Consider the following 121,131-nt stretch of genomic DNA (forward strand, 5'->3'; position numbering starts at 1 on the left):
CTGGAAGCCATGCTGAGGCACAGGGAAAACGAGGAGGTGACTTACAGCTAACGTGGCTTCACTGAGGGCAGATTGTGTCTGACAAACTTGGTGGTCTTCTACGATGGGATTGCAACGCTGGTGAATAAGGGAAGAGAGACTGACAACATCTACCCTGACTTGTGCAAAGCATTTGACACTGTCCCCCGTGGTATGCTTGTCTCTAAAATGGAGACACATCGATCTGATGGTTGGACCACCTGGTGGATAAGGAGTTGGCTGGATGGTCACGTTCAGAGTTGCGGTCAACAGCTCGATGTCCAGGTGGAGGTCAATAACAAGTGATGTCCCCCAGTGTCTGTACTGGGAGTAGCACTATTTGACTTCTTTCTTGGTGTTTTTGGACAGTAGCATCAAGTGCACCCTCAGCAAGTTTGCGGATGACACAAAGCCATGTGGTGTGGTCAACGTGCTAGAGAGAAGGAATGCCATCCAGAGGGGCCTTGACAGGCTTGAGAGGTGAGCACGCATGAAATTCTTGAATTTCAGTAAAACCAAGTGCAAGATCGTGCACCTGGGTTGGGGCAATCTCAAACATGGATAATTAAGCAATTAAAAAAAATTAAATTAAAAAAAAGATTAAGCAATGAGTGGATAGAGAGCAGCCCTGTGGAGAAGGACTCGAAGGTATTGGTAGACAAAATATCAAAGATGAGCTAGCAATGTGCACTTGCAGCCCAGAAAACCAACCTAAAGGCTGCATCAAAAGAAGTATGACCAGAAGTATGACGTAGTTCAAGGGAGGCAATTCTCCCCCTCTGCTCTGCTCTCATGAGACCCCAATTGGAGTCCTGCATTCAGCTCTGGGATCCCCAGCACAAGCAAACAGAAGTATTAGAACAAGTCCAGAGGAGGGCCACAAAGATGATTAAGGGCACCAATCCTAACACCTCTCATATGAAGACAGGCTGAGAGAGTTGGGGTTCAGCTGGGAGAAGATAAGGCTGCAGAGAGACCTGACAGTGGCCTTCCAGTACCTAAAGGGGGCCTACACAAAAGCTGGAGACAGGCTCTTTATCAGGGAGTGTAGTGACAGGAAAAGGGACGATGGTTTTAAACTAAAAGAGTGTAGATTTAGATTAGAATAAATTGCATAATAAATTCTTTATTCTGAGGGTGTCAAGATATTTAAGCAGGTTGCACAGGGACGTTGTGGATGCCTCCTTCCTAGAAGCATTCAAGGCCAAGTTGAATGGGGCTTTGGGTAACCTGGTCTAGTGGAACGTGCCCCTGCCCACGGGAGAGGGGTTAGAACTAGATGGTCTTTAAGGTCTCTTCCAACTTGAACCATTTTATGATTCTACTGTTTTAGACAAAAGGGCCCATCTTATCCAAGGCAGTGAATGACATGCAGGTTTCTAGGCAAAAGTGTAGAGAGGGGCAAGCATGGAATGAATATGGTTCAGAGGCCAACAACTGATAGGTAAGGGTTACAATAACAAACAAAAGAATGATCAGCTTAATTTTTTGGTGTTCTTATCCTAGTCTGCACTCTGTAGTGTTCTGCAGTCAGTGTCTGCTCTGCAGCAGCCAAGCATTCAAGTGTAATGATGTCTGTTCAGAGAAACCTGGTCATCTCAGAAACAGCCCTGCAGATTATGACAGCACCAAATACAGATGGGAACAAGGCTGTGATGGTATTTTTCAAGTAGTCCATCATAAACTTTACCTTCAGTTTGTCTTGCAAGTCTTGCATGTTAGCCCTGATTCAGCATCGGGTCCTTCCTGTGGTGGATTGATAAAACCTTAACAGCAGTTCAGCGCATGGAGGAACTGCAGCACAGGCAGAGCTGGCTTAGTCCTATGCGTCTAACACCTGGATAGAGCAAGAAAAGCTTAAAACAGAAAACGTAGTTTCATTGTTTACTAATTAGGGAAGATAGGTTTCCAGAGAAAAGCATGTCAAATCCTCAGATTTGTCAGCTATGTTCAGCTTCCTTTCCATCTCTCGATGGTTTGAGATGAGCAATGCTACGTGCCTTTGGAACTTCTGTAGCTATGGGCTGACAAGCACTATGCCCTTATGGGAGCTGCTGTTAAATGGCTTCTGTTGCTCAAAGCCCTTGCAGTGTTTTTGTTGTGCCTTGATGTTATGACCCCTTAAAACAGGGTCCTTGAGAGTAGTATCAAAATGAAGTTAGCGTAGGGAAGATGTACAAAACTTTTGAACTTGTCAAAGTTGGAAACATAGCATTAAGAATTAGTTTCATGCCTGCTGTTGTATTAACATTTTCATTAAGCTTAAATATTTTTTTTTTTGTTTTGTTTTTCCCCTCCTTAGGGAGAGGATAAATCATATGATGTATTGCTATTTATTAGCGTTTCAGTAGGGTAGATAAATATAATCCCTTTCTTTAAAAAAAATCATTTATTCTGATGGGTTTAGTCTGAATAGAGACACAACGTCAAGCTTTTTTTCCTCGAGCTGTAAGTGACCAGAACCTATGCATTTCAGGTGTCTGCAAGTACCTACTTGGCTGATTATGCTTCTTTCTGGGGATGGGAGGAGGTGATCGTTGCTGTTGTTTCTTTCGGAGTACTTGGGCTTTACAGACTTCTGTTGTGCTCCCTTGCCTCACGTATTTCTATGTGGAGGCATTGTTTGAGCTCTCTTCATAAAAAACAAAAATCGTATTTCTGATTGCTGTTGTATGTAACTGTAACTTGTCAAGGGCAAGGAGCATCAGACGTTGGTGCACCGTACTGCTTTATGTAAGGGCATAAGCCGTGTTTTTTTTCTTCTTCTTCTTCACCATGCTTTCCAAATCATTTCACACGTTATGAACTCGATGCCCAGGAGCAGCCCAGAAGTGCACCCAGTTCTAGCGAGTGGTCCCGGCTACCCCGGAGCCCCCCTGTGTAACGCGGGTTGTTTCCCTTCGGCTCCCGGGGTGAGCCTACGGAGCAGCCCAGGCCGGAGGCTGACCGCCAGGAGTCCCGGTCCCCTTCTGCTCTCAGGGGCGAGGTGCGGCACCACGGGCTGCGGATCGCCGTTAGCCTCAACGCCGCTGCGGCTGCTTTCGGAGCCGGCTCCTGCGACCGCCCGGCGCCCACCTCCCCCGGGCCCCGCTCGGTACCGGCCCCGCGGAGCCGCCGCTCCCCGCCCCGGCCCCTCCTGCGCTGGGCGGCCCGGCCCGGGGGCGGCGCAGGGGCGGGCGGGGCCGGGGCCGGGCCGGGGCGGGCGGCGCGGGGCAGGGCGGGAGCGGCGGCGGCGGCCGCGGACTCGGTTTCCCAGGGCCGCTCGCGGGGGGCGGCGCGGCCCCGGGCTTGGAGCGGGCCCGGGCGGGAGCGGCGGGGCCCGAGCGCGGCGGCCAGGCCCGAGCCGGGGGGCGGCGCGGAGGCGGAGGCGGCACCGGGGGGGTTCCGGGGCCTGCGGCCCGGCCCTAGCGCGGCGCCCGCCCCGCCGCACATCCGGGCCCTCCCTCGGGCGGCCCCCTCCCGGCGCGGCCGCTCCCGGCCGGGCCCGCCCCTGACGCGCCGAAGCCGATCGCGGCCGAGCCCCGGCGCGGCCCGGCGCGATGCTGCGCTGCATGCCGCCGCTCTGGCGCTGCAACCGGCACGTGGAGGCGCTGGACCGGCGGCACTGCTCGCTGCAGGCCGTGCCCGAGGAGATCTACCGCTACAGCCGCTCGCTGGAGGAGCTGCTGCTGGACGCCAACCAGCTCCGCGAGCTGCCCAAGGTGAGGCCGCGGCCCGGCCGAGCGCGCAGCCGCGGGCCCCGGCCCCGGCCCCCCGAGCTCCGGGCGCTGCCCCCGGCCCGGCCCGGCCCGCGCGTCGCCCCCTGCCTCCCCGCCGGTTGCCGGGCGGAGCCTGGTGGCGGCTCGGCCGCTCCCGTCCCGCCGCGCTGCCGGGGGGGGGTCCGGGGGCTTCTCCCCTGGGCCGGCCCCGGCCCTACGGGCGGGCGGGCGCTGCCCCGGCCCGGCGAGGGGACCCCGCGGCCTGCCCGGCCCGGCCCGGCCCGGCCCTGCCCTGCTCCGTTCCCGGGAGCGGCCTCCTCAGGGGCCGCGCCGCGTCCCGCGCCCCGCTCGCCCCGCAGGCACCGCGGCCTCCCCCCCCCTCCCGGCCCCTCCGCTGTGCTCCCGGGGGAAGGTGGGCGCAGCGCCGCCGCTCGCAGCGGGAGCCCCGCGGGGAAGGGAGCGAGGCTGCCCTGCGGAGGGGCGGCCCGCCGGGGGTCCCGTGAGCCGTGCTGGCTGCTAGGAGAGGCACGGTGTGAATGTAAAAGCTCAGTTTTAGCCTGTAAGCCGGAACGGGTATCGGAGAAGCATTTTATTCTTATTGTCCGGGACTTAAGCCTGCGCTTGTACCTTCTTTTGCTGTTCTGTTTAGCCTCAGTGCACTCTGTGCAGATAATGCTGCTGATAAATGCTTTGTACACGCACCATGCCAGTGTGATTCTTCTGTAGTAGAGGGTGGGAGATCTGCTCTGCAGACAGCTGCAGGCTTGACCCAGACACCTCTGACTCCTAAAGGGTTTGCTTTCACAAGACAGAGCCTTTATTTTTTCCTTACAGTACCATTCAACCAAAGCAGAAACGATGGTGTTCCTGTTCTGCTGGTTACTCTGAAGCATAGAATACTGCAAACAAGAACTGGAATTTGAACCTGTGCGTGTGCTTGCCTCTCAGGAAGGAGAGCACCTTTAAACATTACTGAGCTATAGGGTGTTATAGAGGAAGTTTTTCCATGTATTCCCTGTCAAAATTGTACAAAAACTGTAAAAATTATGGAGTATCCTAAGTTGGAAGGGACCCACAAGGATCATTGAGTCCAATTCCTGGCTTCATACAGGAGCACCCATAAATCAAACCATGTCTGAAGTGTTGTTCAAATGCTTCTGGAACTCCAGCAGGCTTGCTGCTGTGACTGCTTCCCACCGTTAGTTAGTGATACTTAACGAACTTTTCAGTTAAAAAAAGTTTTGTGCTGGAAAAAGTATTTCACTGTAGCATGTTTGGATAAGTGCTCATCGGAGCAAATGTGGTCTAAGTTACCTTTTTATTAAAAATATTAAGAAAAAAGGTAATTATTCTTTGTTTTAAAGTTTCTTGTTAAACTACTCATGCTTTTCTTATTGACGTAAATTTTAGGAAAAAAAGAATCTGGAAAAAAAAAACAACCCCTGCTTTTCAGTTATAGTGATGCTAGTATGATCCTTCTGTCAGCTTTCTTCCATCATGTGTCTGGGGATCATTGTACAATTTAGGTGGGGACCTTTCTCAAACTACTGGAAAATTTGTGTTACAGGCAGGTTAGGACTTATGAATGAGTATCAGTCTCTTTTGCAGAGGAGGCTAATTGCATCACATCGGCAATGAACTTGCCGATCCTCGCACTGCGCAACTCCTCCTTATCCCTCTGAATACTCAGAGTCTTACTTTGTGTTTATGTAGAAACTGGTTAGACTTCTACATAAGCTGAAGATACTGTGTTTTCTTTTATGTTAGCTTTTGAAAAGCGTCTTTTGGACAACAAATGCAAATTTTATACTGCTACTTTATTTGGTCAGTGATCAGATAGGTATAATGCTGTCTGTGGAAGCAGGTACTGTGTGTCTGTCCTAACCACCATCTCCTTCCTGCTGTCACTCCAACTACTTGTACTGTTCTGCTTTGGACCATCAGAGTCCTTGTTGTGATCATGGGTTCCCTTTCTGGTGATGGAGTTGTCCCCAGTTTCTAGAGTTTTCTGGTGAGGGATTATTAGAAAAAGCAATAGGGAAGAGAAAAATAATCTTATATCATCATGAATGGTGCTTCTGGTCCTCCAATCTCAAAAGAGGTGTGGTAAAGTCAGAAGGGATACAGAGAATGGGGAACAGAAGGCTTGATAGGGGGTATGCAACAGCTTTCACACAAGGCAAAGAAAAGTTTGCGAGGTCTCCTCAGTCTGAAAAAGATAGTGCCACTCCTCCGTCAGATGGTAGATGTCTGGAGTACCACAAATGGCCTGCAGGGATTGAACAGGGAGCAACTGACCACTGGTTCTTGCAGCCCAAGGACCGAGGGCATTAACTGAAACCAAAAAGGGCTCAGAAACAATTTTTCATGCACGCTGTAGTTAACCTGAAGTGTGGAATTACTTGTCAGATGACATAACAGATGCTCAAAGTTTACATGGGCTCCTGAAAGAGAAGACAACCAAAAATGAATAAATACAAAGCCCTCATGTTTGACTGAGAAGTGGCTTATGCTGCATATCCTGGGAGAGACCTAGAAGTACTGTTTTGGACTTCATGTAGTCACGCTCTTCTGTATCGAATACTGTCTGCAGCAGCTATGGGCTTTCTCCAGTAGTGAGAGCCACCAGCCATCTCTAGCAAAATCTAAATGCCCTCTCCCTCACAAGCAGGGTGAGGGTCAAATACACACAGCTGGGGCAATGAGCATAGTACCTCTAAGTGCTGGCCACTCTTGAATAAAGCAAAGGAGCTGGTGGATGCTGCCGAGATATGCTGTGTCCTGGAGACATGTCAGGAAGAGCGAGCAGAAATAGGTCCTAAAGTTTTTCCCTTTGCAGCCACCCCTACCACATTTCCTCCAGCTGGTGACGCGGATGGTCGGGTAGTCCAGACGAAGTTGATGGTCTTTGGTAGAACAAGGCTGCAAGGTCAGACCCGCCTGAGGCATGACCCAGTATGTCTGCGTGTTTTCTGCAGTTCAGAGCTGCGCTTTTTAGTTCCAGGTGTCGTTCCCTACACACAAATCACATGCAGGAAGGGTGTTATTAAGGGGTATTACTGCTGCGGACTGTGTGGTCATGGACATGGATCTAATAGAGGGGTGAGAATCTGCGTGTTAGGTGAGGTGGATGAAAATTGAAAGTAAATTGCCCTTTCACCAGGGGAAGAGAGGACAGCAGTGCATGCTCTGGGCACACGTTTCCCTCAGGGACAGCAATCAGAGGGGTCTTTGGTTGGGGTGGGGAGCGTCCCTTCCAGGTGAGACACTTCACGGAAAGATGTGCCTTTTGTGTGAGAGAGATGCGGGGAGGAGGATTTGTGTGTACCATGGAGGAAGATACAGGGAAAGGAAAACGTGCTGGTTTCACAGAGTAGAGCTGCACGTGTCTGTTCCTTGGGGGAACGGTTTTAGAGGAATACTGAGGTGTGTGTACGGGAGGGAGAGGAGAGCAGCAGATGGAGATGAGTTGGAAGAATGTGAATGAGAGAGAGCACACGGGCTCTAAAGCAAGCTTGACCAGAACAAGCTTGTTTTTAAGGGCTCAGGAAGGATTTTGGGGGAAGGCATCTGTGTGGAGGTGGTCTAAGCAAAAGAATGGAGGGGAGGCTGACTTTTGAAAAGGTCCTTCTGTTTTACAGTTAACAAATAACTTCCTTTTAAAATGTTTGAATTTATCTGACCCCTCCTCTGTGGGTTTTCTTACTTACCTTATCCCCTTACCAGGCCGTCTCTGTCTGACATACTCTTATTTATTCCATTTAATCTGGAGTCCAGAAACACTGGCAATGTCTTGTTCATTCTGTGGCATCATTTTCGTGTGTTCCAGAACTTCCCAGGTCCCTTTCCTGCTACTGTTTCGCTTTTGATCTGATTAGATGATCTGTCTGCCTCCTGGCATTTCTTAATGACACCACACTTTCCTGAACTCTTTCTTCCAAGTTGTAGAAGTGACTGCTTGTTTCTCTCCTTTCTGCAGTGCTGAATAGTCATCTGTCTGCTCTTGCTCCTTTTTCATTTGTCCCATGTGGAATCTTTCTTGTTTTGAGTACGGATTTTTCATTATGGTGACTGAACTCTGGTTATTTGAAGTGATAGATTAAATCCATGTTGGGAACATCTGCTGCCTTGTTGCAGGGATTTGCTGCCAGGGTGATACAGCATGGTTTAATGGAAAGTGGTGAATTTTATTTGATAAGTTCTCTGCGCTCTTCACTGGGGTGCCTGAATTCTAGAGGACAACGTGCCTTGCGCTGTGCTGACCTGTTCCCTGCCTCGCTTGTATAAAGTGATTCCTGCAGGACCGTGTGTAGCACCTCACAGCAGCAGGATGAAGTCCTTCAGCTAGGGACGTGGTTTTCAAGAGTGCAGCTTGCTAGATCGCTAGATTAGAGCTACAAGAGGCACCTGACTCGCACAGCCCACTGTTTGTGAGAGCAGCTCAGAGGTGCAGGTCTCACCAGAAAGGAATGAAGGTAGTCTGGCGTTCAGCGGAGGAACGTGGAGGCGGTGGATGGAGCAGATCATAGTCGGGAGGCGTCCAGACTCTTGCTGTGTTTTCTGAGGAGTGCTCGGGTTGGAGTACGGGAAGGCAAAAGGGAGATGTCGGAAGAAACCTGGGTGGAGCAGAGATTGTAGGACCTGGAGTGTGTGGGAGGAGGAGGAGGTGGAGCTGAGTAGGAACTGAAAATAGTGAGCAAGTTGATGTGGGGCAGGGAGGAGACATCCAGGCAGTGTCGGCCGCAGGGCGCTGCAGACCTTTTGCTGGAAGGATACCTGGCAGGGAGCGAAGTGAGTTCGGGTGGGGCAGGCAAGGCTCATCCGAAGAGTGGGGGAAAAAGGAGGAAATAATAGAGCTAGATTTGATACCAAGTTTTTAGTGATGGTGCTGAAGAGGCAAGCCCTTAGGAATGTATAGCTGAGGGGGTGCAGTTCTGTTCCTTTGCTTTTTCTTTACCCAAACTCCCGTGATAAAGTGGGTCCAGTGCAGAAGACTTCCCCCCAGCTGTCCAGCGAGGTGTTTTCATCTTGCACAGAAAAACAGAGGAGAGGGATGCCTGGCTAGAACTCCAAGGAGAGAAGGGAGGCCTTGTAGGTCTGCTGCAGATTCCTTCCTGTTCTGGCTTGTTGCTATTTGCATCATGGCAGGGCAACTTCCAAGCTGGTAGAAGCACTCCGGGTTTCAGCGGTTCCTCCTGTTTGGCTGCAGTTAGCCCGGGGCAGCAGCATCGGTGTCCTTTGTCCCAGGCCTGGGATCCTGCTGCTCTGAGCAGGGTGAAACCCGAGAGTGGTATTTGTCACTTTCCCAAGACAAGGTGGGGCGTTGCAAGCCTAATTAAGAGCAGCTTTTAATTTCCTGGCATCTGGGGCTTGCGAGGAGGATCTCGGCTTTTATTTACTTCCACGGAGGAGTGAAGCTGTTCCTTTTAATCTCTGCATGCTAATAGCCCTTCCCTGAGAAAGTCGGGGAGCCATGAATCACCAGTGACTGGCCTCCTCAGTGTTTCACCCTGCCATAACGAGACTCAGCATGCTTGGGTGCCCAGCGAGGGCTGAATGCGCGCCGGGCACCTTCTCTTTTCCTGCATGTGAATGCTCTGCATCACAGGCTTTGTCAAAACGGCAAGCTGCATTTGCTTAACAAAACTAGCCAAGAAACTGGTTTCACTTGATTGTTATGAGACCTGTGCACAGAGTTGGCATGCTTCTCAATGCCTTTCAGGAGCCATATGAGTTAATGTGTACAAATGGATGTGGTTTTATTTTCCAAAAGCCAGATATTCTGGATGTGCTGCTGCCCAGAAGTTGAAATACTGCAGGCCTTTTCACCCTTATCCTTCCCCCTCTGTACAGTAACCTTCTGTCTTGCAAATCCTGGATGGTGACTAGTCGCCAGGTAAGGTTCTAGGGTAAGGACTTGTGCTGGAGCATTAATAGCTGAGAACAAGCTCAGTTATGGAAAAAAGAGCCAATACAACTCTTGGAGATGCAAACAAGAGAACAGGAAAGAGGAAGAAGGAAGTAATTCTGTGTTCTATGGCCTACAAATAAGAATTGACCATTGTCATTTCTCAGTGAGCTGCAAGGTGTGTGGTCAGCTTTCTTTTTGCACAGTGTATAGGTGTGTTGCCCTGTGTGGATCTCCAAAGGAGCTCAGTTCAAAGGAGTGTAACAGCGAGGTAAAAAGGCGTACTGGGAGGTGAGGTTCAGTGAAGCAAAGGGTTCATGAAGATTTTGGTGCTGTGGCCTAAACAGGGCTTCTTCTTACCAAATCTTCCCTTTCATCGGCTTTATACAATGAAGTGAGGTCATCAATGGAAATACCTACTCAGGCTCTCCTTTGGGTTCAGCTCATCTTGGTATTGTGTAGACTTCTAGATATGTCTCTGTATAATGTCAGTAATGTTTTCCATACCTTTGGGTACATCGGCTGCATTTGCACCTTTGAGATTTTTCTTATTCCTCAGTGACAACTCCTAGCATAGGTTCACCTTCCCTTGCTCCTGTTCCAGGCCTCTAAAGAATAAATTCAGCATCAAAGTGGCCCTGCAGATCATTTGATCGTTACCTGATCTGCTTGCGTGTAAGATCTCTGTTTATTCCCTTTGACTATTTTCTGAGCATCTGCCAGGAATAATTTGGGGGGTGTCTCACTGATGTTTAGGGCTAAAGGCAGGACTAGGTGAATCTCTTTAGGTCCATGAAATTCCTGAGTTTCATGGAATCACAGAATGGGTGAGGTTGGAAGGGACCTCTGGAGGTCATCTGGTCCATTCCCCAATTAATCAGGGCCACCTAGAGCAGGTTGCCCAGGACCATGTCCGGGTGGGTTTTGAAGATCTCCACGGGGTGAGCCTGTCCAGGCAGCCTGTGCCAGTGCTCTGTGACCCGCACAACAAGATGTTTCTTGACAATCAGGGGGAATCTCTTGTGGTCCAGTTTGTGCCCATTGTCTCTTGTGCAGGCCACCAGGCACAGCTGACGAGGGCATGGCTCCATCTTCTTTGCACCGTCCCTTCAGGTGTTTCTAGACATTGGTAAGATTCCTCTGAGCCTCCTCTTCTCCAGGCTCACAGTCTCAGCTCTCTCAGGCTCTCCTCACAGGAGCCTGTGAATGTTTTCCTCACATTTGTAGGCCTTTGCTGGACTCTGTCCGGTATGCCCATTTCTCTCTTGTACTGGGAAGCCGCGAACTGGAGCCAGCCCTCCAGATGTGGCCTCAGCAGTGCTGTGCAGAGGGGCAGGATCACCTTCCTTGACCTGCTGGCAATGCTTTGTGCAATGCAGGCAAGGATACCCTTAGTCTCTTAGTGACAAGGGCACACTGCTGGCTCCAGGGTCTTTTCTGCCAAGCTGCTTTCCAGGCTGGTGGCCCCCAACATGCCCTGTGCCCGGAGCTCTTCCTCCCCAGGCACAGGACCTTTTGAGACTCTTGTCAGTCCACCTCTCCAGCCTGTCAGGGTCCTTCTGGGTGGCTGCACAGTCCTGTGGTGTGTCCACCACTGCCCCCAGTTTCATGCCAGCTTACTGAGGGTGCACTCTGTCCCATTGTCCAGATCATTAATGAAGATGTTAAATAGGACTGGACTCAGTATTAACCCTTGGGGCACTGCCATGCCTTACAGGCCTCCAACTAGACTTTGCACCACTGACCACCTTCTGAGCCTGGCTGCTCAGTTCAACCAGTTTTCTACCCACCTTGCTGTCTGCTCATCCAGCCCGTACATCAGCAGCATCTCCATGAGGGAGTTTTGGGCACGATGCTCTCCCTGCCATCCGTCCGGCTGGTTGTTTCACTGTAGAAGCTTATCTGTTTGGTCAGGTGTGACTTCCCCTTGGTGAGTCCGTGCTGACTGCTCCTGTTGATTTTCTTCTCCCTCATGTGCATAGAAATAGTTTCCTCTGAACTGCTCCATCGCCTTCCCAGGGATCGAGGTGAGGCTGACCAGCCTGTAGTTCTTTACGTTGTCCTCCTTGTCCTTCTAGAAGATAGGAGTGGCATTTGCTTTTCTCCAGTCTTTGGGCACTTGATTTCATAACATTGCTTCACTGTCTGCCTGACAGCAACTTGAATGAGGCAGGGCACAGTGATGAAAGATTGTGGTGGATCGTGAGACGTGGTGTGTGCTGTGGCAGAGGGATGTGGTGGCCTGCAGAGCTCTTGCATTGCAAGGTCCGTTGTGGCTTCGGGCTCCGCCTTCGTCCATTCCTAGCTCGAGGTATTTAATGCGGTGTGTCTGAGCTGATCCCCAGAGAGCTACCTTGGCACCTTCCTATTTGTGCGCTTCCTGTTCAGAGGAATTGTTTTTGTCTTCTGTATCTGAGAATCTCCTGCTGTCTCCTTCCACACAGGGGCATTTAACTCTTCTTAAAAACATTTTCAGTCCACCAAATGCACTTCATGAACACCAAGGTTAGAATTTGCTATACTCTGAATACCCTGCTCTGTACCAATTCATAAACTTGATGTTGTCTGCCTTGTCTCAGTTTCTCGGTTTCAGTATTAGAGTTAGTATTCCATTATAAATTAGTATTATTTGTGGTTTTGTTTGTTTGTTCTGGCTTTTTTTTTTTTGGAGTGTCGTTGTTTATCGTGCATCTCAAAGTCACTACCAGTGCTGGAGATGTCTGTTGTGTCAATGTACAGGGTGATATGATTTCTGCCTCAAGAAAATACATTCCCACTTGAAATAATCGGAACAGGTAATTGTCCAACTCTTGACATTGTTCTCCTTTGCTAACATTCGTGGCATTACGGATAAGTATTTTTTTTCTTTTTTTGTTATAATTGCTACCTGACCTTTCTTTGGTCAGAAGATGGTTTAGAAGAGAACTAGGTGGGTACGTTGGGTCCCTTTGTAAGCCTGGAGTGATGGAGACTGAAAAAGGCCACTCCTGGGAGGCTGGCATTCTGGGAAAGGAGTGGGTGGGAACAGATAAAAGGTAGAATTGATAAGGGACAGGTCTTTGGATAGTACTTGGGGCGTGTTATGTTTTGCTGCTTCATTTGTCGCCAGAGTCCTGTCCCACGAAGTGATCTCATTAGATCTTTCCAGATGAATGTTTCTGCAGGATTTCGGTGGGAGATGTCGCTGGGGAACCAGGGTGTGTTGGTGGCACTCTTCCAGGCCTCCTGTACAGGACTCAGGGTAGAGGCTGCTTGTGCTCTGGTTTCAGCAGGGCCCCTCTGCTTATGGGTTTGTATGGTGTTGCTTCTTCCTTTGAGATGCACTCTAAGACCATGAATTGCTGCAGCCAGTGAAAACCCCCACAGCTCTGCGAGAGCAAAGTGTTAATTGTGGTGATCTAATTCTGGCTTGGGGATTTCCTTTCTGCAGCCCTGAATTAGTTTGTCATTTCGTTTGGACCAGAGATTTCACTTTGCTTCTGCATTAAATGCTTGGGCATTCTCGGTGTTTGCAGTCGAACAGTTGCTGCATTCTACCCCTGAGGGGGCTGCATTCCTCAGTCCCCGATTAAATGCCTGGGATGAAGCAGCTGGTGCGCCTTTGGCTCAGAGACAGCTTGCTTTGTCTTAGCTGGAATGTGTCCCCGATGCTTAAGTACTTTTATATATTTGAAATGCATTCCTCAGGGCCTGATACGCGGGGTTAAATAGTCGGAAATCCGGCCGGTCTGCATTACGGAGGGCTGCGTGGCTGCAGCCGGGGAGCAGCCTGCCTGTGCGTAGGTCTCTCCAGCTCTGGTATGTGCGGGGGCACAAGGAGCCGCTGCCTGCTGTCCTGCCCTGTGAGCCAGGAGGAGCCAGGGCCCTGTGCATGGCTCTCCCGTGCTGCACACCAGTGTCTCCGTGTTGTGTTCTGCCTGGGGTGGGAGGGTGGGGAACGGCCCCATCTCGTGTATGGGGGCTGGTGGGGAGGACAGCCCGTTGCTGCCCTTGCTGAAGCCCTAGGGAACGGTGACCTCTCCGCGGGGGGCTGGCTGCAAATGTGAGCCTGGCCGAAGGCTCGTGTGGCTGGTGTTTGGCTGTTGCACAGGATCGGCTGCTTCTCCTTGGGACTCTGCTGAGTTGCTGCCTTTTGGGTGTTGGTGATTATCTGCTTGTGGTCAGAAGAGGCTAAAGCTAGTTTAGCGAAAGTGGAGAATGGAACAGCCCTATAATTGGAGCTGGCTATTGGGGAGGATCCCTTGTTTGGGATGGCAGATGGATGCGTATCCACTGCCTGTAGTCTTGCTCGCTCAGGTGGGTCCGACAGAGTAACCTGCCAATGCCAGAGGGATCTCTGAGGAATGTCCTGGTGTCAGGGTATACCTGAGTGGTGGCACTGATGCCTTCCCCTTGGCATCTGGGCTTCCCTGTAAGGGTGGGGTGCGGCCTCGCCACTGAAGCTCCAAGCTGCAGGTGTTTGGATCTCTCAGTGGTGATGATCATGTTTTTGACCTCTGCTCTGTTAAGTCCATAAACCTCACTACGTTTCAGATGGGAATGATTCTTTTCCTTGTTTCAAGCTGTTCTGGCAATATATATTGCTTGGATCGTTTCTCTCAGGGTAGGGAAAGGTCTCTCTGAAATGTGCTGCTCTGGTGGTGAAACTTAGTGCTGCCTGGGGGTGCTTGGGTCTTCCAAGTGGGCTGACTCCTGCTCTGCTGGGAGAGCTGCACAGTCCTGGGACTGACGTCCTGCCAGCATTGGTCAGCTATGGGATAGAAATCTTTCTGGTTCTTTGGCCTCACCTGTCAGGAGTTAGCTTTGAGCACAGTGATTTTGAAGGACTGAGTTCAACCTTAAAGCCGAGCAATTCTGAAGTGCTTTGCTTTGTGTTCTTTTTGCTCCCAGTTCTCCATGAATCTCTCCTATACAGCGGGCTTCCCAAAGGCAATCCCACTGGTATGGTCATCAAAGACCATTTCTCTTTTATCACAGACGTAAGAGGAGGAACCCCAATTCTGTTAAGACTTCTAGTGCTAGATCTGACACGTGCTCCAGCGTGCTGCCACCTTGGCCATGGAGCGCCCAACAGTCTCTTGCTGCCTCCACAGGTAATGCTTTAGATGTAAAGCCCATGTTAAGCAGGACAATGTGAATGAAGCATAAGGCTCAAATATGTGGCCTGGTTTTGCTGCAAAAATTTTGAGGAGCTGCTCAAGCTGCTGTATTTCACTGATGACACCTCCTGCCTGCAGTGGCTGAGTCCTCTGTGTTCTGGTGGTGTTCCTGTGACCCCAGCCCGTGATAGCATTGAAAGCATGGGAAACCAGGCCCTGGTCTTGCTCATGAATCACCAGGAACATAGCAATTATTTTCCTGCTACACAGTCGATCCTGCCTTTAATTAGACATGTGCTGTCCTGCTGAAGGCAGTGGGACTGTACCAGCAGGGTTTGACAGCTGGACTTGAAATTCTCCTAAGAGTAAGCAGATCATAGAATCATGGAATGGTTTTGGTTGGAAGAGACCTTAAAGATCATCTAATTCTAACCCCCCCCTGTCATGGGCAGTGACACTTCCCACTAGACCAGGTTGCCCCATCCGACGTGGCCTTGAGCACTTACAGGGATGGGGCATCCATCCACAACTTCCCTAGGCAACCTGTTCCACTGCCTCAACAGCCTCTGAGTAAAGACTTTCTTCCTTATATCTAATCTAAACCTACCCTCTTCTAGTTTAAAGCCATTATTCCTTGTCCTGCCGCTCCACTCCAACAGAGTCCCTCTCCAGCTTTCCTGTAGCCCCCTTTAGGTATTAGAAGGTTGTTATAAGGTCTTCTCCAGGCTGAACAACCCCAACGCCCTCAGCCTGTCTTTGTAGGAGAGGTGTTCCAGCCCTTTGATCATCTTTGTGGCCCTCCTCTGGACTCATTCTAATACTTCCGTGTCCTTCTTATGCTGGGGGTCCCAGCGCTGAACACAGTACTCTAGGCGAGGTCTCATGAGAGCAGAGTAGCAGGGAGTATCACTTCCCTAGACCTGCATTTGATGTAGCCTAGGATATGCTTGGTTTTCTGGGCTGTGAGTGTACATTGCTGGCTCATGTTGAGCTTCTCATCCACCAGCACCTCCAGGTCCTTCTCCTCAGGGCTGCTCTCAATCCATTCTTCACCCAGCCTGTATTTGTGCTTGGGATTGCCCTGGCCCAGATGCAGGACCTTGTGCTTGGCCTTGTTGAACCTCATGAGCTTTGCAGAGGTCCACCTCTTGAGCCTGTCAAGGTTCCTCTGGATGGCGTTCCTTCCCTCCAGCAGGGAAACCCCACAGCTCAGCAGTTACCCAGGTACTGTTGGCTTGCTCACTCCTTGCAGCAAAATCACCCAACCCAAACAGCTCTGTGGCTCTGGGCCTTTGCGTCTGAGGCAGCCTGTGGGTCACAGGTTGTTTCTGAGGAAATGGGGAGATGTCTGAGTCCTGCTGTTTGGGCACCTGAACCTAGGAACACCCTAATAGTTTTAACTGCAGAAGCAAGAAGGTTTTGGGCAATTCTGGTGTGAACGGCATGTTTACAGTGCGGACCCAGTTCCTCTAGATATGTAAGTCTCTGGATATAGAAGTTGTCACTGCCTTATTTCAAAAACATTGGCCTGTTTGTCAGATCATTGTGGCTCCATGGTCATATGAGCTGGGTGTCTGACTCCTCTTCCTCTGGCATGCACCTGGCTCCCCCTAAGTGCTGCTGAGCTTGAGAAACACCACGTCTTTCTTTTGTTGAAGTCTGCTTAAAGCATGCTTGGCTGAGGAGACAAATGTCCCTGCAGCCTCTTGTCTGCTGTGTGCAGGAGGCGTCCTGGCACTGAGGCAGCCCCCACGAGCAGCCTGCTACTTCTTGTGAGAAAATGGGAGAGGAGCCGGGACATGCAGCCATGGGGATGGCTCTCCTGCAGGCACAGGCAGGAGCGTGAGGCTGGCCATCAGAGGAGAGCAGCAAGGTGACACCGGGAACAAAGGCGCCTGTGTCCTGGTCCCCGTCCCCAGGCAGGCACAGTGCCCTTGGCAGGACTGGTGTTTGGGTTGTGACACGGAAACATGACTGTGCAGACGTGGACAGCTTCATGCCTGTCTCTGTGTTAGCGTCAGTGTGGGGAACACAAAGGGGTCTCCTTGCATTAGCAGCATTTGAGTGGAGAGCTGGGGCTCTGCCGCAGACAGGCCGGAAGCTCTTTATTCTGTACCCTCAAGAAAACAAAGGTTCAGAAAAGAGTTCAGAAACCAATCCAGGCCTCAGGCAGACCTGGAAGGGGGGAGCAGACTGCATCTGAAGTACTGGGTATTTTCATCATCCCTTGGGTGCTTCAGCACCAAAGAGGTTTTCTCTGCTTGCTTGGCTGTGAAAACGTACCTTTCTGCATGTGGGGTGGGAGGTGTGGGGCGTATGGGCTCATTTTTCTATCGTACGAGTTGTGGGTAGGTACAGGGCGCTGGCCTTGGCTGCAGTAACTCTGGGCTTGCAGGCTGGATCACAGAATCATAGAATCATTAAGGTTGGAAAAGACCTCCAAGAAAATCTAGTGCCACTGTCCCACTACCACCAATGTCACACGCTAGACCATGTCCCCAAGCACCACGTCCAACCTTTCCCTAAACACCCCCAGCGACGGTGACCCCACCACCTCCCTGGGCAACCCGTCCCAATACCTGACTGCTCTTTCTGAGAAGAAATTTCTCCTAATTTCCAACCTAAACCTCCCCTGGCACAATTTGAGGCCATTCCCTCTAGGCCTATCGCTGGTTATCTGCAAGAAGAGGCCGACCCCCAGCTCCCCACACCTTCCTTTCAGGCAGTTGTAGAGAGCAATAAGGTCTCCCCTGAGCCTCCTCTTCTCCAGACCAAACACTCCCAGTTCCCTCAGCTGCTCCTCACAGGACGTGTGCTCCAGGCCCTTCACCAGCTTCATAGCCCTTCTCTGGACACGTTCCAGGGCCTCGATGTCCTTCTGGTACTGAGGGGCCCAAAGCTGAACGCAGCACTCGAGGTGCGGCCTCACCAGAGCAGAGCGCAGGGGACCGATCACCTCCCTGGTCCTGCTGGCTGCACTGTTCCTGATACAAGCCAGGATGCCGTTGGCCTCCTTGGCCACCTGGGCACACTGCAGGCTCGTGTTCAGGTGAGCATCAACCAGCGCCTCCAGGTCCTTTTCCTCTGCACAGCTTTCCAGCCGCGCTGCCCCATGCCTGTAGCATTGCATGGGGTTGTTGTGACCAAAGTGCAGGAACCGACACTTAGCCGAGACTTGGTCATTCCTGTGCTGAAACCCTTCCTGCCGAAGCAGGGGGCCAGTTCCCCTGAGCCTCTCCTGCACAGGCAGCTGTGGTGGCTGGGGTCACACAGCGCTGCTGTGCAAGAGAGGGGCTGTTCCCCGCTGAGCGGGGCTGGCTCTTTGGCCATTAGTCCTGTTTGGGGTATGGTTGGCTTTCCAGGTCTGCCCTCAGGATTTTGTTGTTCCTGGGAAATGGCGTAGTTGAGTGGTGTTTCAAAGGGTTTTGTTCTGATCCATTCATTCATTATTCTTTCTCCTTTTTTTAATTTTCCACCTCTAGATCTGGCTAAGTGAGCAGAGAAAGGAGGCATGGCTCTGCTAAGTGTTACACTTCAGCAGAAAGGAAGCCCTTGGTGGTGGCGTCCAAATTCTCAGCGTCACTATCTGAATACTGTGGTTCTCCAAGCTAACCCAGTAGCTCCATTAACCTTTTGTTCATGTCCTGGGGCTTTGCCACAGCCTCAGTAGTAATGTTGGGAGCTTTGTGGATATGAAAGTAGACAGAGGCAGGATTAAAGTTCAGAAAAGTAAGCCATTTCAGCAAACTGAAGAAACACAACTTAGTGGAGGTATGCTAATTGCAGAGAGGAGGAGGGAGCCTCAGACGTTTTCTAGGACCTCTTGTAGACAAGCAATAGTTTATAAGGGCTTTTTTAGGATTTAGCTGTGTATATATGTGTTGTGTGTGACTGTGCATGTATTTGATGGTTGTGTTGCCATTCAGAGGGAACGTAACAGCTAGAAAAATGGGCTGACAGGAGTCTCATACAGTTCAACAAAGGGAGATGCCAAGTTCTGCATGCAGGGAGGAATAATCTCACACATCATTACAGTCAAGGAAATGACCACCAAAAGCAGCTTTGTGGAAATACCGGGGGTCCTGATGGACAAGAAGTTGATCCACAGATAGGAAGAGCATTGACAGCAGGTCACTAGAGGTGGTTCTTCTGCTCTGCTCAGCGCTGGTGAAAGCATATCTGGAGGACAGTGTCAGAGTGGGTCTCCCCAGTGCAGAAAATACATGGATGGACAAGATTGTGCCCGTCCATGGGCACAAAGATGGTTAAGGTTAAAGGACTGGAGCATCTGTGATACAGGGAAAAGCTGAGAGAATTGGGACTCTTCACCCTGGAGAATAGAAGGCTGAGAGGAAATTTACAAATGTATATAACCTGTCAGGGAGTGAAGGAGATGGAGCTAGACTTTTCAGTACTGTCCAGTAACAGGACAAAGACGTGATGGGCAAAGAGTGAAATAGAGGAAATTCAGTTTAAACAGATTGAAACACTTTTTTTTTTTTCCTCTTTTAACTGAAAGCATTGTTGAATACTGAAACATGTTGCCCACTGAGTTTGCAAAATGGCCATCCTTGGAGATTCCCAAAACAAAATGGGACACAGCCCTGGGAAACCTGCTGTAGTTGAGCCTGCCTTGGGCAAGGGTTGGATAAGCCGATCTTGAGAGATCCCTTCCAACTGCAACCATTCTATGATTCTGCTGGGCCTGCCCCAGTGACACAAATTGCCTTTTTGAGAGAACTACTGTGTTTGAAAATCTGCCTCCTTCACTTACTGACCAATCTCTCTGCTAGTATCCATAGGCAGTGGGATTTCTACCTCTAGCTGATTGATAGAGGTTGTGTGTGAAGGAAGGGGTGACAAGCTCCATTCCTTCTCTTGCAGAACAGGAGAAGGCTGAGGCAGCTAGTTTAGGAGTGGGACGGTCAGTGTTCCTCAAGTGTTCGAGGGAAATAGGGGACTGTCAAACTTCTGTCTCAGTATTTAGGCGTCTCCCTCTCTTCGTTTTGGTCAGCACCACCTCTAGTCCCACCCACCTGCATTGCTAGGAAGCAGTCATGATATGTGAAGGATGTGAGACTGAAAGCTAATTTCCAAATCAGGTTAGTATTTACTCCTTCCTATGTTCACTCTGCTTTTCTAAGCAAGAACACAGCATTGACCAAAGCAGGAGACACAGGCTAACCAGGCTCATAAATTAAGTGGAGGCACAGCTTTTCATGTATACTGAACTGCTTGAGACAGTGGATGCCAGTGGTGAGAAGCTCTGCAAAGTGGGATGGCAGGCATTCTCACATTACGAGCAAGAAACAAGTTCTGGATCTTTTGGATACAGATCCATCTGTATGTGAAGCTCCGTACTTTTTCAATATAGAGATTTTTTTAGTTCCTCAGCAGGAGCCAAAGGTGAATCTGCCAAATGGGTCCAGTATTTGCTGCTAGCAATGTTTCTTGTTTTCTTACATGGTTAGAGCCTGTTGTTGTTTCTCTTGAGTAAAACCACAATATGCTGTTTGGAAATGTTCTTTGAGTAGGACTGACCTAACTGTTGAAGATGAGTGTTCTGTGGTCAGGATGGCTGTTGGTAATATTTCAGTTTGAAGCTAATGCTTCTTTCCCTTTTCCCAGTAGAAAAAAAAAAGGGGGGGGGGGAGGAAGGGGGAGGCGGGTTGAGCTTGAGGCTTTTTCTTTGGTTATGCAAGCAGGCCTGTGATTTTGACCTCACATTGCATGTACTACCGTTGACAATGTTCTTTGCATGTCGTACTTGATCACCTCCTCTCATCCTTTTGGATGTTGTGCTCAGAGGTGTTCAGTTTCCATAATTTGTCCCCATGTTTAGAGTTCATCTCCTTGTAGGGTCTGGCAGAATGCCCTGGCATTGAAGAAGGCCAGCAGGCCACCCTCCTGGGTGTATGACTAGGAGCTTACCTGGAGACTGGGGAAGTGATTGTTCCCTTTTACCTAGCACTCTGCAGGACACACCTTGATAACGTGTCCATTTTTCCAGTTTGGAGCCCGCAATACAAGAACAGTGTGGACAAATTGGTGTGAGGGGAGGAGGGCTCGGTAAGGTGTGCAGGGGCTGAAGCACTTGCTGTGGTAGGATAGGCCAAAGGGACTTCTTCAGCCTGGAGAAGGCTGCTCTGAAGGGACTTCATAAAGCCTGCCAGTGCGTACAGGGAGGTGGGTTATCGAGGTGATAGAGTCCAGTGGTCCCTGGCAGGAGTAGGAGAGGCATGGGGTATTGTTGGACTAGGAGGTTCTGGCTGGTACAAGGATGTTCAGTGAGGATAATAAAGAGGCAGGTGCAGGGGCCTAGAGAATTTTTTGATCCTCCTTCATTGGAGGTTTTGAAGACTTGACTAGACAAAGGCCTGAGCAACCTGGTCCAACTTCATAGTTGACCCTTGGAGCAAGGGATTGGACTAGAGACCTCCCGAGGTTCCTTCCAACCTGAATTATTTCATGATTTTGTGATAAAGATCTGTGAGGTACAAGGGATTAAGGGGATATTACTTCATTGTCCATTTGGACTGAAAAACCCATGGATCTAGTTTGTCTTGTTTTGTAAGAGATTGAAGTAATCAAATTTTATTTCATAATCATAGATAAACTTGGGTGACTTTTCAAGTATTTGCCTGATTTTGTCTTTAGAGGGGATCCTGAATGAGGATGTCACTGCTGAAAACATGCTGCAGAGCCTGCATTTCACATTTTTCTGTATTTTATGCGATGTTATGATTTTGAGCACTGAAGTTATTTATCTTTCATCTTAAAGTGCTTTAGAGGCTCTTTATACTTTTCACTAATTTTCAGCCTATCAGTACATTAATGAGAGCAATGGCTTATGTACTTCCAGTCTGTTATATTGTAGTTGCACTGCTCTGGATATTCTAAGAATTTATGCCACCTGAATTGTATTTGCAAGACAATTTTGTAGTTGCTTTCTATCTTAGGCATCCTGTAGCCGTTCACTTACTGTGACAACAAAATGTAATATATTCTGATTCACAAAAGCCTTTCCTCCTACCCAGATATGCTGTTAATATATTAATATATAATTTATACCCTCACATCTTTGTGTTGAGCCTCTTTTATGTGTCATAATCTCCATCGTACTCTGAGCTGGCTGAATTCCTCTGCATCAGAGTCTTGTTTCACTAATCCATGTTTGCTCTTTGTGGTCTTTGGGCTTCTGGTTTGCTAGTAAACTGTGAAAGTTTGTCATTCGTTTTTTTCTCTCCAGACTTGTGGTTTTATTATTATATCGCTCTAGTTGGAAGGATCTAAGTCATGCAGCTTTGGTGGTTTTTCTGTGTGTGTGTTTTGGTGCTCAGAAAATCTTGAAGTTGTGTGTTTCATCTCAATAGAGACATACTGTATGGTACTAAATTTGTGATTTTTTTTCCAGCTGTGTGAAACATGATTAACAGTGATTAGAAAAAGGGATAATTACTGGTCTCCAAAGAGACATTTGCTTTGGCTTTCACTCTTAGTTCCAGTAACAATCTTACAATTAATTTGTTCTTCCAGTGTCACAAGTGATTCTGTTGTGCGGTCACGTTTTGTAAATCTGGCTGTTGGAGTTACAAGTTGAAGTATCCAGTTTCCAGAATAGTGAAATGAAAATTGCATGCATCATGCTAGATCTAGTGTTTGCAGTCTTCTCGGTTCTTGATTACCTCATGTTGTCACGCATTACATCATACTAAATTTACAGTCTTAGCAGAGATAAGAGCAAACTTGACTACTTGATAGGTTTTTTCCTAAAAACCTTGCTACTGTAAATGGGAAGTGTGCTTTTGTTTCCTCCTGCAGAAAGACTCCCCTCTGAACAGCAGCTGAACAACCAGCGTGTTTCAGTAGTGCTCATCTATCTACTTAGGCATTTTTACTGTAATGACACCTCAGTCTGTACTACACCAGTTACGGAATCCCCGATAAGCTGTCCTGGCAAAACTCCTTGTGCTGCTGGTGAAAACAGTATTGAACAAAGCAGTCTGTAAAGGGAAAATACAGACCTGGTGCGTCTGTGTTTCAGCTGCCAGCATTTCACTGACACAGTCCTGTTGGTAAGGGGTTAACAGTGAGGACTAAGTAGCTGTTACCTAACAGAATTAAAAACAGGTTCTTTCTAGTCAGACTGGGCATGGCAGGTCACTTGGGTCCTGTTGAACTTTCTTCTCTAGCAAATAAAAAATCTTAATTCTTGCACAAGAACACTAATTCTACACCCGTCTTTTGTGATTTCCCCTGATAACTTCTAACTAATTTGAATTTTTATCACATCTATCTATCTATCTATCTATCTATCTATCTATCTATCTATCTTTCTTTCTATCTATCTATTTTTATTTTTTATTTTTATTTTTTTTAAGTCTGGCTTAACTGACTTCTAAGGAGTGGGATGTACTACTCTGATGTTTTGGTGTTTACTGAATGGAAATTTCTGCACATACCTGATAATGGTCCGTCAGTACTGTGAAGTTTTGAGTTTATTTAGTCACCAAAAAAAAAAAAAAAAGGCTGTGTCAGGAAAAAAAACACGTTGTTTAATAGGTGTAAAACAAAATACAAAACAAGGTATCTTGCAGTGTTGTGTTTAGTAGATAACTCCCAGAAGTGAAGTTAATTGTGTGAAGAATCGAGATTGTCACAGCAGCCTAACTGAGGCTTGGTCTGCACTTAGCCTCAAAAGCACGTCTGTGTGCATGTAGGTTCTGATTATTTTCAGTAACATAGCTATGCTAGTAAAATGCCTGTTAAGCAGTTTGTTTTGTTAGATTGTGATAAACTGCATGGATACAACTGCTGTGCCAAAGTGTGTTTTTTTTTAAGAAGTGCTTTTTTTTGATGGCCTAGCTAAGAAAGTAACATAACTGTAGGCGAAAGAGAAGTCGTTCACAGCTAGCAGTTCCCTCCACAGATGACTATTTTTAAATCCCTGTGTCAATAAATTCTTCCTATGTATCTTGCAGTGCAACGTATAGCATGATTTTATTTAGTAAATTCTATTTTTTTGAAGTCTGGACATCTAATTTGAGACTGTTTAAAATCTGTAGCCAGAAGCGCTAGAAGTTTGGACTATAGATGTTCCGTTCCCTTTGTTATTTTCCAACTTGCAGACTCTAGCAGGTCAACACAATGTCTTGCCTGGAATTTCCTTACATTCTAAAATTAGGAGAAGGATCTAAGAAACAATAGCAAATCAAGTCTCTAAATGTCCTGCTCTGGCTCGAGGCTTTGCTGTCATTTAGACTTTCACCTACTTCCTTTTTTCTTAAACTGATTTTACATTAGATAAACTGAATTAAAAAGAGCTCATGCTGCTCAAAATCAAACCGAATTTACTCTTCTCCTGATAAAGCTTTTCATGCTCCTGATGTCCTAAAGCAGTACAGTATCCAGCTCTGGTGCTGTTCAGCCCGTGTTTCTTGCTGTCTGTGTGTGGGGTGTTGTGGAAGCCTGACAAGCTCGGTGTAGCTGCGGCCGTGTTGGGCAGTCCCTCGCACTGCACACGCACCCAGCAGCACTTCCTGGCTGAGACACCTCTGTGGGAAACTGCAGAGGCTTGAGTCTACAGCACAGAAGCTTTTTGTGAGAAAAATCAGGTGCATACAACTCGTTAGCCCGTCTGGTGGGGTGAGCAGCTCTCTTCATTGTCTGTGTATCTTTTCACAGTCACGTTTTGCATCACCTTTACTTCCTTCCCCGTCCCTTGTCTGGCTTGTGTTATTGTGTTTCGCAGTGTTAGCTGAGGGTGCCCTCCCACCCCAAACTGAATGAATTTCAGTACCCCCTTAGCTGTTCCTGGGGCAAGTCTGTTTCAGCAGCCTTTTATACAGATGGATTACTGGAAAGGGAGCTGAGGAAGACCTCAAATTCTTGTTTGGTCCTTCTCAGTGAGGCTGTGTAGGCAGCCTTGACTCTCTGAACCTGTTGTCTGATCTGCAAATAAGCTTGAGATTGCATTTTCTCTTGCTTAGTGTAACTCCATTTCTGCCTCTGGCTTAGCACAGACAAGGTGATTACGTGGATTAGAAGTGGCTTGTCCTTGTCACTTCATAGACATGAGTTTTTACCAAGCTTCTTTTCAATTCTCTTTTTCATTGTGGGTTGAGTTGTTACCTCTTAAGGTCTGGTCATCTAAAACTCAAAAGCTGTTAGAGATAACTTAGAGTACTCATCTGTGATGTGGCAGAACCCAAGCACATAATCAGAGTCTTGTTTCAGTGTTATTACACGTGTAACAGTCTCTGCCTTGATCTATTTGTAGGTTATGGGTAAACGTCTTGAAACTGACTCTTTCTGTATCAGGTTAATAATGTTTGTTTGTTATTCCCAGCCATTCTAAAACAATCCAGGAAATACAGCAAACGCCACAGCCTTGATTTCCATCCTGTCTTATATCCTATGTCCAACAATAGCTAGAAGCAGCTGCAAGATTTGTCAAGCTAATAATTACAGTACGTTATGTTTAGTAAACATACTGAGAGGCTGTTTATGTCTAAAAGAGGATGATGGATGAAAGTTCTAATTTACTTCTTATAGGTAATGTAATTCACTTCTGAGGACAAGAGTAGGTGTGAAGAAATTGAACGTTATTGGACTAGCACACCTCTAGAGGTCCCTTTGACTCAACATTTCTGTGACTGATGTTTCTAGAAAGGAATTTGCTTTCCTTCTCTAATTCTTGGTTACTTGGGCCCTACAGATAGTTTGCTCACTCCTTTTCTAGTACAAGTGGCACAAATGTTTTCCCTGTTGTTGTAGGAAACTGTGACTGATGTCTTGACAAGCTGTACTGTACAGCAGGAATGTTTATGACAGCAGGGACAGGATTCAGTCTGAATGTCCTCTTACGTTTCTCCTTTGTTGGCTTCTCTGAACCATACTCATAAACATCGTCGGGTCTGTTTGTGAGCTCCTTTATTGTGACTTCCTCATGATGGGAGTATGTGAATGCCTAGGACGGGTGTTCTGTGTTTCCTAAGGTACCTGTTCATTTTGCATCCTACACAGGAAGGAGAAGGGCAGTGGGATAATAGAGATATTAAATAAATCATTAAGCTAAACTCATTACATTATGGGTTTCACCCTTGTCTCTTGTAGACCTTAATTGGGGTTCTCATCTGTGCAGTGACTGTACTTTGGGGCCCTCAGCAGGAGGGAGATTGAGAAGAGATGGCATTTGTCTCCAAGGATGGATGCTTGCCCTGAGGTGAGACAACACGTTTTCCACAGAACTGCTGCTGACCCAGTTTTGTTCTCTTCCTGTCCTAGCCTTTCTTTAGGCTTCTGAACCTGCGCAAACTGGGCCTGAGTGACAATGAAATACAGAGACTTCCCCCTGAGGTTGCCAACTTCATGCAGCTGGTGGAACTGGACATCTCCCGTAATGGTAAGGTCAGAGCTCAGTGAGGGAATAGATGCCCCACAGTCTTGTTTCTTTGCATACTGCACTGCCATGTGCATTTCTGTTCTGAGAGTCAGAACAGTTCACAGTGCTGCAGAGTGATCTGTCATGGGTCCGGAGCTGTGAAAATTTGCTTGTTTTACTGTGTCTCAGGCTGCCACCAGTACCTGGTGGCCCATTTTCCACATGATGGATTCTCCTCAAGCCTCTTTTTTCTTTAATGTTTGTTTGTTTGTTTGTTTTCACAGACATTCCAGAAATTCCTGAAAGCATCAAATTCTGCAAATCCTTGGAGATCGCAGACTTCAGTGGGAATCCCCTCTCCAGGTAGGAAGGTGTATGCAGCCTTTTTGTACAGCTGAGAATGAGAGTTGAAGTTCCTCATCCTCCCTAGCTTTCTCTGGTCTTCATCTTGTAATTGTTTTCCCTTGAAGTTAAGGCCTTGTATCACCCTGCTTTTGCCAAGACCTCCTGCTGTCTGCTCTCCTGACACGTGGAACACTCAGCATAGGGGAAAGTTGGCGTGGCCTCTGTCTTCTGCAGGGCCTTTGGTTTGGACTTAGGAGGCTTTATTCATACTGATGCCACTGGTGTGAGAGACTTCTGTCCTCTTGCATTAAGTTTCTTACTCTTTCCCTACTCCTTCACCATGCTGCACAAAACAGAACGGATGGAGACTGGTTGTGTTATGGAGGAGTACAGAAAGCCTTGCATGCTATCCTTTGCTCTCTCAGTCCTTTTTGCTCTCTGTCGCTTACAACCTAGGGTGGCCATGCTTTGAACCTGTTTGGTCAGTTTCCATGGTAACACAATGCCCAGAACTATGTCTGGGAGCAGGGATCTGCCTTCTCTAGTATTCTCTCTCTAAAGCTCTTAACGCATAATGATCTGGGAATTTAAGTGTGGCTTCTCTGCCTCAATGAGCTATATTTTAAGGCACTGATGTCTTATGTATTGTCTGCAAGGGTCCCTGGAGATGCCAGCCTGATGCCAGATGCCTGCTGCTCTTGTGCTCCTGGGCAAGTGCTGCCTGTCACCCTTTAAATAGATTTAACTCTGCTTCCCTCTTGTGGTGCCAAACACTGTCAGAATGGGAGAAGCTTTTCAGTCTTTGAGAATCCCGATGCCACAGGAATGAGGAGCATTTCTTACCCTACAAGATACTTGTCAGTCTTTTTGTGGCCCAGAATTCATCAGGAAAGAAGGATTTCTCTGCTTTGTGGGTCTCTCCCTGCTCTATTGTACTTCGGAGCTGTTGTGATTGTACTACTTGGTCCTGGTGAATTCAGCAGTGTCCTTTGCAGCAGTATGCCTTACTGGGTATTTGGATTTCTTGGTAGCCCTCCCATCTTCCAGGTTTAAATGATTGTACTGCAGAGAGCAGTGTGCATACTTGGACATGTAGTGACTTTGTTGCAAGGAGTTTTGTGTCTTGGAAATGGGGCATATCCTGGGGTCAGGAGCTGGGGTCAGAATTGGTTCCTGCCTGTCTCATTTGTACCTGTTTATACCAATTGGAATAAGACTGGCTTTTGGGGGATTTGAGTGAGTTCAGCACTGATTTTGCATGCAGAATTGATGGCGCTTTATTCTGTCATGTTTTCACAGACTTCCTGAGGGTTTCACACAGTTGCGGAGCCTGGGCCATTTGGCCCTGAATGATGTGTCCTTGCAGAGCCTCCCTAACGACATTGGAAAGTGAGTATGCTCCTGTTCCTCAGAAAGGAGGGGAGGGCCAGGGTAGGAGCACTGTGCTATTGGGGGTGGCAGTGCTAGCAGGACTTGTTGGGCAAGAGCGTGCTCTCCCAGCTACAGCTTGCTGCTGTACTGAATATGCTGTCTGACCACCTCTAAGCATTATTCTTGTTGAAAGGCAACCTTTTTTAAAAGTTTCTTTCCTGGACTCAGCTGCTTCTACTCTTCCTCGGTCAGTGGCGCAGGCAAGGTGTAAATCCAGGTCTCTCAAATCCTCTATCTTCTCTCCTTCTATGAGTGCCCGTTTGCCCATTTCCAAACAGGTTTGGTCTGTCCTGTGATGTTGAAGTGACTCATGCTTCTAGCAAATAACCAAGGGAAACCTCGTGGTGCTTTGTCCATGAGGTGCAGTGCCCCTCCCATGGGATTTGGCTTTCTACATGTGAGGGATTTTTATCTTTTTGGGCAGACAGTCCTTTATGTGATATCATGTTATCTTGCCCCAAGTTTGGACACTGTGTTGTAGCCCCCTGATTTTGCAATAAGGTGTCACCATCATTACAAGTAATTTAAGATATATTTCCCCCTTTCCCTCATCTCCATTTGTGTGTACACATTTAAGCATATGCATTTGTGTGGGACATGAGACACTGTCACAAGGGAAGGGATATGAACATCTCCTTGGTACCTCTGAAGCCCTATTGAATGAATTTGGCTTTCTAACTCCCTTTTCACTTACAGTTTAGCAAACCTGGTGACTTTGGAACTACGTGAGAACCTGCTAAAGACTCTACCAACGTGAGTATCTGTTGGCTTCAGGAGTCTCCTGCCTGATAGTTCAGACTCATGGGCTTGCTTTTTTTATAGTACAAGATTTAGAACTTTGATTGGGAGGGCTCAAACCTTTGAATAAGTTAGCTGCATCATGCAGGTTTTCTGTAGATTGTGTTGAGGAGGGAGAGAGATAGTACAGGTCTCAAGAGCAGGGAAAAATATTTGGAGTCTATCCTCAGCATCTGTGTCAGAAATGATTTGGAATAGACAGGGTTCCACACAAAAGCTTCTGGAAATTCTGGGAACCTTTTTTCCTTGAGAGGTGGAACAAATGATGATTGTTATGGAAAAAGAGAAATACGAATACATACTGATGTGGGTGTTGGAAGAACTCTGTATACAGTGAAGTTAGTAATTTGAATGTCTACAGTATATTTTGCTTCTTATGTCTATTTTCTTTCTGATTGTTCTGGTTGAGCAGTTTGTGGGAATGGGGGGGAATGGCTTTTCTGCAATGGGTAAAAAATAAGCTGGCAAAGGAATATTCAAGGTAGAAAAGGTAAGTCATATCAAATGTCTCAGAGAGTTAGGAATAGAGCTAACTTTCTGGCAGAGGATATGTTTGGTGCAGCTGACGCTATCAAATAAATAGAATGTGGAGAATTAATAAGGCTGTACATCAATCTTTGATCTGGAGCCCGTAAGAATTGTCTGCTGAGTTTTCTTTGAGGTTTCATTAGCACTGTCAGCTTGTTTTCTGCCTGCTTATCCATCCAGTTGATGGTTACAACCCCAGTCTTCCTTGAATATACATTGGAAGGGATTCCACCTGACTTTTTTGAATAGCAGTAAGTTTTGGGGCTACACAAACTCCCCAGTGATTGCACGAAGTAAGCAAATATTGTCACCCTTCCTTAGTGTCCTCTTATTATTCATGGCAAGCATTCAATCTGGCTACCTGTGTTTTCCTCTGTGCTTTCCTGCTTTATTTAGATAAGTGGGCAAAAGAGGCTTCTAATGATGTGTTCAAGCAGGGCTTTGATAATAAGCAGTATCAGTAAACAGTTCAGGCTTTAGTTTTGTTTCTTCTGTGATAGCTGTACCTCCCTCACTGCAGGACATTGCTGTGACTCATGCACGTCCTTTTACAGATGGTTATTTTCCTCCAGGCTTTGCAAGTACAGGGTTTATCTGGCTGTAGAATTAATGTGTCAGTTTTGACCCTTTAGATAAGACATTTCCAAAAGGGAGCTGACAGTCTGCACGGGTCACCTCCCAGGCTTCATACCTGGTGACTATGAAGTGATAGACACGTAGTTCAAACTAACACTGTCATCTTGTCTCTGATGCCAAAGTTGCTGGATCTTTTGTGCACAGAAGTTGAGAGCATTGAAGCACTGTCACAGAAAGGTGATGTTAAGAGGCTGGCTGAGGGGACCCTACGTGGAATATAGCCACAAGGGAGAAGGCAAGAGCTGAAGCTCCTCATGTCAGGCTGAGAACAGACAGGACAGAGAAGTTTGGGCCCTGGCATTGGGACCCGCTGCTGTCTGTTTTGTGTGTTCTGTGTTCACGCAGGCAGATGCCACCACTATGATAAACTACGTAAGAGGAGCAATGGCTACATCCAGAGCTGGCTTTTAAACTGCAGTGAAGAATGAGTAGCTTTTCACCATCTAGGAATCAGCAAGTAAATAGATTTTGAGAATTCAGTCTGTGAACAGACTCATGGTTTCTGGGAAGATCTCTCATGCCCAGTGTTCCCTTGTTTACCTGAATGAGGCCTCTACACTCCCTAGAATGATGCTTGTAGCACGTTCTGAGTTTGGGGATTTTTCTCTGAGAGTTAAGTCCATACTTAGTATTCATCCTGCAGTGCAATTCCAGCTTCTTTTCATTTTTCCCAATTGACAGGATGATTTCCAAAAGTAGAAAGTGCCTTAAAAGACCAAGGCAATTTTTGTCAGGTCTTTCAGTCAAGCATGAGATCTGTACTTAGTGTGGTTACAAACTGTGCCCAATAATGGCTCCAAACAAGTCCAAGTGATCTTGCCAAAGAGAAGAATGACTTATAAAAATGGATGATGTTTTCATTTTGCAAGTTTACTGAGCGCAGTAGATAGACAGACTTAGGTACTCTGAATTTGTGACAGTGTCCTTCCAGTTTTTGCTGTGATCTTTTAAGACACTGTCATTCAGTGTCTTAAAAGATCCAGCTTACAGTGACCTTGACTTGTTAAAACTTAAATTCAGTGGTTGGCCTTCTGTCAACTGACTTCTGAAAGAGTTTGTCTTGTACAACTGGTTATCACTCCTCATCTATTCCACGTAGGTGGGGCACAGCTTGCCAATCAGCTGGGAAGCGTGGCTCACATTGATGTATTCTCGTGGAATGGTATAGAGAGATCTGTACTTGAAGCATGTTGTAAGACCTCATATATCAACATGAATTCCATGGCTCACTTTTCCCTATTTTGGGAATTCAAACTGAAGATGCTAAGGGAGAGTCGTGGCTGCTCCACCCTTCAGAGAAGTCAAAGAACAAATGTGCAGTCATAATGAGATACTGCTGTACAATAGAATCCTTCTGACAATACTGTTGATAACCTTTGTTTGAGTGAATATAATATCTCAAAATCTACCACTTCATAAGGTGAGTACTTGTTCTTCCTGTGTAGTCCCAATATTTTTCTAGCCTGCTCCAGGCAACACAGATCTGTTTTTGTTTTTTCTTTTTTTTCTTTTCTCACAGGTTTCCAGCCTCCAACTTCCTGAGTTTGGGTGGTGTTGAGATGCATAGCTGTATTTACAAACAAGTGCAGTGATTTCTTTATGAGATCATTTCCCTATAAAGAAAAAAATAAGCACTGAAGACCATCCATTCTGGGGACATAGTCAGGCTTTAAATGGGAATTCTGCCTTAGTGTAAAGCAAGAGGCAGCAGCCCCTGTTTGGGAGAGTAGGTGTTGGAGTTGATGGGGTAGGACTGAAAGCTGAAAACTTGTGGACACCTGGACCATGTCAGAAGAACTGAATCCTGGTGTTGTGGTGTTGACTTTTCATCAGCAGTTTATAATGTGTTTGGATAGTGGGGTACGTCCTAGGGACCACCAGTGTTGACAGGCTTTGTAGCACAGTTCCTGTGTAGATTTCTTGCAGTATCTTGCCCAGTGAGCTTCTTGTCTGTACACCTTAACCTTTTCTGAGACATCATGCCAGTGTTGTCTTTCCTTTTGTCTTAAACAGCTTGTCCATCCCATTTGGGGAGATTGGGGCTCTTAAATTTGTCATTCCTGCCTCTCCCTGCAGCTATGCTCCCCTTGCCTCCCAAATATGTATTGTCCTCTGCTGATTCCTGTTATTTGTAACTCTGTGCTCAGGTTCCCATCCTTGCAACAAAAATTGGCATCAACGTTAAGGTGTGGCTTGTCATCTATCACGTTTTTGCTCAAAAAGTATTTTTTTTTTTTTTTTATAGTGGAGGGGGAGAGGCCAAATTGGTATCAGAGTGGAAACTGACCACTTTGGGACTGATGGTGCTAATGAACCCAATTCCCTGGTGCACATGGTCTGGCCGGGGGAGGGGTGCCAGCTCTCCTAAACTGCTTGGCTCAGAGGGAGTGTGAAAAGGGGCAGGATTGCCCCTCCAGTTTTAGGAATTAGTCAAAATTATGTTATTTGTGAGATGTGTGTCCCTGATGCTAACCCTCCTTTCTTTCTTTCCTTCTTTTTTTCTTTCTTTCTTTCTCTTTTTCTATTTTCCCCTTTCTATTCCCTGTATCTTGCAGTTCACTCTCATTCCTTGTCAAGTTAGAACAGTTGGATCTTGGTGGCAATGACCTGGAAGTACTGGTAGGTGAGGGATGGTGGGGAGGGAATATGGGTGGTTGGTAGGGGTAGCACCTGTACCTTTGTGGAAGTGTTTTTTTTTTTTTTTTTTTTTTGTCTGAAATGCAAAGAAATAGACTCTCGGGTTGTTCGGGAAGATTCTGATCTGCCCAGGATGGCCTAGTCATTGTTCCCAGTATAATGTTTTCTTTGTGTGTTGGACCTGTCTCACTTTCTACTATCCTCATCCACATCTTGCTCTGCTTTTTCCAAGCCCTTTTGCTCTGAGACGTTCTTTGTTGCTATCTGGCTGCCTAAGGATCTTTTCTTTCCAATGAGGTTCTCTGGTACTTTCTTTCTCTGCTGTGTTACACTGCCACCAGCTGTTGTTTTTCACTTCTGCTGGGCTGACTTTCTGCCTTTCCCTTCATAATTTAATTTCTCCTCTAGAAAGTACAGGACCATTCCATGCTGTTCCTGACAGTTATGTCAGCCCAGCATATGGTGTATACCCTGTGGATCGGGGTGCCTCCATGGAGGGCTCTAAGCCTAAGCATGCTGAGAGCCAGTGCATAATCTTGAATTACAGCTCATCTTGACATTGGGGGAAATCCAGTGATGTTCTTTAACTTTGCAGTTGTGGATCAAGCTGTTACTGAATCCCGTTCTTAATGTTCTGAAATGCTTTTTGGCAGAAAGCCAACTAAAATGGGAGACAAAAGAGATTTTGCAGCTTCCTGTGCACAAAGCTGCAGCCCGCTTGTGAAAACAGTTGGCTGACGCTTGAACTGCACTTGAATGGTGCTTTAACTCCTAAATCAAACGCTCATCAGTGTGTGTTGTGTTTATAGGTAACAAAAGGAGCAATTCTATGAACACGTCTACCATTGCTGATAGCGCTGCTATATCATGTTGGGATTGCCGGTGTTAACCAAAAGCTTTTACTCATGTCTGGGAGGAGGGGGAGAAAGACACATTTCTACTGTGGGGCCAGCATTTCCAAAACCCTGTTTGGTTCTTGTCTTGCTTGCTACTGGACAGTCCTTGCTGTTGTCTTCCATGTTTTCTGTTGGGAGCTTCTGCAGCCAGTATGCTAGCCCAGACACTTCCAAACATTTGCCTGCAGTATTGTGGCACACCAACACACTAGTTTCATAAACCGTTTGATGAATGGTTTTAGGAGGTGTGAAAGCAGTAACAGTATCAAGTTTTGAGGAGTTTTAGTGTGATTTGGAATATCCTAGAGCAGTTTCTCCCCTGGAAAGGACTGACACTGCTACTGTCCTGCTCTGTTACAGCCAGATACTCTGGGAGCGCTACCAAACTTGCGTGAGCTTTGGTTAGACCGGAACCAACTCTCAGCCCTGCCTCCAGTGAGTACTTGTTCAAGTCTTTTGCTTCACTGCTTTGTTCCCTCCCTGTACTGCTCCCTTGAACCACAGTGTCTCCTTTCGGATCCTAGGAGCTGGGTAATCTCCGCCGTTTGGTCTGTCTGGATGTGTCAGAGAACAAACTAGAGCAGTTGCCCAATGAGGTCAGCGGGCTAGTAGCACTGACAGACTTGCTTCTGTCACAGAACCTGTTGGAATGCATTCCAGATGGGATTGGTGAGTACTGTGTGATGGGGAGCAGAGCAGGACTTGAACTTCCCCAGAAGTGCTCCTGTGGGGAGGCTTCAGGCAAGACAGTTTGTAACGAAGTATTAAGGCTTGATGGACGTAGTTTCTGTAGGTGAGTGCAGAAGCAGCAGATGATGCTGGTGAGCAGAACTCTACAGGACACGTTCAGGTTCTTGATCTGTACAAATGAAAGCTGTGAACAAGCATGGTTGGGAAGAAGGGTAGTGCCTGTATTGTTAGGTTAGGTAATCCCTGATGGGAGGCATTTCAGGCAGGCAAACATGGGACAGCATCATTATCTCTGTGGCTTAGTTCACACCTAGCTTGTTGCCCTGGCCAGGTCAGCTGAAGCAGCTCTCCATCCTCAAGGTGGACCAGAATCGGCTGACGGAGGTGACAGAGTCAATTGGGGACTGTGAAAATCTGTCAGAACTCATCTTGACAGAGAACATGTTGACAGTAAGTACACCAGCAGTCAATCCTCTCCTGTGCTGTTCAATAGCTACACGCCAGGGATCTTATCCTATCTTCTCACCTCTGAGGCAGGTTCTTTAGTGTGTTTCAGCTGCTGTCCTCTTAGCTTCTTTGCAGCAGAGGTTCACCTAGCTCAGAGACCCTTGAAGACCCTGGTGGAAGCTGCTTTCTTGGTATTTTTTTCTCAGAAAAATTCTCTAGGATAACCAGGATGGATCAATGCAGAAACGCATCCAGTCTCATGGGAGAAGGACTACAAGAAAAGCTATACTTGGCAAGGGGCCATGGTGTAGTGTAGCTTAAAATCTCCCTTATCCAAACTGCTCACAATTTATTAATACATCAGTATTGGAAATGGACAGGTGACCAGGAGAAATATCTTGACTAGTGGTGTGTGCTGTGCTGAGATAAATAGTTGACATGTAACAGCCTGTGAACCTGCAGGAAAACCTATCCTGAGGTTGTGGAAACTATACTGAAATCTCATCTCTGGACAGAAGGCAGCTTCTTTTTTTCCCATCCAATAGAGGATTTTATGCCCATTCTGCTGTCTTATCTTTAGCAGCTACTGAATCATGTCCTTCCTAGGCCTTACCAAAGTCCCTTGGGAAGCTGACCAAGCTGACGAACCTGAATGTGGATCGGAACCGACTAACATCCCTTCCAGCTGAGATTGGAGGCTGTGCCAATCTGAACGTGCTGTCCTTGCGAGACAATCGCCTGTCCCTCCTGCCAGCAGAGCTTGCCAACACCACCGAGCTTCATGTCCTTGATGTGGCTGGGAACAGGTGAGCAGCAAGAGGGGTAAACAGGCTTGTAGGTGTATTCCTAAGGAGGCTGCTGGAAAAAGCACTATGGGCTGGGCCATGGTGTGTTTTGGGAGACTCTGGATCTGTGCTGATCATGGGATCAGCAGTTTAGAGAGGTTGCTTAAAGCTCTGGAAAGAGGCTGTGTCTCTCAAGCTTTTTGCCTGCAAAGCATAGGATAGAATTGATACAGATGCATGGGGACATTTTTCCATGTGTGAAACAAAGATCAAGGGAAATCCCTGGTCCACTGTATTCATGCTTCCAAATTCTGTAGTTGTATGTCATCAATCCTCAGGTAATTGGTGACCAAGCCTTATGCTTTTCCCAGTTCCCAGTGGTTTGAACCACTCAGCAATCAATTGTTTGTAGCCTGCTACAGGTCTGCAATTCATGCAGGGATGGAGATGTTTTTTTTTTCCTGATTTGCATGTGATTCCATGGGTGTTTGCATACTCTGACTGTGGGAAGATGAAATTTCTACCAGGTGCCATGTCACATGCAGAAGTGTGATTTGGGGCTTTGCTATTTACAAAATAGTCTGCAGGTAGACTAGTTCAAAAACTTCCATTTAAAACAAACAGGAAAAAATAACCACAGTGTGCAAACATTTGTGATCTGGTCTGAAAGCTTCTGCAGGTTTTAGCTGCAGTTCTGCTAGCTGAGGCTGGTATTTTTGTAGCCGTTGGAAGCTGACCAGAGCTTCTGTTTGGAACATCATCTGTACAGTGATGCATTAAAGTGGCATCTTTTTGTTTTTCAAACCCCTCTTCAGAGTTCACCATTTTCCACATGGGAAATGATAGGAGTTGTCACCTGCTAAAAACTGATTCAGGTTCCTTGTGGTTTGTGGGGATCAGTCCCTGGCTGTGGAAGAGCAGCATGCAGCTTGAGACAGCTGCTTCTGTGTGTACAGAAGTGAGGGATTCCCACAGTGGCTAGATCCTGTCCTTCTCTAATGCAGATGAGGCAGTCTGGAGCTGAGTGGAATTGCCTTTGTTACTAAATAAGTTTAACCAACAGTTCTTCTTTTCTCTTGCAGACTACAAAACTTGCCGTTTGCTTTGACGAATCTTAACCTGAAAGCCCTGTGGCTGGCAGAAAATCAGTCCCAGCCCATGCTGAAATTCCAAACAGAGGATGATGAAAAGACAGGAGAAAAAGTTCTCACTTGTTACCTGCTTCCCCAGCAGCCTTCTCCTAGCCTAGGTAAGAGACTACATTATGAATGCTGTCCGCAGTACTGTGTACTGCAGAGAGTGATGTAGGGAAGCGAATGTGAACCTTATCTGCTTGGCTGGACTGTTCTTGGTTACTGTGGTAGCTGTAGTGCACCTAAGCTCCTGACTGGCTGCTGTTGATTTCCAAGGCAGATTGTTAAAACTGAAAAATTGCTTCTCTACCATGTGGTGAAAAAGCTGCAGCCTAGTCTTCAAATCTTCTGCTTATATTTACTGACTGAGGAGTTTGTAGTCTGTAAGGTTTGCTTCCTGTCATGTTGATGTTTTTGTGTTAGTACTTCTGATTTGTGCCTTATTCCTACCTTTTTTTGTTAGTTCTCGGGTAAGATACGCTAGAGCTGAAACCTTCAGTACCTTTTGTAGAGGCTGCCATGGATCTGGTAGGAGACATACAAGAGGTGACAACATCTGTAGGCTAGATCCTATGTTTTCAAAGCCTCTGCAGCTTGATGCCGTGGGCAGATGAGACAAAAGTGCCCTAATGAGTTGAGAACTGTCTTTCATCCAAGACCACATCCCTGAATATTCAGAAAGTAGCTCCCAGTCTGTTATTTTTCTTCCCAGAGAATCTTCTGCAGAACAGTGTGGATGAGAGCTGGACAGACACCAATTTAAACAGAGTCAGTGTGATTCAGTTTTTGGATGAACCCAAAGTGGATGATGAGGAGGAGTCTGGAGCTGAAAGACGGGTAAGGAGTTTTCTGGTGGCTTGCTGTCTTCCTGTGGAAGCATGGGCACAATCCACAGTTTTTTACGTAGGACAAGAAGCAATTATGGTGTTCCCATCTCACAGCTCCTATGGTATTGCTGTAGGTTTGTACTAAATTTTTGCAGTAATGGGGGCATTATGTGTCCTGAAAAGAAAAAAGGTATATAAGAGATTTATTTCCTTGAGAGCATTTATGCAGACTTACAGTTTGGTGGCTGTCCCATGAGAGCTGAGTAATGACTACTAACCTGCCTGCAGATCAATAAGGTAGTCTAGAGATCTGAGCAGTCACAGCAGTGTCAGGACTGGATTTTAGTTGGTGCCCTTCTCAGGGAAAAGCTGTACACCCAGAATTGTGCTAGGCAATCTTCTAGCCTGAAACCAGAGATAAGCCTGTGCTGTTGACTGTAGTGCTACTACAGTAGCTAAACGTTATAATTGTAGACAGGCAGCTTCAAAAAATATAGCAGATCATTTTGCTTTAATTGCAGGTGCAAAGGGGAGGATAGAAGTTTCACTGTTCAGCAGGTATTCTATTGGTTTAAATCTCCTGCTGAACTTACTCCTTTTTATCTTGTGGAGAGGCATTATCTAGAGATCTGAATCCTTCTAATGAAATGTAAACAATGTATCTGTCCTTCCAGCATGGAGATAATTATCCTGCTGGTGTTTGGAGGTTTAATGGTTAAGGTTTGGGTGTTTTTATTTTTTTCTTCTTTCCTTTAACATTCTTGTTAATTTTATGATACTGTTTTTCTTGACTTTTAGCTTGGATGGACCTAGCTAAGCATCACAAGTTCTGCTGACACACAAGCTTGTCAGGCATATTAAGAAGCACCAAGCAGACTAAGATGAAAATCTACCTGTGTGTTGACTGATTGGCATTTACTAAGACAAACACGATTAAAAACGTCCCAGCTTTATAATTTCTTCCAGACCCTGTGTCAGATGGAAAGGAGGTTAATGTCTGTGAAATGGATCTGATAAGTGTCATCTTCCATTTCTCTCCTCTTCCCAGCTGCATGCTGTAATAGCAGAGATTCTGTGACATTTAGTTCGTGTCCAGGTGGGGCTCTAGTGGTCTGATCAAACATGTCATTTGAACTGATTCAATCTTGAAGCGTGACACATATTCCTCTGACTGTTAAATCTCATGCTCTGCATGCATGCTTTTTCTTTGGTAGGGCCTACAGCGCAGAGCAACCCCTCATCCCAGTGAGCTGAAGGTTATGAAGAAAGTGATTGAAGTTCGGCGCAATGAGGTACACGCTGCAAAACCTGGCACAGACCTGAATTCACCTAAGTCAGAAGTGAGTGCTGTTCACTAAGAAATGGATAACCATACAGAACGTGTAGCAGATGTGGGGAACGGGAAGGTAGTGTTTGTAAGCTGGGCAGAAAGAACTTAACTTTTGGGAAATGTGGGAATGGACTGAGCATGGATTGTCTGCATTTCATGAATTAGAACCTACCTTGTGGTGTCTACTGGGGCCACAAAAGTGCAAAGTGCAGCAAGGATACAGAAAAGGCCATAGCGGGGATTGTGTGCCTCACTGCCACTTCTGTCACAAAACAGGGAAAGAAAAAGAAAGCTCTGATATACTGAATAAATATTGATGGGAATAGAGTACTGGGGGGTGTTGCCTTGCTGCCCAGGTGTGATACTGACAATAAATGCCCATGTAGATGGTGAAACAAGGGTAGAGCTAGGAAGGTAACGGGCAACTTGAAAAAGCTGGTTCTTTTGGCAGTGGACCATACCCCACCCTGCACCAATCAGATTATACTGATCCGTTTCCTACTTTGGTTTCCGTCTTGATTTTTGTATTCTATCATCTTCTCAGGAGAAGAGACTGAGTGCCACATCAAATCGCAGTGAGGACTCCCACCTTTCTAACAGTACCGCCTCTGCTGACTTCAGGGGAGAGGAGCAGGGAGAGGAGGGACAAAGGAGCTGGCCAAATGGGCAGCTGTCTGAGATGCAGGAGCCGGAGAAGGTGGTAAAGCCAAAAGCTGAAGAGGAGCATAAAGAAGCAGCTGTCCAAGAGGAGGAAGATGTAGAAGTGGAATACAATGAGGTAGGAATCTAGGAACTGCATCAGGATCATGTTAAAAAGTGGAAGGATTCGAAAGTCTCGGAGAAAATGATAAATGGATTTACAGAGTGTGGTTTGGGCATTGCTGGAGGCAAGTAAAGGCCCTGGAAACTAACTGTAAGTAGAGATTCAGGGAGCCTGAGGGAGCAGGGTCCATCAAAGACTAGGAAAGATAGCATGGGAATGAGGCAGGGACTGTGCAAAAATCAGGGTTGCAGGTCTGAGTGCCCTCAGTCCATGAAGCTGACAGATGTGTATAGGTCAAGGAGTTGATACAGGGGTGAGGGCGAAAACAGGTAAGGGGAAATTTGAGTATGTGTTCCTGCATCTTCTGTATCATTAAAGCAAAAATGCTGGCTTTGCCTGTGTTGGTAGTAGAGGGACAGCAGATTTATGTGCTACCTGCAGCTATAGCTGTTATCTGAGGCTCACAGCCTTTCTGGGGCTTTGCCATTGCAGCCTACTGTACACTTTGCTGAGGACACACTAATAAGGAGTGAAGATGAGGATGAAGACGAAGAACGACCATTCCCAGTGGAGAAACAGAGGCTTATCCGCAAGGACACACCCCATTATAAGAAACACTTTAAGATAACTAAGCTGCCCAAGCCAGAGGCAGTGGTGGCACTGCTACAGGGGCTGAACAGTGATGGAGTCCCAAAAGAGGAAGAGGAGCTGGGAAGCCGCAATAATAATGCAGAGCCTGAGGATCAAGAGGAAGCATGGGATGAGGATGATAGAAAAAATGGAGCTTTATCTGCTCAGCCATCGGTGAAGGTAAGGTCTTGAGGGGAGGGGGAAAGATCAGAGGGGTGCCAGACCACCCTTCTGCTGCTTTGAACTACCAGCCAGGTTGACGCAGTACCAATGAAAACGTTCTCAAGAGGCTCCAGCACTTCAGGAGAAACATGCTGAGGGCAGGAGAACTGAAGTTCTTGCTGGGGCTTATACGATTGTCCAATTGTATAAGCTGTGCCATGTTGCTTATGTCTGACTTCTCTTGCTATGTCCAAATGCTTGCACGCTCCCCTTATGTGCGATGTTGTTATCTGTGCTACAAGAACAGTTCTTCTGTCCCATCACTGACGAATTTTTTCATTCCTGTCAAAAAATGACCTTCTTGCTTGCTGGTTGTTGCACCTCGTTTGCTACAGGATGAGCCGTGTTCCTGGATGGATCTAATCTCAGGCTTATGTTCAGACTGCTTACAGTTGCTTTTCTGCCGCAGTTCAGGTCCTGAAGAGGAGTGGTAGTGAGAGCATCTAGGAGCATGCCATTCTCATTGGTTCTACCCAGTGCCTGCCCCAGCACAGGTGCAGTCTGATGAAGGGTGTATAGGGACTTGAGGGAGCCTGTGCTATGGAGTTCTGCCATTGCCATGGGGCCACAATGAGCCTTTCTGGTCATGGTTGGGGCTGACGAGTTAGGTGAATCACCATGTTTCATCAGGGACATCCAGATTCTTGCTTGAGGAAGATGCTCACAAAAGAATAAGAATATACTTATGAGGGACATTGCCTGATGTCAGACCAGTTCCTACTAAAATTGGTGATGAAATTGATGGTTTTGTGAGGTGTACTTACCAGGCAGGGATTAGGATGCAGCTGAATCTACATTATATAGAGTATGACACCAGCAAATCTTATGGGAGAGATGTAGGTCTCTGAACTGGTGTAATATGCTGGAGTAAAACCTATTCTTGCTGTTACTGCACACACTCCAGACTACTGGGATCTTTTCAACCCCACGCTGGAGTTCAGATTGCACAGGGAAAGTTCTCGCACTCAAGTTTCCATTGGAGCCTTTCCTTCAGTGGATGCTTGCCTTGATGTATCTGAGCTGATAGTTGATTCCTAGGGATGAGATATGCAGTTTCCTTACCATTTGCAAAGTTCTTCAGAGTGAAAATGCATTGTTGCTGCTGCTTGTAAAAGTGTGTGAAGCCATCCTAAGTCCCCTGTATCTAAGACCTGCCGTGCATGTGAAATGCCCTGACCCAAAAGGCTCATTTATTTTAGTCTGGGACTCAAAGCCAAGGACACACTGACCCACTGGCAAAACCCATGAAGACTACATAGGTGTTGAGACCATGGGTTTGGTATTGCTGTTAAAGTTGTCCTTAGTAGAGGCTAAACCTTCAGCCTGGAAATTACAATTCTCCTTTTCTTGGGGCTGGGTTGAATACTTGCTCCATGAAGGCAGGTTTATTAGCTTGCCTCCTTAGCTGTCTTCCAGAAGTAGGAATGTGGGGGAGCAATGTCCCCACAGAGTTTCAAGTGAGGAATGTGGTATACCTGCATTAAGTAAGAAGGTAGGACAAGGTGTGCAGGAGGCTGTCCTTAAATTGGAGTTGCTTGTTTTTGTTTTTTTTTTTTTTGTTGTTGTTGTTTGTTTTGTTTTGTTTTGTTTTGTTTTGTTTTGTTTTTCTTCTCCCAAAGACATTTGGGTTTCAATAGAAATTCTAAGATTTCCTGTATTTGGGAGCAGGATGACTGAGCATCTGACACTTCCACCGGATGCATTTCCCTTCACAGGAGGGACCAGTGAAGTTTGATTTGGGATAGCTTCATTCCTGTGCGGCAGCTAGGTGGCACCAGAGGGCCCTTTGCAGTTCTCTTCTGTGTTGATTAATCCTTCCTCCTTCACTGAAAGACTCGGTACAGAGTGGGTAAAACCAGCTAATGGTGTTTAGCTTGTGAGCTTGATGGTCACAGCCTCAGTGTGTCAACACAGACAAAATATGGCCTTTAAGATGTGGTTTCCAGTTAGCTAGGCCAAAGAATGCTGACACTCTGCATGTTGTGAGCCATGGTCGCAGCCCTGTCGCAGGTACTTGCTGGTAGGTGGTAATCAGCAGTGGTATGAGTGGGGTCTGCTCTGGTGCTGTGTGGCCAGACCTATCAGAGTGGTGTGCGTTTGTGTGTTGGGTGGTGGTGGTAGTGGTGGTGGGTTTGGTTTATGCTCCACTAATCCGCATGCCTCTTTGCTGGTTCCTGTCCTAACAGGGGGTGTCGTTTGATCAAGCCAATAATCTGCTGATTGAACCTGCTCGCATTGAGGAGGAAGAGGTCTGTACCACTCCTACTGTTCTCTCTCTGCCAAAAATCATTCAATCTGCTTGATTTGCTTCCCAGGCTCACCCATTGTTGTAGGGGAAACTGATCTATCTGGGTCAAGTGGCTTCTGGACCTGACTGATTGTAAAAACACAATGATTGTTTCCTCCCCTGCTTTCACCTCCTTTCCCTACTTTCCATACCTGAGGTGAGAATGGCTGCTGCAGATCAGGAATGAGATGGAAGAAATGTGAAAAACCAAAGGGGGCACAGGTGGAAAGTTCCTATTTGCTGTGCACTGAGGAAAAAGAAGGTGGAAGAAAATAAATACATACATTCAGGAGTGGTGGTAACTCAGGAGTAGAAGCCTCAAGAATCTGCTGAATGCTGTGTATGGCTCTTTGGGGTAGGGAGGATAATCAACCTCAGGACACTGCAAATGCATGAGAAAGGTGAACTGGAGCTAATGATTCTTGCATCTCATGCAGCCCCTCGGGCAGTCTTTACATGCAGCACTTTGGGATATCAGAAAGGAGCAGGTGGCGCTAGGGGGGCTGTAAGGTCCCAGTCATATGTATGGTGTTCTGCACCAAAGCTTAAGTTTTCAGTAGGCTTGCCTTATCCTTTGTGTTAGTGGGCTTTCTGCAGGTAGTGTTTCCAGAGAACTATCGGAGGCAGAGTGCTACTGCCCATGGTAAGAGGCAGAAACTGTTGTCAGTACTGTTTGCATGAAAGATACTTTCCTTGGAACAGTACATTAGTACCCATGTATTACTTGTGAGTGCTGGCCTATTTGTCTCTGTGAACTTGCCTCTGTGCTCCTTCCTCAGGGGTGAAATGGAGGCTTTTCTTTCTTGGTTTTGGAGTAAGACTTTCTGGGAAGGAGGTGGCACATACTTCCATCGAAATGTGATCTGGCTTATACATGGTGTGTTGGTGTGCCCTGAAGGTCTTTCAATCTCCTTATTTGTAGATCTTTTGAAAACACATTCACACTTCTTGCATTTCTCTTTGTATGACTCTACTGTCATCAGTAAAGAGACAAAAAACTCACTACAAGTGCTTCCTGGTCCCTCGGTTAGCAACACACTGCTCTTGGTCATCCTTTCTAGCTGCTGGACCTCAAATTTCATATGCCGAATCTTCTTGCTCCTCAAGGCGCAGTAGCCCAATAAGCCTCAGCTTTGTGTTGGACACAGGCTGCCTGCCTCTTCCTTTTGTCCTGCCCATGTTCCACCTACATCTGATAAAAGTGCCTGGAACAACTTGGAGTCAACTGGGGAGGGCAGCTGGTTAGATGCCCCAAGTTGCTCTGATGTCCCTGTAGTATCGTTTCCTTCTTTACACAGATCTGTTGCCTCACTGTAAAAGACTAGTGTGGTAGTGCCATGTAGGATGTGAGATGGTATTGCAGCTCCCAAGGACAAACATTTTGGAGATCCACAAGATGGGTGGAGGTGATGGCAAAGTCACCCCAGAGCAGAACAGCTTTGGCAAGCAGTTGATTGTTCTACAGCTCACGGGGAGCAGTCAGCTCAGTGGATAGTTGCTGACCTCTCCAGTCAGCGATAATCTGTCATTTTAGAGGGGTCATGCTGAGCACAAATTAGGACAGCAGCCGGTATGGAAGAGTTAGTCTCCAAAAGCATCAGTGAAAGCAAACTATGGGACTCAAGCTGACAGTTCTGTGAGAGCTGGATTTGTGCACTGTTCTGGTGGGACACCTCCATCATGCTCAGAGGGGTTCCCCTTGCCATCTTTTCCTAGAACATCAATTGTGAGAAGCATGTACCTCTCAATGAGTAGGGCAACAGGAGAAATATTTAGGACCTGAAAGACTACATAGTGTCTGAGTAGAGAATCAGCTTGGGAGGTGACTGATACCAGAAATACAATCTACCTACTGTTTCCAGGGATGAATTCATATACTTGAGAAGAATCTGTTATAGCTAAACCAGTCTGTTACAGCTAAACCAGTCTGTTATAGCTAAACCAATGGGCTATTTCCCTGAGCAAGGCCATTGCAGAGTGGAATCCCGCGTGTCTCTTGTTCAGCACAGAGTAAGTTCATGATGTTGCTATCACATTCCATGTATAATTTTATGCAGCTCTTAGAGAGAGGAAACTAGTGATGTTGTTTCAGGATTATGGTTAAGACTTAAAGAACACAAAGAGTGGCCTCCCTAGAGTAGAGCTGGAGACATCTGCATGACTTCAGTCAGCACTGTAACACAGTAGGGAGCCTAGCGCTGTGCATGCAGCTGGTACTTCCAGAGTTCCTTTGCCTATTAGGGTAAGTGGTACTCTATTGCAGGGGAAGAAATAACTTCGTAAAAGCATAGGACTTATTGATATCTGGATTCTAGTTCCCAATGTTTTGTCATAGTCTACATCTGTACTATAGAAAACGGCTGTATCTGGGTTGTAAAGGAGGCTTCTGGAAGAGAAAAATAGTATATCATGCTCCTATTTGAAGGCATGAGTTTGCACTTTAAATCTGCTTAGTTTCAGAGAATTTTCGAAGAAATAGTCCAGAAAGAACTGCTGTGCAAATTGAAGATGAGAACAATGCAAAGGAGGTCCCAAGTTCTGCTTAAGTGAGCAATGCTGCTTTGTCTGCAGTAATGGCTGGTGTCATCCTGTGTTTGCCCAGTGTTAACTTGTCTTTTACAGAGCACCTGAAAATATGAGTCATGAAGTGCCCTGCTTGTGCTGATTGAAGAGCTTTATACATTCTTGCTTCTTCTGACATGACATTCTCACAGCTGTACAAGATTGTAGAGAGGATATTTTGGTAATTTCCATCCCTATGAAAAAGCTAGGCTGATGTTAGAGGTTGAAGGTTCTTGAGTTCCTTGTTGGACGGTGGAAAAGATACTGTCAGCTTCCTCTGCCAGATCTTGTCGCTCTGGAGTTAGAAGCAGTCACATCTTCTTGTTAAAGCAGTCTTATCCTGTGGAAATTGCTCAGAAATGTTACCATTTGTGTTTGAATGCAGCCTTCATGCTTGGCACTACAGTTCTTTGCCAGAGGCAGACTGTGACAACACAGCGTGGTCCTGAAGCATCCAGTGTTAAGTGGGGTTTAACTTCGAAAAGGTCAGCCCACTTAGTTTATAGCATTGGGATGCCCTGATGCTGCTGCAGCACTGCATTGATTACTTGGATCCCTGCACCTTGGTGTTTTATTGTTGACTTGGTGAAACTACACTATTTATCAGGATATTGTCACGCTTTGAATTCTTATGTAGCAAATCTGATTTTCCCACGGTGTGATCTATGTATTTTAAACCCTGAAAAGATTAAGAAACCTCTTTTGTATAATGCAAGAAAAATATGTAATTTGCTCATCTGATTTGAGTAGGACATACTTTGAGGGAGCAGAGTGCCCTCAAAGTTACGAAAAGACACAACACTACTTTCTGTACTTGTTTTTTAAAATGTTTTATCATCCCACTGAGCAAGGAAAATGTGATGTAATCTCTGTTCAAATTTTTTTTGGCTTTTGATTTCTTGCAGTACATTTTTTTAACCTTTTCCTAGTGAGATGAAAGGTCCCTCAGTATTCTTTCTTATGCTATCGCCCTATAACAGTTTGGATGTAGAGACTGTAATCTTCCCTTCCTAGATGTACTATTTTTCATTCAGGTCTATTAAGTCAGTTTGAATATGATTCACCTACAAAATGAGAGATTACTTGTCTGACTGCAGTTCATTCATCATAATATATCACTGTCAAGTGCAAATCTTATTTCCTATGGAGATTCTTGAGGACTGAGTAGTAAACTGTAGAATGATTTCTCGCTCATGTGAGGAGCTACCTGCAGTTTCCTTTTCACTCATTTAGTTCCTTTCTCAAAAAAAAAAAAAAAAAAAAAAAAAAAGCAATAGAGAAGTGGGTTTTAACAGAGAGAGAAAAGACACCTATTTAAACAAAACACTACACTGCAAATCTGATCCTCCCTTTTGAAACAAGAAAACAGGATGTATACAACAGATACAGGTCATGTTGCTTAGGACCAGCATTATATAAAAAAAAATAAATAGGAATTTCAAAAATGCCTCTAGAAATAAATGGGACATTTGCAAGCCTTTAAAAGTTGTTCCCTACTGGAAAAATGAATTGCATTTTCTGACTGTGTCAATAGCAGAAGAGAGAACTTGTTGAATAGTGTTGAGACCTTGAAATGAAGAATGTTATCTCCAGCTTAGATCCAGGAACTGAAATGAGAAAAAAATGATGCTAGGTTGACATTTCTGCAAGTTACACTTTAACCAAAAACAACCTATATTCAATCCAGAATCAATTAGCTGAATTTAAGGCTGACATAGATTAGGAAGAAATCCTGAAGTGAAGTCTCCTACCATCACTCACTAGCAGCAGAATCACAGAATGGGTGAGGTTGGAAGGGACCTCTGGAGGTCATCTGGTCCATTCCCCAATTAATCAGGGCCACCTAGAGCAGGTTGCCCAGGACCGTGTCCGGGTGGGTTTTGAAGATCTCCATGGGGTGAGCCTGTCCGGGCAGCTCTGTGACCCGCACAACAAGATGTTTCTTGACAATCAGGGGGAATCTCTTGTGGTCCAGTTTGTGCCCATTGTCTCTTGTGCAGGCCACCAGGCACAGCTGACGAGAGCATGGCTCCATCTTCTTTGCACCCTCCCTTCAGGTGTTTCTAGACATTGGTAAGATTCCTCTGAGCCTCCTCTTCTCCAGGCTCAGCAGTCTCAGCTCTCTCAGGCTCTCCTCACAGGAGAGGTGCTGCTTCCTCACGTTTGTAGGCCTTTGCTGTAGACCTTTGCTCTCCGATATGCCCATTTCTCTCTTGTACTGGGAAGCCCCAAACTGGAGCCAGCCCTCCAGATGTGGCCTCAGCAGTGCTGTGCAGAGGGGCAGGATCACCTTCCTTGACCTGCTGGCAATGCTTTGCGCAATGCAGGCAAGGATACCCTTAGTCTCTTAGTGACAAGGGCACACTGCTGGCTCCAGGGTCTTTTCTGCCAAGCTGCTTTCCAGGCTGGTGGCCCCCAACATGCCCTGTACCCGGAGCTCTTCCTCCCCAAGTGCTGAATTTGCACTTTTTGTTCAACTCCATGAGGTTCCTATCAGACCCTTTCTTCAGCCTGTCGAGGTCGGGACAGCAGCAGGACCCGCTGGTGTGTCCACCACTCCTCCCAGCTTAGTGGTGTCTGCAAACTTGCTGAGGGTATACTGTGCCACATCATTTAGATCACTGAGTTTGTACTGTGTATCACAACTCAGGCAAACATTTTATTTAATATAGATGGTGTTTTCTACTTTCCCAATGCATGCATGCACGCTCAGGTTTCTTCTACTGGGAGGCTGTTCCAGATTTCTACTTGAATGACTGGAAAACTTGATTGCGAACTAAACTTGCATTTGTTTATTCATTGTTTTCATTATTTTTTTTCCTGAAAAATCTTTTCTACTGTCTGACCCTTTGTCCTTTGTGCATTTTTATGAGTGTCAGTCACAAGTCCTTCGAGCCTTCATTTTGCTGATTAAAAAAAGATTCTTTAAGTCTTCTATGATTTATTCTTTATATCTTGTCTTTCTCACTACCCTTTCGTGCACCCATTCTACTTGAACTCAAACTTGTTGACTGTTGTTAAGATGACAGAGTTTATTCAGTCTTCAGTTCACTATATTCCATAGTTTTTCTTCTACTTATGGTGTGGCAGATTCTGTTTATGAATAGGAATTCTCTTTAGCTACGTTGTTTTTATTCCTCCATTTAGTGTCAAGGATCTCAGGTTTTGTCAGGTTTAGTGCAAGAATTTTCCTTCTATCTCATTGTCACTTTAGACAAACACTTTTCTAGTGTGCTGTTCTTAGCAGCACAGAATGGAAATGAAGCAATTCTTAGTGTGAGGCTAGCCAATGAAACAAATTTTAGAAAAATTTCATAAATTTCCCAGAATTCTGTCATTTAATTACATACTGCCATTTTAATTCTATATTCCTAAAATGGACCCTTAAAACAATAAGAAATTTCTGGGCTGCAAAGGAGTTGGAATGTGAAAAAATTTAGTCAGAATTATAAAAAATGAACGACTATACCAATGATTTTAACACAAAAGAGCATCAATAAGAATAGGAATAAAAATCCGTTACTGCTAAAGAGAGGAAAAAATATAAAAATTCAGTATTACTCATTCTAGCTCAATCTGCAGTATTTCCATGTCTAGGTTTTTCTTCTAGTTCTGGGAATGGTTCAGTGCTCTGTATCTTTCTACTTGGGTTGGGGCAATGCCAGATGAATACACACTGGGAGAAGAACTCACTGAGAACAGCCCTGTGGAGAAGGACTTGGGGGTTCTGGTGCATGAAAGGCTCAACATCAGCTAGCAGTGCGTGCTTGCAGCCCAGAAGGTCAGCTGTGTCCTGAGCTCCATTAAAAGAGGCATGACCAGCAGGGGACAGAGGTGATTCTCCCCCTCTGCTCTGCCCTCATCAAGCCCCACCTGGAGCACTGCATCCAGTTTTGGGGCTCCCAGCACAAGAAAGCGAGTTCAGAGGAAGGCAACAAAGATGATCAGAGGGCTGGAGCACCTCTCCTATGAAGAAAGGCTGAGAGAGCAGGGGCTGTTAAGCCTGGAGAAGAGAAGGCTCCAGGGACACCTCCTTGCAGCCTTTCAGTAATTAAAGGGGTCTTATAAAAAAGATGGAGAAGGACTCTTTGCTCAGGTAGATGATGATAGGACAAGGGGGAACGATCTTAAACTAAAAGAGGATAGATTTAGACTAGACATTAGGAGGAAATTCTTCACTTGCCCCATCCCTGGAGGTGTTCAAGGCCAGACCGGATGGGGCCTTGGCCAACCTGATCACCTGAGTTGGTGACTTCCCTGCCTTCCCTGATCCTTAAGGTCCCTTCCAACCCAAGCCATTCTATGCTTCTGTATTTGACAGGGAATCAGTTGCCATTCTGTGATTTTTATCTTTGTCCAATACTGATTTTGTTTATCTATGCAGTTGAGTGTTTTCATTTCCAGAAGGACTCTGTCCTGTTGCGTACCATGGTTTAGCCAGTCCAGTTCTTTCAGGAACCTCTCTTTTGCTGTTGATGTTTCCATGGCTGTAGGAAGCCTGTGTGCCTATTGTGATGAGGAGGAAGGACTAGCTCCTTAAATCCCTATTTCTGGAATTAACGGAGGAACTAACTATATCTATATGAACCCAGAGGTTTTTATGGTTCAAAAGTCATCATCAAGAGGTATATTTAATATATTGCATTCTTTCCGTCATACTCACTTAATGTCATGTCATCCATTGTCTTGGAGCCTCTTTGGAGAAGGGGGTCTGTAGGAGTACGCCTGAGCATTTAGCATTGCAGGTCACCTGTCCTGTGTCAGCTCTTCATACTACTGTCAGTCATTAGTACGCTGCCATCTCTGCCTTGCCAGGTATCCATTCCCCTTGTAACTAACAAAACATTATAAAGGAGGAATAAGCAAAATCAGAGCTAGAAAATCTTCAGATCATCTCTTCTGCCAGGGCAGGATCTTTCCTTTGTGTTCCTTTTTCCATTGTTCATTTTTAATTTAGTTCTCAACATCTCATGCAGTGATGTCTTACCTTCCATTTGCTCACTGATATTTTCAGCCTGTCCCTATGTCCTCATGAGTTACTGCTTACTGAAGCCGCACAGATTTAGCTCTTCTAATCTTTCCTGGTGAGTCAGTGCCTCTGGCTCCTGAACTGTTATGTGTCTCTTCTGTAACTACCTTCTATTTTGCTGGGATGTTCCTGGAAACAGACACAGGGTTGAATGTGATATCTGTAAAGACACCTCTGTTGGTGGATATGCCGGTCTTTATTTGGGAACTACGAAGTGCAGTTTTTAGTGAGGCATTGTGATTCTTTCAGTGGTATTTTCCCAGGTCCTTGTAATGTGTTATTAAGGATTTCTGAACTGTTTATACCATTGTACTAGATACAGTGGAGCTGCTGTCCATGAATTTGTCTCATCTCTCCAGTCCCATTGATACACTTTTATTCTATAGTATTCACTGGCAGTAAATTGTGCAATTCAATTGTACTTTGCATTGCAAAGGTTTTATTTTAAGGGTGCTGCTGAAAATTAATTGGGAATCCAATGGCAGTCTGGTCTGGTGGAAGGTGTCCCAGTCCATGGCAGAGGGGTTGGAATTGGATGATCTCTTTAAGGTCCCTTCCAACCCAAGCCATTCTGTGATTCCGTGACCCCTGATTTGTTGCTACAAGCATGGAATAATCTTTTCCTATGAAGTCATTAATGTCATGAAAAAGATTTAAAAAAATAAATTATTTCCCATCCTCTCCCATACTGGAAGGATGCTATGCTCCTGTCAAACAGAACAATTAGCATTTTTTTCTGTCAGGAATTCAAAATAACATCAGGCCTGATAAAGATCTCTGCAGAACCCTACTTCATAGTTCTTCTTTATTTCAGTTAGTTCTTAGTTTGTATAATGTAAAACTAAACCCAGCATCCTATGATGTCAGTGTGAATGCCTTGTGATAAGAAATTTCATGTTTTACAAAAGCCTGCTTATTAGATTTATACTGTTAATCTGTCAGCCAAGTTTAGAGTCTTGTCAAGAAATGGAATAATGGTGTAGGTTTTTTTTGCTTATTTGAAAGACCTAATTTTCATAATATTCAACTGCTTGTTATGAATGCTATTTCTGTCTGCTCAGTAAGGGACATGCATACTAGTTCTTCTGTTTCTTTTCTGGAAATGGTGCTAGGATGACTGACTGGTAGGTATCATCTTGTAATATCTTAATTTAACAGCACAACGTAAATGCTATTTCAGGGTATCAAGTTTCCAGGATTTTATAAGTACTCTATAAGTATATTGGAGACCTTGGTCAATTGTTAGGACTCTTAGGTACAGGTTATCTAGTTCTTCTAATTTTTTAAGTGATTATTCGTTTTGATTATATTTAATGGATTCTTGAGCTCGTGTTGGAGTGAAATGTGATTTATGTGATATGTATGCGTTATCTTATTTCTATCTAAATACAGATCAGAAGTATTTATTGAATATTTGCCTTTTCCAAGTCACTGTTGACAACCCAGTCTCATCTAAAGTTTCAAGTGGAGTAAATCCAGGGATCAGACACTGCCTCTGAACGTATAGCATGCTATAAAAAGATGTCTATGCATGCAGAAACTTGCTGCCTTCTGGAAATAAAGCCCTTAAACCCTCACTCCTTTGGGCATGTCTGGAGGAACAGCTTGGTCTTTCAACAGGCTCTGAAGAGCAGCAGTTCCATACTTGGTCTGCTGAACCCTGTAAATGTCTAGATTTCTCCCTCTGTATCTGCTGTGCCCCTGCCAATAACAAGTTGCAAAAATCCTTAGTTGGCAGTTTGTAGGACACAGCACTAAATACTGTTCCAAGTCTGTTGGGCAATATTCAGATATCCCTGTCTGCTAGAGAGCAATGCTTCTAGTTTCTCTAGAAAGGTATACATTTACTCAATGCAATTTGGAATATCTCAGAGGATCAAGAGAATCTGTTAAAAGATTGCTATATCAAAAATCTATGAAAAACAGGTTAGATTTGAACCAGTCCTTAGAATCAGAAAATATTCCAAGTTGGAAGGGACTCACAAGGATCATTGAGTTCAACTCCTAGGTTCCCAAAGGACCACCCAAAATATCTGACCACGTGTCTGAGAGCATTGCCCAAATGCCTCTTAAATTCCAGCAGGCTCGGTGCCGTGACCACTTTCCTGGGGAGCCTGTTCCAGTGCCTGACCACCCTCCCAGTGAAGAGCCTATTTGTAATATCCAGCCTGAACCGCCCCGGTCACAGCTTCAAGCTGTTTCCTTGGATCCTATTGCTGGTCATCAGAGAGAAGAGATCAGCACCTGCCCCTCCGCTCCCCCTTGTGAGGAAGCTGTAGACCACTGCGAGGTCTCCCCTCAGTCTTCTCCAGGCTGAACAATCCAAGTGACTTCAGCCATTCCTCATATGTCTTCCCCTCCAGACCCTTCACCTTCTTGTTATGCTCTTACCTAACTGTATTTTGGTCATTTTGTCCAGAAAGATACTCTGAGAGACAGAATTGGAAGCTTTACTGAAATCCAGAAAGATTACATTGGCCAGCTTCCTTTGGTCATCTGGATAGGTGATCTTATCATAAAAGCAAATTAATTTGTGAATTCATGTTGGCTACATCCACTGTCTGTGTTGTCCTTCATGTGTTTTTTGATAACTCCTAGAATAATCTTCTCCATAATTTTACCAGGCACTGAGTATTACTTACAGGCCTGTAATTGCCAGGATCTTCTTTCTTGCCCTTCTTGAAAATTGGGACCACATTTGCCAGCTTCCTCTCTAGATTCCTAAGACCATTAAAAAAATTAAAAAATAAATGAGAGAGGTTGTGCAATGACATCAGCCAGCTCTCTCAGTACCCTGGGATTAATCCCATCAGGCCCCGTGGACTTATATGCACCAAGGTGGAGCAGCAAATCCCGCACAAGTTTGGGGTTGACTCGGAGTTTATCGTTCCTGCAGTCACGGTCCTCCCATTCAGGGCAGCTGGGGTACCAGAGCCCATCACTGGTGTTGAAGACAGAGGTGAAAAATGCATTAAACATCTCTGCTTTGTCTATGTCCCTGTTTGTTAGGTGACCATCCTCATCAAGTATCAGACCAATGTTTGCTCTGGTCCTCCTTTTCCTGTTACCATACTTTAAAAAGCCTTTTTTATTGTCCCACACACTGCTTTCCAGCTTCAACTCTCATTGAGCCTTGCCTGCACAAATTCTCTCCCTACAAAGGTGAGAAGAATCCCTGTAACCCCGCAGAGGGCTGTGCTGCCATCCATACCTGGACAAGCTGGAGCACTGGGCAGTGAGGGACCTCATGAAGTTCAGCAAAGGCAAATGCAAGGTCCTGCATCTCAGGCAGAATAACCCCATGCACCTGTAAAGGCTGGGAGCTGACCTGCTGGAGGGCAGCCCTGCAGAGAAGAACCTGTAAGTCCTGGTGGACAGCAGGTTAACCATGAGCCAGCAACGTGCCCTTGTGGCCAAGAAGGCCAACAGTATCCTGGGGTGCATTGGGAAGAGTGCTGTCAGCAGGTCGAGGGAGGTGATCCTGCCCTTCTACTTAGTGCTGATGACACCTCTCCTGGAGTATTGTGTCCAGTTCTGGGTTCCCCAGTACAAGAGGGATGTGGAGCTCCTGGAGTGAGTCCAGGAGGGCTACAAAGATGATTAGGGGTTTAGAGCACCTATTGTACGAGGACAGGCTGAGGGAGCTGGGCCTGCTTAGCCTGGAGAAGAGGAAACTGAGAAGAGGATCTGATCAATGCGTACAACTATCTGAAGGGAGCGTGTCAAGAGGATGGGGCTGGACTCTTTTCAGTGGTACCCAGTGACAAGACAAGACGCAATGGGCACAAACTGAAGCATAGGAAGTTCTGGCTGAATATGAGGAAACATTTATTTATTGTGAAGGTGAACAGAGCACTGGAACAGGTTGCTCAGAGAGGTTGTGGAGCCTCCTTTTTAGGAGATATTCGAAACCCGACTGAGTGCCATCCTGTGTAATGTGCCCTAGGTGATTGTGCTCAGCAGCAGAGTTGAACTAGATGATCTCCAGAGGTCCCTTCCAACCTCAACCATTCTGTGATTCTGCGTAGTTCTCCCACATCACCCAACCTTGGTTCCGGTGACTGTATGCTTTCTTTTTCTGCCTAAGCACTTGAAGAAGATCCCTGCTTAGCCAGGCCAGCCTGCCCGTCCTGCTCGACTTCCAACATTTTGGAATTCCCTGTTCCTGTGCTCTTAGGAGGTGGTACTTAAAAAATGACCAGTAACATTGGACCCCAGTGTGTTTAAAAGCACTTTCCAGGGGACCTCACTAACTGAGCTGTCTGAAGTCTGCTTTCCCCCAGTCCAAAGTTGAAGTTTGGTGGCAGTTTTCCTCCTATCTCCAAAGATTTTAAACTCAACTACTTCGTGGTCACTACGGCCAAGGTGACCACCTATTGCCACTTCACACACAAGACCCTCCCTGTTTACAAGCAACAGGTCCTAGAGGGCACCTTTCCTAGTCAGCTCTCTTAGTACAAGTACTAAGTTATTATCAACCACTGAATCATCTGGGTTCAAAGAGACCTCTAAGATCACCCAGTCCAACCTCTGACCTAACACTAACATGTCCTCCACTAAACAATATCACTAAGCTCTACATCTAAATGTCTTTTAAAGACCTTCAGGGATGGTGACTGAACCACTTCCCTGGGCAGCCTATTCCAATGCCTAACAACACTTTTGGTGAAGAAGTTCTTCCTAATATCCAACCTAAACCTCCCCTGTCGCAGCTTTAGCCCATCAAGGTGCTTCAGGAATCTCCTGGACCTTTTTGTCTCAGCTATGTGATATTCCCAAGTTGACATCTGGCAGGTTGAAGTCCTGAAGTCCCCCATAAGGACAAGGACAGCCAATCTAGAAGTCTCTCTCAGTTCCTTAAGCAATAATTCATCAGTGTCATTGTCATCCTGGCCAGGTGGTCTGTAGTAGACTCCTGCAATGATATCTCCTTTATATTTGTTTGTATGTTAATCCTTACCCAGAGCCTATCAACTGCATTGTTGCCAACCGCAAACTCTGCATAGTCCAGTACCCCGTTACATAGAGTGCCACCCTCCCACTTTGCCTGCCCTGCCTATTCTTTTTGAAGAGCCTGTAACAATCCATTGTAACACACCAGTCACAGACCTCTTCCCAACAGGTTTCACTTATGACAACAGTGACATAGCTGTGGAACTGGACTAGGGCTTCTAGCTCCTCTTGCTTGTTTCTCATGCTGCGTGCATTTGTGTAGAAGCATTTCAGATGTGCTTCATTGAACCCAGCCCCTCATGGCGCAGACTGAATGAAGGGTCTTGCTAGCATACAGTCCCTCAGTTTTTGGCATGCAGTCCCATAGCTTATCACTGGCAGGCCCAGTTTTGTCCCTTTCCTCCTTCAAATCTAGTTTAAAGCCCTATCAATCAGCCCTACCAACTCTTGCCTTTTTTTGATTGTGTTCCCCAGAGACTTAGAGGCAGAAACACAGATGAGACTGAGGGAGGTAGAGGAGAGGGGAGGAAAGTGTAACTGTTGGTTTTTACTTAGGTGCAATCAGTATGATAAATGTATTTTTTCCTAGTCTCCAGTTCAGGGAAATGCCAACTTTAGGCTGAAGTGGTGGCCTTTGCCATTTTCCCACTTTACTCCTGTCCAAGCAGCACATTTCCACTGAGGGCATGCATGCTTGCCTGTCTGGAAGGAACTAGGAAGAAACACCAGATATGTTGCCCATTTAATGAATGTTTGCCTGTTCTGCCGCTGTAAGGAGCCAGAATCAGATGAGCAGCATGTTTCTAGGTGGGGAATATCACAGATCTGTTGTTAAGTCTGAGATGAACCACTGTTGGGCGGTGGGTGGATCTGTGGTTCTAAGAGTACAAATGCAAGAAGAGAAATAAATACACAGAAAAGTCATTGACAAGAGTGTGCAGGGGTGGTCGCAGTGCCATCCTCTGCTGTTAGGACAAATGTTTTCTTGAATGAAAGTCAAAGCAGCTCTAGAACACTTACACTTTTAGGAAGGTATAATTTAGTATTTCGGTACAAAAACCAGTGTCTTAGCCTTTGTATGAAATTAAGTCATAGACTATCCCACAAGAACCCTTAAGGTCCAGTTCTTGGCTCTACACAGGAGCACCCAGAAGTCAGACTATATGTGTGATAGTATTGTCCAAAGGCTTCTCAAACTCCAGCAGGCTTGGGGCCATGACCATGTCCCTGGTGAACCTGTTCCAGAGCACAACCACTCTCTCAGTTATGAACCTGTTCCTAATATCCAGCCTGACCCTACTCTGTCCCAGTTCCATGCCATTCCCTTGGGTCCTGTCACTGTCACTAGAGAGAAGAGCTCAGCACCTGCCCCTCTGCTCCCCTCGTGAGGGAGCTGAAGGCCACCATGAGGCCTCCCCTCAGCCTTCTCTTATCTGCGCTGAACAAACTAGGTGATTTCATCTGCTCTTCATGCATCGTCCATTCTAGACACTTCATCATCTTCTTAGCACTGAATGTAAAACTAAAAGATACGTATAGGCCACTGGAACCTTTTTTGTAAGGCTTCTTTTTTGTCAGGTACATATTAATATTATACTCTTTCCATAGAGTTCAAACAAACATTCACCAGTTTGGTTTCTTACCACAGTATTTTATGGGAGAACTTACTTGCTTTGGGAGTTGGAAATCTTTCTAGCCTAAATATATTTATGTCCCACGCAACCCCATTTGCTGTTGTTCCAGCAGCATCTTTTAAGTTTAGTTACACTTGGTTCCTCATTGGTGTTTTGTTTTTTCACTTTACATTGATAGACCTGCGGTTCTTAACCCTTAGCACAGTTGACTTTTCTGGCAGATTTCCTGATATTTTTGGTCTGTTTTCTGTGAATTTGTGAAATCTGTTGTTTTATGGTTTATCCTTCAGTTAGTTTCAACAATCAACTTAGCGTGAAACTGAAAGTGACAACCAGTGACATCATATATTCCCTGTTCATTGTCAAAAGCAAGTCAAAAACAGCAGTCTTGTCATATTCAGTCACTGAGCAAAATCATCAGCTATCTTATTCAGGAATATCTGGATCCTATTATTAGAATTCTCTCATTAGAATTCTACATATGGGAACCAAGTTTTCTGTAGACAAATTGACAATTTTTAATGAAATTAGATAAAAGCTTTTATAGCATTATCAAAATCCAGTGAGACTGGAGAATAAAGTGAGTATTTTCACTTAGATCCTAATAGACTTTTTCACACAAGAAGAGTTTATGTAATGTGTAAGCGGTTTTAAAGTGTGCTATCAACGATAAACAATGCTGTTTTATGCCCACCACATTTTTGTCTCATCTGAATAATCCATGTCTTTCAGTACTTGGATTTAACTCAGTCTCCAGGTCTTGCACTACAGACAATGTATGTATGGTCAGTCTAGAATCCAGGGTTAGCTTGTGAAGATTCTGGCTCCTTTCTACTATAGCATCGACTGGGCATAAAGGAAACGGCAAAGAACCTCAGTCCAATTCTGCATTTCCTGGGGTTTTTGATCTTAGTAGAATGTGAAGGCCCCACAAGCTGTTGCTTTTGTCGCTGTAGAAAATGAAGAATATTTGAAGGGAGGGCATTAAGGAAGGGCTCTCCTGCTTCATTCATTGACTGCCTTGTGGCCTGGCCAAAGCCAAGTGGATCTGATGTTGAAGCTAGAAACCTCTGCAGCAGCCGCTCTCTGTTCTGGACTTTGTTTCCAGAGAAGTGACATCTGGAGGACAGTAAATTTGGTTCTCTCCAGAAGTCTGCATACATTTCCATCACTTGCATCACCAGCTCCTTGGTCCTTGGCCCTGACAGATCCCTGAGGGAACCCTGCCTATCCCATTCCTTTCCGATTCCTACCACATGCTCCTTACCTTCCTTCTCATGACTTGGGGCAACACAAACAGTTCATGCTAGTGCCCTGAATATAGGCAATTTCAGTTCAAGTTTGCGGAGAGTTTTGCTATTGCAAGGGGCCTTAATTTGGTATTTGGAAATGGGAGATGGGAAGAAGAGGCTTCTGGATTGCACAGCTACAATCCTGAGCCTACACATGCAGAGGGGAGAAGAGGAAGGAGCCACTGAACAAGACAGATGGCTTTTCCAGAATCACACATTGATTTCCATCAACAGAGTAAAGCCAAGTATCTGTCCCAGTGTATTCTGGAACGTGTGCCATTCTTGTTACTGCATGTTACATTAGGGTGATCCTTAATCTCCCAGTAGCTGTATGGAATTGCACCCCAAAGAGAGCTATGTGGTAGATCTGGGCTGTGATACGAACGCTATCCCTGTTTTCTTATCCAGTCCTATTCTACTCTTTCTCAATTTACTTTGTGGTGGACATCTCATTTCAGTGTGTTCAATACAGGCAAACTAACTCTTGGTCTTGAGATATAGTTCAGAACCCAACTATGAAAACTGGTTTGTTTATATGTATTGCAACTTTGGTCCCTTTGAGGCATCAACACCACAGCTTACACAAATACATGAGTAGATGCATGCAGTTAAAGTCTATATTCTTGTGCTTATTCTCTTAAGTAGTCATCTCTTGCTCTTCAAGATGTTTTTGGCATCTTCCATGCCTGCACTGACTTGTAACCTGTGTTCATTCTGCTTCCAGCTGACATTGACTATCGTGCGGCAGACAGGGGGGCTGGGCATCAGCATCGCAGGGGGCAAGGGCTCCACCCCCTATAAGGGTGACGATGAGGTAAGACCTTGGACTGCATAATTATTGAAGCACCCCCTTTTCAGGGACTAGTTCTCTGTAGATGGACATTGGATTTCCATATGTAAGAGCTTTGTGGTCGTTGGACTGGGCTTTCACAGAGCAAGGTGGAGAGCAACCCTTGACCTGCCGAGGAGCCGGGGGCTGGAGCACAACTTCTCAAACATTCAGGCTACTGACCACCAAGAGCAGCAATGAGAGCAGCAGTTTCTTTCCCACTTGTGTCCTGATGTACAGGACTTAAAAAGAGAAAAGTACAGGGTTGTCTTCCACACATGATAGCATCAGCTGTGTTGTTCTCAACCTATTGGAAAAGGATTACTGTTTCCTGCCCTTTTCCTTTTTGTCACCTGTGGGGTAGCCCTGAAACGGGATTTTTTTTTCTCCTTTCCACCAACTCCTGAACAGAGTGACGTGGATGTCTTGTCCCCACAGCCAGGGTATGGGATTGGCAAGGGATTTCCTCTTTCCCTTAAGTTGAATGGGGTGGACTACTTTCCTTCCACACTTTACGTGGTTGAGGAATGGACTCCACTTCTTTTAACATAGAGTGTTTTTCCAGGGCATCTTTATTTCCCGTGTGTCAGAAGAGGGACCTGCAGCTCGTGCAGGGGTTCGTGTTGGGGACAAGCTTCTGGAGGTAAGAACCTGGCTAATATTTCTAATGACTAGAGAGTGGATGGAGAGGTGTGGGTTGATGCATAAGTGCATTGCACTAGTCTGTAAGCCAAATTAAGCATCTGGAGCTGCACAAGGAGAAAACAAAATCCCCCCTAGCTGAAAAAGTAGGTTGTTTAATTAACATTGCCATTTATCTTTGAGTTAGCTGCATGGGGTTTGCTGCCTTGTGGAGATGGTAGAGGTGATGGGAAGGATGAGGCTTCCTGTGGAAGAAAATTCCCCTTCATAGAAAGGGCCCCTCCTATGGTTGTCAGGAGCTACCTTGGAGACGTTGCAGAACCATAGAAAATCCTGAGTTGGAAGAGACCCACAAGGATCATCAAGTGCAACTCCTGGGTCCACACAGGAGCACCCAAAAATCAAACCATATCTCTGAGAGCATTGTTCAAAGCTTCTTAAACTCCAGCAGGCTTGGGGCCGTGACCATGTCTCTGGGGAACCTGTTGCAGTGCCCAGCCACCCTCTCAGTGAAGAGCCTGTTCCTAATATCCAGCCTGACCCTCTCCTGTCACAGCTCCATGCTGTTCCCTCAGATCCTGTCACTGTCACCAGAGAGCAGAGCTCAGTGCCTGCCTCTCCGCTCCCCTCATGAGGAAGCTGCAGGCTGCAATGAGGCCTCCCCTCAGTCTCTTCTCAGGGCTGAAAAATCCAAGTGACTTCAGTCTTCCCCTCTAGATGCATCACCCTCATTTGGACACTCTCTAATAGGTTTATGTCCTTCTTATATTGTGGCACCCAAAACTGTACACAGTACTCAAGGTGATGCCGCACTACCTCAGAGTAGAGTAAGACAGTCACTTCCCTCAGTTGGCTAGCAGTGCCGTGCCTGATGCACCTCAGGATCAGTTGGCACTTTTGGCTGCCAGGGCACACTGTTGACTCATACTCAACTTGCTGTCAACTAGAACCCCCAGATCTATTCCTGTGGGGCTGCTCTCCAGTCTCACATCCCCCAGTCTGTGCATATATGCAGGGTTGCCCCATCTCAGGTGCAGAATCCAGCACTTGCTTTAGCTAAATTTCTTGCAGTTGGTGACTGTCCAGCCTTCTAATTTGTCCAGATCTCTCTGCAAGGCGTCTCTGCCATCAAGGGAGTCAACAGTTCCTCCTAATTCAATGTTGTCTGCAAACTTGCTTAGTATGCATTTGAGTCCTGCATCCAGATCGTTTATAAAAACATTAAAGGGATCTGGCCCTAAAATGGAGCCCTGTGGAACCCCACTAGTGACTGGCTGCCAGCATGATTTTACCCCATTCAGTACAACCCTTTGAGCCCTACCCACTAGCTACTGTATTATGTATTTAGGCAGCACATGCTTTGTGAGTACAGGGAAGCTCCCTTGTGGGGTAGCAGGTGAGGTCTGTCATGTCCCGCTTGGAACAGGGTTGCAGCACTAGGAGATGAGCTGTGTTTTTGTTGGATGCTGACTGCTAAGACTGGAGCTGTCTTTGTAGGCTGTTGGAAGATCTCCCCACAAAGGGAGGGTTGTGCCTGGCTCTTTTTGTCCCCAGGTGAATGGCGTATCCTTGCACTGTGCTGAGCATCATGTGGCAGTGGAAGCTCTGCGTGGATCGGGAAGCTCTGTCTCCATGACAGTCCTGCGGGAGCGGATGGTGGAGCCAGAGAATGCCATCACCGTCACACCGCTGCGCCCTGAGGATGACTACAGCCCTCGTGAGAGGCGAGGTGGCCTACGCTTCCCAGAGCGGCCTGAGGGGACACCTCCCACGGAGAGATACTCCACCTGCCTTATGCGCAATGAGAAGGGTCTGGGCTTCAGCATTGCTGGTGGCAAAGGTTCCACACCCTACCGGGCTGGTGACACGGTTAGTAATGATTCCTTGGGAGGGAAGATGCTCAATCCCAACTCTCGGCACTGCATGAGGGAGCAGCACGGGGTCTTCCTTACACTGCTTGAGGCAGCTAGGAACTCTGCCCAGGAACTCTGAGCTGCTGAGCCAGGCAGTCTGTGTCTTGCTGAGAGCCAGAATCTACTCTTAAGTCAGGGAAAGAGAGAAGTTCAAAAGGAGGTGGGGCTGAGGCTCACAGTTCCTCCCAGTGACATTTAATCCTGCCAGTGTCCTCTTGACATATTCTGGGCTCTTGGCCACATGAAGACTTTGCTGCAGGTGGCTCCAGAAGCAGAAAAGGGTTTGTGCTGAGTGAGGAATGAAGAGGAAGTGCCAGGGCAGGGGAGGGCTCTGCAAAGGGGAAAGAGCTGAGACCTGCCTGCTGTCAGGGAGTGATTCTGGAAAGCAATGCTCTGGTGAGGGGAGGTACAAAGCTGCTCTGACCTTTCTGATTGTCTTTCAGGGGATCTTTATCTCACGAATTGCAGAGGGTGGTGCAGCCCATCGGGACGGGATCCTGCATGTAGGAGACCGGGTCATCTCGGTGAGTGTGGGTATGCAGGGAAGGGCAGGAGGGTCTGGAAGGGGTCTGACTCGCTGCTCTTGGGACAGCAGGCACAAATGCAGCTCCCTGCCCTTCCTCAGACAGGAGATGTTTTCCTGTCTTTGAAGCTGGATTTTGAGGGTCTTTTTTTCATCTCCTTGGTCTTCTCTGAGAGTGCTTAATATTGCTGGTTGTCTCCCTGTCTTTTAGCAGCCTGTGACTGGCAGTGGGTACTGTTAACGTCTCCTCCTTTCCCTGAGTGCAGCGTGTGAGCATGTCCCCACAGGGACAGTACGCAATAGTCAGGGCTGTACTGGAGAGAGGTAATATGGGTGATATGACAGCACTGCCCTGGCTTGGTGTCCCTCCAGAGCCTTGTAGGACAGCCTTGGAGAGCTGTGCTCTAGCAGGATGTGTAGGAAGGGACGTTCTGAGGCACAGCTGACAGCTGCTCCCTGCCCAGTAGCAGGGGTCAGTATAGGCTGAAGAGGAGGAAGGCTGCCCGAGGGCAGTGTGGAGCTGGCAGGGCACATTGGGGTGCTTCCCCTGCTTTCATTTAAAACTCTGGCCCCAGTTTCCCTTCCTGTTTGCGCCAGTGATATGGATCTCACTGCTGCCTCTAACCTAAAGCCTGCCTAATGTGTCACCTCCTCTCCCTCCTGTGGGGGAGAGTCTGCTGAGTCTCCTGACCCTCTTCCCAAGCTCGCATGCTGCCTCCAAGTGAAAGCTCCTGCATCCTGGTGCTGGTGGTGGGTTTCTGATCCAGCTGTTGTGGTAAGAGCATGTGTTACCACAGAGCTGGTGTGAGTAAACACTGATACAGCCTTGTCAGTGCTGGCTTCTGTCTGCTCTATCCCTAGGCTGGGAGCTGTGTTGTATTTGCTCTGACACAAAATTTTAGTGGAGCTTTAGCCCAGGTCCGACAGGTATATCTTGACAAGAGACTTTAACACCATGGTACAGCGTTGCTCCGTCCTTGCTAGGGCTTCCCCCACCTCCAAAAATCAAGCATTGACCCTGACTGTTGCCAGACAGAATAGCAGAATCATAGAACGGTTTGGAAAGTTGGAAGGAATCTTAAAGACCACCTAGTTCCAACCCCCCTGCCATGGACAGGGTCTCCTTTCACTGGATCAGGTTGCCCAAAGCCCCATCCAGCCCAGCCTTGAGCACTTCCAAGGATGGGGGCATCCACAACTTCCCTGGGCAACCTGTTCTGCTGCCTCACCACCCTCACTCATCATGAAGAATTTCTTCCTAGTATCTAATCCACATATCCTCTTTTAGTTTAAAGCAGTTACCCTTTCTCCTATCACTACACTCCCTGATAAAAGAGTCCCTCCCCATAGCCTAAATTATTTTGGTTTTGCTCATCTTTTGATGCTCCACTGGTACAGAGGCATGACTGAGAGGCGTGATTACAGGCACACAGACCATCATGTGGTGTTAATTGGCTCTACCTGTGGCAAGAAGGAAACACAAGATCTGAGAATGGAGTTGTTGTGGGTTAACCCGGCCGGCAGCTAAACACCACAAAGCCATTTGCTCACCCTCCCCCCTCCCTCTCTGGGATGGGGGAAAGAAATGGGAAAGTGAAGCTCGTGAGTTGAGATAAAGACAGTTTATTAAGACAGGAAAATAATTATAATAATAACAATAACAACAACATCAACAGTACTACTACTAATGATGTGTATGAAACAAGTGATGCCCAATGCAATTGCTCACCACCTGCTGACTGATGCCCAGCCTAACCCTGAGCAGCCAGCCCCCCCACCCTGGCTAGCCACCCCTATGTATTGTTCAGCAAGACGTCAGATGGGATGGAATACCCCTTTGGCCACTTTGGGTCAGCTGTCCTGGGTCTGACCCCTCCCAGCTCCTGTTGCACCCCCAGCCTGCCCGCTGGCAGAGCAGAGCGAGAAGCTGAAAAGTCTTTGGCTTGGTGTAAGCACTGCTCTGCAACAAGTAAAACATCAGCGTGTTCTCAGCACTCTTCTCATCCTAATCCAAAACATAGCACCCTACCAGCTACTAGGAGGAAAATTAACTCTGTCCTAACTGAAACCAGGACAGGAGTCAGAAGTCAAACCCTATTTACCCCTCCATTAGCAGATATATTTATATCCATGGGCATCTTCATAGGAAAGCAGATCTAATTCCCTAGTAATAGCTTGAGGTGTCTTCAGACTGCTTTATTTGAAACCAAGGCTCATGTAAGCCCAAGGCTACATGTAAGCCAAGGCTTACAGAGCTCAGGAGCACTGTTAGATTTTGACGTGGATGAAGGTTTTGCTGTCCTTAGTCCTCCGACACACCTCACTGCAACAATATGTGCAGTGTTATTGCATAGGTAATGAATATACCCATGAGCATGGTCTTCTGCTCTCAAGGATATTTCCTGTGCTGAACTATGTTCCATCATAAAAGCCATGGTGTTGAGCATCAGTTGCAGCTCAAATCTTGTGATCACTTAAGAAATCAGGTACAAATTATCTTTCAGGAGAATCCTTACCTGGTCTAGACTATTCACATAACGTCTGCACCTTCTAGCAAGCATCTGACTGTAGGAACTCCTGGCATCTGTGCCTCCTGGTAGCAGCTGCTATTCTGCCTTTCCTGCTTGTGGGGTTCACAATATCCACATGGTGGTGGTAGTGTTAAATCCTGAGGCCTCTCATATCTTCTTGGTGATAGTTGTCCTTGAGATGTTCTGCTCTTTCTAAGAGACTATGAGCAAGCTGTGTGAGTTTTGCCCTGTCTCTGGCCAAATCCACTGCTGGGTCAGACCTGTGGAACTGCCCTGGCCCAGTGATACTGGATGTTGAAGGAGTGCCTATTCACTTCAAAACAGTGCCCACACAGCATCACACAAATTCTGTCTTTACCACAACTCTTCCGAAGCATTAATGGCCCATTTTTATTGGAAGACTTTACAGGACATGATGATCCGCAGAACATGCTGTATAGGTTTCTTGTGTTTCCCTACAGGGAAAGCAATAGGGCCCTGGTTAAGATACAGGTGGTTTCATAGGTCCAGCAGGCAGAAGCCTGTTTGCCAAAGCCATGGTCTCTTAGTCATGCCTCTGTATCGCTTTGCCAAATATTTTTTGTTTTCTTGGGAGAAGAAATACAGCACAGCTTCATATTCTTCCCCTGTGCTCTATATCATCCCGGACTTCTCTACAGGGAAGGACCAGGATAGCTCCTTTTACAGTCTTCAGGGAGCTTTGAGTACATGGATTGAAGAGCCCAGCCTAGATCTTTCTTCAAAGATAACACCCCACAAAACTCACCGGTGATTGATTACTAACTCTCCAGCCTTCCTCATACTCCAGTGTCTCTTATGAATAGCACCTGACACAATTGTGACAGGCATCTTGAGAGTCGTCTTGGTAGTGGAAGATGGGGCAGAAAGCAAACGGGACAGGGAGCTGCATGGGGGAATGTTGGAGAGTTTGAGTCATTGGATGGGAATCTAGCAGGGAGGGTGCAGGATGGGGAGCAGTGGCTAAGGGCAGCTATTTTGGGAGGGATAGAACTGGGAGTAGAAGGAAGAATACTTAATCTGGGGGAGCCTGAGAACAGTAGTAGTACCAAGTGATATGTGAGGGTCCTGAAGAGCAGTCTGATCACTAAGAAATTTGCTAGAGATCTATAGCTCCCTGTGGCATGGACAGATGATACTCTTTCCCTTCCTCTGTGCATTCTGATAGCTTAACTGCTCCTGTTACCCTTGCTCTCTTATTATGTAGAGACACAGCAATAATGGCCACTGAAAACTAGCTATCCAAGAGCTGAGAAGGTATCATGATTGCCAGGCAATAGAGAAGCTCATGCTGAAAATGCTGTCAAGAGCTGTCGTATGTAACATACCTCTGACTCAGGGAGTTCTTGCGACCTCATTCACTGGAGTCTGGGGAAGTACTACTGTATACTTGTGCTCTGACCATTCTCATCAGTGGTGGAAGAATAACAGAGCTCACTTTTCAGAGTGGAATGCATGAAGTCAAGAGTGCATGCTGCTGCTGCAGGTCTCTCTGAAACATGTAGGGCCTTCATCTGGTGATAAAAGCCTAAGGGCCAAGCCTCATCTGCGTGTCATCTTTGTTAAAAATTGCTGCATCCCTCAGACAGGAGGACCTAAGAGGATCCTTCCTTACCAGTCCACTAGATGGGAGGCAGCTGCTTTTCCCCATTCCCAGGTCCAGCCCTACAGGCACAACCAGCCATGGATTTGCACAGACAGGAAAGGAGGAAGTACTTTTTCAGGCTTCCATATAAAGATTAATGGTTCTTATAGGGCATGAACAACACGAATGGCTTAACCCTGTTTCTACACAATGGCTAATCAGGTTTAACGTTTGCTTGCGGAACATACACATGCACTCCCTCACTTAACCACCATGCAAATTCACATTTGCATGTCTCTTCAGTTTCTGGCCCAAGCATCAAGTTCTTCAAAGCTCTTTGGTCAGACCCTGAGCCTTTTATTCAGTCTCTGGGCCAGCTGCTGGGTTTTTCCAGATACTGGATTCCTACTTGCTGGCTAGTTCAACATGAGTTTTAGCAGTGAGTCTTGTGCTAGTACATATGCAGAATAAAGAACAAATTCACATAGTAAATAAGAACAGGGTATGATAAAAAGGTAGAGCAGACTGTGGTGATCAGGCACAGGGCTTGCCCAGACAAGCATACTGTCTTGCAGCCTGCTTGCCTGTGATCAGCCTCTCTTGTTCTCTACCTTCTGTTTTCCCATACTCCTTCTTCCCCTCTCCTTGCCCCCTCCCTTTCCCTATGTGTGATTCTTCCCCTAAACATCCCATCAAAAATTTTGCACATTGGCACAATCCCTTTTAAAACTTCCTATAGTGAGTTTGCTTTTTCCTGTGAGTGCTGTTCTGACAGCCCATGATAATCTTCATTACCAAGTTTTTGGTCACACTTCTTCAGTGTTACCTTTTGAGTGATTTAATGATCCATCCATGAGTGTCTTGAGACTTGTCTCTATCATCTGCTTTTCATTAGATTTGTGCATCTCTCTTTTTAATTTATTATCTTTCCTGCTGATTGCCTTTTATGCTGAACAGCCATTACCCAGGTACTTTTGCATCCTTCCTACAACCTCCTCCTGCATGTATGTGCAGGCTGGCACATCTTCACATCCTTGTTAGGCCTCTGTAGTTGGTGCCAAAGATGTCCCTTTGGGACAGATGTCTGAGTATCAGAGGACAGGCTGTGGGGCTGAGAGTTTCCTGACTGTGTCACAACTAGGAGTGTAGGGCTATCTCATCTGCTTTTTATGTGATAGTCAGAAGATAACTAGTGAGCAGGGCAATATTGATGGTCTGTCAGGCTGATGGTCTGACAAAAACCCCGCTGTAGGCTGAAGCCTCCATGTCATAAGCAGAATAAACACACTTCACTGTGGATCGGATAGTTGAGGGTGGTGGTAGTGTTTATAAAATTTCTGGACAAAGCCTTGTCAGATTGTGCACAGTCAACTTTGCCCAGAAACTGCTTTCTTGAAAGGAGCCTGGGAACCGTTACAATATTTCTGGTAATTAGACAGTGAGGAGTCAGGCTACAAAATCCAGTTGCTGTGGCTGTTAAAAAGTCATGTTATTATTTCATAAGCTCATCAAACTCCATCTTAACAGCTATTATTTTCATGTCATTGCTGTTAATTTTGGAAAGCTATTCCAAAAACTATGGACTAGAAACCTTTTTAATTTTCAATGTTAATGTTGTCATGGCAAGTTTGGTGCTTCTGGCAGCATTCTTTAACTTAGCTCTCCCCTTGATACTCTGCCCCTTGTACAGAATAGCCTTCCTCTTGGAGAGCAGTCACATCCTTCTTGTTCCTTTGATTTTCTAGTCAAGCTAGTTTGTATCTTGTTTTTGTAGGAAAGGCTCTCTGTTCCATTTCTTGTCTCACAAGCATTTCTCTGTGCGTTTTGATAACTTATGTTAGATTTCCTTATTTCGTTAGTGTGAAGTGTGAGAACAGTATACATTTTTTCAGATGAGGTCTCTTCAGTGGTTTGTACAAATGACATTGCTGCTTCCGTGTATGTACTGGAAGTACCTCTCTGGTCACAGCATTGTCTCTTTCACTGATACCATAGCAAAACTATATTTGTATTCTTGATATTATTTGTCATAGCATATTGGATAATGTCTTCTTGTCCAAAATATTTCAATTTTTCTTTTTGTGTCAGCCAGATAATCACTGCTGACTAGCTCAATCTGTTTGTTGTTGCTTCCAAATCTTCTTATACCTGTGGTACACTTTTTATGGCTTAAAACTGACAACACAGGACTATCCTCCCAAGACTGCCTTAACGTTGCCCAGCATGAGGGAACAGCGGTCCAGTAGCTAGCAACAGGTCCTGTCACACATCAGATTGTGTCCTTCATCTCTTCAGTGCCTGTGTCTGGGCTCTGAGAGTGATTGATATGGGCAAATGCCCTAGTTCAAAGGTAGCTGATGCCATGGTACATTAGTGTACTGTGACATCGCTTCTGGGAATCACTGCTTTTTGCCTTCCTTCCATATTAAGATCTTTGAACCCATTCCTTTAATGCAACCTCTTGGGTTTCTTTTGTCATGGCCAAGTAGGAAAGCTGGAATGCAAAGCCAAAAAGGAGTCATAGATACTTTCCTGATAATGAATGAACAAGGACATAGTCTTGACAATAGCTTTGTAGCACTCCAGGAGGTACAGCATCATCATACTTGGTGTTTTTAGTCCTCTGGAGCCTCACTGATGGTGATGGGGCCTGGAGGTTTGGAGGGGAAGGTGAAAGGGGTTGGTAATCTGTTTGGAAAGAGGATCATGGTCAGCTGGGAATGAGCAGGTACCCATGTCCTTTTGCCAGATAGGAAGAAGTGGGGTAAGTTACAGAGTGCTTTGGTTACAGACTTCTGGGAAGGGGCAGGTTTTCACAGAATGGGGCCCCTTAGGGTGCTTTGCTAAGGGCTTAAAATGACAGGGTGTACTCGTGTGATGGTCTGACACTGAGTTTGCGGGTTGTTCTAGATCAATGGGGTAGACATGACAGAAGCCAGGCATGATCAGGCAGTAGCGCTGCTTACCGCATCCTCCCCCACCATCGTGCTGCTGGTAGAGAGAGAGGGTGCAGAGCAGCTCAGCGAGGGAGACTCACCAGGCGTGCCACGAGTGCGCATGCACTCCCCACCACCGCCTCCCAGCCATGGGGAGAGCCCACCTGAGGAGACACCTTCCTGCAAGGAACTGCAAAGGAACCATCTGTCTAAAAGCCTGGAGGATCAATATCCCATTGAGGTGAGCCTGTCTGTTAGAACATGGGATAGTGTAATCTTTGTACTTTTTCATATGAAAAAGTGGTAGTCTCATGAGGGCTGGCTCACTGGGTTGCTGGAGCACTAAAAAGTAATGGGTAACCCTTTTGTCCTGTGCCTGTGGGAGTTTACTTTGTGCTCACTCACACAGAACATCCCTGACTCCATGTTTTTCAGTGTTTGTGGTTTTTATGTGATATCCTTTATTCTCTGTGACTCTACCTCTTGTTCCTTCAAGGAAATACACCTTGTAAAAGCAGGTGGTCCCCTAGGACTCAGTATCGTAGGAGGCAGTGACCACTCAAGCCATCCATTTGGGATTCATGAACCAGGTGTCTTCATTTCAAAGGTAAAGTCCTGTGTGGGCAGCCTAGCAGTGAATGATCCTGAGATATTTAATTATTGAGGTTAAGATGAAGGATTTTGATGTGAGAGTATTAGAACTCTTAGCCAACAAACGCTACCTATCCATGTGCTCACAGATTTTACTCTTTCTTGACTCTATAATTTCACAAGGAATAGAAGTTAGGTTTGTTGGTCTATAGCTCTCAAGATAGCTCTCTAGAGTACTTCTTTGTAGATTTGAGTTGTACTGACACTGTCAGTCCTGGTACAGTAAATGGTAGTGACGTCTACCATTTATAATGGTAGATGATGCACTTACGACAATAGTGCTGCAGTTAAACATTTGAGTTTTTTCAAAATTCCTGTGAGAAAGTTATTTCCTGTTTAGTCTGGCATCAGACAGAGCAAAATAATGAAAAGATGACAAAGGTTTTACTCAGGTGAAAAAGCTTGTATGAGACCATAACATATTGAATGATATTTTAGAGCAAATCTTACTTCATTTTGTGCCAATGTTAAATTTTTCATTGGTGAAGTACCTTGATATTTGTTGTGGGTTTTTGAGATAGAAGCAGTTTAATGAAAGAAAAGCAAAGTCTGTGCACAAAAGCAAAAGGAAAAAAGACTATTCTCTATTTCCCATCAGCAAGCAATGCTCAGCCGCTTCCTGGAAAGCAGGGCCTCAATACATGTACTAGTTGCTCCAGAAGACAAATGCTTTCATAATGAGAGTCCCCCCCATTCATCTCCCTTCATCCCCCTCAGCTTTTATTGCTGAGCATGACATTATATGCTATGGAATATTCCTTTGGTCGATTTAGGTCTGCTGTCCTGGCAATGTCCCCTTCCTACCTCTTGCCCACCCCAAAGGCTACTGGAGAGAATAGCCTCGAGTTGGAGAGAGTCTTAATGTTGTGCCAGCACTGCTCAGCAATAGCCAAAGCATTGGTGTGGTGTCAGTGCTGTTCTAGCTACAAGTGCAAAGCACGCTGCTATAATGGGCTGATGTGGGGAAAGTTAACTCCATCCCAGCCAGAGTTAGTACAATATTAAAAAAAAAAGTCCTACAAGATGATTACTATATGATCACCTAATTGAAAGTTAGCACCATGTAATAACATTACAGAACACATTAATGGACTCCAAACTGTGTGGCAGTTTTCAAGAGGTAGGATGTCAGTGAATGGGAGGGCTCCCAGATGGATTTTGCAAGGATTTGTACCAGACCTGATGCTATTCAGCCTTACCAACTGTGTGGACGTAAAGCTCAAATTGCAGCCAAGAAACTGAACAAAAATATACTGCAATTGTAATTCATACTGAGGAGGAAAGATGGAAGTCACTTTTTCCTCTTCAAAGAAATACACTTTAATGTAGCTAAGCATGAGGTTTTGCATCTAGATATAGTTGGTGTAGACCAGTTTTCCCTTTTACACTATTTTGTTCTGGAAAGCAGTAACTTTGAAAAGCATAAGAGCATCGTAATAAATGAACTGTAATGTGAGTTCCCACTGTAAAACAGTCATCCAAGTGATACTCGGACATGTAATTAGGGACCGTGAAGGGAACCAAAACTCATCTGAAGGCAGTGCTGGCTAAGCCAAAGCCAAAATCTATAGTCAGTCGAAATACCTGCAATTTCAAAAGATTTTAGATGGAGAAGAGGAAATAAAAGTGACAAAGATTATTCAAAACTACAAACGTTTTTCAAAACTTGAAAAAAAAGTCATATAATGAAGGGAGGAAATTGTGAAGTACCGAGGGGTGCTTTTTCCTAATGAAAAAGAACTAAACTGTACGTTGGGGGAAAAAAAATGGTCAGACAATATTGGGGTGAAAACTGAGGAGAGGTTTGAAATAGCAAGAATAATTATTCACTGGGAAAATTTTCAAAGATGGTCATAGTTTCTGCAGCCCTGAACACCTTCAAATTGAGGTTAGATATCCATGTGGGACATAACTGTTAAAACACACTTTTCCTGAGTAGAAGGCAGTGGTGCATAATGACCTGTGATAATCGTCCAGTGGGTTAGTTGACTACTTGTGGCCTAAACAACAAAAGTGGAAATGCCATTTGAACATTGTCCAGTAGCAAATAAATGGTACTATAAGCAGTACCAATTTTATCAAGTTTTGTCAGGTGTCTGAAAATCTGTGTCCTTTCTGCTTGTGTCACAGCCTCCCTGCTGTATTGATGTATGGACAATTTTCAAGGCATTTGCTCAATCTTTGCAACATCAGCTCAACTTTTGTGGCATTAAGGCTGAGTTTGTATCTCTCTGGCTACTGTCTTGACTTCCAAGGCACTGGTGATTTAGGACTTTTTTCCAATGCTTCAGAAGTCTCCAAATGAGAAGGAGTTTGAGTGGGAGTACATGTACATGCATGTACGCTGCGCTTAAAGGATAGAACTCACCTTTTTATGGAGGCTTCCTGGAAGTCAGTAACGCAGTAATGCACCCGAGCAGCTTCTTCACAGATATAACCTCTTGGGAAACTGTATCTGTGGAAGTCAAAACATGCCTCAAGATGTTGGAGGATAGCATAGGGACATGATAAAAATTAGCCCTTACACCTTCCTTTGCTGAAGTCGTAACACTTACTTGCTGTTCATCTGTTTTTCAAGCGTGTCTACAGGCTTTATCAGTGTATCTCCAAGGAGAGATGGAATTTTCTTTTCTAGATGTAACATTAATGATTCTTTGTAGGTTATTCCCCGTGGGTTGGCATCTCGCAGTGGACTCCGTGTTGGGGACAGGATTCTGGAAGTGAACAGTATTGACCTGCGCCATGCTACCCACCAGGAAGCAGTGAATGCCCTACTCTCCAACACCCAGGAGCTGACTGTGTTAGTAAGACGAGATCCACCACCACCTGGAATGCAGGTAGGTTCTGAGTAATAGTGCTGGGGTAAACTGCACTCTCTTCTTGATAGAAGGCTCAACTCTGAAGGCAATTTCTTATCTAGTTGGAAGTCTGGGTCTAGGATACAGCCAAACTTCTGGCTAAAGTTTCTGGATCCAGAGGAAGGCCACAAGGATGATCAGAAGGCTGGAACACCTTTCATATGAAGATAGGCTGATGGAGTTGGGGTTGTTCAGCCTGGAGAAGAGAGGCTCTGGGAGAACTTGTAACAACCTTACAGTACTTAAAGGGGGCCTACAGAAAAGAAGAGGAGGGATTTTTTTCATCAGAGGGTAGTGATAGGGCAAGGGATAACTGTTTAAAACTAAAATAGGGTAGATTTAGATTAGATATTAGGAAGAAAATCTTCATGATGTTGGTGATGAGGCACTGGAACAGGTTGTCCAGAGAAGTTGTGGATGCCCCATCCCTGGAAGTGCTCAAGGCCAGGCTGGATGAGCAATCTGATCTAGTGGAAAGTGTCCCTGTTCATGGCAGGGGGGTTGGAACTAGGTTTTATTTAATGTCTCTTCCAACCTAAATCATTCTATATTACATTCTGTAATTCCTTTGTGGAGGAATCCATTCTCATATAAGTACATACGCGGTTGAGGGCTGTGGAGGGTTTCTTGCCAGGACCATGATGATATTGTGATCATAATTGATCATTCTCAGATTTCACAAAGACTGGTCTTGAATAGGAGACAGAAATACAGAAAGGGCAGAGCAGCTGTGCCAAATCAGTGAAACCAATTCAGGTCCCTTTCGCTATATTTAGAATATGGCCAATTATTGAAACTTTTTCCTCAACAATCCCAGCCTGAACTTAACCCAGAAACAAGGAAGACTGTATCTGTATTTGCAGGAAATATGCATTGAAAAGGCTCCAGGAGAGAAGCTGGGCATCAGCATCCGGGGTGGAGCAAAAGGTCATGCTGGAAATCCATTTGATCCCACTGATGAAGGCATCTTCATTTCTAAGGTACCGGACCATGAATTCTGCAACTTGGTTGCATGCAAGGACTGGTAGGGAGAAAGGTGATCCTTGTGGGAATTTGTTTCGTGTCCTCTCTCCACTTTTCACTGGGTACACTAATTCTCCTTTAGTTTTTAGTTTTTTCTCCATCCACTGAAGCATGTGCATGTGTTTCCTTTCATATTTCCTCCTCTACAACAGCTGTAAATTTCTTTTCTCGTTTCCTATGTTTATCTTTATTTTGCCTTGCATTCTTTCTTTTGCTTCCCCCAAGTGCTTGTGGCCTTTTTGCTCACTGAAACATGCATTCATTTTCCTCCTTTCATTGAAAGCATTATGAATTAATTCCTGACTGTACTTCATGTGCAGTGCACCATGTGTGTAATTTTTCCCTTTTCTTTGTGACTCCTCGTGTGCATACTCATTTGTCACGTTGCTTTTCCCCAGGAAGTAACACACATTTTATTTTCAACAAAATACTATATATAAGCTTATGCTTCTCCTGACCTTTGTCAAAAAGTACTGCATCTTCTTTCTTACCAAGGGAGCATAGTGACAAGGAGTGTAATTTTACATCCCTTGCTTGCTTTGGATGTTCATATTAATGTCACTGTTTCCCTTTCTAGCTCATATGTTAGGGTGGAAACTCTGCCCCTACTGTAGAGAGTCCTTGCTAGACGGTGGACACTCCATAGCTGCCAGTTAATCCTTTGTAGTAATTGGCTGCTGTTGCCCAACTCTATGGAGGACAGGCAGGTTCTTTAGGGATCCTTGGTAAAAGTAGGACTGGCCACAGGGCTGTGATTGTAATTAGAGATTTACTATTTCATAAAAAAAAAGAAGTTAACAACCATCATAGCTTGTTATCTACAATACCTTATACTTAGTGTTGTCCGTAGGTTTGTGCCCGGTGTGGCATGCCAATAAGTACACAGAGTCGGAATCCATGTGAAGGTCTTTTAATTAAATAATTAATTATATAACTCTGCAGAGTCAGATGCTTGGCAATCTTTTGCAAAGCAAGTAAACCTCTGACTCGAATCACTGTAATTTATACACAGCAAACTTGTGAAAACTCATCTTTGGCTACTTTTGATTGGCTATTACAGCTCACCTAACTTAACTCCACTGAGTTTGCGCGTTAGAGGAACAGCGGGGGGTGGGTGGGGCAGGGGGCACACCAAATCCCACATTAGCATACATTAGCATTTTCATAGATGTGATTTTAATATGCTAATGACCTCTCAATGAGCAAAAGGTTACTATAGGTCAGTCTGGGGCTGTTTTTCTCCGTCTTGTTTTTTACCTTTTATCGCTTATCTTCCTTGCTTCTGCTAGCTTGAGGCTACATGTCTTTTTTTCAGCTAAAAGACTACACAAGCTATAGAAAGACTACACAAGCTACAGGCCTTCCTATTTTCTTCAAGGTTTTCTTGTTTTTTTTTCCCAGCTTTGGGACTGTAAGTGTGGCTTATAGTTGCACAGAATTTTCTAGAATTCTCAGTTTCATGGGCTTTTCAGTCATCTGGATGGAACCTGTTACCAATCAGTGTGTGATACAGTCATAGTCTATCGGGTAGTTATTGATGGTTTTTGGATATCCTCATCTTCATCTTCTTGTTCCTCTGATGGCCCAGCCTCGTATTCTTCATAGAAGAAGGCAGGTACTGATCTCTTTTCTCTGGTGACCAGCGATAGGACCTGAGGGAATGGACTCAAGCTGCGACAGGGGAGGTTCGGGCTGGATATCAGGAAAAGGTTCTTCACCAAGAGGGTTGTCACACACTGGAACAGGCTCCCCAGGGATATAGTCATGGCACCAAGCCTGTTGAAGTTTAAGAAGCGTTTGGACTATGCCCTTAGTCATATGGTCTGAATTCTGATTTTTGGGCAGACCTGCGTGGAGCCAGGAGCTGGACTCGATCATCCTTGTGGGTCCCTTCCAACTCAGGATATTCTGTGATTCTATGATTCTTCCTGATGGTCTCCGTGTTTACTTAAGCTTAACTCCTGATGTAAAATCTTGATTTTGCCCATTCCTTGTAGGTGAGCTCCTCTGGGGCTGCTGCTCGGGATGGCCGTCTGAAGGTGGGAATGCGGATCCTGGAGGTGAATCATCAGAGTTTGCTGGGAATGACGCATACAGAAGCAGTACAGATACTGCGAAGTGTGGGTGACACACTCTTGGTGCTGGTGTGTGACGGCTTTGATCCCAAGGCTGCAGCTGCCATTGAGGTAAAGAGTGAAGTGCAGGGTGCCCTTGTAGTGACCAGTACTGCAAGGATCCCACCTATTCTGCAAAGAAGATTGCTAGATTTTCCAGCCTTTCGCTGTAGATTTTTTTTAGAGTTCCCACGTTTCGAAGTTTGGTCTCCTGCTGTATGAACTGGGAGTGATTGCTGGTTCATAAATCAGAAGTCTCCCAAGGCTGTGTATCTTCTGCTGATTACAGAGCTGTTTCACTATATCACTGCACTGACTAGAAATGTAGTTTTCAAACTAATTGTATCTGGTATATTTTATGCCCATTTTTTCTTGTACTGACTGATGTTACTTTTAAAGTAAATTTCTGTCTATTGGAGATCACCTTTCCCCACAGGAAAACACACATAGCAAGCCTGTGCCTTATCAAATTTCTGAGGTTTAGCAAGTAAGCTTTTTTTTAAACCTTCACTAGATTAGATTATGTGCTCAGTTCTTGGTAACCTTACCCTTTTCTGTACCTGTTTCAATTCAGATTCTTCTTTCTTAGCCCTCAATTTCCTTGTGTAACTGACCATTGAAATGAGGTTTTAAGTTGTGAAACAGTTCTGACTTGCCTAGGAGCGTCTTAGTACTCTACATCTGGTAGCCCAGGATATATAATTTTTTGTATGGTATACTATGGGCTTTCACCATGTTTATTCCCCTTCTATTTTGTAGATGTCTCCAGGAATTATTGCAAACCCTTTTGCTACTGGTATTGGGCGTAAGAATAGCCTAGAAAGTATCTCGTCTATTGACCGTGATTTAAGCCCTGAAGAACTGGAGATCCTACAAAAGGTGAGTATTCTGGCTACAGCTGGGAGAATGATGTAGAGTGGAAAAAGTTTCCAAAAATCTCAAGTTTCTCCCTCAGTGCGTGGAATCTGCAGTATAATGGATAATGGACTTCCTTTTTATGGGATCAGCAGTTCCCAGCACTTTTATCAGGAATACACTAGGACATGACTGAAATCTTCATGAGGCTGCAGGTGCTCCATGTGAGGAGAGAGCACTGGGTGAAGTGGCTCTAATTTTGGTCTCTCCTAGGAGATGGAAATGGTGAGAGAAGCAACTCAGTGGGAGAGAGAAGAAATGGAGAAAGTGGTGAGAGACTTTTCATGTAGTGGAATCTGTTCTTGACAGCAGTTCTGCTAAGTCTGTGAGCCCTAAGGAGAATGCCACAGATTACCTCTACCTAAATGTGATTGCCGTGGGGAACTTTGGGCCGTCTCTCTCCATAGTGCACCTCTCAGTTATCGTAGTTGCTTTTTGGCTTTGCCATACCTTCCTGTGTACTTCTTTGATGGTACTTACTGTTATTTGTGGAGTTTGTCTCTGTTACCTGCAGGTACTTTCTGACCAAGGTTTTCTCAAAGCTGCAACTTTGAGGAAAATGGCATATTATTTTGGAAGTCCCACTTTAATCAGTTCTGTGTATACAGCACTCCATGATCAGACAGAGCTTTTCTGAGCAAAGATGAGAACACACAGCTCAAAGTTGCACTGAGTTTGAAGAATTGACCCTGTTAATCAATCAGAAGTTTGTGCTCTTCAGTTTACATGGCCATTTTTCTGATTGGTCATGAGAATTTTGTATTTCTACTCATTCTTTCAGTCTTTCACAGAAATAGATTAGTAGAGACAAGCCCCTCAAGTACTTAGGTTTTCTAGTTATCCTTCTTAAAACTGTAATTTATCCAGTCAGATCCTTTTTGAAAATTAAATTCTTCAGTACTGTCAGTTGTAAATCTGTTCTCCTGGCAGATTAATGTGTGTACATGTTGCAGGCAGTTTTTCAGGTTTCCAATTTAGATCTACTTTAATATTTCTGTAGGTTCTATTTGTAGTTGTAATTCCTCAGCTGAATGGATTTCACCAAACCTGTTTTTTTTTCTGTGTGCGTGGTTTTTGTTTTTGTTTTTACATTTGCTATACCCCAAGAGCGCAGTTTTGTTGGCAGTTCTGGACGGAGATTATCTTTCTAGTTCAGTTAACATTTGAGATTTTATTTTTTTATTGTTTTGGAAAAAACAATATTGTTTTGGAAAAAACAATAATGGGTACAGGCTGTAATAGTACAGAACAATGAACAAGAAAACAGCCTTATGACCTTTCAGTCATGCAGTGTGTAATCATTAAATATATGTATTTTATATTTACATAATCCTACCCTGTCTTCTGGTCCATGACTGGTATGGGCTATGCAGGAATATGACTTTATGAAAGACTGGAGCAGAGAGACAAACAGGTTTCAGCATGTTACAGATCCCTTTTGAAACTTTTTTCACCTCTGTTGGCATAAAGGTTGGTTAGATTGACATCACCATGTGCAAGAGTTGGATAAAAGCTGTCTGTCCTAAGGATCTGCAAGGTGTTCTGATGGTGTTTGAGACCTATACGTATAGGAGAAGTCTTCCAGTGGACCATATAGAATACTAGAGTAATTCAGGCAGAAAGGGACCTCTACAGGTCTTTTGGTTCAGCTCTCTGCTCAGAGCAGAGCCAACTTCGATAAGATTTATTCTTTTCACATAAAATTCTCCTTCCTTGCCTAGGAAGGAAAGTAGAGTGGTATGTTGCGATTGCAGAAAAACTATTTTTGTAGTGTTACTGTTGCAGCAAAGAATATTCCTACCAGTTTTAAATTGGTAGCATATGGATCTGAAAGCTCTCTAATAGCCTTCAGATGTTAGAAGTCATTACTCATATTTCTAAAACCTTTGGATAAACCAAGAGCCATTCCTGCTTCAAAAACATGTAGCTCTGTCTAAGCAGGTTGCATTAGTTCAGTCTTAGGTAGGTAAAGGCTTTTCCAAAATTTATGCTGAGATTACTTAAAAATACACCCAGAAACTGTCAAGACAAACAAACAAACAAATAACCACCGAAGGACAGAAAAGCTTTTATGATTGAGTGGGTAGCCTCGGCTGCCTCTCATTTTAAAAAGTACTGGTGGTGTTATGATTGCTTTTTATGAAAAATTTGAACTTGAAAGATTACTGTGAGTTTGAATATCCAGTTTCACGGATAATACTTGTCCAAAATATGTGTAACCAGTTCTAGTGTAGACTTTAGCATAAGTATCCCTAAATATCCCATTGGGTCCTGTGATCCACCAGAGCATTATTGCCTTCTCATGTCTCTCATTATTGTCTGGAGATTGAGGGTGTGATGTGAGGCATTGATTATTTGCTAGTGGTAATGCAAAGAGGTTTTCAAAGAGGCGAGCTAGGTGCATACCAGAACTTTCAGGTGGCTCCTTCTGCATTTCTCAGATGTATTTCCAGCCTTGGGATTTCTGGACCATCTGGGTGCTGCTGTTTGGGAGCAGTCGAGAGGGTTGGAATACGCAATAGAATGGAGAAATTATGCTCCTTTTGTCCACAGCCTTTACTCTGCAGCATAGGTTCTGGGGGAAAAGTCACAAAATGCACAGATATCATTCTTCCATTATGACAAATAACATATATTATTACCTTCGTCTTGCAATTTTGAGGCAAGGCTGTAGTAGGGTGTGTGAGATTAGTCACTGGTGACTCTTTTATGATATTCCTGTGCTGTGCTAACCAGATGGTTTTAAGCCCCGCCTACAATTTCTGTCTTTCTATAGCCTTTTGGCTGTGATGCTATTAACAAGCATGTGATTTTTTTACATCTTTTTCCTTGATGGAAAGGAAAGGCCTGTGCTCTTTAGATTTGTTTTTCCATTCCCTCAAAGCTTCCCCAGTCTGTGCTCTGTCAAGATGTCTGTTCTAGCAATAAGCAGTCTTCTATCCCTCAGTGATGTGCAGTTTGTGCTGTGTGGGCAGCTTTAGCTCCCCTTCCTTTTCCCCAGGATTGGCCCTGCTGAGGATCTTAGAGACATCTGCCCTCTTCCCCTCCTCTGGTGACAACCTGGCTTGTATTGTGTAAGGTGTCTGTTCCCATTTGTTTTGCTGGCAATAACCCAGCTCATGCAGAGTGCTAACTTCTCTTTCCCTGAGCCCAACTCGTGCTGGATTTCTGCTTGTCCCATCCTGGTGCCAGCCCTGTTCTGTTCATGCCTCTCTGTTCTCCCCTCAAATTATTGCCCAGCATGGTGCTGACCTCTTTCCCTCTCTCTTTGCCTGCACTGCTTGGATGCTGCTCTGACTCTGTCCTGTCTCATGGAAGGAGTGGATGCGTAGGGAGCGGGAGGCAGCCACACAGCAACTTGAGGAGGAGGCGGCGGAGGTGAGGAGCATGGTGGGAGGGTTGGAGAGTCATAGAAAAATGCCACAACTGGATTTAAAGGCTAGAAAAATATCTAAAGGTAGAAGCACTCATTCCCCTCAGTTTGTGTTTTCACCTCACCCCTAACCCCCCCCCTAAAAGACTTGAGAAGATACCAGGAATGAAGAAGTCTTTAATGTGATTGAGAAAGTAATGCTGTAAAATAGTGGCTAAAATTTGAAAGCCAGACAAATTCAACTGGAAAGTAAAATAATACAAAAGTATACAATGAGTTTGAGTTAAGGTAGAGAAAAGATACCACTTGCTCAAATAATTCCATCTCCAGACTGGAAGTCTTTCTGGATGCTATTTAAAACAAAAACCAATCTGGTATGTGTGTATATCATATGCTTTCCTCCTCCTGTAAGGGAATGGATGTGTGCACACTGGGGCAGGAGAAATGGTGAGGATCTATGCACCAGTGGATGACCAAAAGCCCATGTGGCATGATTCCAGCAGTTTTTCTCAAGGCCAGCATCTATTGTGTTTCTCTATGGATGTGTTTGGAACACTTCCAGGTTCACTTCCAAGTGTGGGAACTTCCTGCATAGTTTGGAAATAAGGTCTTGGTTATTACTAGGGGTGGTTTCCTTTCAATTGCTCTCTATAGTTGATTTAGTTGACTTTTGGCCTGATCTCTTCCTGGTGTTTGTGTTGTTTTTGTTTGTTTGTTTGTTTGTTTTTGCTCCCCCCTTTGCCCCTCTCCAGAATATCACGAGTGAACCTTTGAGACTGGACTATCGGACCCTGGCTGCTTTGCCCAGCAGTGGCTTACAGAGAGTCAATCGCACTGTAAGTGAGGGGCTGTTGAGTTGTGGGTCCCTGCATGGGAGAAGCTGTGATCATCCCCTTACCTGCCCTCACCTTGTGCACTGGTGTGAGAGATGATGGTCCTCTCAGCAGAACTGTAGTAGACTTCCAACACTGAAATAGGAGGGAGCTGTAACAGGAAGATTAGAATTAGCAAAAGAGGAGAGCACAGAGACAGGTTGCTTCCCATTTTGGAAAGGGAAGCGGCCTCTAGTCGCTGAGACGCAGAAGAAGGTGTTTCAAACAAGGCAGAAAGAACAGCTCAACAGGAGAAAAGAATATGTGTGAATGAGAGTGTGTGGGGCGTTGTCATAGAAGGGGGCAAGTACTGAAAGCTGCAGAATAGGGAGGGGAAGATTATGCTGGACACAGAGGACAACAGTATTGTGTGCAGAGAAAAAAAGGGATGTAGGGCACTGATAGCAAATGTATTAAAGCAAAATCAAGACCCATCTAGAACTGCAAAAGGCAAAGTAGGAGTGATTGCATCATCACAGCCTTGGATACTTCTACCTCTCTGCATTTCAGTCCCTGATATACAGTGGCAACTCGGTAAAGAGACAATTCAGATTTCACACATTACTGTCATCCATCTTTCCTGTGTTCAAAGTCTCAGTTTACCTCTCCATCTCTGTTTCCTTTGGTCTTGTTTTGTCCTCCCTGTATCATACCTATTCTACTGTGTTTCTGCCTGCTTCTTCAGAGACACATCCTGAGTCTTAACCTCTATTCCTTTCCTGCTGTTGCAGCTAGACCACCCCTTTGCTGATATCATCAGAAGCTAAGTATCTCTTGTCTTTCCACTGCCACCAGACCTGATGTTTTCTGTGTTCCCATTCCACTGTTTCAGGATCATCTCTTTTACATTTACTTGTCTCCATTACATCCATACATGTCTTCTCTCCTATTCGTCTGTCCTCTCATTGATTTCAGGCCCTCTTGCTTTTCTACTTTCACACTGATTAGAGATCTTCTTTGCCGTCAGCTATGACTCATATTGTTACACTCCATGCTCCCCAGCTTTGAGTTTTCTCTCCTGGCTGTTCACAGAGAAAACTTTTATCAGGAAAAGGTTTAAAGTATTTGTAGCATCTCTTCATGTAACTTAGTAGCTGGAAGCAGGGAGATAGCCAGCCCCATGCAAGCAGCTGCCTCTTGCTGAACAGCCCGTGTCTTCCAGGGCAGAGCAGCATTGGGGAGCTTGTGCCTTAGCGGTCTGTGTCAGCCCAGGAATGCTGGGCACTGGAATGTGCAGCCGGACACATTGGAATGCCAGGGTGTAAGGGCGCATCTATAAATGTCCCATCTCAGGGGAAGGGCCAATTAGTGCCTATGTTTATCTTCTTCCAGCTGTCTTTTGCACAGCCTTGTCTTTGCTTTGTTTCAAAAAAATGTATCTGCTCAGACTGTGAGATATGGGCTTCAAGGCCAGCAAGGTTCTGGCTTTCCTTCAGTAACTGCACCTAGCTTATTTGATGACTGACTGGAAGATTCAAGCATGGATCAGTCCAGCCAGCAGAAATCCCTGCAGCTCAGTTAGCAGGTTGTCTATCTGCAGATAGCCTGCCTGGATTAAGAGGGCTAATACTATTGCCCTATTCCCATGGTATGTTTCTTTTTCTTCCTGTACTTAGCCCAACTCTCTCACCAAGTACTATTTCCTAAGCAGCGTCTTACATATCTTCTGTTGCTGTGTAATGCCCTGCAAGGGAGTGCAGGGCCTGCTGTTCTTCACACTGTTGAGCAGGAGTAGGTGCAGACCTCTGCCATATCTTTGCTGTAGTTTGCAGGTGGATTTTCTCATGGGGATGCCTCAAGAACTGTGCCTAAAGAAAGGGCAGATGGTTGTCCAAACTACAAATGTTCAGTTGAAAGCTGCATAAGAATATTCTTCTCAGTGATGCCCTCTGGCCATGCCAGCTTCTCAATAACTCGGTCTTGCAGAGCACCTAGTGCACTTGAAATTCAGGATAATACCGTCACATTAATAAAGGAGCTGTCGTAGTCTCTCATTTTTCTGCATATTACAGGCATGAAAACTATACCCATGAAAGATTGTCTAGCCACAAGAAAACATTTAAACTCTTATTTTGCTTTCTGGACTAAAAGAAATGGAGAAGACACATCTCTCAGTAACAGGTCACCATTGATATTAAATTAATAATCTCTACTATCTAGTCTGAATTTCTTCAATTTCTAGTCGTTGATTTTTTCTCTGTAGCAGTGAGATTTCAGGTTAGGGCAAAGTGATAGATCAGAACTGCAAATGCATTTTCCATGGAGGATGCATGGTAAAATAGTATTGGCCTCTCTGCTGGACTGTGGAGTGACAGAGGCAAGGCTGGGAAAAGCACACTGCATTGCCAAAATCTTTGCTTACCCAAAACAGAAATTGTTACTTGTTTGATAAAAATAGTCCACTGTGGAGAGGAGAGAGAAGGGCATCCTGCACTAGAATACAGTGCTACAGCAGTAGTGCTGGAGATTAAAGGAGGAATGTGTGAAGCTCAGTTCCAGTCATGTCTGTGAACAAAACAGGGCTTTGAGGTCTAACAGACCTCATGGAGTCTTAGTGAGATGACCACCTCCACAGTGCCATAAAAGTGTCATTTATCTTTTTTCCCTTTGTGTGAGCAGGGCAGGCCTTCGTGATTTTGGGATTCATCTGGAATACACGTTGGTCAGTATTGTAATCTCCTGTTTAGCAAGGGAAAGTGGCAGTAGTGAGAGAGTGGTCTGCCTGTAGGACGAGCAAACCCACATTGCAGTGGTGGATTGCTAGTAGTGTTCTCATTACTGCATCCACAAGCAAACAAACAAACACTGTTCCTGAAAATACTTTTTGTCTGGTGTAACTTTGTGTGTACTGCAGCTCTGCTAGTGTAGATTGTGGCATTTTGTGAAAATAAGGTTGGATTTTTGGTTGGGGGTGTGTGAATTGTTTGATAGCATTCTTACATTGGAAAGTGACATAGCTACAATAACAGTATTCCTAAGGGTAGCACAGGCTTCATTGTCTGAAGAAATGTGATAGGACCCAGGGCTCTGCCATCTACTGCATTAGGTTGGGTTGGGATTTAGGGGCTGGGGGAGGGCCTCAGAAATTCCTGAGCCTCTCAGCTGCCATTGTAGTCACCAGTCCATCCAGCCCTTGAGAGCTATTTTTGTGACTGCTGCCGTGACATAGGAACTGTAGAATGTGCTCTAAGCAGAAGGGGTCTTTCTGCTCCACAGCAGGCAGTTGGACAGAAGGAGTTTGGAACATTGTTCTGTGATTATCTCTGCTTCCCTGAAGAAGGCTTTGGCTGGGGTAACAAGCACTCTTTTATAGTATTAGAAGAGGAAAGGTCAGTGCTTCGTCTTGGATGGGTACAGTTGATCCTAGGCAGAACTGGAACTCTGTTTCAGTTCTGCCTTCAATAAGAGTGCTGAAAGAGATCAGTGCTCTGTTAGCTATTATTTAGCTCTCTGGTACAAGCAGTTGATAGCATATTGATGAAATGGGACCATAAAAAGAATGATTGTGCATGCAGATATGATGGATCTGCTCAGGGTGAGCAATATGGTGTTATTGTGTGACTGTATGGAAGTGCACTGGAGCAAGATGGGAGATGTTATTCTGTAAGATAGTGCTGGAGCTACTTGAAAGTGTGCTGGGGTGAGACGGGTGATATTTGGCTATTTAATGGTGGAGCTGAGAATGTGCTGTCGTGACGTGGAACACTGTGTTTGTGCAGGTTTTGGCAGTCACTTTAGCTAAGGAGCAGCAGTGTTATTTTCGAGTTGCTGAAATGTAAGCTGGAGTATGTATGAGAGCTGGAAAAATGCAGGAGTATGCATGTGCCTGTTGATTACTTGGTGTATGTATTGCATGCTGTGAGAAAAAGTCCTCTCTTGGAAATTGTATTAAGGATCACAAAGTCGGTGATAGAGTAGAAGAGAGGGAGGGGATGGTAGTATGGGAAGTAGTACTGATATTCTTCTCTCCCCTATCCTTCAGCATCAGCAGCTGCTCTCTATTTTCTGCCTCCTCTCCTTTACTCTGTTCTCTTCATTTCTTTCTGATCATTTTGTTTCCTCGCAGCTTATTCAGTATAATAGGGCCAGCTCCAGAATGGAGGGTGACTGCACTATGCTGTCTCCACCAGTGGCCCAGGATAGCCGGGACTCCTCCCCAGAAACAGCTGCAGGCCTGATCAACAGACGTGTGCCTGGCCTTCCCCAGGACCCTGCATCACCCAACCAGTGTGCAAGTGGGGCAGAAAAGCCCCAGCTAGACAAGCAGGATCCCACTGGTTGCCCCCTGTCCCAGGACCAGATGCCAAAGATGCCAGAACAAGAGTGTATGATCGACTCTCAGCCAATCCTCTTCAGTGAGAACCCCTTTGTGGTGGCTAACCGAAAGGGGAAAGCAGCAGGCAAGGCTTGTCTGGGGGGCCCACCCCTGGGCTATGGCAGGGAGGGAGTGCTGAAGACCAACCTTTACTTCAAGGCAAGCAGTCCCATGGCGTGCTGTGTGTGGCATGCAATCACACAGTTAAAGCCACTTGCCTCCTACTAAACCACCGCGCATGCACTGGGCCCCAGATGCCAGGCAGCACGAGGCCTGTGCAGGGGCTGGTCCTATCTAACATACGTGCTTCTGTGTGCAGTGGCAGTCATTCACTGACAGTCAGTGAATTGTCCTCCAGCCACTAACGAACCCCAGTTGTTGCCAAGTATGCATGCTGCTAAGCCCCTCTTCGTGAGGAGGCAGTGATGTAAGGACTGGGGAGGACCTTCTCTTTCCTCCTCCCTCCCCCCAGCTCCACCAGTGTCTCTATGGGCAGGCAAAAATCAGGAACAGTAGTGTTCCTTGTCTACAGTAGTTGTGAGAGCAGGAAGTTGGCAGGGCTTGTAGAAGAAGGGTAATGGTGTCACACCATGTGTTTGTATCTGGGCCTGAACAAACACAGACATTATTAGACCCCTGAAAGCTAAGAGGCAGTGCAGCTGACTTAGTTAATCTACAGCCCAGGAGCATGCTGTTCCTTGAAGTGACATGTTTCAATATATCTAGGCTTTCAGTTTTCAAGGGAGAGCTTTGCTTTTCACTGTGGAACATGTGTATTTATTTTCTTCACTGCTGCACAGCAAACAAGTAGCTGAGCAAGGACGACTAGGCCCAAAAACTTGTGTGCTCCAGGTTAGCACCACACCCACTTCCCTTCTTCCTTTATGAGCCTTTTGGTAGATGCAAAGAGCAAGAGAAGCAAAAGAACACTAGGCAAACACCATACCCCACCCAATACATGCACACACACAGAAGGAAACAAATCAAAACAACACCTAGCTATAGTTTTCTTAGATGTTTATAGCCTAGTTCCTTGGTGAGAATTTGTTTTTCACATATGTGTAGGCATTTTAAGAATAGGACAAGGCATGCAGTGGCACCTCTGTAACCTCTCAGTATATTCAAAGTCTGTGCTATGGACATAATAGGGACATATCCACCTTCAGAGTTAATGATTCAAAAAAGCAGGGGTTACAAAGCACTGGCCCTTTTTGAAGGCAGGTTTTATGCCAGATCATCTATCATCAGTTAGCTTGAGCTAATCTAATTCCACATTGCTGTTGAAAGGGATTGATTCCCCTTGTCTGTATGTTCTCCTGTGTGCTTACACCAGAATTTTGTGTCAGCTGTGTTAGGAAGCTTAAGTATTTTCTTTGCAGAATTAGTTTTTTTGTAGAACGGCTCCCTCCTTGATGGATTGGTAGGCTGTGTGTTGTCGCATAAGGAAGGGTTGGACAGAGGTACTAAGAAGCAGGGTGAGTGAGAGCGTAGCAGTGGCATGGAAGTAGATGTGTTGAGACTGCCACATCTCTGTCACTACAGTGCTAAGAAGAATCAGATGTTTTCTGTTCTTCAATATAGACCTCAGATTACATCTCCTGGCTTGGTCAGTAGAAACACAGTTGCCCAAGGCTGACCTGAATCCAGTTAACAGGATTCACTAGTACATGAGTATGGTATTAATTGCAAAACCCTATTTACTTAAACAATTCTGTAAATCCCAAACAACTTGTTTCCATCTTTAGGCATCTAAAATACTTTTCAAATCATGCTCCTTACTCATGTGCACAGTATGGTAATTATCGGGGGCTCTGCCGTCTTGTTGCAGCTGTTGGGGTTGGCTGTAGGCTGGCTCTCTGCCAGAACATTGCTGGTCATAGGCTCCTGCAGAAGGGGTGAGAGCCCTGTCTTTCCTATGCTCGTCTGGTCATAAAGGGTCTACAATGGTTGTGGCTGGGGATGAATATTGTCTCCTTTCAGTTGGGAGTGGCTTTTGTTGCTTGGTGTCTATACAACACATTGTCTGTCTTAACTGTGGTCCAGCCTGTTGAGGCCTAACAGGAAGTTAGGAGGAGAAGATTCCAGGAATGCCTTACAAGGCAGAAGGCTTCAACCTAATTCAGTTGGCCTTGCAAGGCATTTTGATGTGATCTGACTTCTAATGTTCAATGTAATTCCCTTGCTATTTCTGGTACTTTTTGCAAGTTTCTGCCACGTAACAGCTGTCATTGGACCAATGCTAACTCTGGTTTCTTGTGGTGAAGTGACCAATAGCTGGCATCAGGCCAGATATCAGTGGTCTCCCTTGCCTGCTGCTGTCACTGCAAAGGGAGATACATGGACGTCGCTGCTGTACAGTAACTAGCTTTGTCTTCTCTCTTGCAGGCTCCTGCGAGTGAGTCTGGGACAGGAATTTCCCGGAGGGAAACCCCCTATTCTCCTAGTAACCAGCAGGTGAGACTTCGCCCAGGACTGGCAATGTGGGGAAAGGCAGGCTGGCATGTGTCCAGGAAAAGACAGCACCAGGGCAGAAAGGTAGAAGAGGCCAAGGTTAATTTCTGTATTTCAGAGTGATACCTTTGTGGTGGTGAAATATCCACCACAGGAGGCATCTAGAGAGCTAGGGAAAGAGCTCTGCTTTTTCAAAATATCTTAGAGACCTAGGAATATAATTAGCTAGTCATAAATTCAGTGGAGAGTTATTGCTCTGAGGGTTAATGAGCCAGGGGAGTACCTAGAGTGACTACAAATGATAGTTGTCTGTCTTTTTTGAGAATGACCTCACCAATGCTTTACATGAGACTGTATTAAATGATGTCAATTGGTACTTCAGAAGAAATGGAGAAGTCAGGATTCGGAGAATCATCTCATGTCTATAAACCATTGCTACTTGGTCTCCCAGTCTTATCCCTAGTTTTGTCTGTGACTGCTGGCAACCAATGTCGTCTCTTCAGAAGAAAATCAAATCTGCAGCAAACAATTATACGTTAGCCTGCCTTTAGGGAATGATTTTCTAAAACACTGGTTAGAGGCTAGTTTTCAATCTGAAATGTGGGGTGGGTTTTTTTTGTCTTAATTTCATGCAACTTTTGATGTTTGACAGCATTATTTATCCTCGCAAACTCTTCTTACCCATATCAGCTTTGATCTTTTCTTTTAAATCTTTCAAAGTCTTTGATTTCACTTTTCATCCTAGGGCAGTAGGTTTCACAAGTTAAGCCTTTTGAAACGAGACCACTCTTTCTGAAAGTGGATTTTGAAATTTTCCCTTTATAGGCATTATGTGCAACTGCATTTTGTATTAAGAGGTTGTGGTGGTTTTACTCAGCTGAGCAGCTGAGTAAAACCACAACTGCTCTCTCACTCCCCCTTCTCAAAGGGAAAGGGGGAGAAAATACAGTAGAAAGGTCTCAAGGGTTGAGATACAGACAGGAAGATTACTCAACAGTTATTGTCACAGGCAAAACAGTCAGCATAGGGACATTAATGAAATGTATTACCTATTACTAACAAGCTAGAGCAGTGAGAAACAAACAAACGAAACTACAAACACCTTCCCCCCATCCACCCTCTTTTACATCATCCCCCTGAGTGGCACAGGGGAATGGGGAATCAGGGACTGTGGTCAGTCCGTAACACTTTGTCTCCAACGCTCCTTCACAGTCACTCTCTTCCCCTGCTCCAGTGTGGGGTTCCTCCCATGGGATGCTGTCCTTCCTGAACTGATCCTGAATGGGCTTCCCACAGGCAGCAGCTCTTCAAGAACTGCTCTGATATGGGTCTGCACCATGGGCTCCATCCATCAGGAGCAAAATACTCCAACATGGGTCCCCCATGGGCAACATCTCCCCCCACATCACCTCCTCCTGCGTGGTCTCCTCTCCACGGGCTGCAGCTCCAGCCCAGGGCCTGTTCCGGCAGGGAACTGCCGCAGGCCACATCCACCTGCTCCACCGGGGGCTCCTTCGCAGGCTGCAGCGTGGAAATCTGCTCCATGTGGGACCCATGGGCTGCAGGGGGACAGCCTGCTCCACCAGGGGCCTCTCCACAAGCTGCAGGGGAACTGCTGCTCCTGACTGGAGCACCTCCTGCCCCTCCTTCTTCACTGACCTTGGTGTCTGCAGGGTTGGTTCTTACTCCTGCTGTTGTGCAGCAGTTTTTTCCAGTTCTTAAATCTACACTCACAGAGGTGCAAACAGCATTGCTTACTGGCTTGGCTCTGGCTGGCAGCGGATCCCTTTGGAGCTGGCTGAAAATGGCCCTTATTTAACATGGAGCAGCTGCTGGATTCTTCACACAGAGGTCACTCCTGCAGCCCCCTGCTACCAAAATCTTACCACGTAAATCCCAAGATGATGCAATTCACCTCATTGAGCAAGCTAAAAATTAACAAAGAAAAAAAAATAGATAGCTTTTGTCAAGCTCACTGACAAAGGAGAAGGGTCAGGACCACATGGCTGGGGGTAGCGAATACAACTGTGGAGCTGTAGTCAGCAATAGCTCACTCCATCTTCTATTGCCTCCATAGCCTATCTTGCGTCTTCCTTGATTCTTAGATACTTTGATATCAAGTGAGCACCAGATACACAGTAAGACTGGAAGAAGATATTATTCATTAAAGTAATGGTATTTCAGTGCATTCTGTTTCAGCTCCATACATTCATTTATTTGCTTTTTTGACAGCAGATCCTCAGAGGTGTATTTTGGGCTGTTTACCTGCCAGTTTTCTTTGAGATTAAGGTCTTTTTATCAAGAAGTATTCTTGAGGTGAAGATGATACTCTTCATTCTACATTGGAAAGAAATCTAGATATTGCCAGCAATGTGCACTTGCAGCCCAGAAAGCCAACCATATCCTGGGCTACATCAAAAGAAGCATGACCAGCAGGTTGAGGGAGGTGATTCTCCCCCTCTACTCTGCTCTTGTGAGAACCCATATGGAGTACTGTGTCCATCTCTCAGACCCCCAGCACTAGAAGGACATGGACATATTGGAACTAGTCCAGAGATGATCAGAGGACTAGAGTACTTCTCATATGAAGAAAGGCTGAGAGAGCTGAGGAGGTCCAGCCCAGAGAAGAGAAGGCTCCAGGGACACCTCCTTGCAGCCTTTCAATAATTAAAGGGGTCTTATAAAAAAGATGGAGAAGGACTCTTTGCTCGGGTAGATAATGATAGGACAAAGGGGAATGATCTTAAACTAAAAGAGAATAAATTTAGACTAGACATTAGGAGGAAGGTCTTCACTGTAAGGTAGTGAGGCATGGGAACAGGTTGCCAGGAGACGTTGTGGATGCCCTATCCCTGGAGGTGTTCAAGGCCAGGCTGGATGGGGCCTTGGCCAACCTGATCACCTGAGTTGGTGACTTCCCTGCCTATGGCAGGGGGCTTGGAGTTATATAATCCTTAAGGTCCCTTCCAACTCAAACCATTCTATGATTTTGTGATATTAATTTACTCTGAATTTAAAGAACATCAGCTCTCATTTTTAACATCAGTTAAAAAACAAGCGCAGGTCTCAAAGGGTGGCCCTGTATCTGTTCACAGGGTGGTTTAGGCTGGAAGAGACCTCAGGACTAAGACTGCTTGGAATAGACCCAATTAGATCAGGTTACTGAGGTCCATGTCCACTCAGATTCTGAACACCTTCGGAGACAGACAGTCCAAATCTTTCTAGACACCATCTCCAATGTTTCAATGTTTGAGTACTGTCACTGCAAGTTTGTTGATTTGGGTGGTTTTTGTTTGGGTTGGGTTGGGTTTTTTTGAATTAAACTAGCATTTGGTTAGAATGTCCCTAGTTCCAATGTGTCATGGGCAGCTTTTGTGATACCCCCAATGCTTTTTGTTACAAATTAGTGACTCGGGTTCTTGAAGATGCTTTGGTATCACAGTTAGTGAAGCATTAGTCTAGTGGTATTCTCCAGTTAGTGGTGTTCTCCACCTGTGTTATGGACATGAGCTTTCTGTCACAATTACTTAATTTAATACTTTGTGAATCAAAGCCTTGTACAGCAGTCTCCTGCATGTCAGGTAAGATTACATGTATATCTGGTAGATTTAGTTCTCTTTGGACAGTGAATGTTACACAAAATGGAACGGGTCCCCCAGATGTGGCTTGCATGTTTTCTGGGATTTCAGGAGACTGACCTTCAGGTTGTTGCTCCAAAGTAGAAATTCCAAGAAATGGCATCTCTAATTCTTTGTCTCCATCTAGTTTTAATGTAAATTCATTGTTTTTGACATCTTGTACTCAAACCTGAATTTACAGGCTTATTTCAGAGCTCAGAGAATTATTCAGAGAAGTCAAGTCCTTTGTCCAGAGGCTGGTGTCGTGATGGTGTTGCCTGGCCTTGAGTTCTGCCAGCTTCTGATGGGGAGCAAGCAAGGTTGGGGGGGGAAGGATCTGTTTGTGGTGGGGTTGGGCATACATTTATGGGGAACGGCAGTGGGACTTCCTCCACGGCAGGCAGCAAGGACCTGCAGGGGGCACTGACAGCTCTGGGTAACTACAGTCTCTGTGCTGGGAAAGGTGCTTGTCTCAGCATCTCATGCAGGAACCCTGGTCTCTTCATTTTCTCTCCATTTTCTCCCCTGGCAATCCTCTGGCGTTACCTCTCTCCAGACACCTGCAGCCACTCGGCCTGCTCACCTGTCAGGCAGGGAGACCCGCTTTGTAAGTGCCCGTTGGTGTGCAGTGTGTGCTGTTGCTCTGTGCTGCTCTCACCTGGCACCGCTGCTCGTCTCATCTTCCGCCAGCTCTGCGCTCCCCAGCTCTTGGTCTTGGTGTGCACCGCGGGCTCAACGCAGAGAGCAGTGCCCAGAGCAGCCAGCCAAGGCATGAAAGGCTTTTCCCACTAGACACTGATGAGCTGGCATCTGGGAGTGCTTTCTGGCAGAGAAGCTGTGGTGCTGATGGCTTTGCTCGAGTGCAGTAGCAAGTGCAGAGTGCAGGGGATGTAAACAAGGGCCAGGATCAGCTGAGCCGGAGCAGAAAAGGAGAGGGTGGGGGTCAATGCATGGAGATGCACTGAGAGGTGTGAGTGCCTTCTCACATCACAGAGGAACTAGGAGCAGTTCCTCTTGTGGGAGGGCTCTGGACATGGGCTCCCCACCTGAAGAAGGTATTTGAGGGGTTGATATGGAACTTCAGATTTTCTCTGGTACAGGGGAGAGGGTTGTGGGTGAAGAGTTTTGTATATTTTTTATTTTTGTATGGAGCAGGGTTAGCTAAAGGGTTCTGGCTTGGTCTTCACATTTACACCTTTATTTCTGTTTTCAGGCTTCCATTAATTTCATTGCATCACAGGATGATAGTAAATCAGTAAGTACATCTGTTATGAGACTTTGTTGTAATGTCCTTATGCATTCTGCAGTGCATAGAGCTTACCTGTTCCTTCTGTGTGTACTTACTTTCAGCCCTGTAAGTTTCCATGTTGGCTCTTGTACTCTCCTTCAGTCCTCCATTATACATCAAGTTTGTACAAATGCACTTAAATATTCCTAATTTGATAACTTGATGCAAATGTTCTTGCAGTTTTTATTCCTGTTTACACTTGCAGCTTTCACTTGTGTTTTTGCTGGCTTATTCAAGTTCTGCTCCTAATCTTTTTAGTATGTGATGTTTTGTTCACTTCCATACAACAACCAGCAGTGATGGCATCTAGGTCAAATCTCAGACTTTTGTGTCCACTCATTGTTCCTATCTGTGTCTGCATTTCTAATTGGAGGCCTAGCTGGTTCTCTATTCATTTGCACTTCCAGCTTTTGCCAGTACTCATTTATCACTGATTTCCCAACTGCATCTCCCATTCATGACGCATACATTTGCCCAGCTCCAACATACTTGTGCCGTACCCCTCTGACCATTGTAGCTGCCACTTTTATGGCAGATTCTTCCCTGTGACCTGGGCTTTCTCTTTGTTGTTTCTGTTATCACCTTGACTTGTCTCAATCTCTTTGCCTGTACAAAGTACTTGTACCAGAGGCATTGCTTTGTGTTTGGTGTTTGCTTCAGTAGCTCAATTGAATTGAACTATTTGAAATGAGTAGAATTGAGCTCAGGTGCATGGATTTGTCTTATTCACTTGCATGCCAGAGACACCTTGCTCCCCTAACTTCTTGCCTCTCTTCTCTCTCTCCATTCCTCTGCTTTTTCCCCTACTATGTGATATTGACACAAGCAGACCAAGCCAGGTGTCATTCAGCCTCTTTCTCGAGTGCGTCAAAATGCTGCCTCACATAGTTCGGAGGACAGGGACAGCCCCAATCCCTTCCAGCAACCTGAGCCGTGCTCCAGTATCCAGAACTCTGTAAGTGGCCTGCAGTTCTTTCTTGCTAAGCTTGTCCTAGGCTGCTCTAGTGCCACTTTTTCTGGTGGGTAGGCTGAACACAGCCTTCCAGTGGTGTCTTTGCATTTTAAAGATCATGTGCCTTAGTTAAAGCTGGTTTTGAATTTGCGTCAGACTGGATGCCCTGATTAAGAACCCATACTCTCCAAGTCAATGTGTCCCCTTCAGCTTTCTAACATAAAAGAGCCTCACCAGCCTGCCTTGTGTCTTCACTTTTCCATTCAAAAATCTTGCATTGTTGAAACTGAATTGTGGCCGAAATCCTCATAGCAGTTAGTTTTAAATCTTTATTTATGAACTGTTGTATTCTGTTGAGGCATAAATCATTCAGAACGCTTTTCTGTCAATGTCTTGCATCTTGGAGCAAAAGCCAGTATCATCTCACCGATAGTAAGTTTTTTGATTTGCAAATAGTTGTTTTTCAAATATTATTTTTATCTGGGATGTATGTTGATGGGAGAGAAAGATTAGGTATTTTGGTCTTTGCCTTGGTAAGAATTGTCATGTCTTGTGTACCTGTAATATAGCTCTTCCCTTTTATTGAAACCTATATGAAAATATAGCAAATTACAGATGTTTCTCTGAATAAGTGAAGGGAAGATTTGAGATCAAAGTCTATTCTTCTCCAGATTATTGATCCCTGAGTGGGTTGCCACTGGTTTAGGAGGCTGTGACCATTAGCCTTGAAGTCTGCAGAACTATGGACTGGTCATTTTAGAAACAAGTACAATAGCCACTGGGAAAAAAATACAAAATAAATAGAATGAGACTGATGATGAGATGATCCCTTCTGACAAGGAAGGCTCATTTAGTCAGAAACACTAGATAAAGCCAGGGCTTATCTTCCATTTTCTAGTAGACTAAAATTGGCTAATTCAATTCTAAGGGTGGGTCAACTGTATATCTGCTGTATTCCAGCATCCAAAGCGCATTGATTCAAATAAGTGCATTCTAGTTGAATTGTTTGGAAATCCTTAAGGATCAAGAGAGAAGTCTGGCACCTTGGCCAAGAGATCAGTCACAAAATTCTGGTGAAGTCAGGGTGGATCTGTGCCACCACAAGTATCAGTCCTCCACCATCCAAGAAATGAAATGGGGCTATGTTACACATGCTGCTGTATATAGTGTCCACTGCTCACCTTTCTGTACAAGGCTGCAGTAGCTGTCCCTTCTGTATTCCAGGCTTTGCAGGCTGAGGATTTTGCAGTGTTTCCCTCATTTTCTGTTTGTTTTGTTGTTGTTGTTGTTTTATAAATCTGTGATTCTTTTTATAATTCTGTATTTGTCCCTTTAGCCAAAGCCACCTTCACCACCCTCTCCTGACGAGATTCCCATCAATGTCAAGCAAGCATACAAGACCTTTGCAGCAGTACCCTTGTCACACCCTCTGCTCGAGACACAGGTAACTAGTGCTTACTGGGGAGAATGTTGCCCAAACACTGGAACACACAGAAGATAAAACATTGCAAGTGAGCACAGGAAGTGGGAGAGTAGGAAAGAGGTAGCAACTTATTTACCCCAAAGAAATATGCTGTGTGTGATGTTGAGGATGAACTAGGTTCATGAGTTAAATGTCTTGACTCACCTTGTACACAGATGATTTCTCAAGTTCTAGCTGCTGTATCATGGTTTAGGAAGCAATTATTGATCCTGAAGTAGCTCACCTTGTATTTTGTATTATTAAATTAAATTATTTTCATCCTCCTCAAAGTAACCTATCATTCCAGGATGCTATTCCAAAATTTTTGAATTTTAACAGTGCTTATCTCCATTCAGTGGAGTGGATGAATGAAATAAAGTGCAGAGACCTTTGACAACTCTGCGTTTCTGGAAATCTGTGTTCTGGTCTTTGTCACTCATTAACTTTTTTCATGCATCCTTGGTTTCTGATTCAAATTTGGCAATGCAAATGTTAATAAAGATTGGTCACAAAACTGATCTTTGTAGTCTCAAGACTACAGATCTTTGCAGTTCTTTGTTTACAAATTTATATTATCAAATGAGGGTGTTAGATTAATCCTCACTGCATCTGTTTCATTGTATTTTTTTCCATTTATTTTCATGTTGTATTTTCATCCTTGAATATTTGTCCTAGAGCTTTTTACAATGCTTAAATTAGACTAATGGCTCTGCTTCTCAAATTGTTTTTGCCTACTTCTTAATTCTTACAATATATTAGCTATCTTTTAGACATAAATGTCCACCTACTCAAACAAGTCAATTAAAAAAAGATGCTTGTTGGACTTTGAGTTTCTTGGGTCTTTTTCATTCAGAATTCTTGAACGGTGATCTGCAGGGGGGAGGTTTTTAATAGCTCTTGGCAGTTCTCATTTTACCCTTACCCTTACAGTTTCTGATTTCTGGTTCACAGATGGATTTTGTGGATCAATTTCTTCTTTTCCCTGTAATTCTACTCTTCCAATATTCTATTATTTTATTCTGCTAAATAAGATTTTCTTTTCTTCCTGATAGTGAAATTTCCACTTCTTAGAAATAAATTTTACTTAGTTATATATTTGATTTAAAGAAAATCTAAGCCTCCATCTTAAGCTAAGCCCTCTGCTCCTGTTTGGTTCACTGATTTCCCTTTAAGTTTCAGTTTCTGCCCTTTTAAAATCGAAAACTTTTGTCACCATCTGTTTCTGTTTATCCCTCAATTAACTTAAATCCTCTTTGCCCACTACTCACAATTGCTAAGTCTGAAGCAGCCTTGCCTTGTGTTAATTCTGTGACTGTTCTGTGAACCAGTCCATCAGCTGATGTCCCTGACTGCTGCTGTTTTATATTGCATCATTGACACTTAGTTTTGGGAGAGGAGTGATGGTAGAAAACCCTCTCTTTAGAGTGTGCCCACTTCTCTGTAGAAATTGCCTGGTCAGACCAGCACAGAGAAATCCAAAACTGCCCTAGAGGTGAGTTCTGGTGACTGGAGCAGGAACTAGGACAGGGACTCAAAGAGGATTCAGGCTTTCGGGACTGTGGATGTGGAGACAGGATCACAGTGTGGGTACACACTGAAGGGCTGGGGAGGAGGAGGAGGGTGTGGGTATGGAGCATGTGAGTGGGGTGGGCACACACAGGGCGGTATTCAGGGTGGTATGGGAAGAGAGCCTTGGTTTGGTCACTCTGTGGACAGTGCTGGTGCATCTCCCACAGGTGCCGATGCCAAGTGGACTGCACAGCCCCGAGCAGCGATCCTTCCGTGAGAGGCAGAAGTATTTTGAAGTTGAGGTTAAGCAGCAGCAGATGGATAAGCCTCCCAAGCGTGTCTCCTTGGTAGGAGAGGATGACCTGAAGAAAATGAAGGAAGAAGAAGGTATGCTTCAATCTGTGCAGGGAAATTTGGCCTGTTAAGTGAATCCTACCTCTATGGGAGGCATGAGATAGCACACACGCGAGGAATCCAAGACCTGCAAAAGTGTGTGGGTGGTTATTAAAAAGGCCTGGTAACTGCTTGACTTATGTGAACTTCAATGAGTTTATTGGCTGCTCCACTGTTACTGTGTAAAACACAACCTCTAATCAGGACAATTCTGAGTACAAGAATTAAAAAAAAAAAAATGGGGAAGAGAAATCTCACAGTGAAGATTGCCCAGATAATAAATGAAATTTTAGCTTACTCAAGATGAAATATCCCAGTAAAGTACTTCAAAATCATCAGTTACATCCTCTGGATCTCTGCAATTCTAGCAGTTACCCAAAGATTTCTGCTGTTTTGTGCTACCTCTGCCAGCAAACTACAGCTTTAGAAATTTCTATATCTTGTCATAAAGATCCCTAGTCATGTTTTGAATTAGGCACACTTACTTGCACAAGTGTTCCACTTGCGGTTTCTTATTTTAAAAGCATTTAATAAAAGAGGCCAAGCATCATTATTAACTTCGCAGTTACAGTAGATTGGTCAGAACACCTGCCTGCAGAGAGTAGCCTATTCACAGGCCCCTTTTGTTCCTGTTCCTCTTGGGTCCTGTGCAGCTACCTGCCTGCCTAATGGTTCCCTTTGACTCAGTGCCAGGAGGAGAGGGTTTCTCATCACTCCAGTCCTGGTTTTGGCTGAGATAGAGTTGACAGAGTTAATTTTCTTCCTAGTGGCTGGTACGATGCTGTGTTTTGGATTTAGGATGAGAATAATACTTAAACATACTAATACTTTAATTGCCACAGAGCAGTGCTTACACTTAGTACAAGACTTTTCAGCTTCTCGTGCCGCCATGCCAGCGAGGAGGATGGAGGTGCACAAGAAGCTGCAAGGGGACACAGCCAGGGCAGCTGGCCCAAACTGACCAAAGGGATATCCCATATGATGTCATGTGGAACAATAAAATGGGGTGGGGGGTTGTTGCTGCTTAGGGAGTGTCAGTCAGTGGGTGGTTCTGCATCACTTTTTTTTTTTTTGCATATTCTAGTATTCTCTCTCATCCCACTGTGTGGGTGGAGTGAGTGAATGGCTGTGTGGTGCTTAGCTGCCTTCTGGGTTAAACTACAATAAGCCTCTAGGAGAGGAGGCTTATTGATGAGGGAGGGCAGAACTGAGGGAATGCAATTACATCTGAAACATTAGTGGAGTGGAGGAGAAACAAAGGAAATGGTGAAGAGCACAGACTTGAAGGGATGATGAGCATAAGTTCTGCATAGAGGCTTCATCGTTGTGGGGTTTTACTGAGTGTCTTGTGGTGTAAGAATCACAGAATCACAGAATTTTCTAGGTTGGAAGAGACCTCAAGATCATCGAGTCCAACCTCTGACCTAACACTAACAATCCCCACTAAACCATATCCCTTAAAAGTGTCTGTATTATTTTGACAGCTCGAAAACTGCAGCAGAAACGTACCCTTCTGTTGGAAGAAGAAGTGGAAGAGGATGAGATGATAAAACAAGTGCCTGAAATGAGCATGCAGTCCAGTGTCATCATTGAAGGAGTTGAGTACAAGATTGAGAGACTAAATGGAAGGAGCATCCAGCCTCCAGGAACTCGGTAAGACAAGACTGATAGTTCAGTGCCACCTGCATGTGTCAGAGGTGTCTCAGCATCAGTAATTTTCAGGGAAGAGGCTGGATATTATCTCAGCTTCAACATAAAACCACACAGTATGGGGTTTTGTTTTTCCAGCTCTTTCTTTTCAGAAGAATACCTTCTAAAGCTCTGTGCTTTGGAATGTAGAACCATTGATTTTTGGTGATAGATAACTTGTGATAAGCCTTGGTGCTGGACCTAGCTTTGATTTTTTAGGGTATTGATTCCTGGTTCTCCTGGACTTGTTCTCCATGTTGTTTTGATGTTGTTTTCTCATTCTTGGGCACAGAGCTGGGGAATGAGAAAAGGCTTCTCATAAAACTTCAAATAAAAATAAGGCTGCAGTAAATAGACTAAAACTAGAATAAAACTGCAGCACCCACCTTTGGATTTGTCCTTATCTGACTTCATCTACCTGAGCATATTCAAAGCATTTGTCACTGTCCTCCATGATATCCTTGTCTCTGAAATGGACACACAAGGATTTGACAGATCGACAACTCAGTGGGTAAGGAATTGGCTGGATGGTTGCACTGAAAGAGTCAATGCAGTCAATGGCTCAGTGTCTAGGCGGAGATCAGTAACAAATGGTGTTCCTCGGGGGTCAGTATTGGGACCAGCACTATTTAACATCTTTGTTGGCAACATGGACAGTGAGATCGAGTACAGCCTCAACAAGTTTGCTGATGACACCAGGCTGTGTGGTATGATCGACATGCTGAAGGGAAGGAATGCCATCCAGAGGGACCTTGACAGGCTCAAGAGGTGCATCTAGTGAACTTCATGAGACCAAGCACAAGGACAAGAAGGACACAGAAGTATTAGAACAAGTGCAAGGTCCTTTGTCTGGGCCAGGGCAATCCCAAGCACAAATACAGGCTGGGTGAAGAATGGATTGAGAGCAGCCCTGAGGAGAAGGACCTGGAAGTGCTGGTGGATGAGAAGCTCAACATGAGCCAGCAATGTGCACTCACAGCCCAGAAAACCAACCATATCCTAGGCTACATCAAATGCAGGTCTAGGGAAGTGATACTCCCTGCTACTCTGCTCTCATGAGACCTTGCCTAGAGTACTGTGTTCAGCGCTGGGACCCCCAGCATAAGAAGGACACGGAAGTATTAGAATGAGTCCAGAGGAGGGCCACAAAGATGATCAAAGGGCTGGAACACCTCTCCTACAAAGACAGGCTGAGGGCGTTGGGGTTGTTCAGCCTGAGAAGACCTTATAACAACCTTCTAATACCTAAAGGGGGCTACAGGAAAGCTGGAGAGGGACTCTGTCGGAGTGTAGCGGCAGGACAAGGAATAATGGCTTTAAACTAGAAGAGGGTAGGTTTAGATTAGATATAAGGAAGAAAGTCTTTACTATGCGAGTGGTGAGGCAGTGGAACAGGTTGTCCAGTGGTTGTGGATGCCCTATCCCTGGAAGTGTTTAAGGCCATGTTGGATGGAGCTTTGAAGAACCTGGTCTAGTGGAAGGTGTCCCTGCCTGTTTTGTGTGGGGTGAGGGTGGGAGGGATTTGGAATTAGATGATCTTTAAGGTCCCTTCCAAGGTCTTAGGTGACCTTGCTTGAGCAGGGGGGTTGGTCTAGGTGATCTCTGGAGGTCCCTTCCAACCTCAACCATTCTGTGCTCTGCTCTGCTCTCGTGAAACCCCATCTGGAGTGCTGTGTTCAGCCCTGTGGTCCACAGCACAAGGACACAGAAGTATTAGAACAAGTCCAGATGAGGGCCACAAAGGTTATCAGGGGTTTGGAGCACCTCTCCTGTGAAGACAGGATGAGAGAGTTGGGGTTGTTCAGCTGGGAAAAGGCTCCGGAAAGACTTTCTGACAACTTTCCAATATCTAAAGGGGGCTTACAGGAAAGCTGGGGAGGGATTCCTTGTCAGGGAGTGGAATGATAGGACAAGGAGTAATGGCTTTAAACTAGGAGAAGGTAGATTAAGATTAGATATAAGAAAAAATCTTTAATCTGAGGGTGGTGAGGCAGTGGAACAGGTTGCCGAGATAAGCTGTGGATGCCCCATCTCTGGAAGTGCTCAAGGCCGGGGTTGGGTGGGGCTTTGAGCAACCTGGTCTAGTGGGAGGTATCCTTGCCCATGGCAGGGTGGTTGGATTTAGATCATCTTTAAGGTCCCTTCCAACCAAAACCATTCTATGATTCTATGGCTTTCTCTTCTGAGTCTGTGTTACAAATGTATTTTTTTTCCCAAACACTTTTTTTGGGGGTCAGTTTTACAGAGGCTGAAAACACTCATATTTGTTTTTCTTTTTTGAATCTCATTTCTCTCCATTGTTTCTATCCAGTCTCTGTTGAGCAATTTCTCACACGATGAATGCACTGAGAATCTTCCACCTTCTGTGCTGACCTTAGCCTATTACTCATCAGCTCTAAAGAAGGACATCAGCCAAATGCACACCAGCTGCTTGGTTTGATACGAAGGCCTTTCTTATCCCTACTCTTTTCATATTGAAATGTGGGAGGTTAGAGAACAGGAAGCCTGGTTCCATCAGATTGCTTTGCTCAGCCAGCAGTGATTTTAACAGTGAAAGGCTCTGAGAATGTGTTCAGCTTCAAGCTTACAGTGCTTACCTGTGTAATAGGCAACCGCTTATATAAGACTTATATAAGACTTTTGATTCATGCTTGTACAAAGCAGAGGTAATGGATTAGGTGTGTACATCTAGATGTGTACATCTTGAAATTTTTTTTCTCGTCATGCTGAAACAGAAACTGGAATTTAATAAAAATAAACTTGAGCAGTAACAATAAGGGCTCAAACATTTAATAAGTTTTCTGACTGCCAGCTGAGCTGCGGTGACTGTGGGCATGTGCTTAACCTCTGGAAAGCAGTGCTGTGTGACCTACAGTTCAGCTGATCTGACATGCAGCAGTTTGTTTATGAGCATAAATCCTCAGTGTGTCAAGCAGAGTGTGCATAGTGTGGCTGCAATGAGAATCATGGCTCTGAGATCTCTCAGGATTTGTCCCTAGCCCAGACATGCATTCACTTACAACTCAGGAGGATTGATCATCCTTTGTTAACATTTATGCATATCTGACATCAGCAAATGAAAAAGCTGGAAGTAGCCATACGATGTACATGATAGGGCTGCCCATCGTGTACAGGAAGCTGGAAAGAGCCAGACTAGGGCAGGGCAAGAACTTGTCAGCAAGCCCAATGTATTACATTTGAAGAGTGTGTGTGGTAGTGGAGGGGGCACGGTTGACTTCTAAATCACAGAATGACAGAATTGTAGGGGTTGGAAGGGACCTCAAGAGATCATTGGGTCCAACCGCCCTGCCAAAGCAGTTTCCCTAGAGCAGGCTGCCCAGGTAGGCATCCAGACGGGCCTTAAATATCTCCAGAGAAGGAGACTCCACAAACTCCTGGGCAGCCTGTCCCAGAGCTCCGTCACCCTCACCGTGAAGAAGTTCTTTCGCATGTTGGTGTGGAACTTCCTGTGCTCCATTTTTTAACCATTGCCCCTTGTCCTATCCCCACAAACCACTGAGAAGAGGTTGGCAAAAATGAGGAAAACTGAATGTAGAGAACATGAACAGTTATGAAATCAATAAAAAAATGCTTGCAGCAATGGAAAAAAAAAGCTGTTCTGCAAAAGCATTAAGGGTTGTGTCTTCAAACTGAACTAGTTACTGCATTCTAGAGCTTGGATATTCTGAATACTCTTTGGATATGCCAGCCTACGATACTGTTAACTGACATGCTTTTGTGGTCTAGGTCCTCAGAGGTTAATGAGAACAACAGCTCACAGAGGAATTCACTGGAAGAGGCAATGAAGCCTGAACAGAGAACCAACTCTATATCTGGGTAAGTAGATGAGCAATGTCGTTTGCGTAGAAACTGCCAGATGACAGAGCAGGTGACTCCTACTTTTTAGCAAATACAGGGTGTGAAAGGAAGAATTTTGTGGAAAAGGGGAAATTGATTGGAACCAGCTTCTTAGCAGAAGTTTAATTTTGTGTCCTCCTTCCATCCCCCAAGATGATACCCTCGGACCTAATTGTGGTACAGAACAGTTGATTGTGGATGTTGATCATCACATTTCACCTTGAGAAGAGCAGACAGAGTTGTACTGAACCAGGCCTGCCTGTTTCTCACCGCTTTTGTCTCTCTGCCAAGGTTGAGTCCATTAAATCTTGGAGCAGGAGATCCAGTGGCACCTGTGCGGACAGCCAAAGCTGAACGGCGGCACCAGGAGCGATTGCGAATGCAGAGTCCTGAGCTCCTTAGCAGTCAAGAGAAGGAGCTTTCTCCAGCAGAACGTCGTGCTCTGGAGGCAGAGAAACGAGCAATGTGGAGGGCAGCACGGTGAGACAGATGAACCATCACTATTCTCTTCACTAAGCTAGTTCAGAGAAAGGGGATGCATGTCTTGGAATCCATGGTGTTAAAAATGGGAAACAAAGAAACCTCCCTATGTCATAAGCTGGGAGAGGATGTAGTTGCACTTTGATTCTGTTCAAACAGTGCAAAGCATCTACTGCTTGGCTGAGTTCATCTGCTTCTGACAGCTACATGAGTGAGATGTCTTATAGTTCAACAGTGCTCATACAGTCATGAAGACTGAGTTTTGTAAAATACAAAACTGAAACAGCTTTATGTGATGGTGACTCTATCTCTTTCCTCTCAGCACAGAGTTCCCCTTGTCTTTTGTAATACGTGGGGAATGATGGTATTTATCAAAGCTGTGAGGTGACACATTCAAAATGAGAAACAGAAAGAGCGTTTCACATATTCAGTGTCGCTAAACTGGTAGACTAGCTGAAGCCAAGAAATGAGCAAGATGAGGACATTTTTATCCACATAAGCTGTTTGTTCCATGAGATGTGAGAGTGATTAAAAATTTGTTTTGAAAGAGGTCTTCCCACCTCAGATCTTTAGATTGGAGGCTAGTCCAGGCCCTTACTGTGTAATATAATTCCTTTCAAGAATTAGTCAAGCTGCTCCTGTAACAAATTATAGTTTTCTTTCCTGAATGCTCCTGTAACAGGCATTCAGATGATAAATGCAGCAGTCTTTCTGGGGAGTTGAGTGAGAACTTTTAGAAGAACATGACTGCAACTCATCGTTGCCAGCCTGCTGGATAGGATGTTGGAGGGAATACTGTGAGTTGTATCACCTAGCAATATCAGTGTTTGTGATTAGATTTGGATTATAATAATGCTGCCTTCTTCTGAGGCTCTGAGGATGAAGAAATGTATAGTGGAATTATCAATGATGAGAGCTGACTATGTATGCTGATCTAGGGTTTTAATGGTACACATCTTCCCATTGTTACTTGATCATATAACAGATCAATCTGGTTATAGTTTTGCTGAGCTGGGTTCAACTAATGTTCACAGTACCAGGGCTCTTGTCCTTTAGGAGGAATTTTCTTAGCATGCTCCAGCTCCATTGCCTTAGATAATCCCTTTGGTCTGTCTCAGATGATTTTTTTTTCCCGAAGCATCGCCTTAATTTCAGTGCACTACCCTGCAGTGTCAGAAAGCTGATCAAGTCACTGGAAAGCCTACCTGTTACACAAAACCTTAATTTGGAAGAGAGTGATTTCTGTCTTCTTGTAGCATGTTATACCTTTGTATATGTAGGTTGTTATACCTTTGAAGCTGGCCCTGCTTTGAGCAGCTTTAGGATCAGATGACCTTCAGAGGTCCCTTCCAATCTGAGTGAATCTATACTCAACAATCCTTCACCTGCACCCCAGACATGGGGGTGTCTACATACGGGTACAGCGAGGAGTCAGGATTTCACCACAGTGTGCTCTGACAGGATTGCTTCCTTCCTGTGCTATTGTCTCATGCTCCAGATACTATGGAATTCTGTCTGCTACTCTGACTTGCTGAATGTTCTGCTGTATTTGGCATCACACTCCTGTTCTAGTTGTTGTAGTTCCCATGGCTTCTGTGTCATGACTTGTCAGGAAGCATTGTTTGCAAATGGAAGTTCTGTATTTTCACATTAAGGCAAGAACAACCCTTTTACAAAAATACTGACACATGGAAGAAAGTTCATGAACAATGCCTGCCACAACAGAGGAATTGTCATTGTATTATAGGGCTAGAAACTGGGCAGGTGTTGTAGAACCAGTATGTGGTTACAGACCATAGTGCATCCAGGCCTGGGGCCCCCAGCACAAGAAGGCTGTGGATCTGTTCAGGCAGGTCCAGAGGAGGGCCATGAAGATGATCAGAGGGCTGGAGCACCTCTCCTCTGAAGCCAGGCTGGAGGAGCTGCAGATGTTCAGCCTGAAGAAGAGAAGGCTTCACAGAGACTTCAGATTTTCAGTATTTAAAGGAGGCTTATAAAAAACATGGAGAGCAACTTTTTGCTTGGGCAGAAAATAATAGGACAAAAGGGTTTTAAACTAGAAGAGGGGAGGCTTAGATTAAGTGTTAGAAGGAAATTTTTCACTCAAGGGTGGTAAGGCATTGGAACAGTTTGCCCAGAGAAGTTGTGAATGGAGGTGTTCAAGACCAGGTTGGATGAGTCTCTGGGCAACCTGGTCTAGTGGGTGGCATTCCTACCCATATCAGGGGGGATGGAACTAAATGGTCTTTAAGGTCGCTTCCAACCCAAGCCACTCTATGATTCTGTGATTGATTCTATGATTTTATCTCCCTCACACCTCCACTTCCCATGCATATTTCCTTATATGCTGGAGCAGGCTGTATTAGCTCAAATTCCTCCAAAGCCTAAACATTAACATGTCCAGGTAATTCTATAATAAAAGCCTTGTTTATGGTGGATATAAAGTGGAGAAACGTGACATTGCATGTTCAAACGTTTGAAAACATAGACATTGCAAGGACTCTGCTATGTCACAGAATGTACATCACTTGCCTGAGGAGTCTGTGTTCTTACATGATCTTGTTACTGTTGCTAGCAGATAAAGAAATCTGAAAAATGATGGGAATAAACAACTTTTTTTTTTTTTTACTGATCACATAATTTGCTCCTATAACATTGCCATACACCTGCTGGTCCTTTTGAGTCAGCTGGGCATTTGTTGAAATTGCTTAGATTACAGTCAAGTTTTACATTACACTGTAGAAGGCTTAGTGAGTGTTGAGTACAGTGTTTTTGTCCACTCTTGGCAGGAGATAGATCATATCTTCATGCCTTTTAAGCATGTTTTGTTCACAGAAAATGAACTAGGGAAGGGAGAGTTAAGAAAATGCATGAGGAGAAGCTGCTTGGAGCTGCATTGGTTTTGAGCTGTTAGATTCCATGTAACTGTTTTGAAGTTATGCACACCAGCTTCTCAGCTTCACTTTGCTTCTGAGAGCAAGGTGTAGATTTTTATTCAGCTCTCAAAAGAAGTGTCTGGCTGATTCTTTGGGTAGTGTTAAGTCCTTGCTTTTATTGGCATCAGCAGGAAACAGTCAGCTACCATATTAAACCCCTTTTGGTAAGACAAGGATGGACTGTCCCCTACTACCACAGATCTCACAGATCTGGTCTTAGGAGCCATCTTCTGTAAATGCTAGAGCAAGTGCAATGACATGATGGCAGCTGGGGCTCATGTCTTGTTTCCAGAGGTCCCCAGGCAGCACCACATGTGGGAGGGAGGACTGGATTGCCCTGCACATGGTGCTGCAGCCTCACTAATCTGTATTTTCTTTAAGTGCATGCCACTGGTTTTATTACTTTCTTTCTAATCTTCTATCTTCTGCTTCTTTCCAGTTCTCTGATCTGTGTGCTGTCACTTGTGACCCCATCAATTCACACCATCTTGGGCTTTCCTTTTTCTCCCTGTGTCATCAGTGCCCTGACAGGACATGTGATGCCGCCCCATCCTCACCCCACCCCCACACACCCACTCCCCTGTCCTCTCTTGGGACAAACACACTGAGGACCGTGCTACATAAGTGTTCTCAGTGCACACAGCTGCTGACAGTGGTACCATAGGAAGAGTGTGACTGAGAAGGTACAGGCACATATTGAGGGGGAACAGCAGTACAGCGAGGCCTAATGCATCTTGGCAGGTTTCCCAATGTGCACATATGGATGCACTCATCTCTGCAATTGCAAGTGTTTCGGGGCCTGCGGCAAATAGACCCTTCATAATTTGCATGCCCGTTTTGCATTGGTGTGGCCTCACCTTGAATAGTGTGTGCGGTTTGGAGCTCTGCAATATAGGAAGGATATAAAAATAATAGAATGTGCCCAAAGGAAGGCAACAAAGATGGTTAAAGGACTAGAGGGGAAGATGTATGAGGAACAGCTGAGGTCATATGGTTCGTTCAGCCTAGAGAAGAGGAGACTGAAGGGAGGCCTCATGGTGGCCTGCAGCTTCCTCACGAGCGGAGAGGAGGGGCAGGCGCTGAGCTCTGCTCTCTGGTGACAACGACCCAAGGGAACGGCATGGAGCTGTGACAGGGGAGGGTCAGGCTGGGTGTTAGGGAAACCTTCTTCACTGAGAGTGTGGTTGGGCACTGGAACAGGCTCCCCAGAGACATGGTCATGGTCCCAAGCCTGTTAGTGGTGTTCAAGAAGCATTTGGACAACATTCTCAGAGATATAGATTAACTCTTAGGTTGCCCTGTGTGGAGTCAGTAGCTGGGCTCAATGATTGTCATGTGTTCCTTCCAACTGGGGATATTCTGTGATTCCATGATCCCATTTTATCATGGTCAAAAAAGGTGCATGCTAAAGGTGGTCAGATGTTTGTATGCAAATGTACAGAGGTGATCAAATGTGCATGCACATACACACACTCATGTCCTGTATGCCCTCAGTCTGCTTCATACATGCACACACTTCTTTGAACTACCTGCTGGGCATTTCCACTGGTCTGCTGAGTGTTTCTAGTCCTTTCCTCCCAGGAGGGCCGCCTACTTAGACTCTGAAGGCTAACACTTGTGGGCACATCATCCCAGATTGCCCTCTGCAGGTTACTGCTTCTAAGACAGCAGTTGGTGTTGGGCAGGATCAGATACATAGGAGCCTGTTTTAATCAAGGCTATGCCTATTATCAGACACACACTTCCCCTTGCCAGGTTATGTTCATGTATCTGCTTCTTTCTTTCCCTGTGCTTGTCCGCTGTAATGTTCATCACCATCATCTCCTGTTCCTTTTCCTCTTCCCTCTCTTCTTCTTCCTCCTCCTCCTCTTCCTCCTCCTCAGATCCTCAACTCTTGAAGACAGTATTAAACAGTACGAGCAGGATCTGGCCAGGAAGCTGTACCAGTCCCGACAGTGGGCACCTGCTCCCGGGGCCAGGCCAGCTCAGATGTCTAGTCCAGTGCAGAGTCACGCCTCAAGAATCCCTGGGTCAGGAAGCCAATCCAGGTGTGCACAGCCCCAACCCTGCTGGCTGCATGCTCAACTGTCCTGTCTGTGTCCCCACATCCTAATGCAGTGCACCAACCTGTGACCTGCTAGGGGCAGGGAGAAGATTTTTAGCTGTTGCTGGTATTCATTTCTGTAAGGTCCCACAGACTACTAACAGTTAATGAGAATGAAGGGGGGATGCTGGGTCTGTTCGGTTGGGTGGGAGCAGACATTTCTGAGGGCTGAATGTACTTTTTCTTAGGTATTTCATAATCTCCTAATGACATAAGAGGGTTAAGATGCAACACACTGAGAGCAAAGAGGAGAGTGAAACAAATCCTACTCATCTGAGTCCTGGCCATTCCCTTCCTTGGTTCCTAATTTGGGTTGCTCTCCTTCCTATATGGCACCTCTGAGAAGGCCTGCAGCATCACATTGGGTTGATGCTTAGCTCCAGGCTCTGTCTCTTCAACACACATGTGAGCATGTGTGTTTCAGGACAGCGATGTCTGATGAGAGCAAACCAAGCTGTTCTCTCCTGCTTTGAAAATCTGTCTGCCTCAGGGAACCAAAAGTACTTAATCTGCCTTTCTGCACTCAGCTTGTTGACTGTGGTCCAGTTGCTGGGCACAGAAGAGGGCATTATCTTTTACAGACAAGGCAATATCTGATGCCTCCCTCCCTCCTTCTTTCTGAGACAGGATGAAATCCCTTGAACAGGATGCTCTTAAAGCCCAAATGGTCATTGCCAAGTCCAAGGAGGGGAAAAAACGCAGCACTCTGGAGCAGCTGGCAGAGTCACCTTCACCTGTTCCTACCCCATCACCAACACCACTGGAAGGTACTGTACAGCTATCTATATCTCTGAGGAAAAAAAGTTAATGCTTCTGTAGTTTAACTTACTTGAAAACAGACTTGCTAAAGCAGTTTCTTCATTCAGCTAAAGTTGGAAGTGCCTTCTAAGCTCATGACATTTCTCAGCATAAGAGATAATCCTGACATGTAGAAAACTTGAGAGACCAATACATTTGAGTTACGGTTCCAGGGAACCAGAGCAGAACTAAAAGGAGCATCGTGACTAAAAAGGAGAGAGGCATTTATTTTGAGACTGCGGTGTCTTCCCTGAGTCTAGTCTTTTATCACACTTAAATACTGTTAAGTGGAATGTGCAGGTTTGTGTGTGTATGTGTTGCAGATAATACAGACATTCACTAAATAATGTTTTTGTGTTATCCTTTGCAGATTGCAGTCCCAGGAACGTCACTTCACCGGGAAGGCTGGTATGACATATTCTGCTTGCCTATGTTCTCTCACCTGCAATCCTGGGGTTTCTCAGTTACTCACCTTGGGTGTGAATCTGGACAATGGGATCCCTATTTAAACATTTAATCTGAATCTGGCTGTATGATGTACAGAATTGTGAAGAGGAGGGCACTGTGGATGGAGCTCTGTCATACTGATTGCTAGAGGCATCCCCCTTTGTTACAGCTACTCTGTAGCATCTGTTTTCCATTTCTCTGTTTTACTATTTCATCCCTTTCTTGGTTCCTTTACACTATCTCCATGTTCAGAAAGCCTTTTACTTTAGAGACTTTGCCCCCTTGTCTCTTCAATAGCATAATACTGAGAACTTTAGCTGAAATCAACATCTTGCTTTTTCTAACCACTGTATAAATGCAGCAGGACATTGTTGCAGAGAACTGTCAAAATCAGTAAGACCACAGAATGGTGGGAGCAGCTGCACAGAAAGAGGACCTAGCTTTGCCTAAGGTCACACAATACAGACAACTCCAAATTGAAATACCAGCTGTGCTACAGCTATCAGGAATCTTGCCACTGATTTTTCCATACACACTAGGTTACGTTAAGAACCCTGTTTTGTGTGTACAGTTTACTAGAGCACATGCTTTCTCTGCAACTTGGACCACCTGTCTTCAAACCAGAACAGATGAAAGACCATGTCCACGAGTTGCCTTTTTTTTCAGAGGCTGTATATAGACACAATTGTCAATAACTGAGACGCTCTGCTTCCAGCTCTGCGTAGATCACTCACTGTGCTGCTCTCTCTCCATCCATTTTTCTCTCCTTACTCTCTTCTCTGTTTCTTCTCATTTGCTGTCCCTTCTAGTCCATGTCTGAAAAGAAGTTTGACTACCGGGAATTTGCTGCTATTCCTTCCTCCAAACCTGTTTACGAAATCCAGGTATAAACTGCATGCTGAATTTCTGCCATCTATTGGATGGGCTAGTGTTTGATGTGATAGAATTGCCTGCACCTGAAGTGATGACCTTCAGAAGAGAGGTTGAATGACTTGAGGAAGTCCTCTTCAGAGTCGCTGTGTATGGGGCAATGGCAACTGACCATGCTTTATAATTGAGATTATTGGAGACTTCAGTCAAGTTGTTAAAAAGTTGCTCCAGACAGTTTTAAAAATAGTGTGAAAGCCTTTTCAAATACAAAGTAACTACATCTTCACTTTAACTGATCGTGAAATATTAAGTGAAAGATGAGAACTAAAAGGGAAGAAAAAAATATGGAAATAATTGCCAAGAAGTTGCAAATTGGAGTTAATGTTAACTTCAAACTGGAATGTGTCTAGCATCCTGCCCAAGAAGCAGCTGTTGACAATTGTCTTATGCTGTAATGCTTCTGTAGATTAATTATGAAGTAATAGTGGTAAGAGGACATCAAGTCTGGGGCATGAGCACCTTGGCAAGATTCTTTTAGGGGAGAAAAAAGCTTATGTCCTCATGTCATTTAAGCTGCTTTGTCGTTCATGTGAGCTGCCTATTTCTGCATTTGTCTGATTTAGTCATTAACTGATTGCACGTGACAGATGATTTGAGCAGATACTATACATCTGTATTTTTGTTGTTGTTGTTTTAGCTTTATGAAAAGACAATGAGGCAGATACCTGCATTTACATTTGTAGTGTGTGTGGGAAGCTAGCAAATACTGGTATGTTAGGCTTTAACCTGCTGCCATGACACAAATGTTCCAGGTCCCAAAAGGTCTTTTTCCCACTACCAGGCTGACTTTAGCAGAGTTCTAGTTTGAGGAATCTCAGGCAGTTAAACATTTGATTCATATTCTTGGCTGACAGCTTTTGCTGGTTGTATTGCCCAGCCCTTCGTAGTCATTGATCTTTTTCTGTAAGAATCCCTTCCCTATTGTGGTGCACACTTGTCCAGGTTTTGTACCAAGTAAGTGAGTAGAGAGTAGGAGTGGCAACTCAAGCCCCACTGGCAGCCCTGTGCTCCCTGAGTTTCCCCAGACCTCTGCTGAGGTCATAGTGCAGCACTGTGTCTTGATGCAGCTGAGAAGTTACCTCTAAGTGATAAGGCTACACCTCCAAGTCATCAGGCAGTTCCTCTGGACCTCTCACAGCAGTGCAGTTAATTAAAAGACTCTGTTTCTTCCTGGCCATAGTCACGCAACTGTCAGTCACTTTGGATCAGCACAATGCTATTTGGCTGCACTATGTTCCTCAGCAATACATGCCAAAGTCAACACAGTTCCCTATGTTCTGCTCTCTGCTGTTCATGAAGAACATGATTTCTACCTTGCATTCACTTTATTTCTAAGTCACTCAATGAACTGAGATCATCTCCCACTCTTTCCTACCCTCACCAATTTCATTGCTTGCATAAAAATTTATGCGTAAAATTTATAGGCAAAATTTATAGGTAAATGAGAGCTTGTTGCATTTCTCACAGCTGTGAAACTTCCTTAATGCTTTCCATAAAAGTGAATAGAGCCATCATTCTTTATCCTACAACTAAGTTTCTACTTGTGTTCTTGAGCTGAACAAGAAGACTCCTAAAAGAAGATTTTGATCAATGGTGGCCAAAAGTTTCAGAAATTTGTCATTATTAAACCTGTGGAATACTAAGTTCTTCTGAAACATTTGTATAGCTCGGAAGCGTTGAGCTCAGTGTAAGTATTGGGTACAAACTTAGAAAGAATAGTAGAAGTAATAAAAGCAGCCATTTTTGATGCAAACAAGTACCTTTACAGAGTACTTTGACCTTTCTGTCCTTGAAGTCCTATACTCAGCTAGATTAAATTTTCTACTTGAGTGAAGTAAGCAGTACTTGGGACATTTATTCCAGTGCCCAGAGTAGTGCTGATTTTCAAGCCACCTCAAGTTTATGACCATGAGCAAAGTTGTTTTCTCATTGTGAGAAACTGTGACCTGGTGAACTACAGACAGCTCTGGTTGGTTGTTGGAACAGGCTTCATTCTGTGAAGTCTTTAATGTTAGCAGGAACTGGTACAGTTTCATAGCTATCACTTAGCCGTTTTTCCAGAGCTGTCTCTGCCACCTGTTGGGATGTAAGCACTTTCTATCCCATGTCAGTTCTCTATACACACCTGAATAAAGAAAAATTTTGTTTTTGCCTAAGAAGCTAGGCCTGGGAACAGTGTAGGTACAAAATTAGGATCCAAGACTCTCAAAGAAATACGTCATTGCTCCCCTCCCATGTTTCTACTCCTTTTAAATCGTCTTTATGCTTTTTGCCTTTCCTGCCACTTTCTATCCCCTCCTCCCTACCCATACAAAGTAATGGGAGAGTAATGTGGTGCACTGACACACCTCTAATCTCACAATTCAGACACTGGGCTGGTTGACTTCAGCTCAAAAGGTTAATGTGTAATCACACACATAATTGTAGGGGCTGGAAGGGACCTTGGGATATCATTGGGTCCAACCCTCATGTTGGGGAGTTGGGGGGTAATCATGTAAATTCACTGCGGGTCATGCCCTGGCTGCTTTATTACCAGAGCCTTTGAGGGCAAAAAGTTCTCTGTAGTGTGTTGGAAGGCTGGAGGTGGGGAATTACCTGGCACTGCTGTTACAGAGATGGATGCTTCTGTCTTCTGCTCTTTTCCAGTCACCCGATGCAGCTGATGACCTCAGATACATAGATGACAGAAATAACTCAGGTAAGCTGATGGCCAGAGGATTCTTTTTTGTGCTACTACTTGTGTCCCATCACAGTTCTAGAGTTTGCCTTTGCCCGCTTATGGAATCCCCAAGGACTTCAACTTCTTGCTGCTTGAAGAAATGACTTTTTTTTTCCTTTTTTTTTTTTTTTGTCCATTCTAGAATGAAACCTTGAAACTTGCTACATTCAGTCTTGGGTAGGATATCTGCATTGCACTTCAGTGATGGCTAATTTGCTGAGAACTGTGTGTTACAAGCATGCCTAATCTCCTTCCTGTTTTGTGTTCTGGAGTAACAAATGATAGTAGAACATGGGTGGGAAGCTTTGGCCTCTGGCACCTGCTGGCAGTGGATAATGTCCATTGTTCACAGTCTTCCTAGTGCTCATTCTGCTAAAGCAAAGAATCTCACTGCCAGCAGCAAGCAGCAACAACTAAAGTCATTCTGGTTTAGGATTTGAGAGCATTTGGATGTAGCCCAGTGACTCTTCAGGTCACCTTGTGGATCTTTGTGCATGGTCACCTAAATAAACACTAATTAAAGCTTTGACTCTTCAGACTGTGCTAGCTACAGTATGTCTTTCTGTTCCCAGCTATAACAGACACGCTCAGACTATCTTCCACATCATTTCAGGTGGCTCAAGGAGTAGTGTGGAGCTCAGCAGGGCCTGCCTCCTCTTTAATAGTATTTTTGTGTCATTCAACAGTTGGTGCTGTTTTTTTTCTGCCTATTCCACATCTATTTATTTTTCTTTTATTTTACACAAGAAACAGTTAAGCTTGCAATTTTATCTTTGCAGTTCTCTCTTGGTAAAGGCTGCACTCCAGATTGCTGATCAACGTACATTCATTTACATTTATATTCATTTCAATGTACATTGATCAATGTACAATCATTTCCAGAGGAGGTTCTGCTGTAGAGATGTTCAACAAAAGCTTACTTTCCTGAGAGTAGCATCTATTTCTCATGCCTATGCAAACTTCCCAACTCTGTTTTTTACTTTTGAGGTGATTCATTCACTTAGTCTCCATAACCTGCATAAGACAGGTCATAGAAGGATCGAGAAATAATCAGGAATTGCACAATGGTTTCAGACTTCACTATTGCCTGTCATTGGTCTGTTGCATCCTCATAGAGAACAGAAGCCATAAAGAAAAGTGGTGGTGCTCTATTAAGAGTTTTTTGTTTTATTGTTTTGGGTTTTTTTTTTGAGCCGGTCTTTAATTTTTATTTAATCCTTAAGTTACCATTGTATGAAGCTATGATATACACCAAAAAGGATGCAGGTTTTCCAAAATCGATTTGGAAGAATAGCAGCTGAAGATGCAGCTGCACTCTCTTGGTATGGGTCAAAGGTTAGACTAGCTGATCTTAGATGTCTTTTCCAACCTGAATGACCTGAAAGCTCTCAATTTTTTTTGTTCCTTTCTTTCTTTGTTTCCATTTTTTTCCCATCTCATTCTTCTGGGAAGTGCAACATTTCAGTCAGTGTATAGATTAAAAAAAAATAATTCATGAAGCATACATTGATTTTTGGGCATTTTTTTGTATTGGGACTCAAAAACCTCTCCTTTTCAGCAACAGTTCCAGCCTCCTGCTGGTCCTGTGTTCCCCTCTTTTTAGATATTTTTCTCAGAATATGTGGAGACAATATTTGGAATAAAATATTTAACTGAGAAAATTCCTGATAATTGGAGTGATTTTTATTTGTATTTTTCTTTACTGTAATGGGAAAAGGAAGGAAAAACCTATTACCAAAAATTAAAGGAGTATGTATTTAATACAGCTTTAGTCATGTCTAATTGCTACATTTAGTGACACCTCTTCTCTGTACTCCTCTACATGCATTGGGGATATAATCACAATTTTCCTTGATCATGGAATTATGGCTGTTTGACCATATTGTAAACTCATAAGCAATTCCTAACCTTTATGATAGAATATCAATATAATAGAAACTCCAAGAAATCTTAACTGCTGACTGCAGGAAAGCATTAGCATATTTCTCTTCTTTACATCTTTCAAAACAACATTTCACTCTTTTCAGTGGTGCCTAGTGACAGGACAAGAGGCAACAGGCACAAACTGAAACACAGGAAGTTCTGGCTGAATATGAGGAAACATTTCTTTATTGTAAGGGTGATCAGAGCACTGGAACAGGTTGCCCAGAGAGATTGTGGAGTCTCCTTCTCTGGAGACATTCAAAACCTGCCTGGATGCCATCCTGTGCAGCGTGTGTTAGGTGAACCTGCTTGGTAGGGGGTTGGCCCAGATGATCTCTAGAGGTCCCTTCCAGTCTCAACCATTCTGTGATTTTCTTTCTGCTCATTGCAGATGGGCTCTAAGAAACAGTCCCTTCCATTCTTGGGTCTGACGTAATGGTCTGCAGTAGTCCCCCACCATCATCTTTTAAATGTGTTTAAAAACATTAAATCCAAGGCTGTTAAGAGGCCATAAAGATAATGAACTATGTACTAGCATTTTTAGGGTGGGACCATGCTAGGTTCTTGTTTTATGATACAGCTTTTCCAAATCACTTACAGCCAGTGGCTTTTGCTTTCCAATCGTATAACCGTTAGGTTTCATAAATACATCCTTTGTAACTTTCTATTGCTCTAATTATTGAACACCAATTTATGATATTCAAGAAGTTATTTTTCTCCTCATGGTCTTTGTTATGTCTGATGTTTACAGCAACTTATATGGGAAAGATATCTTCTTGTCCTACACTTGTCCAATCACTACTTGTATTACTAGTTTGGCCTAGGACACAGCTCAGCAGCTCATATACATGTGGGAAACATGGATGATCCCTTTACCTTCTTCTTGTATGTTAGTTTAACCTCATCAAGCCTCTACAGCCACCTCTCTGGTCCCAAGAACTGCATCCACCCTTTTGCTTTCCAAACTTATTTTTTACAGATTCTTTACCACAAAAATGTCAAAATTTCACAAATCTAGAATCTCTAGATTCATACAAGTTGCAATGCATGTGTTCCTTTCCATTGTTTTCTGACTTCTGTCAGGATAGGGAGGACATAAGGGAGGCTGTACTGGTTCAGAATATGTCAGTATCTCTAGCTGTGAATGATTATGTAAATTAGGGAAAGACAGTAACAATCAGAGAAAATGAGCTTGCTTGCATTAATCTTCTCGATTTTCTTCAATGACCTATTAATTATGGATGTCTTGAGCCAGGTACTGTATCTGGATTATCAATGGAATAATCCTCTAAAAATTATCTAGTCTTTCTAAACTACTTATTCCATCTTTTTTGACACTTTGTGGTACTGAGTTCCATCACTATGCACTATTGCAAATGCAGGTATATAAAGAGTTACACAGTAGCAGAATGTTTTCTCTAATGTTTCTCTAATGAATCCTAATGTTCTCCCATCTTTTCTGATATCTAATAATCAAAAGTGAAACTGTGTTCCTGAGAATTGCATTGTTTTCAGAAAGCTTCTCCTAATGACTATAGAATTGATGCAGAACCATGATTTCTATTTAAGGATGTTGCATTTGATGCACAATCAGTATTATACTACTTTTTTTTGAGCTTAAGCTTCATCCAACTGTAGAAGTAGACATATATGTCAGAACAAGGTTTGGGATAGTCTGACATGAGCTACTGGGAATGCCAAGAAAAGAACATAAAAGAAGCATAACATGATTCTTTCCAGAAAACTACTCCAGGCTACAACAAACTGTGGTGTTACATTTTATAAGCCAGAGGCCTTTAATTTCAGAGGTGTTTGCTTTTTTCTTGAATCTATACACATTTGCAGTAATTTTTCACCTTCCTTGTTATTGCCCAGTCAACTCTGTAAAATCCTAGTACACTTTTTGTAGCTGAGTTTCATTTGACTACTCTGATACACAGCTTGGAATAATCAGCAATTTTTCTCAATGCAGTCATAATCACTTCTACTCCTCATTAGTTACCAAAACCTGACCCTACTATAGATAGCTACTCCATTTTGTGATGCACGGCAATTTCTTCCTACAATTTGTCAATGCTTTATCTATTTATACCCTAAAGGATGTGTTGTCTTATCCTATGAGCTTTAGCTGAAGATTAATTTTTTTTTTTTAAAAGTCCAGTAGACTGTGTTGAGATCATAAATATTTGCATGTTTGATAACTCCTTTGAGAAATTCTAGTGGTCTAAGAGCAATGAATTCCCTCTGAGACACATTGATTCCTCTCCCCAGTTTGAATTTATCTGCATGTCTGTCAATGCTTTTGTTTTATACCAGCTTGCTTTGTTCAGAAGTCAGTCATCTATTTGTCAATCCCAGAATCCTTTCAAGATACCAGTTTTGTCACCTATGCTCACTTGGTTCTGAGGCCTTTGCAAACAACAGGTTGATGCTACAGTTATTAGTTCAGGAAGGCTTCTGGATTATAACAAATATTCCAATGTGGGTAGTGTAACTAAGGTGACATTACATCTTGGAACATGGCTCTAGAGTAGAGGGTGGCCTACCAGGTACAACTCAGCATCAGCAGACTGTGCACCTTTGATCTGATATATATTCATGGATTTCTGTATTTGAGGTTCTCTATTAAATTCAATGACTTCAGGCAGGCTTCTCAGGAGCCAATTTGTACTTGAAGGAAAAATTCTGGGGCTTCAGGAAACTTTTTCCTTTTTACACAAATATCTCACAGTAGATGCTCAAGCAATATTATCACAAGGGGCTTATATTCCAGGTGTATGTAAAAGTACATGGGGTAAGCTGTACCAGTTCTTTTCAGGAGAGTAAGGAGACACTTAACAGCAGTGTACTTCAGATGTGGAATACATCCTGAAAGGCCTGAGACCAAGTTAACTGAGGGTCAGTCCTGCCAGAATATTTTCTGGTGAGTTATTTTGGTGGGGGACCCAAGTTGAAGTCTAAATTCACAGAAGGGACTTCAGTCATGCAACTTCAACATTAACCCAGGCCAAAATGCTCACCTCTCTCAGTAGGTACTGGATACCATCCTGGTGCTCATACTGCTCTTCAGGGCTTGATACTCCTTTGAAACTAGCAAAATGCTTAGCGCACTAACATACACCTCAGTCTCTTCAGTGTACTTGATTTTTTCCTAAAGCTTGGTGCTTCCATACTGTTTTCAGTGAATCCTGGGTGTTAGGGGCAGATATCACCTGAGCTGTGTGACTTTCTTCCCAGACTCCAGAGTAGGCAGTACTTTAGGTTAGGTACAGGTCACCTAAAAGTTCTGGGCATGGTATTACTTAATCACATCTTAAAGACTCCAGCACTGTCTCAAATTCAGTACCTGGGTATATCCCTCTGTCATCGTTAACTGTATCAGCTAAACACTTAACCTGACACTTTCTCCTAAAATCTTGACTTCTGTTGTTTGTGCAGTTCCTCAGGAGCAAGATGGGCAGCCAGAGGAAGAGGAAACATTACTAACACATGATTCATCAACACCTACTGCATCAGCACTTGAAGAAATGGCTCTGTACAGCAGCAAACGCAAACTCCGACACAGCCGGCGCAGTCTGGAGACTGCTGTCCCAACGTAGATGACCTGATGCACCTGGGTGATAGAATAGCCCAACACAGGGCTCTTGAACTTCCTGTGCTCCAGGAACAGCACTGCCTCCTGGACTCTGGATGGGAACTGAGCACCCCAGGGAGCATTGTGGTTAACTAACTTCGTTTAAGGCTGTGAACCACCCTCTTTTCTCACCCAATAGTGCACTGGGGCGTGTCCTAAACAAAATAGGACAACACTAGACTAAGATGGCTAATTGAGAGGAGGTGTGGGTAGGACAGTGGGCAGCTGCAGTTTGTTAGCCTGTAAATATTGGGGGGGAGGGAGGGGATAGGACGGAGAACATATGAGTGTAAGAGTGTGTAGGGCTCCAGCTGTTATTTCCTCAACTTGGATATTTTTTTAAATAGTTAATATGGGAGCTTCTACTCTGGTATGAATTAGAAGGAAGTTCCAGCCTTTGCTCCTATTTAATTTCCAGTCTTTTGCCAAGAAGCATCTCCTTCCACCTCCCACACTGTGTCACCTCACTTTCTTTTGGGAGTGTGTGGAAGTAGGTAGCTTGGAGGCAAAAAGAAAAAAAATAATTCAGTGAAGTGCCTCCCTCTGACACTGACAACTGACTCAAGCAAAGATGACTGAACGAGCAGGAGCCTGTGCCAGCTCTAGGAAGCATCAGCTCCATTTCACTTGCCTCTGTGAGTGCAGCAATCTGTCCCATGTAGGAAACTGCTCCTGACAGTATTTTGTGCTATTCTGGGAGACAGGTACCTACCTAGAGATACACATAATTGTGTGCATGCAGCGTGAACCACTCTACCTGCATGCTGTTCTAAGTGTCAGAGGAGGCCAGGTATCTGTCTTCTGTCCACTGTGTCTGATTTGGTGAACTGCGGCAGAAATGAGAAAGGAGTAGAAAAGGTGTAGCAAGGGTATAGCAGTGTGCATGTGTGACAGCAATAGAGAGCAGGGTAGTTGGGGATTAGGATGCGGTGGCAGAGGTAGGAGGTGTAAACAGCAGATAAGGTAGCGGGTTAGGATTCAGGAAATGGGGAAGGGTAGGAAATGGCATTGCTGGGGTCAAGTTAGGAGTAATAGGGTCTTACAGATAGGAGGATACTAGTAAGTGACTCCATTGTGTTGCCCACTAGCTGTGAAATGAAATGTGATATTATGAGGGGTGCTCAGTGTGGGACTCTCAAGGAGTGCCTGCTAGGCAGGGAGCACAATGAAGTGAGATGGATCTGGCCTATGCCTTGCAATAACTACACGGTTCTGCTTTCTGCCAGCTTGTTGTCTTCGGGCCCCTGCCCACATAGAACAGGGCAAATACATGCAGGAGGAAAAATAAAAATGAGAAAGGAGCAGGAGTGTCATTCCTGGTTTCCATGAAAGGGCCATGAACAGTCTGTATCAAGTGACCTCTGCATTTGTGGAGGAGACTGACACCGCTTATTGCTCTGAAATCAGTCTCTGCTGCTCTACTGCCCACTACTGAAGTAAAACATCCCTTTTCTTTTCTTGTGGTTTTTTTTTTTTTTTTTGGTTGTTTTTGTCTGTTTGGGATTTGTTTGTTTGTTTTGGTTTGTTTTTGTTAATGCCTCCAATAGAGAGAAAGACATCTGAACTTGACAGTAGTTTGATCTGTCTACACAGATACAATGGTGCTCTCTGGTGAACCAGTCCATCAGTAAGACCAGAGTTGTATCTTAAGCCTCTCAGTGGCTGGATGGGGCTTGGGAGTGGCAGGCACTTCTGCTTGTATATTTGCTGTATGACTGGATGCATTTTTTTTTATAGTTGAAACTCTCCCTTCATGCCAAAATCCAGTGGATCATTTTTAACTGACTTCATGTTTTAATTTTACAGGTCTTTGAAGGGGGAACTCAGATAATCTCAAGCTGCAGCTATAGCTGCTTCCATCATCAGCAATTTGAGCTTTTCCTTTTTAAAATCTAATTTTAGCATATGCTTTTTAACAAGAGCAATTTTGGAAACAATCCTGGATTGGTTTTGGTGACTAACGTGATTTTTTTCTTTCCCTTTGTGGTACCTGGTGCCAGGTTCTGGGTTCTCTCCCCTTCTCTCCTGAGAGACTCTGAGGGAAAATTAGCGCATCAAGACTGTAACTAGTGAAATTTGTACAACCAAAGAAATCTATTTTGTGGTTCAAGGATAATAAAGTTTACTTTACATTTTAGAACCTTTAGTTAATGTGGTTTGCCCTGTGTGAAGTCTGCAATTTCTATACCAACACTTTCTTTCTGATGATTAGCACACGTATAATCTAGCAATCATGCTGGTAATTTTCCTGCTTCTAGTTCATGAAAGGGGATGAAGTTTTGAGTAACAGAGAACAGCCAGGGGCTGCTGGTATATTAGGAATCAACAGGGAAGCAAACACCTGTGAAATGCCTAAAAGGAATCAGGGTATGTTCACCTGAAAAAGTGACATGGACAACAGCCCAACTTAAGTGTCTTTTTGCCAGTACATGTAACAAACAGGAGGAGTTGGAAGCCACTGTGCAGCTAGAAAACTATGATCTAATTGGTGTCACTGAAACTTGGTTGGATAAAGCACATGACTGGAGTGCTGCAGTCAGTGGCTATAAACTGTTCAGAAGGGACAGGCAAGGAAGAGGGGGAGCAGAGGGGGACCTGTCTTTAAAAACGGTGATGAACACATTGAGGGCTTATGGCTAAAAACTGGGGGCCAAGCAAACATTCTTACTTCAGCTACAAACAAGGAGCTTCATGCTCACAGGCCTGATCCAGCTAGGGGGCTTCAACCACCCTGATATTTACTGGAAAAGTGGCACAGCAAGATTAAACAGTCCAGGAGACACTTGGAGTGCATTGAGGATATTTTTTAATGCAGGTGATAGCCCAACCAGAATAGAAGCATTACGGGACCTGCAGTAATTACTACCCTGCCCTGGTGGAAT

At 44.9% G+C, this 121,131-nt stretch overlaps 1 protein-coding gene across 37 annotated transcripts; it reads left to right on the forward strand.

Annotated features, from left to right (window-relative positions):
* The first annotated feature begins 3,266 nt into the window (after positions 1–3,266).
* SCRIB (scribble planar cell polarity protein) lies at positions 3,267–120,389 on the forward strand. Of its 37 annotated transcripts, XM_084509157.1 has the most exons (46): positions 3,268–3,719; positions 26,010–26,127; positions 26,391–26,469; positions 27,751–27,840; positions 28,579–28,635; positions 32,400–32,463; positions 33,738–33,812; positions 33,902–34,046; positions 34,399–34,517; positions 35,121–35,320; positions 36,382–36,548; positions 37,145–37,269; positions 38,474–38,599; positions 39,134–39,367; positions 39,845–40,162; positions 42,391–42,453; positions 58,686–58,775; positions 59,356–59,433; positions 60,987–61,301; positions 61,789–61,869; positions 68,913–69,179; positions 69,435–69,545; positions 72,250–72,426; positions 73,311–73,427; positions 75,468–75,656; positions 76,344–76,463; positions 76,713–76,769; positions 79,818–79,877; positions 80,625–80,708; positions 84,811–85,218; positions 87,445–87,513; positions 91,684–91,734; positions 92,341–92,382; positions 93,242–93,370; positions 94,704–94,811; positions 96,566–96,725; positions 98,216–98,384; positions 102,168–102,257; positions 102,570–102,758; positions 107,578–107,742; positions 108,426–108,565; positions 108,967–109,004; positions 109,853–109,927; positions 112,620–112,671; positions 112,835–112,869; positions 118,054–118,192. In XM_084509157.1, exons 1-45 carry the CDS (start codon positions 3,558–3,560, stop codon positions 112,837–112,839), a joined length of 5,778 nt encoding a protein of 1,925 aa, XP_084365283.1. In that variant the 5' UTR covers positions 3,268–3,557; the 3' UTR covers positions 112,840–112,869; positions 118,054–118,192. The 37 variants fall into 37 exon arrangements, with proteins under 37 accessions (XP_084365302.1, XP_084365283.1, XP_084365280.1 ...); XM_084509176.1 differs by lacking the exon at positions 112,835–112,869 and having other exon boundaries at positions 3,267–3,719; positions 38,474–38,551; positions 118,054–120,389; XM_084509154.1 differs by lacking the exon at positions 112,835–112,869 and having other exon boundaries at positions 118,054–120,389.
* The last annotated feature ends 742 nt before the right edge of the window (positions 120,390–121,131 follow it).

The sequence above is a fragment of the Aythya ferina genome (assembly GCF_964211825.1).
Source record: "Aythya ferina genome assembly, chromosome: 2".
NCBI classification, from domain to species: Eukaryota; Metazoa; Chordata; class Aves; order Anseriformes; family Anatidae; genus Aythya; species Aythya ferina.

Excerpts from the sequence above, each read along its gene's own strand:
- SCRIB (XM_084509154.1), top strand. The coding sequence starts at position 3,558 with ATGCTGCGCTGCATGCCGCCGCTCTGGCGCTGCAACCGGCACGTGGAG. Across the intron at positions 26,128-26,390 it reads ACTGGACATCTCCCGTAATG|ACATTCCAGAAATTCCTGAA; the intron begins GTAAGGTCAGAG and ends TTGTTTTCACAG. Across the intron at positions 58,776-59,355 it reads CCTATAAGGGTGACGATGAG|GGCATCTTTATTTCCCGTGT; the intron begins GTAAGACCTTGG and ends GTGTTTTTCCAG.